Source organism: Perognathus longimembris, chromosome 2, assembly GCF_023159225.1.
Source record: "Perognathus longimembris pacificus isolate PPM17 chromosome 2, ASM2315922v1, whole genome shotgun sequence".
NCBI classification, from domain to species: domain Eukaryota; kingdom Metazoa; phylum Chordata; class Mammalia; order Rodentia; family Heteromyidae; genus Perognathus; species Perognathus longimembris.
The window spans coordinates 25,826,542-25,947,494 of record NC_063162.1 but is presented as its reverse complement, the minus strand read 5'-3'; the positions used below and the strand labels follow the sequence as shown (position 1 = coordinate 25,947,494).

Sequence of the window (120,953 nt, the reverse complement as noted above, 5' to 3'; positions counted from 1 at the left end):
AGGCTGGGTTCTGCCGACTTTTGCTTCTTTTTCCCATTATTACCATGGGTTCCAGTAGCCCTGCATCTTATACATAAGAACTGCCTATGGATGGCAGGTGCCTTTGTGATAAACCCTAGATTCATATAATGCGCATTCATCATTTTGTAGGAGTTCTTTATCATCCTGTCTTTCGGGACAAACAGTAAGACGGATAGGGGTCTCACAATTTATATATATTTTTTTAATCATTAAAGAGGTAGAGCTACACTCTCAGAAAAAGTGGGAGCTCACTGCCCTCAGTTGACCATTTGTTTTGTGGTAGTCCACCAAACCGTCTAAAATAAAATTGATTAGATTTCTGCTAATCACATTTCAGCTCCAAGATCACCTTAATTGATGTTGTAGTGTTTTCAGTTTTGTAGTTTCCTGATTTACCACTCCAGATGGCTAATTACATCCACTATGAATCTGACAAGCTAGAATACTAAAAGCAGTACTAATTCCCACTAGGCAGGGCTCTTGGGAATCTGAAAGCAAGAAAATGAGATTAATTAGGTCTGTAGAAGAGAGTGGGATTCGAGGTGAAACGAGCAGAATTTCACGAGTCTTTGGGGCTGCGGAAACAGCTAAAGCCTATTTGGAAGCCCTGGGGATCCCATAGAGCAGAACCTAGGAGAGTGTGGGGCTGTAGAAATGTTTGAATAAGGCAGATGGAGCCCATGCTTGGGAAGGGTTTTACCAGCCAAGGCCTCGGCCGGCTCCCTGGAGCCATCGGAGTTCCACAGCAGGTGAGTGGCCTGACCAGACAGTCCAAGGGATCGTCATTACACTCTCCCGTGCTCCCGCCCGCCCTCGGCCCGCCCGGAGACGGGCTTCGCGGTTGGTGGGGCCCAGGCCCCCCGCGGCCCGAGCGCCAGGCAGGAGGGGGGGGGTGGGATGCAGCCAGGGTCCCAGGCGGGGGGCCGCCGAGCCCGGAGCAGCCGCCCGGCGCCGCACCTGGACTCTGCCCGGCCGCCGATTGGACGGCCCGAGGCGACCCCGCTGTATCGCGAGACGAGATTGGCAGCGCCGGGCAGCATGTGCCCCCGCGCTGGCTTTGTACGCCGAGCCGCCTGCCGGTCCTTTAACAATGGGCGGCGCGAGCGCCCCGGCGCTGGGCCCGAGCTGAGGCCGGGGCTTCGCGGCCGACTGTCCGCGGCATGAGCGGGGCCGGCACTCCCCGCACGCCGGCGGGGCTGGGGCTGTGAGGGCCGCGGTTCCGGGTAAGGCCGCCGCCGCCGCCGTAGGACCGGGGGGGCTGGGCCGGGCCGGGCCGGGCCGGGCAGCGGAGCGCCGGGGGCGAGGCGCGGAGCCCGGACGGCTCGGCCTTTTGTTCACCTCCTGGGGCCGCGCGATCCCGCGCGTTCCTCAGATCCCGGGGAGCAGCAGCGAGCGGGGCCGCCGCCGTGGGGACCCGGAGCCGGCGCGGCAGGGTGGGCGCTTTGCACCCCGGCGGGACGGGACTAGTGTCCCGGACGCCGCTCCAGGAGCCCGGGGCTGCGGAGACCCGGTTCCGGCCTCCCTTTTCCGCTTGTCCGGAGCTCGCGTCCGGGGTCGCGCGCGCGTGGATCCCTTCTCGCCCGGCTTCTGGAAGGCCAGTTCCCCAAATGAGGGAGCTCCCGCCGGGTGGGGACTGCGGGGCCTGGGGTGGGCGCCGGGCGCTGGACGACGCCGGGGAGGATGAGCGGAGGTCACACCCCTCGGGGGCCGGGGGTCGCAGGGAGGCCTCCGGCGGTGACCGCGTCTGTCCGGGGCGTGTCTCTTGCAGACTGAAGTTGCCGCGTCTGTCTGGGCGCGCCGCCGGGTTCCATGGAGCTGGAGGGGCAGTGGTGGCGAGGACAGCTGGCTGCCGACATTCACCAAGCTCTTCGGTACAAGGTAAGATGCCCGACCTTCCCGCGGCCAACGCCGGCCGGGTTTCCTCGCCACCTTCACGGCCAGAAAAAGCGATTTTGCTTATTTACTCAAAAGTTAATTCCTTCGTTCCTTCCCTGGGCTCTTATCAGAAGAACCTGCGACCTACATTGGGGTTTGAGGAGGTGATGCGTAGGGCGTGGTACAGTGTCGGAGAGGGGCGGTGGAAAGGGTGCACCATGGGTTTGATCTTGTGTTTAAAATGTGTATGTTTATGCTAAAGTTTGATGGAAAGTTTTTATATCCTACACTTCCTACTCATATAGAGCTCTCTTATAAGTCACATTTGTACATAACTAAAATCCCCAGCCTGTTCGCTGACCTCTTTTGAGATTTTGGACCGGTTCATTTGCAAAATAAGGAATCGTACGAATAGAATGTAGTATCTTATGAAAAGTGAGTCCTGTATGTGGGCTTAGAACAGCGCTTGGTATGTGATAAGCACTAAGTGTTGCTATTACTTGCCACCTAAGATTTGTGGCTGGGCAGAAAGCCTTAAGAGGGAAGGAGCACGCCTCTCATTCATAACAAAGGCAGAATGTGAACCTGGTAGAATTAATTTTTTGTTAAATACACTTTTCTTACACAAAGTCTGTATTGCTGCTCTTAAGTGAGACAGATTAATGGGCCAGTTCTGCTTTAATATCCTACAGAAAAGAGAGATCCAAAGGATCTCTAGCTTAACTCAGTTTCACCTTGGCTAAAAAGAACTATTAAGTGTAGAAAAGTGAGAAAGAAGCAAAGCAGCTGTCTCTGTAGAGTCAGTTCTGGCCTTATAGTATTTATCCTGGCATGATAATAAACATATATCTTGAGTTTGCTGACCAAGTTAAATAGTTTGGAATATCTAATTCTGACTTGTTTGTTAGAATTGTGTCTTTGACTAAAGCTTGAGATTTCTAAGTGCTATGTCCAGATACACTTTTTATCTTCATTTGAGAAATAACCATCTTTCAGTTTAAAATGTTCTTTTCTAAGTGTCAGGCTTTTTATCATTCTCGTATGTGGTGAAATTAATTACTAGAGAGATAGAAAATGTGTGTTCATTTGTTTTGTTTTTTGGTGCTAGTGCTGGGGCTTCAACTTGGGGCTTGGACACTGTCTCTTAGCTTTTTCTGCTCGAGGATAGCACTCTGGTAGTTAATTAGAAATGAATCTCACAGACTCATTTCCTTTTTGGGCTGGCTTTAAACCACCATCCTCAGGTCTGTTCCTCTTGAGTAGCTACAAGTATAGGCACAAGCCACTAGCACCTTGCAAGAAAGGGTGGTAAAGTGCTCTACCACTTTAGCCATGCTCCTAGCCTGACTTGTGCTTTATGTGTAATTTAAATCATGAGTGTTTGAATTAACTTTGTCAGTTAAGGTTAGGGATAGACTTAAAAAAAAAGATTTGCTAAATGCTTTTATGTGCTTGATCTAAGAAATCCAAGGAAGACCACACTGCACTCAGGTTGTTTATGAACTGTCAAAGGACAAAATAGTTCAGAGTCTGAAAGAATGTCACTGAAAGCTGTCTTGGGCCACTTGTGATAGCGTGTCCTGGGTTGACTTTATACTATCTCTATTATGTAGAGTATGTTCATGATTTGACACATTGGCCACACTTTACAAAAAATCAACATTAAGTAGTAGAACTTGAAGAACTGGAGAGACCACTATTTGTAGTACAGTGAAGTCCTGGAAGTTAAAATGAACATTTCTCATAGAAATGATAGGCTAATTCACAGTTATTAATTGCTGATTTAGTTGCATAATCATTGGTTTATCCAACATGTTGAGTATGTGTGCTTGGTGATGAAGCAGATGTGGGAGTAGTAACCGAGTGACACAGACAGCAGCTCTTCATAGAACCCCTTTTTGAGAAGTAAATAAATCAGAGCACCGGAGTTTATGTCTTCCTTTGGGCAGTTGCCATGTAGATGCTCTCATTGTCTGTTTAGACCCATCAGGACTTTAAGAGAAGTAGCACAACTGGCAGCCTTGTGGTCTGTAGGAAAGAATGAAAATACAGTGAATGAAATCCTCTTCTACCACAAATGCCAGCCATACTGTTTTAGAAAAACAATTTAATACTAAAAAATGCCTACAAAGCAGCTTTTGCCTTAAAAGCTTGTGTTTGTGTGTGTCTGAGTGTCTGGTTGTGGGCTTTGAATGCAGGGCCTTACACTCAAGGTGGTGTCTTACATACTTTTCTGCCTCCAGCTATCTTCAAACTGGGATCCTTATGTTCTCAGTTTCCCGAGTAGCTGGGACGCAGGCATATGCCACCAGGTCCAGACTTCGTTTTCATTCTTTTAAACATTTAGCTACATACACCAATGTCATAGTATTGGAAAGTGTTTTTAGTAGCCCTCTTGACAAATGGGAACACTTTTAGCCTTGTGTAAAACATTAAAGAAGCCAGGTGCCAGTGGTTCATGCTTGTAGTCCTACTCATGAGGCTGAAAGCTGAAGATTGTGGTTCAAAGCCTGTCCAGGATTCTCAGGTGTCCCTGAGACTTTTCTCTCCAATTAATCACAGAAAAAAAGTAGAAGTGGAGCTGTGGCTCAAGTGGTAAAGTATTGTACAAAAGGAGCTCAGGAATAGTGCCCAGGCCCAGAGTTCAAGCTTCAGGACTGGCAGAAAGAAAAAAAGAAAGAGAGAGAGAGGAGGGAGGGAGGGAAATTAAAAAAGGTATACAGACTTTTACACTTCTCAGTATTTCTTCTAGGTCTTTATTGTACCTTGGCTGGAGAATTGGCCTGTTGGGGGATGGCACTTAGAATGTTGAGCCAGTGAGGACTTGAAACTGGAGATGATGCATTTGGCTTTTTTTTTTGGCCAGTCCTGGGGCTTGGACTCAGGGCTTGAGCACTGTTCCTGGCTTCTTTTTGCTCAAGGCTAGCTAGCACTCTGCCACTTGAGCCACAGCGCCACTTCTGCATTTGGCTTTTCTATGCTTTGGTGTTTTGAGTTCCTGAGAAGCAAGTGGGAGTAAGAGTGTTCATTTCTAGGGAATTGGGAATACACAGAAGAAGCTTGTAGGCTGAGAAAGCAGACTCATTTCTCGTGTTGCCTAATTGTATTACCCGGACAAAGAGAACAAATTCTTTTTTTTATAGCCATCATTATTTTTTTAATAATAATTACTTATTTATTGTCAAAGTGATGTACAGAGGAGTTACATTTCTTATACTATTTGTTACCTCCTCCCTCACTCCCCCCTCCTCCTTTCCTTCTCCCCCCATGAGTTGTTCAGTTGGTTTACACCAAACGGTTTTGCAAGTATTGCTTTTGGAGTCGTTTGTCTTTTTATCCGTCATCTCTTGATTTTCATATTCCCTTTCACTTCCCTGGTTCTAATACCAGTATATACAGTATCCAGGGTACTCAGATGAGATACAGTGATAGCGCGGGGACAACCAACCACAGGAAGGGGATACAAGAGGATCATCAATAAAAGAAGCTATGTTTCACATGGCATGTGAAAGTAATTACAACAGTGATATAACACTAGTTTCCATAACATGGAGTTCATTTCACTTAGCATCATCTTATGTGGAGAACAAATTCTTAACAGTCATCTGGTTATACTTTACCATTTAGAAAGACAAAGCCAGGTGCCAGTAGCTTTTGCCTATAATCCTAGCTACTCAGAAAGCTGAGACCTGACCTGAAGTATTGTTGTTCAAAGCCAGCCAGGGCATAAATGTCCAATAACCTCTTATCTTTAATTAAGCTGCGCAAAAGTTAGGATAGAGATGTGGCTCAAAGGCCCTGAGTTCAAACGCCACTACTGGCAAAAAAAGACAATATAATACAGTATAGACAATGAAAATGTATTGGACACATGGCCCTTAAGTTTCTTGATTCTGTTTTTGGTAAGGTTAACATAGTTAAAACTAAATTCCATTTATGTGTCCTAGGGTTTTCCAGAGTGCTTGTTCTTGCTTTGTTTTCCCCCCACTCCTTTCCTTCTGAGCTCTGTTAGATCATCTTCCTCAGCATTCTAGTAATACCATGATTATAATATTTTATTGCAATGATCATTGTATATTAACTCACCTGCTACCAGAAGCTTGAGACTGAATTTACAGTGCTAACAATACCCCAGAGGCAGAAACAACTCAAATGCCTGTGGGCAGTAAATGAATGGATAAACAGAATATGAGATGGACAGACTAGTCAGGCTTGTAATAGGAATTCTGGCCTGGTGCTGGTGGCTTACGACTATAATCCTGGCTACACAGGCTGAGAACTGTGGACCATGATTTGAAGCCAGCCTGGCAGGAAAGTTCCTAAAACTCTTATCCTAATTTACCACCAGAAAACCAGAGGTGGTGCTGTGGCTCAATGTGGTAGAATGCTAGCCTTGAGCAAAAGAGCTTAGGGACAGTGCCCAAGCCCTGACCAAAAAAAAAAAAAAAGAATTCTAATATATGATATGTAGATGAACCTTGACACAAAAGGACTATTACTATATGTTAATAATGGACAAGTATCTGTTCAAGTCCCTATTTACAGTTCTTTAGGCTATAATTGTTGGCTCATATGGTAGTTCTTTGTAATTTTTTGAGGAATTGGTATTCCATTGTCTGCAGTCATTGCACCATTTTACATTACCACCAGTAATGCACAAGGATTCCAGTTTTGCATGTTCTTGCCAACACTTGTTTTCTTTTTTAAAATAATAGGGGTATGAAATAGTATCTTATTGTACTGGCTTTGATTTGCATTTTCTTAATGATTAATGATGTTGAGCATCTTTTCGTGTGCTTCTAGCCATTTGTATATCTCTCTGAAGAAATGTCTATTCAAGCTTACTTCTAAAATTGGGCTATTTTGTTATTGTTCAGTTGTAGGATACCTTTTTGTGTTAGTCCTGGGTCTTGAACTCAGGACCTAGCCACTGTTCCTGGACTTCTTTGCTCAACTAGTGCTCTACCAGTTGAGCCAAAACTCTACTTCAGCTTTTTAGAGACTGATGTACTTTCTTGCCTGGTCTGGCTTTGCACCTTGATCCTCAGGCTCCTAAGTGGTTATTGGCACCCAGGAAATCTTTATATAATTTGGAAAGGGCTGGAACCCAGTTTTCCAGTGCTTGCCTATCATGTACAAGGCCCTGGATTCATTCCTAGTGCTACAAAAATAAATAATTAGCAATGATGTAAGAAATCTTAAAAATAATTTAGATATTAATCCCTTGTTAGCTTTATGATTTATAAGTTGTTCTCATTAAGTGATCTGCTTTTCTTCTCTGTTGTAGTGTCTTTCAGTATTTATCTTTAGTGCCTTTTATTTCACATGTGCTTTTGATATCTTATCTGTTACTTCAACCTACTGTGGTACTTGTTCAATTTCATTTCTGTATTATGCTTCTCTGACAAAATGAATTTAAAGCTTTCCATTTTTCTCTGTGCTTTTGAAATCTTTTAAAATTATAGAATTCTTCCAGTATTCTAAAACTGAGCTAGTATAATGTGTTTCTGAGATTTAACACTGATGGTTAATTTTTTAGATGTATAAAAGGATGATAGCCAAGGAAAAGTCATAAAACTGCCAATGGGAAACATGATTAGAAGATGCTAATGGATGCATGCAACCCTACAAATCACTGCCAATATACTGTAGTATACAACATACCCAAAAGCCTGAGCTTCCAGTAGCAGGGTGTATTTAGTAGTGTGGTTGGGTTTTTGTTAGGGACATTATTCTGAGAAAACCCAATAGAGAAGGTAGGATTCTCTTTATTATGTGGTAAAGAATAAGCAAAAGTGTTTCAGGCCAACTTTTAAATGCAGATTGTTATCCTCTCAAGGTTTTCATTTCTTTGTCTTTTCAAGAAAAGTGTGTTTTGGGTACTTATAGCATTAATAATGTTGGAAAAACAATGTTAAGTCTTTTCACTGTTGTGATAATTCTACAGGTTGTGTCCAACTAAATGTGCTTGTTCTTGATTTAGGAGCTGAAGTTGCCCTCCTACAAAGGCCAGTCCCCTCAACTAAGTCTCAGGAGGTACTTTGCTGACTTGATTGCCATCGTGAGCAATCGCTTCACACTCTGTCCTTCTGCCCGACATCTTGCTGTCTATCTACTGGACCTATTTATGGATCGCTATGACATCTCTATCCAGCAACTACATTTAGTTGCACTATCCTGTCTTCTCCTAGCAAGTAAGTATAAATTGGATCTATCTATATGACTAGAATCGCCATTGTTTATATGATAAAGTTATGTAGAACTTTGAATTATTACCAAATCTTATTCATTCCAGTTTATTACTATCAAGAAGTTTATGTTGAAAGTGCTTCTTGGCACTGTAATCATCAATAGTGCATTTAAAAATGGTTCTAGAACTGGGTGCTGGTGGCTCACACCTTAATCCTAGCTACTTAGGAGACAGATATGAGGATCATGGTTTAAAATCAGCCCAGGCAGGGAAGTCTGTGGGACTTTTATCTTCAACAAACTACGAAAAAAGCTAGAAGTGGAGCTGTGGCTCAAATGGTAGAGAGCTAACCTTGAAAAAAAGAAGCTCAGGGACAGCAACCAGGCCCAGAGCTCAAGTCCTAAGACTGGCACACACACAAAAATAAAAAGTTCTGTAGCAATTAAGAGAGCATGTGCCCAAGTCTTATATTCTGAAGATTCTGATAGTAATATAAATTCTAGGCTACTAAAGATCTACTACTGAGTTAGAAGCTACATAATAGAACATGGCTAATTATTAACCTTTTTAAATTTCTAAAGGCAATTTCGGTGTACCTTTTCAGTTGAGAACCATTCTTTTAAATCAGTGATTCACAACTAGGAACAATTTTGTCCCATAGGGGACATTTTTTCAGTAAGAGGAGACATTTTTGCTGGGGGGGCGGGGGGAGAGGGGTGTACTGCTAAAAACCTGTGATAAAAAGGACTAATCCCTGGAACAAACAATTCTCTAGCTCAAAACATCCTTGGAGATAAAGTTGAAAAACTCTTGACTTAAAGGTGCCACCATACTCTTCTTTTGTTAGCATACTTCATAGTTCCATAATAAGTTAGCTTAATTTGCTGAAAGTTCATGAGCAACTATTGCAAATGGGAAAGCCTTTGCTGTGCTGCAAAATAGAATCTGACAAAGCCAGTTGCTGGTGGCTCACACCTGTATCTTAGCTACTCAGGAGGCTGAAATCTGAGGATAGTGGTTCAAATCCAGCCTGGGCAGGAAAGTCTGAGACTTATGTCCAATTAACCAAAAAAATCTGGAAGTGGAGGTATGGCTCAAGTGGTAGAGCACTAGCCTTGAGCACAAAAGCTCAAGGACAGTCCACACACCCTGAGTTCAAGCCCTAGGACTGGCACCAAAAGAAGAAGAGGAGGAGGAGGAGGGGAGAAGGGGGAGGAATAATTTGACAAGCTGACTGGGGGGGGCGGGGGGAAGGAAAGAAATAACCAACCCTTGGGGGTTGGAGGCATGGCTCCAGTGGTAGCACACCTTCCAATGAGCATAAAGCATCAGATACCAAGTTTGAGCCCCATTCTTGGACCAATAAAAAGGAACTTGACTTGATGTCCAGTGCAGTGTGGACCGAGCTACTAGACCTTTTGGTGCCTCTTTCTCTTAACATCTTGTGTCTCATTCCATTGTTTGCTAAGGGCCAAATCCACACTGAAGTAGAAAGGGGTCAAGTAACAAATCGAAATGGAGGTTTTCTTTTGGCAATACGAAAGATTATATTCAGTACTGAAATTGAGTGGATAATGTTGCTCTTCTATATTGTCTGGGTTATCACCATAGAAAGTTAAACCCTATTTCAAAGTCGTATTTTGACATATCTCTTTGATTTTCTTTACCTACCCTTATTTTTCCTATGAATTAATTACCTCAACCACTTAATTTTGAATGTCTTTTTTGTAAGTTAAAGTTTCTTGTATGTAGGACAGACTGAATGTAAATAAAACCCAGCCACATGATGACTTCCCTTTGTTGTGGGTTTAGGTTTAGATCGAACCTTCTTATGTAGCATTTAGAACCTAGCACCTTTCCAGTCTCATGTAAACCTTGAGCCAGATTCTTAGTAGAAGACTGTCTTTTCTTGACTACGTTTCCCCTTTAATCAGTTGTCCTTTAAGACCCAGACACATCTCCTATTTCCTTCCCCATCCAGAAGGCAAAGGTAATACTTAAACATTTATAATTAACCTTATTTAACTCTTAATTAAAGTTTCATGGTCCTAGGTAATCACGTGTACAATGCTGTATGTATTTCATCACTGGCTGTGAAGCTATTTGGGGTTTAATTATTTGCTTAAGATTGGAAAAACCCATACTTGACAGGTGAGCTATATGAGAATCCGCAAATAAAACTGCTTTTATCCCACAGAATGTTAGTTTATTATAGGTTTAGCTCATAACAGAAAGACACTGGCAATCAGACATGCAAGTTAGGTTCTTTTAAAAACTTGGGCATCAGGGGCTGGGAATATGGCCTAGTGGCAAGAGTGCTTGCCTCCTACACATGAAGCTCTCGGTTCGATTCCCCAGCACCACATATATGGAAAACGGTCAGAAGGGGCGCTGTGGCTCAGGTGGCTGAGTGCTAGCCTTGAGCGGGAAGAAGCCAGGGACAGTGCTCAGGCCCTGAGAACAAGGCCCAGACTGGCCAAAAAAAAACAAAAAAACAACAACAACAACTTGGGCATCAGTAAAAAGTCATTTTTGGCCTGCTGTGGCTGTCACTGTCATTTTGCCTCTCTGAAGTCTCATTTGCTCAGCTTGCAGTTCTTTAAGTGTGGTGTGCCAAGTAGGAGGCTCTTGGTGGACTTGAAATGATGGATGATGCATATGCAGTTCATAGACTAACTTATGTTACTGAATAAAATTCATCCATAAAGAAGTGACTTAGGGCTTACTAAACTGGTTACTCATCAATTACCTGTCATTACTAAATTCACTGAGGACTCTCCTAGTTAATAAGAATTTTTGAGTTGAGCATGGTAACACATGCCTGTTGTATCCCCTACTTAGAAGAATGAAGCCAAGTAGATTGCATTAGTTTAAGAATAGCTAGGTAACATAATGAGACCTCACTCAGAAAAGCAAATGAATCTCACTCACCATGACTTGCTTGCTATAGGTGCTATCAAGTTCACACAATCTAGAGGAAAGGTAATTTGTTTTTGTACTAGCTTATGTTGGTTGAAATGGAGTTTTCACTTCTTATATCTAAATTACACGTTACAATGAAAGTCATGATCCATTTGCTTTAATTAAGGATTATTGGCTTAATCAAAATGGTAATATGCAGCAGGACTTTTTTGTGCTTTTTGTTTTTATCTTATTTTCTAAAAACCTGGCTTTAGAATCAGTATTTGCTGTGGTTCAAATGTGGATCCTTTTTCACATATTCATGAAATAGCTGGATGTCTCTTCCCCCTTTATTCTGCTGACACCCATGATGCCTTTTTCCTGCAAGAGAAAAAATGCTTTTACATTCTTCCTTGTCCACTTGAGAGTAGGAATTATGTGGCATCCCTTCAGGCTCTCAGCCCCCAAGTAGGCAAAGTCAAAAGCTAGGGCTGTCAATCCTGCTGTGGGGCCAGGAAATCAAAAGAAGCTGGTCCTTAGCTCCAACCTCTTACCTTTACAGAAAAAAAAATGCTTATAAGCTGATGGATTGTTTTAAACTTACGGAATTCTGGTGTTTCATACAATCACTTATTCTCTCTTTGGCAGTACTGGGCCTTGCATTTGTTTGGCAGGCACTCTACCATTTGAGCCCACCACCTCTAGCCCCTTTTGCTTTTTAGTTAATTTTTGGTCTAGGGTCTTGTGTTTTTTACTCAGGATGGCCTGTGTAAATGGGATGTTGAGTGTGTCCACCACATACATCGCTTCATTGAAATAGGGTCTCATTAACGTCCTCCTTGGCTACTCTCGAATTGTAATCTTCCATACAGCTAGGATTATAGTCATGAGTCACTACTCCTGGCCTTTAAAAAAGTTATTGTTAGCATAAGTTACTTGTACCAAAGGAGTTTCATTATAGTATTTGTTTACACTCCCATCTTATATTTGTATACCAGTGGCGGGTCTCCCATTAGGTATCATAAACATTGTTCAAATGCTGCTCCTGTATTTGCAGCATTGAAAGCTGTTCTGACCCTCTCCTATGTTCCTTCTGTTTTGGGGTAGTATCTTCTAGTATGAAGAAGAGCTTCTAGCTGATAGGATCAGGTGACTGTTGGTTTTCTATTATATTAAAGTTTGGCAACAGTAGATAATGTGGTCAGAAACATGAAAAAATAGCATTGTAATGAGTAATTTTCACATAGACCTTCTATAATCTTTAGAATTTCAATCTTTAGACTTATTTAACATTTATGCTGTTTTATAATGTATAATCTTTAATCTGGCCCCATATCCCAAAAGTTCTGGCATATTCTAAAATGGACCAAATTTATTCAGCCCTTTCCTTCCCTTGGCTTCTATGACTAGCATTAAACTAACTAATTTACAGCAGTCTTGAAAATGAGACTTCTGGTAATATGTTCAAGGTCTTATGTAACTAAGAAATGATCTTGGCATTAAGATGAAAACAAAATTAAAATTGCAGGATTTTAGAGACATGATTCCCTACAGATGCTTGTTTCTCCTTGTTTACTGGTGTTGAATTAGCAAAGTTTTATACTTGATTATCTGTTAAGTGAAAAATAAGACATTCCACATTTGATTTGACTTATATTTTAATTTTTAGTGAGCCTAGATTTTTTTTTCCTTTTCTTGTTCTTTACCCATTTAAAAAGAAATTAGATTGACGGTCTTAGAAACTTGTGAGGATTCTCAGTATATATTTTCTACTTTAATAATAAAAGAATAGAATGAGCTGGGTGCTGGTGGCTTATGCCTGTAATCCAAGCTACTCAGGAGGCTGAGATCTGAAGGACTGCAGTTTGAAGTCAGCACAGGCAGGAGAGACTCTTATCTCCAATAAACTACTCAGAAAGGCTAGAAGTGATGCTGTGACTCAAGTGATGGAGACCTAGGTTTGAGTACAAAGAGGCTCAGGGACAGTGCTCAAGCCCTAAGTTCAAGCCTCAGGACTAACAAAAAAAAATAAAAATAAATAAAAAACAATAGACTGTACAGCCAGGCCCTAGTAGCTCACACTTGTAATTCTAGCTACTCAGGAGGCTAATTTCTGGAAGATTGCTTTTCAAAACCAGTCAGGGCAGAAAAGCTTGCAAGACCCTATATTTCAAATAACCAATTAAAAAAACACAGGACTGGAGGTATGGCTCAAGAGATAGAGTACAGGCCTAGCAAACACAGTACTGTGAGTTCAGACTCTAGTAATGACCCACCACCACCAAAAAATAATAACTAATAATAATAGTTATTATTAAATAATGTGAATTGGTTGAGTCACAGTAACATTAGGCCCATGCCCTGCATAACTGTGCAAATCTCTACCACATACTTTGATTTACTGCTGGCTTTGAAAACATGCTGATTTCCATGGCTGATCTTAATAAATATCCTGTTCAAGGAAAGACAACCTGGTGTTTTGTTTCTGTGGTCTCTTAATTCTTTATTTTCTAGGAAGCAGATATAAATTTCCTGTGTTCTTATTTCCTGTTTGGGCCCTTTATCAATATAATCACATGGCTTTTGGTATTTCCTTTCAATTGAAGAACTGATCTTTGTGATGTACATAGTTTTGTGGATAAGTAAACTTGAAACACAATAAAAACCGTATTCAGGGCAATTAAAAACGATAGGCCCTAATGTAGGTATTCATTGGTGTTATTGCAGTTTTTGAAATCCTTTAATTATCCATGTAGTTGAATATAGTGAAATATATATATATAGTAAAAAAGTCCCCCAAAACTTAAACCTGTATTAGAATCCACAGTGTGATTATTTCTGTAATGTGCAAGACATTTTTAACTTTGTAAATCAGCATGTAAACCCATTCACGTTTATATTAGCCAAATATTTGTAGAGAAGGCTGTCATTCTGTTAGTTGTCCCAATATAATCTGGTGCAATACTTGGTTTAGAAGTTCAGATTTGAAAATTCTAACACGAATCTTCATTTGAGCTTCCATACTTTAACAGAAGTGGCCAGGCTTACCATCTTAATTTCTTGAACTGTGAAATTGATTGTAGACAGTTTTATTTTTCATGTTGAAAGTTTCAGGAAGATGTATAAAACAACCCTAATTCCTGAATTATGGTGAATTATAGTATATTTTCCCTTCAAAGGAACTTTAAGCATGATATAAATAAACTCATTAATTTTTACAATATTCCTTTGAAGTATATTGCCAGTTTTGCTGTGCTACACAAACAGCAGGGTGCTTTGAAAGCCTTAATGATTCATCCTGAGGGACTGGACCAAATTCCTAGTTCAGTCTTCCTCTACAGAATTTCACTGTATTATGTAGGAACAATGGTTTCCATTTCTGCCTCAGTGATGATGCTCTGGCTAATTGTTGTGACATGGACAACATATATGCTATTGGCTGAACATGAGAAATTTATCTTTATGTGATTTGAACTGGGAAGGGCTATCTAGACTCAGGAAAATCTGCATTATGTAAGTTTTGGATGCTGTCTTTAGTTAAAAGGTGGTTTAGAGCTGGGTGTGGCCCATGCCTGTGCAAACCCAGCTACTCCCTGGGCCTGGGGCAGAAAAATAACACAGGTTCAGGCAGCCTGGGCAACTTAGTGAGACGTCAAAATATAAAGAGCTGGGGGTCTTATAGTGGTGTATAGCATTTGTCTAGAATATACAAGGCCCTAGGCTTTATCTCCAGTGCCACAAAGCCCTCTCAAATCATGATTTAGCTCTAGAAAGGTTCACAATTTCTCTGGAGCAGTAGCCTCCATCTCTCCTGTTCTTTGGGCTTAGATATTTCTCAGGACAGAAGCTTAGGATCTTCTGGTGTCCATGACAAAACACTTCTATCCCTGTTATGGTCCTTGAGCAGAGACCAAGGCTGCAGCATGTTTTCACCAACCCCAGTTAAGGGTAAGAGAAGCAAACCCCTTGGCTGTACCCTAACCCTCTGCACTGAGCAGACTTGGTCTCTTACCATTAACTTTGCCAGGTACCTTTGACACAGGCCTGGAATCCTAGCTACTTGAGAGGCTGAGCTTGTTGGGGACATTGGCTTGAGACTAGCCCAAGGCAGAAAAAAGTTCAGGAGATTCCTTCTCAAAGAAGATCTGGATGTGGTTGGTAGTTAGTGGTTACCCTAGCTACTGGAAAGCCTGTGGTGGGAGGTGGATCATATCCAGGCACATGCCCTGGTAAGAAGTGAGACCCTATATCTGAAAAATAAGAAGTAGAGATCAGAGATGGAGGCATATCTCAGAGATAAGAGTTCCTTGCTTAGCAAGCACAGACCTGAGTTCAAACCCCCTGAAAATTAAAAAAAAATTCTTAGAAAAATTTTGGACAAGTGTAAATAGTATCTATTAATGAGAAATTATATTTATAATATGAGTATTTAAACTTTAATGTAAAATATAGCAAATAGCCAGTCGCTGGTGGCTCATGCTTGCAATTCTAGCTACTCAGGAGGCTGAGATCTGAGGATCGCAGTTCAAAGCCTACCCAGGCAGGAAAGTCCATGAGATTATCTCCAATGAACCACCAGAAAACTGGAAGTGGCGTTGTGGCTCATGTGGTAGAGTGCTATCTTTGAGTTGTAAGAGCTCAGGGACAGTGCCCAGGCCCAGAGTTCAAGCCCCACCACCACCAAGAAAAAAAAATATATATATATATGTATGTATGCATATATATATATGTATGTATGCATATATATACATATATATATCAAACATTGAGAGAAGGCATGCTTATAATAGCTTCTTTCATGGAACAAAGACCCCCTCCCCCCCCCCAAAATAAAAGGACTTGGACAGCTCGTTGGTTCTATTGCTTTTGTTCGAATATCTAAACAATGCTTGATAGTATTTCCTTCAGCGAAAAGTTGTAGAAGTACCTAATATACATAAAGTGTTTGCTTAGAAATTGATACTGATATGTTAGATAGTACACAATCTATAGAAACAGTGGTCTGGGACTGGACAGATAATCTTACTCCTTAGCTCTGCATAGATTTAAATCTATGGATGGGTATTTCCCGAAAAGAAGATGCCTTTGAACAATTTCCATCTAACTTTCATGTTCTCTTTATTCCTATCTGCTTTGTGAAAGGGGATTTAAAATAGGATAATAAAGAATTACTTTCATTTATTATAAAATAGACTTATTTGGACTTTTGGGTGGTGTGTATGTGTGCATGTGCGCACATGTGCACTGATATTGGGGCTTGACTCCTGGGCCTTGTACTCTTGCTTGGCTTTTTTACTTGAGGTTAGTGCTCTACCACTTGAGCTACAGATATTGGTTAATGGAGATAGTCTCGTGGCCTTTTCTGCCCAGGCTAGCAATCCTTAGATATTAGCCTGCTGAGTAGCTAGGACTAAAGGTGTGAGCCACTAGTGCCTGGCTTGGAATTTGCATTTTTAATTCGGAAGAGAGACAGGACTTTTTGTGGAATGATAAGGGATTATTTTAGATAACCACTCAGCTTCTTCCCTAATTTCTTTTATCTTTGTTACTGAGATTCTGCTGAACATATACCAAAATGAAATTCTTAGGGCTTACTTAGTTTATTTCAGATAACGTTATAACATTAACTTGTTTAAAGCTCTCTTCTACTGTAAAATAATCCTTTTTTTTTTTTTCACCAAATACCACCTGCCCACAAAAAGGAAACTTTCTGGCAAGAATCAACTGGTGAGATTTGAGTTATTTTTTTAATTAGTACATACGATTGATTCCTTTGTACAGTAAAACACAGATCAAATATTCAAGCACATGTTTCTCAGAAGGTGAGGAAAGTTGAGGGAAATATAGAAACAGAGAGCTCTGTGGCACAATCATCATGAAAAGTAGGGGAGAAATGTCTTTGCATCTAAATCTGGTCACTTAGCCTGCAAATCCCATTTAACTGATTAGACCTCTAATAATCCTGCCTTAACATTTTTCCTTTTCTTACAAGGTAAATTTGAAGAGAAAGAAGATAGTGTGCCTAAGTTGGAGCAGCTCAACAGCCTGGGTTGCATGACTAATATGAACCTGGTATTAACAAAGCAAAATTTGCTGCATATGGAACTATTATTGTTAGAAACCTTTCAGTGGAACCTCTGCCTTCCCACAGCTGCTCACTTCATTGAGTATTATCTCTCTGAAGCTGTACATGAAACAGATCTTCATGATGGCTGGCCAATGATCTGCTTGGAAAAAACTAAACTCTACATGGCCAAATATGCAGATTACTTCCTTGAAGTGTCCCTGCAAGGTGAGTTGTTGTGAATGCCAGTAAGTGACTTGTGCACCGTGAATCATGTATTCTGTTGCTTAAGTTCATTTTTGGTGTCTCCACAGATTATGCCTTTCTAAATTATGCACCTTCTTTAGTAGCTGCTGCATGTGTGGCTTCTTCGAGGATTATACTTCGTCTTTCTCCAACATGGCCCACAAGACTACATCGCCTTACTGCTTACTCCTGGGATTTCTTAGTGCAGTGTATTGAACGGTTATTGATGTAAGCCTTTCTTGCCCTGGTATTTGTAATTCCTTATTCACATTTTTCTTCATGTATAAGGTGCCCTAAAAACAACTCTTCAGGGCTGCAAAGCTCTTGGATATATGGCTTCTGGCAGCTCCTTACTGCCACTAGTAAACCACTGTAGGAGTAGTACTCTGTCCTGGTGGATTGTTTGGCTGTTCACCAGTAGAATGATGCTAGATACCTGAAAGGGAAAAGGCCCTCTTGTATGTTTCTAGTCCCATAATTCTGAGATAGTTGCAGCAAAATCTTTCCCCATTCCTATTCCCGCATCTTGGAATCTTAGGGGCCACTAGGATGTAACTGAAGTGACAGCCACACTTAACAAGACCACAGTGCTTTTTGTGGACTTATCTTAAAAGCTGGAAAGAACTTCCAAAGCTACCCACATAGTTCATACCATAGGAAATGGCTTTGGGAGGATTTGGGGAGGTCTCATTGTTGTGTGGAAGTGTGTGGGGACATCTTCTTGAGTAATGTTGTTTCATTTCTCTCCATGTCTCAGTGCTCATGATAATGATGTGAAAGAAGCAAACAAACAGAGAGGGCAGTCAGGCCCTCAGTCAGCACAACTAAGTGTGTTCCAGACAGCCTCCCAACCCTCACGGCCAGTTCACTTCCAGCAACCCCAGTATCTCCACCAGACTCATCAGACCTCGCTGCAGTATCGCCATCCTGTATCAGATCAACCCAGCTGTCAGCAGATTGTATCTACCACACACACCTCATCTTACACACTACAGACATGTCCTGCTGGCTTCCAAACGAGTGTTCAGAGCCTTGGGCACATGCAGACTGGTGTTGGGATGTCTCTAGCAATACCAGTAGAAGTTAAACCCTGTCTGAGTGTTTCTTACAACCGGAGTTATCAGATAAATGAACATTACCCTTGTATTACTCCATGCTTTGAAAGGTGATTGTATACAAGTGATAACTGACCCAAACTGTTAGGACTTGCAGCTCTGGGGCAGGCTCTTCAGAAGGAAAGGGATCCAAATAACACCAGAACTCTGCAGGTCCCACAGTAGGAAGACTGAATATCCCTGCACACCCCTGGTTATCACAGCGTCATGAGTGTCCTGTTACAGCAAACCCCTGTGTAACAAAAATGTTCAAGCCTTAGCTGATGGTCCCAATATTTCAAAATATTCAACACAGCAGAAGTTTTGGACAGACTCCAGATTGCCATTTTGAGATTTGACCTCTGGTAGGCTTGGGCTCTTGGTTGGCTTATATGTCAAGGACTAATGTTTATCTGTGGACTTGCCAAACTGTTTTTCATGAAGGAAAGTTAACAGTATTACTTTTTGAAGAAATCTTTTTTTAAATTCAGTTTTGAGGGTTTTTTTTTAACCTAACGTGAATTTCTAAGTTTAAATTCACCTATGCTATACCAATTTGTGCATTAAAAGTTTGTTTTAGATTATTCTGTATAACTTCTTGTCATAGATAATGTAGGTATCTGGATTTATTTACTAAAATTAGAGGTGGAGTTAGGTCTCTTATCTTGAAATCTTGCTTATGTTTCTTTGCATTTTTCCCTAAATGATCAAACTCACATCATTAGAATTAAAACACATTTAACTCAGGGAGTTTGAACTACTTGGAAACACTTAACTAATGCATCATGTTTTGGGAATGTTAAGAGTGTGAACTACCTTTATAACACGTTAAACTACTCCCCTAGGACGTGTTTTCCAATGAGAACATATTGTAGCCCAGAATGATTGAAGTATGGTTCTGTAATTCATTTATAGGTTTTGAATTTGTCAGTGCAATTGAGATTTATAATCTGATTTGATGTTATTCCCAAAAGTTTCTTTCAAGGGAAGGAATTGTTAAAATCTGTCCATACTAGAATATAGTCCTGTAGGTTATTCTGGAGCAGAGAGCAACAGGGTCTACTCAGGTAGTGCTAGCCTAGCACTTGTTATATGGAAGACAGCCTCCAGCTGGTTGGTCTGAGCAGGAAGGGGTACTGATTACAGGATTGCAGTAGCTACTATCAGTTGGGACATCTCACTCTGCTGGTGGTGAAAGCAGCAACAGTCATTATCATAAAGGCAACTTGGGCATAAAATGTTTCGCAGAGTAGACATTAAAAAGTTAAAAATGAGGTAACTGGTAAATACATCCTTATCTGTGGGAGGAAATATTTGGTAGACAGAAGTTTCTGGTTTAAAAATTAGTAAGGTGTGTCCATTTGTGTTTTTTTAAAGGTAGCACTTGACTAGAAGGGTCCGCATGGCAGGTGTGTGACTGCCACAATGTGCATTGAAGACAGACTGGTTACAGAGCTGTGGGTATGCAGCAGGTGATTCTATAATCAAGCCAATGGCCTTCGTTACAAAGGGAAGGGCTCAGCATAGGAGTGGGGTGATCCAGAAGGCTCCAGTAGATGAGTATGAGAGAGTGGCTTCTGCCAGCCTGAATTCTTAGAAGACATATCTTATACTTAAAAGGAAAACACATCTAGAGTACATAGGGTATAATGTGGACTTCTTAGTCTAGCAAATGGAATAAAAGCCACTCAGGTAAACATTCATGACCCTTTTTAAACATGACAATTGTTTTCTGAAAGTATCATCACTTTTCCTCTTTAAAAGGGCTGCTAATTGGATTTTGATCATTCTTAAGAAAACTTGAATTATACAGGGGAAAGTAGGTTCAAAAGATATATCAGTCAGGTGTGAGTGGCTCATGTCTGTAATCCTAGCTACTCAAGAGGCTAATATTTGGGAGGATCTAGGTTCAAAGTCAGCCCAGAATGAGAAGTCCATGAGACTCGTATCTTCAGCAAAAAGCTGGGCCAGAGGTACAACTCGTTAGTAGATTGCCAGCCATAAGTAAGCAAGCTGAGCAAGAGCGCAAGGCCTTCATTTCAAACCCCAGTTCCAGCACAACAAAGAAAAAATGTTCATTTTTACAAATAGAAGCCAGCAACCTTGAATCCAATTTTCAGTATTGTAACTACCTCAGAAATGCTATGAATGTAAGATAATTGGGATAAAGATCCTAACTTGAAACAACAACCAGTGCCTGTGGTAATTTAATGTCTTGTCAAATGGTTTTATTGATTGGTTTATACGTCTCTTGTTATAGAAAAATATCTTTTTGAAAAGTTTATTAACACTTTTCCAATTTATATTTTAAAAAGCTAAAGAACACTGGATTAATCTTTTTTTTTTGAAGGGGGAGCTTAGAGTAAGATAATTGGTTAATTGATTACTATTGCTGCATACCCAGGGTAGGGTGGGTTTTTAAAACATTAGGTTTCAATATAAATACAACTCAGCAACTGTTAGCTTGGGGGGCGGGGAGATATGTAGGGCTGTTTTGTTTAATTTATTGATTAGTCTTTGAAGATTTTTGTTTCTTTTTAATTACTGGACCATCAGATGTCTACTGTGAAAAGATTAATGGTATGTATAAAGGGCTTTACCAAAGTCCACTGGAAAAAACACTACTCAAGTACAGACTGTAAACCAAAATGTATCTGTGTATGACATAAATTACAAATAGCGAGTATGGTGCTAAAGTCTACACCAATGGAACTAGATGAGTGCTATGCACTTAATTTTAAAATAAACTAGTTTTCACTAAAGTGGCCTTGGTGTTTTTGTTGTGAATGAAACTTGTACTTTATAGCTCCTTGAAGTCATGCTATTGTATTAGACTTGCAGTCATGGTTATATTTACTCCGAGGTATACAGCTGTGGAATATAGCCATGGCAGTGAGACGCAGTTGGCACTTCACATATTCCATCCTAGGCATGCAAGCCCACAAGACCACATTGGACACCACGTTTGCCTTTTGAGCTTACATTGGCTGTAAGTTAGCAACTACAGCCTTTGATTTATTATACAATGATGCAGGCTTGAAAAAGCTTATATCTACAAAAGGTAGGGACAGCAAAAGTCCAAGGATTTGAGAGAAGTGGGTCAGCAGTCTGTTTGCCTAATACCATTTACTTCTTAATTCAACTTAAACCTTGACAGATGGAATTTGGTTTGAAAAGTAAGCTAATACATTTGTACAAGTATGAGGTCACTTGCTCTGGCACAATGAAAGGTTTTACAATAACCAATCTTCAAATGAATTCATACACAATGTCCTTTAGGGCTGAATTTAGAAAGCAACAGGCATTCCACCTCAGGGCAAGCAGTGAGTTGATTTTGAACCCAAGCAGCAAATTGGAAACAACTGTCTTGGTTCAAAAAAATGGCCACCTTTCAAGCCGGTTACATATGTAGCTTGATAGATCATTTCTTTCTCCTTATTCCTAAACACCCAGCTGACCTGGTATTCCATTTATAAAACATTTCCTCAGTCTATAAAGTACTGTCAGTTACTCCAAGGGATCTGATTTTAAAATAGGAATAACTGAATTGTTCACATTCTAGTTTTTCTCTCGTGGGCTATGTTTATTTTTTTTACTTTTTTAATTGTCAAACTGTTTATTTTAAAATAGCCTTTTTATCTAGATTTATAGAATTAAGGTTTTTTTTGTTTTTTTTTTTGCCAGTCCTGGGCCTTGGACTCAGGGCCTGAGCACTGTCCCTGGCTTCTTCCCGCTCAAGGCTAGCACTCTGCCACTTGAGCCACAGCGCCGCTTCTGGCCGCTTTCTGTATATGTGGTGCTGGGGAATCGAACCTAGGGCCTCGTGTATCCGAGGCAGGCACTCTTGCCCCTAGGCTATATCCCCAGCCCTAGAATTAAGGTTTGGTGGTACTAACTGGAGAAAAATTTCCATCTTATGACCTCAGAAAATGAGAGGTGAAATACTCAGCCAAGAATGAAAGGTTGAGGGACTTGATGCTGAAGTTGTGTGTGGTACTCTGTGCTGTAGTCCTAGCTGTGCAGGAGGCTGTGTGGCAGGATTGCTGAAACCCAGAAGTTGTAGATGAGCCTAGACATACATACATACAAACATAGATACATACATACATACATCCCAAGCAAAAAGTGAGACCTTGTCTCCACAAACAAGCTAGGTGTGATGATGTGTGTCTGAGATCCCAGTTACAAGGGAGGCCACACGTAGAGTTGCAGTTTGAGGCTGGCTCAGGCAAAAATTGTGACCCTATCTGAAAAGTAAGAAAACAAAAAGAACTGAAGGTGTGGCTCAAGTGGCAGAGCAGTTGCCTAACAAGCACAATGCCCTGAGTTCAAACCTCAGTACCACCAAACAGGTAGTAAAAATAGCCAGGCACAGGTGACTCACACCTGTCATCCTAGCTACCCAGAAGTCTGAGATCCAAGGGATCATGGTTCAAAGCCAGCCAGCCCAGGCAAGGAAGTCTATCACGCTTTTATCCCCAATTAACCAACAAAAAGCTGGAATGAACTGTGGCTCAAGTGGTAGAGTGCTTGAGTACAAAAAGCTCAAGGATAGTGTCCAGATCATGAGTTCAAGCTCAATGACCAGCATACACACACACACACACTCCACATACACAATAATAAAAACCAGTTACGATTTTTGTTTAAAAGTCTATATATGCCAGCATTTCAATTTTAAAATACCCGTTCAAGAAACAAAAGATACTCCATACTTAATGATAGTGTTAGAATGACATTTTGAAAGGAAAATATTGTATGTTTTATAATAATGTACTTCTGAAAGCAAAAAATGGTAGCAAGAACTGAGGGTATAGTTCAAGTGCTAGAGTACCTGCCTAGCAAGACAAGACCCTAAGTTCAAACCCTAATGCCACCAAGAAAAATGGCATCAAAATATGTGTGCATGATTGACATATACTATCACAAATTTAGTCCAACACAATTTTTGGAAAACATTCCTAATAGGAAGTGATGACTTGTTTAATTTATTCAGCAGATGTTTACTGAACACTTACTACATGTTAGGTACTTGGGATTCACATATGAAAAAGAACTGGTCCCTACTTTTCCACTATCAGGAAGCTTCTGCCTTTAATTATTTATATTATAAAAAACCATAATCCAGGGCTGGAAATGTGGCCTAGTGGTAGAGTGCTTGCTTAGCACGCATGGAGCTCTGGGTTCGATTCCTCAGCACCACATAAGCAGAAAAAGCCAGAAGTGACTCTGGCTCAAGTGGCAGAGTGCCAGCCTTGAGCAAAAAGAAGCCAGGGACAGTGTTCAGGCCCTGAGTTCAAGCCCCAGGGCTGGAAAAACAAACCCAAAAACAAAAACCCCATAATCAGCAATGAGATGTTATAAAGTGCAGATGCTACAGAATTAGGTTTGACAATAATAGGCCCATCAACTCCAAAGTGCACATTAGTTTACATTTTGACATCTCTAAAATCATTGTCATCTTACAACATGGTCAAATCAGGCAGCAATTGCCATGGAGTTGTCACTGCCGGGGATGCCTCAAAACTTGCAGAATGAGTGCGAGGAGTTTGAATAAAGTCCCACACTCAATGATGAGAGCAGCTTCTCAAGGGTTCGTGATAATTAAAATAAGAATCAAGAAAACACAAGAGCTCAGAGTCTTCGTTTAACTCTACGAGAGGCAAGTGAGAGTCAAGAGTTTAAAAATCATTTGTCTTGAACTCTTAACTCTCTCAAAGCAGGGGAGAGAGTTCAGGTCTGTGTCGTGTTTTCTTTCTCTCACGAAAGCGCTCCGTTTCTAGGAGGGAAAGGAATGCCGTACGAAGGAAGTAGATGGGCACCGGGTCTGTTGTTGGGGGCCCCTAGCAGTGAACTCAGCCCCTAGTGAGGCGCCCTGTAGCGCGCCCCACCCCTCCAGTCCCGCAGTCTGGCCGGCCCGGCGAGCCCGGGTCAGCGCCCAAACACCACACCACCTCCCCCCACCCCCGGCTCAGGGTTTCGGGAACACGAATTCCGCTCTCCGAGAATAGGGGGGGGGGGGAGCGGGGTGTGAGTGGGGGGGGGGGCGAGGCCTCTACCAAGGGGAGGGCGACTTCTCCACAACAACCATGGCAAGTTAATCGAAAGCGCGGAGGCGTGGGTTCCAGAGACTGTCTGCGGTCCCCTGCCGCCGACAGTCTCATCTTTTGCCTCTTGATGGGCTTTCTTGAAGTCCCAAATTCGGGACGTCTTCTGGGTAACATCTGATTCGATCTCCATTAAGGTCCCTTACTGACGGCGGCCATGACAGCTGCATCCGGGCATTTTGATGAGTCCTGAGAACCCCGGAAGTGACGTAACGCGGAAGGATACGCGCTCTTCTGAGGGGGACTGAGGTGAAGGGGTTTGCGGAAGTGGGCGCGGTAGGCTTGCTGGTGGGGTGGGGCAGGGCCGGGCGGGGCGGGAAAGTGGGGGTGGGGAAGAGGATGCCAGTCCACCCACCCACGTAGGTTTTAGAAGTTAGGCATCATGCCTGGAGCCTGCATTACTGTGACATTTTGCCTTAAAAACAGTAACAATGGGGCTGGGAATGTGTCTTAGATCCCTCAGCACCACATCAACAGAAAAATCTGGAAGTGGCTCTGTAACTCAAGTGGTGGAGTGCTAGCCTTGAGCAAAAAGAAGCCAGGGACAGTGCTCAGGCCCTGAGCACAAGCCCCAGGACTGGCAAAAAACAGCCACCCAATGGACAAGATATCTTCGTTTCCATGGGGAAACGAAAGACAAGTGATTTCAACAAGATCACGCACCAAGCCCTTCTGACCCAGGCACCTCCATGGTGACTCCAGTCTGGAAAACCCAAACCCATGACACTTGGCATTCTAGTATGTCGCCTCTGCCAGCATCTTCTGCACCCCAGCATCCTGTTGCTTGCAGAGTGGACCACAGCCTCTGTGTTTTATGGACCTGTTTTCTCTGGAGTGCAAATACAAATTCTGTTTTCAGGCATTGAGGATTGAATCCCAGACCTTAACTATGGAGTACAATTTTAAGCAATTCAGACTTGGCAAAATAGAGCACTGTCTTCTAACACCAAGGTACAGTTTCCACTGTGTCTTGTTAGTGGACTTTCAAAGGGTGACCCAAGAAGTGCAGTGAAGAAGAGAGAGAAATGAGACAGAATCTGGAGAAGAAGAGAAATAAAGAGAATGATTTAGGTGTGGAAGTTAAGTTGGAATTTTAAGGTAACTTGTAACAATCCTTTTATCTAAGTCCTGACACTAGCCAGATTGTCCACTAAAAGGTAAATTTACATAGACTGCAAGCGTCTGTTCAACAGATTTAACACAGTAGCCCCCCCCCCCCCCCCGCCTCCGCATACACCTTGAACTCAGGGCCTAGGCACTGACTGCCCCTTATTTTTTTTTTTTCACTCCAAATGAGTGCTCTACCTCTTGAACCACAGCTCAACTTCCTGCTTTTTGGTAGTTCAGAGTCTCATGGGGGGCTGGGAATATGGCCTAGTGGCAAGAGTGCTTGCCTTGTTCGTATACATCAAGCCCTGGGTTCAACTGCCCAGCACCACCTATATAGAAAATGGCCAGAAGTGGCACTGTGGCTCAAGTGGCAGAGTGCTGGCCTTGAGAAAAAGAAGCCAGGGACAATGCTCAAGCCCTGAGTCTAAGACCCAGGACTGGCAAAAAAAAGTCTCATAGACATTCTTGCCCAGACTAGCTTTGAACTCTGAGCCTCAGATCTCAGCCTCCTGAGTAGCTAGGATTGCAGGCATGAGCCACTGGAGCCCAATTTAACACAATAACTCATACCAAAAATTCTTCTGTATGCTCATATTTTAACAAAATTTAGTACAGAACAATTAGAAGTAGAAAGTAATAGTTTCTACTACTATTCCTACTTACCATACCATGCATTCATCCCATGATTAGTAGTTACAGGATATTGTCAGCTAGAAGTCTTGTTGGTAACCTTACAATGCAGCAATTCTAAAACACGAAGTGCTGACAAAGGAATATGAAAAAAAAATTTGTTAGTCTGGCTCTCCTGGAAAATGATGTTAAGGTGAAGTTTTATGAGGACAAATGCGTATGAGAGCCAATGGGGAGAGTTTAGGGAAGCTGCAAGTTTCATAATCTGAAACTGAGTAAAGCAGACGAGGGAGGGAAGTTGGTGGAAGTGTTCAAGACAGAAGGAAATTCACAATCCAAAAAGTCACCATCAAAGGAGTCCTTCTCCCAGGAATCAGTCTGTCCCATTCTCTGCTTCACTCAGTCATTGGATGCAACTATGACAAAAGATTTCTGAATAAAACACGAGGCCTTGATCAATTTTAGACAACCACATCCAAGAACTTGTTTTGCAAATATTAGAAACCTTCACCAGCTTCAAGTCTCAAAAGATTATTTTGAAAGAGATAAAGAGGAGGAGTTTTCTAGCAGGTCATTGTTATGCTTCAAGTGTAGTGACAGTGGCTTTGAAGGCACTACTCAGAACTTAATGTATTCTCTGGGGTTTGAAAGGTGCCATGGTTTTCTGACATGTGGAAAATTCCAAGAGGAAAAGATAAGTCAGTAAAAAGTTTTGTTAGAATACAGGAGAGTTGCTACAATGACATCAACCAGCACTTTCAGTTTATCAAAGCAATTGATGCTTGATGTTTCTCATTCTCAGATATGAGCCACATGAGACAGAGTTGGCCTAGGAGCCTTTTTGATACTTGGCAAAAGTCTTTCTGACAAATCCTGTCGGAAAAGACTTTCACAGAGGGTCTGTGTGGTATGGATTATTAGAAACCCCAGAGCTATAGATGGAGTAGTAACTGGAAGGATTGAATACCTTGCCCATGTACAGTTGTCTACTTGTTCCAGGAAAACTGGGGTCTTTCCTTGCTGTTGAAATTTGCAAGTCCTAGGAACCTCTCAGTCAGAATAGTTGGTAATTCTGCATGTCAGAGAGGCAGCCTTGAAGAGTACCTCCAACAACCCAAAAATTTATCCAGGAGAAGGGTCAAGTTTAAATTTCACATAGATCCAGAGGGGGTAGAGCCAACTTATGACCATATGACCATGCCAGTGTTAAAGTGAATTTTACCAGAGCATAATTAGAAAACAATGTGGAAGCAAATCTTTTTTTTTTTTTTTTTTTTTGCCAGTCCTGGGGCTTGAACTCAGGGTCTGAGCACTGTCTGTAGGCTTCTTTTGCTTAAGGCTAGCACTCTGCCACTTGAGCCACAGCGCCACTTCCGGCTTTTTCTGTGTATCTGGTACTGAAGAATCGAACCCAGGGCTTTATGCATGCTAGGCAAGCACTCTACCACTAAGCCACATTCCCAGCCTGGAAGCAAATCTTGACACTCATTTTAGAGTAGTGGTCCACCTGGACTACTAAACTACCATAAACTAGATGGCTTACATAACAGAACTTTACTCTCTTACATTTTTGGAGGCTAAAAGTCCAAGGTCAAAGAACCTTGACCCTGGTGAAAATCCTCATATAGTCTTTGCAAGTGACTGGCTTCTTTTTTTTTTTTTTTTTTTTTGAGTTTCAAACATTTAATACATGAGTAAGTGAAGTCTCAGATTACAAAATATTTACTGCTTGAAACTCAATGTTAGAGCACTTGCCTCCCCACCTCCTGTGCATAATGCCCCAGGAACGTCCCTCCCCCACGTAAACTGGGCATGGTGGTGCATACCCGCAGTCTCAGCTAGAGAGGCAGGAGGATTACAAAACGGAGGCCAGCTTGGGCCACATAGACACCTATAAGAAGTTATTTCAAAAAAGGAGCTGAAGGCATGACAATGGTAGAGGGCTTGCTTTCATGAATTTAAAACCCATTGCCATTAAACAATAGGGTGCCAGACACTGGAGACTCTTGCCTACAATTCCTGCTATTCAGGAGGCTGAGATCTGAGGATCACAGTTCAAGTCAGAGATGTTTCATAACAAAAGCCAGAGGTGGAAATGTGGCTCAAGTGGTAGAGCTCCAACCTTGAGAAAAACTAAGCAAGAGTGTATAGACCTTGAGTTCAAGCTCCAGTACTGGCACTGAAAAATAAAGTGAATAAAATCTATTGCTGGAGTTTTCTGGGGAGGCCTTTGCCTTGGATTACAGTGTGTGCTGGGCTGACCTATCGAACATGACTGCACTGGCAGATTCTTCATCCCAACTGGAAACTGAAGCCCTGTATAAATTGCCTCAGAGGCAGTGAGAGTGGAACGTCAACCATTTCAGTGGGCAGCAGCTGTAAGAAACAGGGCTCTCCATGAACTTGATGAACCTGACTATCAATTAAAGGGGGAAGGCAACTTCTGCACTAAGGTTTCTGTGGCTTCAATCTTCTGGCAGCTGCTCCTGGATTAGCATCCTCTCTGTCTGATGATCCTCGGGTCTTTGAGGTTGCTGCAGTAGACGTGGCCTGGTTCTGCTGCGGCTCCTGTTCTGTCGTGGTCCTGACTAATAATAGGCATCATTTTCTGCTCTTCCTGCTGCCATACATCATACTCCCTAGAAGCATGCTGCAAAAGGCAGGGACTTTCTTTATGTTGGCTTCCTGTGGCCTCAGACTCGTCCTTGTCAAAATCCTCAGATATGGTAGAGGGATATAGGGGTATAGTGCAGTTGAAGCCTAGGAGCGAAGTACTCGGAGAATGCTCATTTCCTGTGTCATCTTCACTCCCTAGGGCGTAGTTCAGGTACCTTTTGTCATTGGAATACATCTGCTGACTAAAATTCCCTTGTTTCTCCAGAGAAGACCAATCAGTGCTAGCTATCTGAGCATTCTGCGCCCTTGGGAAATTCTCCCTGGCATAGCTGGGAGCTGCCGCCTGAACACCCTGGGTGGTTGAAAGGTAGATAAAATTAGTGTTTCCACCTAGCAAATATCCTGTGTCTCACTGCAGGTGGAAGTTTGGCGCTCTTATTCTGGAACCAGTTACTAATTACATGCACTGAGCAGTGGAATTTTATCGCCAGTTCTTCTTTGCTTGTAAAATCAGGGTATGGTAGCCGATGGAATAGCTCACAAAGTTCTTGTACTTGTTCCTTAGTAAATTTGTGTCGCCATTTTGTGCATCCTTTTCTCCTTAGGCCACTTTTGCCATTGTGATTTCTTTCACCATTAGAAGCCATGGAGGACCTGTAGGTGGGATGGATGGAGGGCTGGTCCCAAGCAGAAGTCTAATCCAGGGTCTTTCTAGTGGCTGGCTTCTTGTTGTTTACATATAAACAACCTTTGCCCTCTGCCTGCTTGAGGTAGGAGAGAGAGAGGAAGAGAGGAAGGAAGGGGAAAGGGGAGGAGACAGAGGCTTTGTAGTATCTTTCTCGTCCCTGCACATTTTTATTAACATACCTTAGTTATACAAAGGGAGAGTCATTTCACTGTGACATTTCCATGAATGTATATAAAGTATTCTAATCAACCTCCCAGAACTCTTCCATATCCCCTCCCCCTTCTTACTATAATGTCAAGAGATTTCATTGTTCTGTTCTTTTACTATTTTGACAATATCCATTCCCTCCCACCCCAAAGGGCCTGTCTCTTTCCTGTCCTCCCCCACCCCCACCCCACTGACCAACAGCTTTCATTGAGGTTCATTATGCTGTTTTCATATGAAGTTTCAGTGTTTCCCCAAAATAGTCAATGGTATCTTTTCTTATAAGCACACTGGTCACGGGGCACCCATGGCTCAAGACCCGCAATCTCAACTACTCAGGGGGCTGAGATCTGAGGATCTAGGTTTGAAGGCAGCCCAGACAGACAAATCTGAGAGACTCTTATCTACATTTAACCAGCAAAAAGCCAGAAATGGTGTGACTCAAGTAAAAGTAGTGTGCTAGCCTCTTTTTTGCCAGTCCTGGGCTTGAACTCAGAGCCTGAATACTGTCCTTGGCTTCTTTTGCTCAAGGCTAGCACTCTGCCACTTGAGCTACAGTGCCACTTGCGTGCTAGCCTTGAGCAAAACAAAACAAAAAAAAAAAAAGCTGCATGAGAGCACCAGGCTTTAAGTTCAAACCCAATCAATATGGCGTCTGATCACCCAAGAACAAGTGCCCACGTGTACGCGCGCGTACCCATGTGTATGCGCGCGCGCACACACACTCAACGAACATTTGTTGATTCAATGACCCACTCTTATGATTCCATGGAACCTCAATGGTTTCTCTTTAGAGACCCTCACCTCCAAATAGCGGCACAATGGGCGTCAGAGCGCTAAGGCTGTGGGGTGGGGGGGCAGGCACATTGAGTGACAGAGTAACACTGAGGCCTATTGAGGTATCTTTGGTGGGGGCCATGACTCGCCCCGCCCCCTCCAACATGGAAGACAATGCTACTTTGACTTCTGCAGCCGGCCATACTTTGTATCTTCAATGTTTTACAAAGGCTACGGGGGTCCATGGGCCTCTTTTAAAAGATGGCGGGGCCTTTAAGAAGCACGGCCTTGTGGGAGGAAGTGAGGTCACGGAGGGCATGTCCTGCGAAGGGGATTGTGGGAGGGGAGACGCCATTTCTTTCTCTTTCGCTTTCCGGCAGCGAGCTGGAAGCTTCGCTTTCCAACAGACCCGTTTCTCTCTGTGGAGTGGCGTCTCGCCGCGGGCGCAAAGCCACCGGGCCGCTGACCTGAGACCTCCCAAACCGTGAGCCAAAATTAGCCTTCCCTCGTTTTCTTTTTTCTTTTCTTTTTTAAAAAATAAGTTTATTGGGCTGGGAATATGGCCTAGTGGTAAAGTGCTCGCCTCGTGTACAATGAGCCCTGGGTTCGATTCCTCAGTGTCACATATATAGAAAACGCCAGAAGGGGCGCTGCTGTGGCTCAAGTGGCAGAATGCTAGCCTTGAGCAAAAAGAGTCCACGCCCCGGGACTGGCAAAAAAAAAAAAAATCATAGAACATAGGCATTTCTGGGTTTTTTGTTTTGGTTTTTGTTTTGTTTTGTTTTTTTAATGGTTGTAGCGCTTGAACTCAGGATCTGGGCATTGTCCTTGAGCTTCTTTTGCTCAAGGCTAGCACTCTACTACTCGCGCCACTTCTGGCTTTTCTGTGTATGTGGTACCTTGGAATTGAATCCAGGGCGTCGTGCATGCTAGGCAAGCATTCCACCACTAGGCCAAGCTCCTAGCCCCAGGCATTTCTCTATGTGACCTAAGTGCAGAGTTATGCTAAGGAACCAGCCTTTGTAAATAAGGTGAAGGTAACACCAAAAGCAAAGCTCCTCAGAGAGGAACAGCTTGGAGGCTGGGAATATGGCCTAGTGGCAAGAGTGCTTGCCTCTTATACATGAAGCCCAGGGTTTAATTACCCAGCACCATAAATACAGAAAACGGCCAGAAGTGGCGCTGTGGCTCAAGTGGCAGAGTGCTAGCCTTGAACAAAAAGAAGCCAAGGACAGAGCTCAGGCCTTGAGTCCAAGCCCCAGGACTGGCAAAAAAAAAAAAAAGTCAGTTACAGTTCTTCACTGCATTCTGTGGAAGCCAATATGACAATAAGCAGAAGGAGTTAAAGATATTTGAATGGGATGGGATGTAGTTCAGTGGCAAAGTACTTGGTTAGCAAATGCTACATATTAGGTTCAATACCCACTACAAAAAAAGAAAAGACAGGGGCTGGGGATATGGCTAGTGGCAAGAGTGCTTGCTTCATATACATGAAGCCCTGGGTTCAATTCTCCAGCACCACATATACAGAAAACGGCCGGAAGTGGCGCTGTGGCTCAAGTGGTAGAGTGCTAGCCTTGAGCACAAAAGAAGCCAGGGACAGTGCTCAGGCCCTGAGTCCAAGCCCCAGGACTGGCAAAAAAAAAAAAAAAGAGAAAGACAAAAAATTTAAAGATATTTAGAGGGAATCACAGAGTTTAAAGGATGATCAGAGAAATCTTGGACACTGGCCACCAGACACACTCCCAAGATCACACTAGAAGACTAAATAGAATATCCTAGCTCCACTTTGAGGTTACACACTGGTTTAATGATGATATTGCCACTGTTGGCTCTAAAATGTCATTGTACCGCCTACCATCCCCCAACCTTTATTTGCACCACTAATTTCTAGTTTACATTCTGTAGAAGTGACTCAATGAAGATCATAAATGTGTATCTTTGCACATTTATACCAGTATTTTTAAATAAATGCCTACAACTACAGGGTTTAAAGAGAAGCACTTTTATTTTACATTTATGATGGAGGTGAAATCATACCCCCTAAATGTTGTAGAACTTTATACTTGTGTACTTCTCTGTGATAATGCTAGTTTCCTGGCCAACTGTAGGCTTGTATTTCAGAGTTGGTTTGTAGAAGACTTGGTTTTAGCTCTGGAATTTGGTAATTGTATATATTTAACAAATTCAGTCCATTTCTGTGAGCTTCATTTACGTAGTACAAATGATGTGCACATGATAATCATGTTGCCAGGATAGCTACAGTATTCACAGTATTCACTCTCTCCTTCTATGACTTGTAAAAATCCCAAATTCCTATCTATATCCTTGTTGTGGCCAGCATCCAAACCTACTGAATGGATGTCAGCAATTTGCAAGAAAATATCTGGGTAATAGTGAGCCATTTACTAATGCATATTCATTGTACAAAGTAGCGGATTTCAGTGTCATATTTTCATACATGCATATAGCACACTTTGATTATATACATTCCCTTTAATACTTTCTCCTTTCCCTCTCCCTAGCATAGTACTTGCTTTTTCGGGTCCTGGGGCTTGAACGCAGGGCCTGGGTGCTGTCCCTGAACCTCTTTGTGCTTAAGGGTGATGCTCTACCACTTGAGCCACAGTGCCATTTCTGGCTTTCTCTAAGTAGTTTATTGGAGGTAAAAGTCTCATGGACTTTCCTGCCCTGGCTGGCTGCAAACTGTGATCTTCAGACTTTAGCCTCCTGAGTAGTTACAGTCATAGGCATGAGCCACCAGTTCCTGGCAGTATAACACTTTTAAAGAAATGTTGCTTCACATTCTATAATACAGAGGATGATACTACATAGAAAACCTCAAATATGTATGCCACTGAGTTGACCTAGTTGAGAACATTCAGAATGTGAAGGTAAAGAGATTTTAGGACCATCTGTGTGTGTGTGTGCACGCGCGCACATGTACACACATGCACGCACACTTGTGCAAATAGTGGTGTTTGACTCAAGGCCTGGGTGCTATCTCAGCTTTTTTTGCTCAAGGCTGATGCTTTATTACTGGAGCCATAGTTCCACTTCCTGGGACATCTTAAATAATTTATCTTGTTTACATATGCATGTCTGTGTGTGTGTTCGGGAGGCTGGTACGCAGGGTTTGGATGCTGACCCTGAGCTTTTTTGCTCAAGGCTAGCACTCTAGCACTTGAGCCACAGATCCACTTCTGGCTTTTGGTGGTTAATTGGAGAGAAGGGTCTCATGGACTTTACTGCCCAGGCTGGCTTTGAGCCATGCTCTTCAGATACCACCCTCCTAAGTAGCTAAGATTACAGGCACGAGCCACCAGCACCTGGCTACATAAACGTCTTTTTATATGCACAGTAGTGATATATAAAACACCCTGACTAAAGAAATAAAAAAGTTTTACTTCAGTAGTGCACAATGAAATTTTGAAGTGGTAATGAAGTATTGTTAGAAGCATTCTTCCAGGTTCTTGGATTCAGTGGAAAAGACAAACAGTAGTTGTCTGTAATATCCATTCTTACCTTCATAATAGTAGAACTGTCAAGATTATTAGCAGGGTACAGAGCTGCCCAAAATAAGGAATTAGCTTCCTGTAACTTAGTCAGATGGGTTAGTACTGATCATTGGGATGGACAGAAAACATGTGGGTAAATCTCAAGTCATACCTCTGAGAAAGCAAAGGTATGCCCCTTTTCTTCTACCTCTCTTTTACTTAATGAAATCAAGATATAGTAGTGGGTCATTCTGACCAAACACCAAGAGTGGAAAATTAGGAATAACTTGGCAATGAAATGAAAGGGATGTGAATCCCTGACACTGTAAGCCTCTGTATCAGTCCTAGACTGCTTAAACCTAGACTTTTACAAGAGAGCTGTAAGTTTCTATCTGTGTAGTACTTAAAACCTTAGGAATATAACCTCATAGTTGACTTATAATGAGTATTAAGTTCATGTAGAGGGCTTAGAACAGGTGGATAACAATTGAGTTTTGTAGTAACTTGCTGTAAATACTGAAAATAAGGTAGGACAGATCTTAATTGTTAGTTTCTTTCCCCTTTTCTTTGTATATTCACTTATGAGCACCTCCAATCAACTACAATGCTTGAATCTTGGAAAAACTATACAATAACTTGTAGTGATGAAATATTCACCAAAAATTTAGAATTTAGTGCTACAATACAAATGCTTCATTTTCAGGCAAGGGCAGGTCTTGAGGCAGATAATTATGCCTGATAGGAAGGGGTGAAGGGCAGCTCAGTGGACCAGCAACTAAGACATCCTATTGTCAGCCACTCTCTACCCTGCCCACTTGTGTTGAAGACAGACAGGAGGCCTTTCCTTTCTTCTACTGTAAAGACCAGCAAGAAATGATAACTACAGAGATGAGTTCACAGTTTGCACTAATCTCTTAAGGACTGTAAATTCTGTGAAAGAAGAGAGACAAATAGGGAGTTCACAGTCAGTGAGACAACTAATGAGTAAAATCAATATTCTTCAAGTAGAAAACTGGTAAAGACCAGGAATACATTTTCTAAATCAATTGCAGATATTGGAAATTAAAATATAATTGCTGAAAGAAACACCTCAGTCCATGGACTGAGCAGCAGAGTTCATGCCTGTAATCCTAGCTACTCAGGAGGCTGACATCTGAGGATCATGGTTTGAAGCCAGCCTGGGGAAGAAAGTCCGTGTGACTCTTATCTCCAATAAATTACTCAGAAAAGGTTAGAAGTGGTGCTGTGGCTCAAGTGGTAGAGCACTAGCCTAAGAAAAGGGAAAAGAAACTAGCAAAAGAATCTCAGGGTCAGTGTCCCAGTCCAGAGTTCAAGCTCCAGAACCAGAAAAAAAAAAAAAAGTATATGGTTAGGGGGTAAGCACTGTTAAATACTATTAAGAATGGTATTTTCTTAAGACCTTATTATAAATATCTAAATATTTTCAACTGAATGATAATGAAATAAAAGTTGGGGAATACAGCTAAAATAGCACTTAAAGAGAAAATTGTATGTTTAAATGAAGGCGTAAGAAAGGAGAAAGGCTGTAATCAGTTTAGGGATTTGCTTAATACATTCGAAACAGAAAAAGTTAAACCAAAAGTTGTAAAAGAAGGAAATAATATAAATGGTAGAAATGAGTAAAATATCCAATAAAGAAGATTAACAAATCCAAAAGTTTGATTCCTTGGCATAATTCTTTAAAAACAAGGGAGGGAGTAAAAGAAGGAAAGAAAGGTAGATCACAGATAATTTATATCAGCAAAGTATACAGTAATATAAAAATATTTCCTACAAATAGAAAAATTATAAGATCTTAATGTTGATAAAATGGACGTTTAAAGAAGATACACAAATTCTAGATGTTTCCACATTCCTATTGTAGCCTCTTACAGGCTTTATCCAGCCAGTTAACTTTCTAAAAGACTGAAATATCCTTACAGGAAGTTATTTATTTATTTACTTAAGTTATTGGTTGTACTGGGGTTTGCACTCAGGCCTCATACTTACTGGGTAGAAATTCTACCATGCCCTTTCCCCTAATCTGTTACAGTATTTTAATGATTTTTTTCAAGATTTACAATTGTATTTCTAATGGTATACTTCTAATGTTAATTTAAAAACACTGATACTTTAAAAATATTAGCTGCTTCATAACTCATTGCTTATTCTTTCTAACATTATTCCTTCATTTACCTTCTTAATGCAGTTCCCTTCTAGAGTGAATTTGCTTTCAGCAGTGAGATTTTATTGGCTACTCTATAACATTAGAATATTTAGTAGAGCATGGAATTTAGTTTGTACCCTCAACTTGAATGACAAGCTGCTCTTTTGGTTATTCCTCTTGCTCTCACTCTAGTATTATTGCTCTCTCTTCCCCCTGAAGTTTTTTTCTTTATATTTTATTTCTTAGTATTTTTATTGTTATTATAAAAGTGATGTACAGTGATGTACACACGTACTTCCCTAGCTCTCTCCCAGTTTTTTTCCCCATCCCACTCACAAGTTGTATAGTTCATTTTGAACATAGCACCTAGTGAATACCACTGCTGCATTTGTTCACCCTTTGTCCTTCCATTTCTGTGACCCTTCTTCCCCCTTCCAAAGAAAGATAAACGAACAAACAAGACAAAAAGAAAAAACAACTCTTGTTTCCACTTCCTGGAGATCATTTCAATAAATATTATTTTGTGATAAGTGGCACAAAGCCCATGAACTAATTTTTGAAGTTGTCTTTCTCTGTCTGACCTAATTCTACAGAGTGAAACAAGATTTTGTGTTATAATTACAGGCCTTCTGTTCCAGAGTAAACTGCGACTGTATCAGCTGTGCATAGAGCCACTAACTAATCTTAGTTTTATCCTGAGGACTTCCTTTTTAGTATAATTTTGGGATTTTTTTCCTATTTTCTGGTTATTATATCTTACACTTAGTTGGTTGACTCCTTAAATTTGGGAAAGTGCCTTTCTACCTTCTGAAAATTTCTTGATTCTATTCATTTAATTGTTTGATTTCTCTTAGAACCATTCTCTTAGTAAGCAAGCAGAATCTGATTCCATTTTTATTCACCATCTTTTGCATATGACCTGTTTTTCCTCTGTAAGATTTAATCTGTTTATATACTGATTATCTAAATTTTACAATTCTATATCTTGATGTGGTTTTGGCATCGTGTAGTAAGAAAATTCTTGTCTTTTAGTTCTGGGACATATAATTTTATTTACATAGTAAATTAACATCCTCTCATTCTCTCATCTTCCAGAGTTATCTATTAACTTGACATTACGTTTAAGTGATTTAAATGAATAGGGCTGTTGTGAACATGAGTTACAGATATGTCTTCAAAATCTGCTTTTCTTTTGGATTTCTATCCAGAAGTGGAATTGCTGGACAGTGTTGTCATTCTGCTTTTACTGTTTACATGAAGTAAAATTTTCCATTACTTTCAGATGATTTAAAAAAAAAATTTAAGTGCATTCTTAAGGACAGCATATAGTTGGATTACAGTGTTTTTGTGTACTGTAGCCTGTCCCCCAGGCCAAGGACCAGCCTGAGGTGTTTTCTAAGTCTGTGTTTCTAAGTCTGTGTTTTTCTAAGTCTGTGTTTCTAAGTCTCTGGTGTTTTCTAAGTCTGTGCCTTTTCATAGGCATATGCAAAATGATTTCTGATTTTCTTTTTAATGTTTTGGTATACAATGTCTGGCTTCCCAAATTGGGGCTGGGTTGTGGCCGGGGCGGGGGAGATGAAGGGAAGGAAAAAGTCACTGCCCCTTTAAATTCTCTGGCAGTTAGTTGCTTCTTTTGCAGCTTTGGATGATAATAGCAACAATGGCTGTCCCAGACACAAAAGAAAAGAAACAAGGCGAGAAGGGGAAGGGGTAGGGAGAACCTTGAAATCTAAACAACAAATATTTTATTCTTGTTGTCTATCCTGACTCTTTCAGGATATATAAACCACTCCAGGAGCAATTGACCAACTTCATGCCTGGAGAACTGAAATTGGCCAAATTAACTGTAGATTACCAAGCAAAGACTTCCCATGGAAATTGCAATTCTCCTGTAGACTTCAAAGTAGTTCCAAAATAGTTGTATCTGGCAGATTCTTCCAGTTACAACCCTTGACTAGGCAGACAGATGCTTATTATCAGTTTTTAAATCAATATTTCTGTGCCAGTATTTGTGTAGATAGAGAAGTCTCCTTAGGTCCTTTTCCTATTCCTTTTGTTACAACTTAAGCTAAGAGCTGGATATTGGTCACTTATATCTGTTTTTCACTTAGCTGCCTGAGGACATTGGGGAAAGAGAGGAAGTAATTGCAGTCTTTTTTGGAGCCTTTTTCTTTCACTTTAATTTGCTGAGTGCTATCTTGAGAGACAACTACTGTCATCACTGGTTTCTTGTCTGAGAAATATAACTCATCTTGATAACAGGATTAAAGTGCAGACTATGGACCTTGGCTTACATTTTCACTCTCAGTTGAGGTATTGAGTACTGCAAGACTGATGCTCAAGATAATCTCTCCCTTTTGAGCTGTGTCTTAAGATTGTCCTTCTTGTTTTGGAGAGCAGTGAAACAGAGTGGTCTTCAGTACCCCTTTTGCTTTTAGGCCAGCTTTCTTTTTTTTTTTTTTTTTTTTTGCCAGTCCTGGGTCTTGGACTCAGGGCCTGAGCACTGTCCCTGGCTTCTTTTTTTTTGCTCAAGGCTAGCACTCCTCCACTTGAATCACAGCGCCACTTGTGGCTTTTTCTACATATGTGGTGCTGAGGAATGGAACCTAGGGCTTCACATATGTGAGGCAAGCACTCTTGCCACTAGGCCATATTCCCAGCCCTAGGCCAGCTTTTAAAAACATTTTACTGTAGAAAATACACAAAACTAGAATTTTTTCCTGTGCCCATCTTCTGAGTCAAGAATTATCAATGAATTGTTGTATCTCAAGTATTATTACACTAATTATTATACCTCAAATATTAATAATTTTGTGTGTGTGCTGGTCCTGTGGCCTGAAAGCTGGGCCTGGGCACTGTCCCTGAGCTTTATTTTTTCCATGTAAGCTAAGGCTCTACCACTTGAGCCACAGCTCCACTTCTGGCCTTTTGGTGGTTAATTGGAGGGAAGAATCTCACAAATTTTCTTGCCTGAGCTGACTTTGAACCACAATCCTTAGATCACAGCCTCAGGAGTAGCCAGCCTTATAGGCATAAGACACCATTCACAGCCAATAAGGCTTTTTTTTTTTTTTTGCTTGCCAGTCCTGGAGTCTGGACACTGTTCCTGAGCTTCTTTTGCTCAAGGCTAGCACTTCACCACTTGAGCCCCAGTGCCACTTCCAGCCTTTGCTATTTATGTGGTACTGAGGAATTGAACCTAGGGCTTCATGCATGCTAGGCAAGCACTCTACTAGTCAGCCACATTCTCAGCCCATAATAAGACAATTTTTAATACCAGGTATCTCCAGCTTTGCAGTTTCTTTCCAAATGTCCCATACATGGCCCAAGTATCTTTTTTTTTTTTTTTTTTGGCCAGTCCTGGGCCTTGAACTCAGGGCCTGAGCACTGTCCCTGGCTTCCTTTTGCTCAAGGCTAGCACTCTGCCACTAGAGCCACAGCGCCACTTCTGGCCGTTTTCTGTATATGTGGTGCTGGGGAATCGAACCCAGTGCCTCATGTATACCAGGCAAGCTCTCTTGCCACTAGGCCATATCTCCAGCCCCCAAGTATCTTTTTGTTTGTTCTTTTGGCTCAGTATACAGGTAACTTCACCATATAGTGATTGACCGATTGAAAAGTAGTTTACATCTCTAATCTCTCAGTTTTCCCTTTCTATTTTTTGTTTCCTTGTAATTTTTTTCTTAATCTGAGAAAATTGTCATTCATTCATGTAGCTTCCCAAACTTTATAGCTGGTTTACCCATGGTGGTGTTTTAGTGCATTTCTCTGACCTCTGTATTTTCTGGGTTTTAAATCTTAATAAGTAACTCTTTCATTCTTCCAATATGTCTGCTTTTCTTTCTTTTGGGTTGTGATATTGGCAGATGCCAAGCATCTTTCATTGCCAACTGTTATTCATCCTTCCTTCTTGCTAATTAGAATTGCTGTTTTATTTAGTTCAAATGGCAATTTGCCACCATCCCAGGATAGAAGTCATGACTGACTGGAGTTGATCACAATAGTCCTTATTTCCTTTGCTATCAATTGTCCTAGAAGTATGTGAGTTAGTTTTAATTAATGAATTATAAAGAGAAGTTTATTGGAAAAAAATGTTTCCCTTGATTATAGTTGAGTGTGAGAAAAAAGACCATTTTTTGCTTCCGCTCACTCCTGCTTGGATTAGTACTAAGAGAAAATAAAATGCCTGGTGCCATGGTAGCAACATGATTTCACACTTATTTTTGTTCTTTATATGTTGCCACCTCTTTATTTTTGGAAACTTAGAGATTTTTTTTCTATATCTTTCGAGAAAAATTCTTCAGTCTGTTTTTACATCTCCCTGAGTTCTTAAGTTGTCATCTTAGTTACTATCAGTTACATTGCTTCAACTGTGATGTCTACATATACTGTATTTCTATATATTTACAATGATTTTGTGTCCTTGCTGTATATGGTAATATAGTCCCAGATCTTGTTAAGCAAGTTTACTTTAGATTCTGTGTTCTAATAATTCTTCCACAGAGTATATATTGGTTTGATACCTTTCTGTTTTTGCTTCTCTCCTACCCTGCAAACTCGTGTTCCTTCTAAAGATGTGTTTGGTCAAATTGAAAGTGAAGTCCTAGTAGTTAGTGTTGCCCCTTAAGGTATGAGTTTAAGTAGAGTAGAATGAGAACTTAAGAGTTAAAAGATCAGGTATCACCAATCCGTTGCAAATAAGTGTTGCCAGTCTACCCATCCTGTTGTCTCACCCGGGGGCAGCGATTTCCTGTTTGTTGATTAGGCCACAATAATAATTCTTGTTTTTATTCTTAGTTTTTCCTATTAATTTGTTTTTCCATGAATGAGCAAGGCACACATTTCTGAGATTACTTGTTCATAGTTAATGAACTTTTCAGCAGTTTGTCTTTTATCCTTGTAGTGACCATACAATTGTAATTCAAACGGGGACAATTTTGACTGTATGCAGAGAGCTACAGAAAACAGATTGTCCAAGTCTTTCCTGGGTGCACCTACCAACCAAGAGGTAGTTATGTTTTACATAATTATGAGAAGCTCAGGGGTTTAAATGTCCTCAGCTGGTAAATATCAGTCAGGTGTAAAGAGAAATCAACTATTCAAAGTATAAATCTGGATACCCTATCCTCACTAATGATCCTTCTCAAGTATGTAATATTCCACAGTCCTTTAAAAATCTCTTATTCTTTCCTTTGTAGATTTTTTGTTCTCTCGTTTAATCATCTTTTTCTTCCTTCTTGTTTCACTCTTTTTCTTTGCAAACTTCAGTTTTTAAAAGGAGAGGAAAAGTGTGAGGATGTGTGACAGGGAAGGAGGAGTAGGAAGGGAAAGAGATAAGGTAGATTTGAGTAATCTACTTTCAGCTTACTTAATTCATTGCAATTCTTTTTTATAAGTGCAGATTTGCAAACTTTTGTAGGTGGATGTATAAGTAAAAATAAAGTTACAACTAAATACTGAGGAGGGAGATGTAGTTTCTTAAAATGATAGACAAAATTAGAACAGAAGTGGGCTCAACTTGGGGCCTGGGAGCTGTCCCTGAGCTTTTTTGTTCAGGGCTGGGGCTTTACCACTTGAGCCAAAGCTCCACTTTTTGGTGGGTAATTGCAGCTAAGACTATCACAGACTACTGCCAGGGCTGGCTTTGAACTGTGGTTCTCAGATCTCAGCCTCTTGAGTAGCTAGAATTGTAAGTGTGCACCACCGGTGCCCAGCTGTTGATTTTTTTATTTTTTTGGCCAGTCCTGGGCCTTGGACTCAGGGCCTGAGCACTGTCCCTGGCTTCTTCCCGCTCAAGGCTAGCACTCTGCCACTTGAGCCACAGCGCCGCTTCTGGCCGTTTTCTGTATATGTGGTGCTGGGGAATCGAACCTAGGGCCTCGTGTATCCGAGGCAGGCACTCTTGCCACTAGGCTATATCCCCAGCCCCATTTTTTTTTTTTACATTAACAAAAAAATCTGTTCTTATTCCTCTATGGTGAGTCTGCTCTTATCTGTTTTTCTTGGAAATGAAGACCAGGAGAGAGAAGGAATGATGTATATACTGTAAGAACTCATTTTTGAAAGACGTTCTTCATTCCATGTTGACCCTCTTGGTATTTATGGAAGTTTTTATTATTGTTGTTGTGTTTTATATAGTCACATATGTCTGATGTGGATTCCTGTTAGATGAGCTTTCTGGGTGGAATAGTGAGCAGTCGATTCCATGACACCTTTCTAAGACAATGTGAGCATTCGTTCCTCGGTGTGCTTTGAAGGAGAGAAAAATTTGTGAATAGTCAGTTGACCTGTGTATAATTAAACATTGGAAACAAAAGCATAAGACAACCAAAAAATATTTGTTTTAAAAATGCTCCCTCTTTTAACTACAAAGGATAGTCATGCTTCCTAAGAACATATGAAACAAAGACAAAAGGCTTTGCTTCTACTATCATGTCTGTTCTTGTGGTTTAAAGGCTTTATTTGTAAAGAGAGTCCCAACCAGTAGTTCCTGAAATACTCTAGAACAGTTTCTCCCCCATTGCTGGGGTGAGAGCCCCCCTCACTGTGGACTTCAAGAGGGGCCATGCTTGAGGCAAACTTGTCGCTCAGGGCTATGGCGGCTCCTCTGGTTGACCTGGCTGGGCTTCCGGGGCTGCTCACACCCACGTGTGAGGAGTGAGGGGGGGGGGGAACTCCTCTGCTGAGGCGGAACTGACTTCAGACCTCAGGAGGGAGACCATTGCCTACTCAGCCAGGGCTTGCCAATGGCACCCAGTCCCTGCTTCTGGTGTCTGCTCTTGAAGAACAGGGTGGAAGCCGGCCCGCCATTCTGTAGGCAGTAGGGTGTCCGAGGCTGCCGGCGGAGGGAAGGGGGGAGGGTCACCCGCAGGAGAGCGCGCCAACTGGAGGGCGGCGGCTAGGCGCACGTAGCCCCAGGGCCTACTCTCCTCAGGCTGAGGCGCGGACCCTGCCGGCCTCCGTTCGTTTCCGCTCGCCTCAGGTGCAGCGCAAATCCCTCCGCCGCAGCGTGCATTCCCCGGTAGCGCTGCGATCGGCTTTCCGGAAATACCCGGATGGACGGGTAATGGCCGCCGTCAGAGGCTCGCAGGCAATGGGGACCACGACAGGTATTCCCTGTGTGCGGGACCGCCAAGACCAGTTAGGATGATAGGACTTCTAGAGGGTCAGCCAGGGGGTGAAAGGGTGAATTCGTGGGGTGACAGGGTCCCCCCAGGTTCCACCGGCCTAGGGTTCCCCTTGTGGTAGGAAGCGTACGTTAAATAGTCCCGGCCATTCAGCGCTTCCGCCTAACTTGTCCCAAAGTTTTTCTAGAGAAGTCTTTCCCTCTCTCCCTTCCCCCAGCAGTTTCGTGGGCTGTTATCGCCGGGCCTCGCCTCTGACGTCGGTCTCGGGTTGTGTCGGGGCAGTTTGAGCTCTCACCCTCTCTCATCTTAGGGAGCTCCCACCCTCCCTCATCTTAGCGGCTGTGAGGAGCGCTGCGGTGACGGTGTTCTTCCGCGCCCGAGAGGCGGCGGTCCCGAGAGGAAGGGGCGGATCGGGCGCGGGGTTTGGGGGCCAAGTGGGACGCTCGGCTCGAGCTCCGCTCGTCAACTCCGCGGCTGGTGGCGACAGCGTGGCTTCCCCTCAGCTTGCGCCCCTCGAGCTGTAGGTTGGTCGGTTTGCCAACTCGACGGCATCCATTGGAGAGGCCCAGTCTATAGAGCATTGGGGGTTTCGAGTAGGGACGCCCACTCCCTGGCGCACACAGCCTTGGCGCTCGCCTCCAGTTGGGCAAAGACGCCCCTCCTTGCAGATGCCCAACACTCCCATTGGCAACTGAATTCCTTTCTAACTGGCCTTTTCACTCGTTGGTCCGCCTTGGATCGGCTCTTAACTTGGTGCTCTTTGTCAAGTGGTAGTCTTTGACTAGATGGCTTGACTGAGGTAACACCCCCCCCCCCAAGATCATAGACCAATGAAATAGATATACCTCAAAGTTTAGAAAACAAAGTTAAAGATCACTTTCTTTTAGGTTTAAATTGGGGGCATTTCATGTTTTTAAGACATTTTAGTGAAAGCATGGTTGATTATCAAATATCTTCTTTAAAAACTGCAGGGGGAAATGAGTGTGTTTACAGAATCACAAAAGTGTTGAACTCAGGTGATTGTCTTGGTGATGTTACCTGAAGATACCACATTACATCAGTGTTGGAACTTAATTTGAGAGGTTCTATCTTAGGAATGGTTTACTGATTATTGTTGAATTGCTCTTCATTTAGAGGTCTGCTTGAGTGTACTTTCTAAGGCTCATATCTGGTTGAATATAGATCATTTAAATTGACTCATTGAAAGTCTAACATTCGAAATTTAACTGCAGATCTACAAATGGAGCCCTTGTCATTCTGCAGTTTGTATTTTGGTGACACTCATAAGGACACCTATATTTTCAAAGTGTTACCATTTTATGAAGAAGATAAGCATAATGGACTACGTTGGGTTTTGCTAAAATTATAACAGATAAAGATATTTTATATGTGATCTTATGAAGATAAAAGACAGCAATCACATTGAATATCTACTTTGTACATAGAACTTAAAAATTTTTTTTTTCTTACTGTCAAAGTGATGTGTAGAGAGGTTACAGTTTCATATGTTTGTACTTTGAACTTTTAAGTGCCGGGAGCCAAAGAAGCTGCCATGATATAACAAAGAAATTATAAAATTTAACTGATAAGGACTCTGGTGCTGGCTATTTAAGTGCTTCAAATTTTTACCACTTGACATCTTCTTCTGTCCTATGTGGTGATAGTAGTATATTGTGATTCCGTACTGTTTTTGACATTTTGAAATAATATAAAGGGAACTATTTCAACTAATGTTTTAGCCTAATATACTGTGAAGAGTTTTTTAATTTTGAAATAATATAGAGAAATATTTTAGCTTAAATATGTAGTTTGTTCTCAGTATACCTGACAACTCCATTTTAATATTTTGAGAAGTTAAATATGTGTGTGCTGATTCTGGGACTTGAACTCAGGGCCTGGGCACTGAGCTGTTGCTCAAGACTGGTATTCTACCACTGGAGCCATAGCTCCAAGCGCCACTTCTGGCTTTTTGGTGGTTAATTGAAGATAAGAGTCCCACACATTTTCCTGTTGGGCTGGCTTTGAACCATGATCCTCAGATCTTAGCCTCCTGAGTACTTAGGATTAAAGTCGTGAGCCACAGGAATGTGGTTGAAGCTAAATACTTTTAATCTTTAAAAATACCATTTCTAGAATTTCACTGGAATGTGGTTAACACTCTTAAAATATAAAGGCACTAAAAAATGTACAAACTTCGAATTTTTTTTCTTGTTGAGAATTGTTCTATAGTTGTGTTTAAAGAATGATCTGGGGCTGGGGATATGGCCTAGTGGCAAGAGTGCCTGCCTCATATACATGAGGCCCTGGGTTCGATTCCCCAGCACCACATATACAGAAAATGGCCAGAAGTGGCGCTGTGGCTCAAGTGGCAGAGTGCTAGCCTTGAGCAAAAAGAAGCCAGAGACAGTGCTCAGGCCCTGAGTCCAAGGCCCAGGACTGGCAAAAAAAAAAAAAAAAAAAAAGAAAAAAAGAATGACCTGTTGGCTTGACAGCTTGTCATTTTGATTTACTCTGATTTGGAGGATTAGTGATATTTACAAAATTTCTAGTGAACTTGTTTATTTTAAGAAATAGACAACAATATATTTAGAACAATTATTTCTGCTTTATAGTAGTTGGCACTCTGTCCAAGGAATTCCACAAGACAGAATCAAGCAATTATAGAACAATACTGTGAAAATGTACAGAGTTTTCTTTTGTCTTTTCCTTAACAATAGATATTGTATAGTATTTGACCTGTAGTATTTTTAAGTAATACAAAAGTGATTTGAAATATATGAGAGGATATGCATAGTTTATATATAACTATTGTGCAATTGAGCCAAATTTTGTTATCCGTTTTAGTTGCTGAAACCAATGCTTACGGATACCAAGGGATGACTTAAAAATCTGAGATTTTATAGCTTTCACCTTAAAGATTATCTGTAGCTTCCATTTCCATTTATTACATAAGAGAGATGCCTTTCCAAACTGCGACTTCACATTCATTCTAGATGTTGTAACTTTAATGAGATTTAACTTATTTTTAGTTAGTGATCTGTTTGTAATTGTTTGGAATTAATGTTGTCGAAGTACTATGTGCAGTAATGCATTTAATACAACTTTTTGAGGCAGTCTTATATAGCCAAGGGCTGGCCTGGAACTCAGGTCCTGGATTCTTCTGACTTGGCCTCCCAAGTATTTGGATATTGGGATTACATGTGTACAACATGCTTGACTCCCCAGCTTTTTTTTTTTTTTTTCTTTTTAAACAATACAAGACTTGAATCTTACCCATATTCCTTCAGGTACTCCACTAAGAGATTATTGCCAAAGCACTATAAACAAGAAAAAGCATTGTTTCAGAGTCCTAAAGTTTTATTGTCTGATCCCAAGTATGTAGTTTATTAATGAGGTATTAGCTTTACATGGTGAGAGCACTTTTTATGAGTGTTAGATAACAAGTGAGATACACTTTTTTAAAAAAATTACTGTATTTTGGAATTGGCATACACCTGCAGTATGAAGATGTTTTATTGAGATATTTCCATGAAGTAAAAATTATGAGCTGGTGTATTGATTGTAGGTTAACTGGACTTGAAATCAGATCCTGATACTAATTCTAGATCTGTGATTTAGGGCAAAACAAATTGTTCTACCTTGCATTAAAGGTAATAAATTAGCTTGATTCTAAGCTTTGAGTTGTGGCTTTTATAAATTTGTGACTTTAATCACTAAATGCAGATTTTTTTCCCCCTTCAATTACTTGATACACATAAGCTGAATGTAAAGTGTAATTGAATTTAAAAATAAAACAAGCTGAGCATGATAAGCAAGACCTGTAATCCCAGATATTCTGGGGAAAGAGACAGGAAAATTAAGAGTTTGAGGCTAGCTTGGGATCCTGTTTCAAGAACAAAATACAAATAAAAGTGTTAGGAACATGACTCAAGTGGTAGAGTACTTACCTAGTATGCTCAAGGGTTTAGTCCCCAGTACCACTGATATATTTATTTTACTAACAGTTTTTACTGTCAAAAATTTTAAATACTTGTTTTTCATTTCCAGATACTGTCTCTTGATAGGGTTCCTGCTTGTGACATTGTCAAGCATTAAACTTTGTGCCTTCCGTTCCTTGAAGAAAGGTGAGGACTGAAATACTGTAGTATAGTCTGCTAAATAGTTTCTGTGCTTTAACAGTGGATTAAATACTTAACATACACATGAATTTTTGTACGTTAAAAGTTAACAGTCTTATTTTTGGCCATATTAAGACAGTTATATATGGGTTTTCATTTTAAGACAAAGTAAATTTTGGTTTTATAGCTTCACGTTTATTTAGAGTTCTAAAGATGACTTTAACTGTGTCATTCTTCTAAGTGAATAATGGAGAGGAATATGGTAGAAACATGTTTCAAAGCTGAATGGTCAGAAGAATGTGTTTTGTTCTTGCTAAATAATGCACCTAAAAGAAAAAATATGTATACGTATTTACATTATGATTAACGACATCTACTTTATAAATCAGAAAAGGTACTTCAGGAAAGTCACACTGTAGCAAATGACTAGTTTCCTGTGGACAATCATCTATCTTGATGAAAAAAGAAAAAGGACAAAAGTTGCCAAAAAATATTTGGTATAAGGGAAATTATGGGATAGCAGTAGAAAATGTGATTTATCTACCCTCGATATGTGGATGTCAGTCCTTTGCTGCTTGTGTTAGCTAGGTCCTGACATGCTCGAAATCCCGAAGTTAGTGGTCACTTGAAGAATTTTTAATATTCCCTACCTAATACATGAAGTACACATATTTGTATTACTCTAACTTAGAAATAAAGATTATGTATGCCATTGTTGAAATAGCTGAAGCCAACTATATTATTTTACTTAATCTAGGAATTATAACCATGATCTTCTGTGAACAATATAAGCAGGTGGCTTCCTTTTCAGGACCATGTTTCACAAAAGCATAAATTTTTATTTTTGTCAGAAAAATATGCCTGAGCTGGGTGTTGGTGCCTCATGCCTGTGATACTAGCTACTTGGACTCAGCTCCAGAAGACTCCCATCTCTAAATATAACTAGCAAAAAAAATCCTGGCTGGAAAGCATGGCTCAAGTGGTAAAGTACCAACCAAGCAAGTAAGACCTGAGTTCAAACTCACATCAGCTTTCCTCATAGGAAGAAAAAAGAAAGGAGGGAAGAAAAGGGAAGGGGAAGGAAAGGGAAGGGGGGAAGGAGGAAGGGGAAAAGGAAAGGGAAAGGAGAAAGAAAAAGAAGTATCTGCCGACCATATTGAGAACAATAAAACTTGAGTTGGGACACCAGGTTATATTACTTAGTAAACATTTATTAATTTACTTAGTAAATCATATAACATTTGGTTGACCATGTAAAGTTATATTCTTCCTTAGAAAAGTAATGCTGAATACCAAGTTTTCTTTTTTTGTTGTTTTAGCATTTGAACACTTAATTTATTATTCAAATTAAGAAATTATACATTTTGTTTTGATAATGGTCATTATCTTAAAAGTGTCATTCATTTTTCCCACATTTAAAAGTATATTGCTAAGTCCGGTCAACTAGCTATGTGAGCCCCGAGGCTGCAGCTATAGACCCAGGGCGGCCTGGACTGGGCCAGGCCGCAGGGCCAGTGGGGGCTCCTCGGTCCTCAGCAGCACCAGCACACAGGTCCTTGCAGGGCCCCAAGTTTTCTATACTGTGTTTGAGCCAAGTGATTTAGAGGGAAAGCTTTGGATATAGTAGTGAACTAAAAGAGAAGCTGGTGAATAATGACTTACTAAAATGATTTTGATTATTCTATCTTGAGAGAGTATGAGCAAAATGATGATGTAATTGGTACTGCTGCATGAAAAAGCATCTGAATAATAGAATGAATATGAATCCTCATTAGAGGTTAAAGTTAATTGGACTTCACAGATATCTCATTTCAAGAGGTAGCAGTAGGCTAGGTGCTGGTGGCTTACGCCTGTAATCTTAGCTACTCAGGAGGCTGAGATCTGAGGATCATGGTTCTAAGCCATCCCAGGCAGGAAAGTCTGTGATACTCTTGTCTCCAAGTAACTACTTGAAAACTATAAATAGAGCTGTGGCTCAAAGTAGTAGAGGGCTAGCTTTGAGCAAAAAAACTTAGTGATGGCGCCCATGCCCTGAGATCAAGCCCCATAACTGACAAAACAACAACAACATAAAAAGAGAGAGGTAGTACTATCTGAAAACAAATATTGGCTTTATAGAAAGTTAAGTAATTCCAAAATACGGTAAATGATCGATTCCTATTTAAATTTGGTTGTAAATGGTATGGCTGATAGAAGGCATACATATTTTTGTCAGGCCCATGAGTCAGTATTATAATCTTAACATCCAAGCCTGGTCATCCATATTGTAACAATTACTCAACAGAGCTAGTCAGAATCCTTTAGAACTGACACGTAAATGCTATGAGAAATTCTCACATGGTTAATCAGGAGGGGGTTAATGACATTCTTTCCCACATGAATGAAAAGTTCACTTACTGAGGGAGAAAGTAAAGCCATACAGAGATGAAAATGAATGGTGATAGAACACTAGCATCAGTCTTAAGGATCATGGTTTGTGCTGCTACCTATGGTTTTGATTCTGTGAGCTGCCTTATGGTCCTCATTCCTTGGGCTAATAGTCAATAAAATGGTTTGAATTAGATTGCTGCAGAAAGTGTCTTATATAAAGTGCAGAATTTCAAGTTGATCATTTACATCCTTATATACATTGCTTTTTTCTTCTACTTACTAAAGGTGCTTTTCATTGATCATTTATACATGCATCCAGTTCTCAAACAGCTGAATGTCTATTACATACAGATATGTGCAAGTACATGAATTGTCAAGGATTAAAATGTACTAGTCTGACTTTACCTAATAGGGTACACTTTTATATAGTCTACATAGAAGTACAAGTGTGTGTGGAACATAATTCTTTGTTTAGCATTTTAGAAATGCTTAAAAGTTCTTCAAACTTCTCTCACCTTAAAAGTGCTAACACTTAAGGATTTAGAGTCATGGATAGGAAACAACATGATAAGCAGAGAAATAAGTGTATAATTTCATTTTAAACAAGTTCTCCTGGGAAAGAAAGTAATGAAGTTTGGTATATTTAAGGTGTTTTTGAAGACGGTATGACTGACTTTTGCCCTATGAGTTAATTTTGATAATGTAGAATAATTAAACACTGCAGTTTGAAGTGATTATGAGTTGATAAAGATTTAACGAACAAAAATCTTTTGTTTGTTTGATGCCCTTCTCAATCCATAGTTATGTGTAATGACATAGGTCTGTCATCCCACTCTATGTGGGAGGCTGAGATTGGGAGGATGTCAGTTCTAGGAGAGCCCAAACAAAAAGCCACAAACTCCTCCATCTCCATAGAGAGAAGTTGAATCTGGTGAAGCAAGCCTGTAATTCCAGTAACAACAGGAAGTTTGAATAAGGCAGATCAATTCAGACACATGCTGGGGTGGGAAACAAAACCCTGTCCTAAAAATAGCCAGTGGCCAATCACTGATCTTGCTTGTAATCCTAGCTCCCCAGAAGGCTGAGAGATTAGAGGATCAGTTTGGAGCCAGCCTGAGCAGAAAAATCTCAACCAGCAAAATGGTAGACTTGAAGCATGGCTCAAGTAGTAGAGCATCAGCCATGAGCAAGAGAGAAAGCAAGTTAGAAGAGAGAAATGTAGGATTCATTTTTTTCCTGACAGTATAGACATAAAATTTATTAAGCAAGGACAGAGCTCTTAGGCAGAAGATGGTAGCTATGAATGTAAGAAGGTTCTTTTTTGTTCAGAAGTAATTTTCTTTTTACGTCTTTCCTGATAGCCACAGCTAGCAGCCTTTCCTGGCCTCTGGACCCAGCTCTGAATTAATTTTTTATTTCAAGGATATTGGCCTGAGCCTTCTCACCAAAAGAGCTCCACCCTGATCTTCCACTGAAGCCTCTCTTTACCTCCCAAGGTATGTTTAGAGGAGGAGGGGCCAGAATTTTGTTATTCACTTTGGGGAATAGAGAGATACTCATTAAATATTGATTGGGGGAGTGTTCCCTAGCGGCCTTCCTCTTGTGAATTGTGGCTCTACTTGTGTGATTGCCACTGTGGTCCCAGCCTAGGTAGCTGAGGCTGGAGGATTGCTTGAGCCAAGTAGTTTGATATTAGCCCAGACAACATAGCATGACTCAATGTAGGTCAACATTTGCTTTCAACTCTTCTCTTACAAGGCTGTTTCCCACCAAACATCTTGAAATAGGTTTATGGGATATTTTTCTAGTTCCTAGTCATTATGTAGGATTTGATTACAATTATTATGATTATTTTTTGTTGAGTAGTTGGGCATAGGAGAAAATCAAATGGCTTAATTTGCCATCTTGATGCAGGAAATGCTCCAGATTATTAATGCTCTTACAAAATTGCAGTGACTTAAAATATTGGCCAAGTTTTCTTTGTTAGTTTGTTATTTTGGGTTGTGGGGCTTGAACTTAGGGCCTGGGTACTGTCCGTAAGCTTTTTCCTCAAGGCTAGCATTCTACCACTTTGAGCCCCAGCTCCACTTAAGAGTTTTCTGGTGGTTAATTAGAAATAAGAGTCTCATGTTTTTTGCCTAGGCTGGCTTCAAATCGTGATCCTCAGATCTCAGATACCTGAATAGTTAGGATTAAAGGGGTAAGCTACCAGTGCCTGGCAAGTCAAGTTTTATGAAGTAATAATATCATCGTTAAATGAGTCATTTAAGATGACCCATAAACCTTGTTGGTAGGATGGAGATTGAACTGTAATGAAAAAAGCATTAGTCCAATAGATTGAGGGACTCAAATTGTGATAAAGTTTCTTTTTCCTTTTTTAATCTTACCTGAGATATTTGTAACATGCAGTGTACTTTTTATTTTCTTTTTTTGCCAGTCCTGGGGCTTAGCCTCAGGGCCTGAGCACTGTCCTGGCTTCTTTTTAGCTCAAGGCTAGTACTCTACCACTTGAGCCACAATGCCACTTCTGGCTTTTTCTGTATGTGGTGCTGAGGAATCGAACCCAGGGCTTCATGCATGCATGCAAGGCAAGCACTCTATCGCGAAGCCATATTCCCAGCCCTGCAGTGTACATTTTTGATCACAGGTGTCAACTCTAGTATAAGTTGTTATCAGATATCATTATCTGCATGATAACATTTTAGATATAATTGAAAACAGTAGGTTGTTCAAACAAACTTGCAATATGAGAGCAAATATACAAACTCTTCTTATATTGTATTTTGCATGCATAAATTAAGTATAAGGTATCAAACTTTTAAAAGTCATTACCAAAAGCCAGTGGTGGTGGCTCATACCTAGCTAGCTACTTGAGAAGCTAAGATTGGAAGGATCACAGTTGGAGGCCAGCCAGGGTAAGAAAGTTTGAGACATCCCCTTTCAGCTGATACCTGGGTACAGTGGTGAATGCCTGATATCCTAGCTACAATGGAAAGCCTAAAATAGGTGATCACAGACCAGGCCCAGAGAACGACATGAGAAACTATCTCAGAATCAGAATAATATTAAGGGCTGGGAATATGGCCTAGTGGAAGAAGGATATTAAAAAAAGAAAGAAAGAAAAGGTGGGAATATTGGAATGGTAGGTTATCTACCTAGCAAGAGAGAAGCCTTGAGTCCAGACCCCCATACTAAGGGGAAAAAAAAGATAAAAGTCCCTCTTCTGATCTGACTAGCCCATTTAAAGAGGGAAAACTCTTGATTCATAGTTATTTCTTTAAAGATGTCATCTTTGAAACAGCCTGAAAGGGGGTATTTGTTTTGAAATTTTTGTTACTACAGTACAAAGAAAAGGCAGTGCTGGGTTAAGGTCCTGTGAAGTGTATGGGCGGGGGGCAGGGGTCTGCTGTTGCATTTTCCTTGTGAAACATCGTACACATAAACATTTCTGAAGGACAGCTAGATAGACATGCTTTCATCCCCACATGTACTCCTACATTCCTAACAAAGTAGAAAACAAAAGTAGAAAAACAAAAACAAAGTAGAAAAGTTTGCACTAAAAATATGAAGATTTAATTTCTCACCCTATTATGTACCTCTTTATTTTTCATGTCTCTTTTTGACAAAGCATCTTACAATTACAAATGCTATCACAGCTAGATATGGGTTTATATTTTCCTTCTAGATTTTAAAGTTAATCTATGCAAATTACAAGAAGAACTTATGAAAAACATACAAAATTATACAAGCAAACATCACATCCACTATTTGTTGTATTATCTTGATAAAGTGTGATACAATATGATTTGGGGACAGTTTAATTATTGGTATTTGTCCCATATTCCAGAAATGCCCTCAAAGGTTATTGACATATAAGTGACATTTATTCTTTAGTTAGGTTATTTTGGCTAGCTATGTTTTTTGGGGTTTTTTTTGGCCAGTCCTGGGCCTTGGACTCAGGGCCTGAGCACCATCCCTGGCTTCTTCCCGCTCAAGGCTAGCATTCTGCCACCTGAGCCACAGCACCCCTTCTGGCCATTTTCCATATATGTGGTGCTGGGGAATCGAACCGAGAGCTTCATGTATAGGAGGCAAGCTCTCTTGCCACTAGGCCATATTCCCAGCCCCAGGCTAGCTATGTTTTTAGAATTTTTTCTTGGGGTAGAATTCACATAAAATTAGTCCCTTCCTCTCTACTTCCCTCCCATAGTATTTAGATTTTGTTTTAACCCAGGGCCTCCTGCTTGGTAGACAGGCACTTGAACTACACCTCCAGTCCTTTATTGCTTTAAGTTTTGTAGGGTCTCACATTTTATGCCCAGAGGCCATCTGAGATTTTCCTTCTACTTCCATCATAGTTTTGGTCACAGACATCTGCTACAAACCCCAATTAATTGTTTGAAATGGGAGTTTCACTTTTTCTGGGACTGGTCCTGAGATCCTGCTAATACTATCCATCAACTTAGTAACTGGGATACTAGGCATGAGCCACTATCCCTGGCCCCACATTAGCAATTTTATTGTTATCAGCATTTTTTTCTTTTTTTGGCCAGTCCTGGAGCTTGAACTCAGGGCCTGAGCACTGTCCTTGGCTTCTTTTTGCTCAAGGCTAGCACTCTGCCAACTTGAGCCACAGCACTACTTCTGGCCTTTTCTATATATGTAGTGCTGAGGAATATTGCCTAGGGCTTCATGTATATGAGGCAAGCACTCTTGCCACTAGGCCATATTCCCAGCCCTAGCAGTTTTAAAATGTGTATTTTAGAAGCAATTATTATGTTTGCCATACTGTGTACTCATCATCTCTGTCTAGTTCCAAAATATTTTAGTCACTTTTCAGCCACTAGCAATACCTAATATAAAGGGAAACCCTCTTCCTTTTGAAAGGACTCTTAATCTTCTTCATTTACTAGGGATTATAAAACAAAAGCAAATTCATTTAAGTTGTTTGGAGTTAAGTCTATCTGAAAATGTACTGGACTTGTTTGTAAACGAGGAAAGGGTATATAGGTTAGTGAACAAACTTGATGGCATTTCTTGGCTTCTATGTATCCTGCTTAATTATTTTCTGTTCCTTAAATGTTTTGGATGGGTGAGGTTACTGGATAGCCAGTGCTTAAGCAACATATTAATGTATTTTTCTACCTCCCCCTGAACTGTGAATTTCGATAGAGGAGGGACCATGTTTCTTTTAAAAAAATTTCTCTACAGCACCTATCAAAGTATTTTCTATTTTTTATTTATTAGATATTTTTTAGCTTATATTAGTTGAGTTTGTTTTAAAAGTCTACATTGGGATATGTTATTTTTTAAGAAAAAATTTAATTACAAGCTATTCTGAAATGAAATTCATGATATTTAGAAAGAGCAAAATTGAATTACTTAGCATTATAGAAATACATTTTTGGATCTATGATATTATAAAAACACAAATTTCCTTTTGTAATGAAATCTGTATAATAATCTCTTTTGTGTATGTGCCTGTCCTGGAGCTTGAACTCAGGGCATGGCCTGTGTCCAAATTTTATTGTTCAAGGCTACCTACCACTCTCCCACTGGAGCCAGAGCTCTACTTCTGGGTTTTGCTGGATAATTGGAGATAGTCTCACAGACTTTCCTGCCTGAGCTGACTTTGAACCATGGTCTTCAGATCCCAGCTTCCTAAGTAGCTAAGATTAACAGGTGTGAGCCACCAGTGCTTGGCTATAGGAAGTAATAGAAAAAGCTTGAGTATGGATTAACCAGAATGACCACACTATGAAATTCTGGCAAACGTATAGAAACCATTAATAGCTATATGTATAAAAACTTTGTATATTTGATTACTTAACGTCTGGTTAAAGTTTCACAGATGATTTTTGTTTTTACTGTTTGTGTTAGATGAATGAAGCTTTTGTTTTAAATGTATATTATCCCTGAGGAAGTTAAATAGGAAATTTGGATACAAATCTGTTGAGTTCTCATGAGATAATAGTTATAGGATAACTAAGCAAATGAAAAAGCTAATAGTACATTGATAAACCACATGTGTGTAATGGAGTTTTAAAGAATACATTATAAAAGATTTTTGTTTTATTTGTTTGTTTTTTGCCAGTTCTGGGGCTTGGACTCAGGGCTTGAGCACTGTCCCTAGCTTCTTCTTTGCTCAAGGCTAGCACTCTACCACTTGAGCCACAGCACCACTTCTAGCTTTTTCTGTTTATGTGGTGCTAAGGAATTGAACCCAGAGCTTCATGCATGCTAGGCAAGCACTCTGCTGCTAAGTCACATTCCCCAGTCCCATTAAAAGATTATTAAATCTTTGAAATGACAAGTAAATGTGGTGCACACCTATAATTTTATGTGTTCAGGAGACTGAGGCCCAGAAGTTCTGGACTACTGTGGGCTCCCATCTCAGAACAAAAAAAAGCTCCACCAGTTTTAGAACTGAAGAATCCAATCTTAGAATTTAAGTTGGGCCTGGTGGCACATGCCTTATAATCCCAGCACTCATAAGGTTGAGATAGGATTGGAGTTCCAGGTCATTCTGGGCTTACATAGCACTATTATATCTTAAAAAATAAAATAGCTAGGTGCTGGTGGCTCACACCTGTAATCCTAGCTGCTCAAGAGGCTGAGATCTGAGGATCATGGTCTAAAGCCAGTCTGCACAGCCAAAGTCCATGAGTATCTTATCTCCAATTAACTACCAGAAAACTGGAAGTGGCACTGTGGCTTGCTAGCTTTGAGCTCTTGAAGAACTCAGGGACAGCACCCAGGTCCAGAGTTCAAGCCCTATGACTGACAAAAAAAGAGAGCCTCAAGGACAGCACCCACACACATAGTTCAAGTCCCAAGACCAGGGGGAAAAAAAAAAAAAGCTGAGTGCCAGTGGCTTACTCCTGTAATCCTAACTACTCAGGAGGCTGAGATTTGAGATTTAGCTAGCCCAGCCAAGAAAGCCTGTGAAGACTCATCTTTAGTAAACTACTAACAGCCCCCCCCACCCCCCAAAAAAGAAGTAGAGCTGGTGGCTCAAGTGGTAGTGCACTAGCCTTGAGCTAAAATAGCTCAAGGATAGTGTCCAGGCCCTGAGTTCAAGCCTCAGGACTGTCGGATGGATGGATGGAGATAGATAATCCATCGATCAATCTTACCACTTGCAGATGATTGAGACTGTGGTTTTGTTTGGATGAGGAAACTGAGGTGCAGAGAAATTAAAGCTTTCTCAATATCCCATAGCATGGGTGGATTAGAGCTTGCATTTTCTGATTTCTGTGCTATTTTTACTTTCAACTGTTACTTCTTGTTAGTGGTTCTTATAGACCCAAGTCTTTAGTTTTAGTATGTATATGCGTTTGGTTAACATTTCAACTTTGTGTCAAAAGTTGAACTTAAAGATATGAAATTTTCTTTTAATTTTGTGATGAAAATTTCAGTTCTTTGTTTAATTTTAGGTGAGTTGATGTTGGAAAGTTCCTGTTTATTTTGAAGATGTTTTTGAACGTTACTGTTTCTTGTTAAATTATAAATTACCTCAAGAGTTTTCAGAACAAAAGAAATTGGAATTTTTTTATTACATCATGCCATTTGAAGAGAAACAATTATTTTGTGATGAAGAGCAAATTACTTTTAAAAAAGATGATGTGAAAAATAAGGTAGCTGATATTATCAGATCAGAACCTAAACCAAAAATTTTAGAAACTGATTTTCATTATGAACTAAAATTTTTAAAAGTTGATTTGCCGAAGGTAAATATTCCAAATGAAGTTCTAATGAAGCATGAAGTTGACAAATACAGCAAATTATTTCAGAGAAGACCACAGACTGCAAGAAAATCTATAAATGTAAGGACTGTAAACTGTGTAGAGGAGTGCATATTGATTTGTAAGTCTGAGAGAGCTGAAGAGGAGGGTGTAAAAATGTCTGCAAAAATACTTAATTTCAGCTGTTCAAAATGCCAAGATGGCACTCGGTATAGCCCAAATGATTTACAGAAACACTTTCAAATGTGGCACCGTGGTGAACTACCTTCATTTCCTTGTGAAATGTGTAATTTCTCAGCAAATGACTTCCAGGTATTTAAACAACACCGACAAACCCATAGAAGTACTTTAGTAAAATGCGACATTTGTAACACCGAGCGTGTATATAGTTTATTAGAGTTGACAAAGCATTTCACATCCAAACATTGTGTTAATGGCAATTTTCAATGTGAAGAGTGCAAATTCTTTACCCAGGATGTTGGCACATTTGTTCAGCACATTCATAGACATAACGAAATTCACTATAAATGTGGTAAATGCCATTATGTGTTTCCCACCAAAGAGGAGCTTCAGAAACACTTTCTTGTTCACTGTGGTACTCCTCCCTTCACTTGTAAATATTGTAGTTTTGGTACCACCCACAAGGACCATCTTGTAAGACATGTTATAACTTTGCACAAAGAACACTTATATGCAAAAGAAAAACTGGAACAAGACAACCAGGAAGAGATCACAAATAATTCTCCGGGTCTTAAACTAATACTGAAAAGATACAGAATTGGTACATCAAAAACATTCTGGAAACGTAAGAAAATTAACAATGGAAGTGACAGAGATGAAGAGGAAAGCACTCAGGAGCTTATGATAATGAGCAAAACACAAGAGACTGAATCTGAAGAGCAGAGCCATCTTGGTCAGAGACATGTAAATGAAGAGAAGTGTAAAAGGCAACACTGTGAAGACAGTGATAAGCCCACAGAGTCAGAGTCAGAAAAACTAATTCTTCTTTCTTCCGGGCAGTATAATAGAGCTGATGAAGGATCAACTGCTACTTCAGGTTCCTCAGGTTTCTTGAAAACTAGTGGACAGGGTTCTACAGTGTTACTGATGAAAAATAGTAAAGTAACAATTCCTGCAAACTACAGTTATAAGTTTATGGGCTTCAAGATGGTGGATGGAAAACAGCATATTGTAATAAAATTGTTGCCCCCCAGTAAACCACATTTATACACTTCAGCCTCACAGCTAGATGCTGCAAAAGACAGTGCTTCTAACTTGCAGCCCCAGACTTTGGACACCACTGCATTTTTAACTGGAGTAACAAGTGAGTTAAATGAAACGATTTCTATGAAAGTAACTCCATTTTTATGTCCCCCACCTATAGTTTCAGGGAAAATAATTTCTGAAAAAGAAATGGCTTTGTTATCTGAAAGGAGTAATAATCCTCAAACAATGGATAACAGTAAAAGTCTATCTTCTTTGCCAACAACATCAGAATTGGTTACCACATCACTGGGTCTTACGACAAAAGTTGAAGCAAGAGATAATGACTTAGGGGGAAATGATATTGCTCAGTGTCATTCAGAAATATTAGGTAACACCATTAAAAGTCCAGATAAAGTCAACCATACTAACAAGCCAAATACATACACTAGTGGAGATATGCACAACTACTGTATTAGTTATGTCAACTCTGAGTTACCTGTTGAATCCTCAAACCAAGGATCATTACCTTTTCATAATTACTCAAAAGTGAATAATAAGCGTCGTAGGTTTTCAGGACCAGCAGTATGTGAAAACTTTCAGAAAGAATCTTCATCACGCAAAACAATTCTTCAACAACCAACTAATGATGCTGTTTTTACACCAACTAGGAAGGAGAGCTCCAACACAGATAGCCTGTTACCATCTGTTAGCCTTTTAAATAATAATAATGGAACTTCAAAAATGAAAGCTGAAATTGAAGAGCAGTATGTTAAAGAAAAAGGACAAAACATTGATGAACAAAGCCTGTTCACTAATGAAAACCAGAATTTAGAGAATATGGCTGAAAAATCTAACAGGAATGACACTTCTAGTATTGATTCACATATGATGCCTAGAATCACATCTGTTTTCTCTCTCCAGAGCCAACAGGCATCAGAATATTTGCCACCTGAAGTAAACCAATTACTTCAAGATGTATTAATGCCAAAATCTAATGTAAAGCAGGACTCTGACATTCCAGATAAAAGTCCGCCACTTCATTGTGGGCAGTCACTTCAAAATCAGGGAGAAGACATGATAGTTGAATCTTCAAAAGACTTGAAAGAACATAGTATCTGCCCATTGTCATCCGGAAGTTTGGGTGTTAGTATGCCTACAGATGATCAGGGTTTAAAAGGTAATGAAAAAGAAAAGCAAGTGCTGTCAGTGTTACAAGATTTAAGAGATTCAGAGAAAATTCCAGGTGTTAGCACATTACCAAAAACTCAGTCAGATGCAATAATAACACAACAGCTTGTAAAAGACAAACTTCGAATCAACACACAGAATTTATGTTCTTTAGGTACCCAGAATCCACTCATAAGCTTAGAGCAGAAAAAAACTGTATTTGTTAAAACTCCAAAAGGAATTCTTATACCATTGAAAGTTGCTAACAAGTCTGGAGTCCACATTCTTTCTAAAAGAACACTTCCATTGATTAATACACCGGGTGTACCTGCTTCTCTTCTTTTAAACAACAAACCTGGTATGATTTTGACATTTAATAATGGGAAACCTGAAGACATTTCCACTGTCAACACTGAGAGTACTCAAGCTTATGGAACGGTGACTAAGGAGCCTACCAAAACTCCCTTTTTGAAAGTAGAACACAACAGTAATTGTCTTACACCTGCACTTTGTTCCAGCATTGGCAGTTGTTTGGGTGTGAAAAGTCACTCAGAAAATGCATTGCCATTACAAGGCTCTTACATTCTTAAAACATCAGGAAGTTCTTCAAGGAAAGCTGTTGATACTTCTAATGTACCATCAGAGCAGCAGGGAGCAAAGTTGAGTATCTTGGACTCAGTTAAACAGCAGAATGAAAGTCTTCCCAAGACATCTCTTTATACTCTTTTGCCTGATGGCAGACAAGCTGTTTTTCTAAAGTATGTGATGCCAAATAACACTGAGCTGCTTAAGCCTAAGTTAGTCCAAAATTCTTATAAAAATATACAGCCAAAGACAGCAGAAGGAACATCACCGAAACTATTCCTGAAATTTTTAAACCCTGTTTCAAATGTGACTGCTGCTAATAATCCATCAGTTAGCAATTCTGCAATTTCATTGCAGAAAGAGAATGTACCATCTCATCAGACTATAATTGGAGAGCAGAAAGAACCAGAGTCTTGTAGAGATGCCTTATCCTTCTTAACAGATGATTTGATGCCAGCAAATGAAATTACTGTAACTTCTACTGCAACATACCCAGAATCTTCTGAGCAACCGCTGTGTATCAGTGACAATTCAGAAGCCAGAGTGTTACGGTGTAAAACAAATGGTGCAATTGAGAGAAGTTTCAATAGAAGAAAGACTTCCAAAAGCAAATTTTCAAAAATAAAATCTCGTGTAAGTGAAGAGTCTGAAACTGCCATTGTATCTAGAAACAGAAATTGTAAACGAAAGTGCAGAGATAGTTACCAAGAGCCTCCAAGAAAAAAATCAACATTGTACAGAAAGTGTAAAGAAAAGACAAAAACTGAAAATGTCCATGAAGCATTTGGACTCAACAGACCTCGGCTTGCAAAAGATGCAGTCAGAATGTTAAAGCTTTTCCCCTTTAGTTCCAGACAACTTGTGAAATGTCCTAGGAGAAACCAACCAGTTGTGGTTCTGAATCATCCTGATGTAGATGCCCCAGAAGTCATGAGTGTAATGAAAACTATCTCAAAATTTAATGGACATGTACTTAAAGTTTCATTGTCAAAGAGAACTATCAGTGCTTTACAGAAGCCAGTTTGTTTTAGTCCTTCTAAAACAACATTTGATGATTTTCCCAAGAGGCACAAAACATTTAAAATGGTTAATTCTGTAAAAGAAAGATTTGTGCTAAAATTAACACTCAAAAAGACAAGCAAAAACAATTACCAGATTGTGAAAACTACCTCTGAAAATGTTTTGAAAGCTAAGTTTAACTGTTGGTTTTGTGGTAGAGTATTTGACAATCAGGATATGTGGGCTGGTCATGGGCAGAGACATTTAATGGAAGCTACTCGAGACTGGAATATCTTAGAATAATTTACCAAATTACCAAGGAAAAGAAAAGTAAAACTTTGAGAAGACAGTGAGTTAAATGAACAAAATAGATGTTTTCTACTTCAATATAGTTCCTGAAATTAAACATTTTAAACAGTTATATTTCCATGGAAGACCAAAAACTTTATGTGTGGTACTTGAAAATGCCATCACTGTACAAATAAGTTTTGAAAGAAATTAACCTACATAGCTGTATCTTGACTTAATTTTTTAATGGTGTGCTTTTGAGAAGTTAGTGATAAAGTTTGATTAAAAGTTTTCCCAATAGAGTTCTTTTTTTAGAGACTCTTTATATAGAGGGTAATAGTAGGACTCGTCCCATTCCCTTTCTTCCACCAGCCTTATAAATCTGATTAGCCAGCTCCTCTGAAGATGGGGTGCTCTTTCTTTCACAGTAGAATTGGGTTTCTAATCACCTGTGAAAACATACTGAGAGCTGTGTAAAGAATTTACCCTGTATCTACTAAATACAGTTGATTTGAAAGATATTAGGATCCTTTAAAACTACTACACTTTTGCAATTATACTTTGAAGAATTTGAGGCAAGTTATTCTTGTTTCCTGTTAAGCTCTGTCCCATGTCAGAAATTGGAATGCCTTCCCAAGGTGATTCTTTCTCTAAATAGCTGTTTAGTGTTACAGTAAATGAGCAGCCATGAGAAGAATTAAGCCTTTCTACTTTAAAAGTCCAGTTAAACTTCATTCTTTTTTTTTTGAATTTGATCATATTCTCTAGCAATTCCCTTGCACAGAACTATGCTTATCTGATTTAAATTGGCCAGCATTAATCAAATGGTCTTTTTTTTTTCCTTCTTGATTGTCATCCCTATAAAAGGAGTGGAAAGGGAATGGCTTTTCTTGAAAGTTAAAACATTTTAGATAATATTTTGAAGCAAGTTTAGCAAACCATATTTTTGTCTGTAATTACTGTTATTATCTGAACATGTCTAAATTAAGTTAGAGCATTTTTGTTAGTAATTCTTTAGTAAAACTCACAGACAAAAGCAGATACCCACTGATTGTGTTTGAAAATGGGGAAGCATTAATGTGGACACTGATAGTTCCATAAAGCTTCATGACAGATTCCTAAGGGACATGATCTAAATTGTCAGAAATGGACATTTTTATAAAAGAATCATTAAACTTTTCACCTTGTAAGTTTGAACCAGATTTTGTTGAATCACTGGATAATGGAGTCCCTGTATTGCAAAATTAGATACTATGATTTTTGTTTTAAGTCTTAATAACATTTTCTTTGATTGAAAACTTCAGGGCTTTTCTGTACATGAGAAATTTGTATATACTTTTTGTATTTTGTTATGTAAATTTTGCACAGGAAGTTTTTGACAAAATTTCAATTTAGTTCTGTGCATGCACTAATAAGACTGCTTAATTTAAAAGGTGTGTATGAGACTTGAGTTTTTTTAAATTTTTGTTTCAGATGTAGATTTCTTTTTTGTAAATTCATTTTTCAGGGATTAAACACTATGTTAGCAAGTGCCTAAAAAAATGTGAAACAGTTTACATATGTCAACTGTAACAGTAGGTCCCAAATGGGTCCATTCTCCTAATAGTTTATTTTGAAGAAAGCCATACAGATGCTTCAAGCTATCTTACTATGCACATTATACTTGTACTGTTTCTTGTGCAGTTTATCTACTTTGTTAGTGGAGTATTTTTTGTATACAACCTGTTACAATTGTGTTTCTTAAATTGAGCCTAAAAATGGAATCGATCAGAATTATACAGTATATATTAATAATGTAAATGGTGTTTAAAGAATGGTAAGCATTAATTTCATTGTTCATTGTTAATGAAGGTTTTCTTCAATAAATTTATATTAAATTTGTGTTTATACAGAATATTTTTACTGTTAAAATTTAAAGGGAATTCTGTTTAAATCTTTTCATTTTCCTCGTGTGTGTGTGTGTGTTCCAGGATTTGAACTCAGGGTTTAGGTGCTGTCTCACTTTTCATGTAAGGCTGGCATTGTACCACCTGAGCTACAGCTCAACTTGGAGATAAAGTGTCTCACACACTTCTTGCCTGGTATGGCTTTTGAGCCACAATCCTCAGATCTCAGCCTCCTGAGTAGCCAAGATCACAGAAGTGAGCCACTGGCCTGGCTTTTAAGGAGATGGTTATTTTAAAGAAGATTGTCAGCCATGTATATACCTAAACTCATTAACAAAGGCATTATGTAAGAATTATTATCTAATAAAATGCTTCAACCAAAAGTGAGAGTGATGTTCAAGTTAGAAATCTTGAAATGTTGCTTTCAAGAAAAACTGATGTCTGCTGTCATCAAGTTATTGCCGATTAAAAGATTTAAGAAATCAAAATTTAAGGGGCTGGGAATATGGCCTAGTGGCAAGAGTGCTTGCCTCTTATACATGAAGCCCAGTGTTCGATTCCCCAGCACCACATATATAGAAAACGGCCAGAAGTGGTGCTGTGGCTTGCTAGCCTTGAGCAAAAAGAAGCCAGGGACAGTGCTCAGGCCCTGAGTCGAAGGCCCAGGACTGGCAAAAATAAATAAATAAATAAATAAATTTGGAGAAATGCAGAATACTACTTGCAAGATGACTTGCTTTCAATACCTTGAAAATCCAAAAGAATACACTAGAAATTAGGTTCTATAAGCGATTAACAGTGACCAATTAGGAAAGGGTAAATGACTCATTTGTAGTAAAAGGCACAAAATAACCGCTGCCAAACTATATTTGGAGATAGAGTTTCTGGGTAGAAGATTAAATAGATTTATTGGCAAGTTACATTTTCCACAGCCAGAAGGTAAGGTTGGAGTGGACTTAAAATACTGATGGTATACTGGCAATACTATGTATTGCCTGTTTTAGGTTCTTTATAGTAACAGAACCAATAGATAACAAGTGCTCACGTGCGCACACACACAGGGAAGAATTTATTAAGGGAATTGGTTTTAGTAATTACAGAGGCTGAGAAGTTGTGTGAATAAGCTGTCTGTAAGCTGGAGGCAAGGATACTTGATTCAGTCCAAGTCCTCAAACCTCAGAACCAGAGAAGCCAATGGTGTAATTCTTCAGTCCAAGGCAAGAGACATGAGAACTAAGGGCTGTTGGCATGCAAGAGCTAGAGAGCCAAGAGTTGTGCTGTTGAAGGGAAGGCTGCTTACCTCTCAGTCCAACACATACCAAATGTCCTCTTGAAATACCTTTTACAGATAGGTTCAAAAACAATGTTCTTTAATCCAGAATGACTGGAGTTGACTGGAACAATGAATACAACACTGCTGAAAAACAGAACAATCAGAATGTAGTGGAGGCCAACAGTTGTTGATCATACCAACAGAGTAGGCAGCATCAAGAGGCTTAAAGACATAAAAGAGAACAAGCCTGCATAAAACTACAGATAAAGCTGTGTGCGTGTGGCTTATGCTTGTAGAGCTAACTACTCAGGAGCTGAGATACGAGGATCATGGTTTGAAGCCAGGAAAGTCTGTGAGATTCTTATCTGCAATAAATGACTCAGAGAAAGCCAGAAGTACCGCTGTGGCTCAAGTAGTAGAACACTAGCTTTGAGCCAAAGAAGGTAGGGGACAGCACCCAGGCCCAAAGCTCAAAACCCCAGCACGGGCCAATAAAAACTACAGAAAGAGTGCATGCTATAGCCTGTGTCCTCAGAGGAGCAACCTGAGCTATTTGTTCATGGCTGAATGCTTTTAGGCTTCCTAAACAGAATAGTTTCTGAGCCACACACAGATAATAGTGAAAGGGAGAAACTTTACTGACTCGGTATTCCAGGTCAGCCTTTGACCAATCATTGACTGACACTAAATGTGCTGATTCAAGAATAGCTCAAAGGGGGCTGGGGATATGGCCTAGTGGCAAGAGTGCTTGCCTCGTGTACATGAAGCCCTGGGTTCTATTCCCCAGCACCACGTTATACAGAAAACAGCTAGAAGTGGTGCTGTGGTTCAAGTGGCAGAGTGCTAGCCGTGAGCAAAAAGAAGCCAGGGACAGTGTTCAGACCCTTGATGGTCCAAGGCCCAGGACTGGCCAAAAACAAACAAACAAAAAAACAGCTCAAAGGAAAGTCAGACATAAAGATTTAAAAATGAAAGGAGAGAAAGCTGAGCTGTGAGGAAGAAATAGATGTGAATTAATCTAGCTAAATTACTAGATTACGTAAAAATAAAAGAGGGAGGAGCTGGGAATATGGCCTAGTGGCAAGAGTGCTTGCCTCATGTACATGAAGCCCTGGGTTCGAATCCTCAGCACTACATATATTGAAAAGGCCAAAAGTGGCGCTGTGGTTCAATAGTAGAGTGCTAGCCTTGAGCAAAAAGAAGCCAGGAACAGTGCTCAGGTCCTGAGTCCAATCTCCAGGATTGGCCAGAAAAATAAATAAAAATAAAAGGGGAAGGAGGAGGAGAATCTGTGCAGAGATCTATAAATGTTACCCAAAATGTCCAGTGTCAATACAAAATTACATAAAGAATCACAAAAAGGTAATCAGTGGAGGAATAAACATGCCATAGCTCCTTTGAGGGGTACTGGATATAGAATAAATCCTGATTACTAGTATGTCTGAAGTAACAAAAGAAAACATTAAAAATATTAATGAATGAGCTGGTGCCATTAGCTCACATCTGTAGTCCTAAGACTCAGAAGACAGACCTGGAGGATCAAGGTTTAAAACCAACTTGGAGAAGTCCAAGAGACTAATTAAAAAGTTGGAACTAGAGGTGTTAGAGGCTCTGAGTTCAAGCCCTTCTACAGACAGCAAAACAAAAGAGTTAAGAAACATGATACTATTGTATCAAATAGGGATCAAGAGACAAATGCTTTTTAAAATTCTAATAAAATTTCTGATTCAAAAAAAATACCACAAAGTGCAGAATTCACTAGAAGCAGGAGTAGCCTCAAGAAGGCATATAATTTGCTGTTTAATTTTTTGAGATTTTTGTATATTCTACATATTAATCCTATATCCATTAGTAGTTGATAAAGATTTTCTCTCAGCCTGTAAGTTGTCTCTTGGTTCTGAGTTTTTTTGTTTTGTTTTTGCCAGTCCTGGGGCTTGAACTCAGGGTCTGAGCACTGTCTCTGGCTTCTTTTTGCTCAAGGGTGGCACTTGAGCCACAGCGCCACGTCTGGCTTTTTCTATATATGTGATGCTGAGGAATCAAACCCAGGGCTTCATGTATATGAGGCCACTAGGTCATATTCCCAGTACTGGTTCTGAGATTTTTTTTGTTCAGAAACTTTTTACTTAGAGGTAGTCTCATTTGTCAGTTCCTGTTCTTTTCTAGAAAGGCATTTGGAATCTTATTCAGAAAATAATTAGCTATACCAATAACTTCCAGAGTTTTCTTTATGTTTTTCCGTAGTAGATTTAGAGTTTTAGGCCCTACGTTGAATTCTTTGATTCATTTGGAGTTGATTTTTGTACAGGGTAAGAGAGAAGGCTCAAGTTTCAGTTTAATGCATATTGATAATCATTTTACCAACAACATTTGTGGAAGAGGATAGCTTTTTTTTTTTTTTTTTTAGTATTTTTTTGTTCCTTTGTTGAATATTATATGGCTGTAGCTAGGTGGTTTGATTTTGTTTTCTATTTGTCTTCAGGTTGCTTTTTTTTTTTTGTCAGTAGTGAGTTTTGAACTCAGGACTTGGGCACTGTTCCTAAGCGTTTTCACTCAAGGCTAGAGCTCTACCACTTTGAACCACAGCATCACTTCCCATTTTCTGGTGGCTAACTGGAGATAAAAGTCTCATAGACCTTCCTGCCTGGAACTACCTGGAACTGTGGTCTTCAGATCTCAGCCTCCTGAGAAGCTAGGACTATAGACGTAAGCCACAGGCACCTGGTGCTTAGGTTTGTTTTTGTGTGAATACTATGCTTTTTTTATTCTTTGGCTGTGTAGTATAATTTGAAGTCCAGTATTGTGATATCTTCTGCTTTGCTAGTTATGTGAATTTTTGGATTGATGTTTCTATTTTATGAAGAATGACATTGAAGCATTGATGGAGATTGCATTGAATATGTAGATTGCTTTTGGCAGTATGGCTATTCTCATATTCTGCCAATCCATGAATGTGGTAGGTGAGTCCATCTTATGGTATCTTCAGTTTCTTTTAAGTTTTCCTAGCTTTTTTTTCTTCTTTTTAGTCAGTGTGGGGCTTGAACTCCGGGCCTAAGCACTCAAGGCTTTTCTGTTCAAGGCTAGGCTCTACCACTTTGAGCCACAGCTCCACTTTTGGCTTTCTGGTGGTTAATTGGAGATAAGAGTCTCAGACTCCAGGCTTGGTTTGAAATGAGATACTCAGATCTCAGTCTCCTCAGTAGTTAGTGGCATGAACCACCAGTGTTCTCTGTAGTATCTTTTGATGTTAACTTTTAGGCTAGTTCCATTATGGCATGAAAGAATATTTCCTAGCTTGTTTTATGTCCTAAAGTATGATCTATTTTGGAGAAAGTTCCATGGGCTGCTGAGAATATGTATTGTGAGGCTGTTTACTCTATAGATATTTTTTAGTTCACTTGGCCTATAGTGTCATCTAGTTCTGAGATTTCTTTTTAAAAATTTTTGAATGATTTCCTGGTGAGCTTGGGATATTGAAGTCTCCTGCTATTGTTCTACTTAGATATATCAGTGCTTATAAGTCCAGAATTGTTTATTTAATGAACTTGAGTGTGTCACTTTGTCAGGAAGATATGTTTTTGTATGAATCCATGTGCTTTTCAGATGTTTTTGCATCCTTTTGCTTTAAACATATATTTATCTTGTCAATGAGATGTGTTTCCTGTAGAAAACAAATGAGTGGGTCCTGCTTTTCAGTCCAAGTTGCTGTTCTGTGTCTTTGGATTGGAGAACTGAGATCATTAACATTCAGTGTTACTATGAAAAGGGATGATGTATTTCCTGTCATTTGTTTTTATGATACTTGCTTCTCTCCTATTTCTTCTTTGCTAACCTACGCCATCTAGTAGGTCTTATTCTTTCCTGTCTTTGATGTTCTGTGAATTAGATTTCTGTAGTATCCATTTCAGTGCTGGCTTAGTAGATATGAATTCCTTCAGTTTTTGTTTATTGCACAAGGTTTTTATTTTACTCTTAATTATGAAGTATAATTTTATTGGATATACTAATATAGGTTGGCAAGTATTATTCTTTAGGGCTTATATTATGTTCTACTATGCCCTCTTTGCATTTAGAATTTGTGTTGAAATATGTGTTGTTCATCCTCTGGGATTACTATTGCTTATGACATGCAGCTTTCAGTATTCTGTGTATTTGTTGTCTTAACTATAATATGTTTAGGGATATTTCATCTTAAATCTTGCCTCCTTGTTCTGTATGACTCCTCTATGGAGATGTCCTTCTCTTTCTCGTGGTTAGGGAAGTTTTCTGCTATTATTTAATTGAATAGATTATGCCTTTAGTTTGTATTTATTCATCTACATCTATCATTCATAGGATTGGTCTTTATAAAGATTTTCAGAGGTTTTGCATATAAATTCATATTTTCTTAGTTTTCAAAAATAAATAATCAGGTTTCAGGAATGGCTCAAGTGATGAATTCTAGCTGAGCAAGAAAGCTTCACAAATGTCCAGCCCTGAATTCAAATCCTGGTACCAGCCAAAATGGGCAGGATAAACAATTCATACCCAATTCCTAAAACCTATCTATCTGATATTGTTGTGAGATAAGTCTATGAATTGTATTTGCTTCTTAGGGCTATCATGATAGCCATCACAGTCAGGGTGATTTAAAAAAATCTGTTGTCTCTCACTTAGGGATGCTGGAATTCTGCAATCAATATGTCAGCAGGCTCCTATTCCCTCTGGAACATGCTAGGACATCCTGGCCTCCTCTTGTCTTTTGTTGGTTGCCAACAATCTTTGGCATTCCTAGGCTTGCAGGTGGATCACCCACGTGTCTCATCTTCATATGCTATTCTTCCTGGATACCTCTTCACATAGTCTTCCTGCATTTCTTTTTTTTTCTTATTTATTGTCAAAGTGATGCACTGAGAAGTTACAGTTTCATATGTTAGGTATTGGATACATTTCTTGTACTGTTTGTTACCTCCTCCTTCATTCCCCCCTCCCCCCTCCCCCTTTCCCTCTGCATTTCTATTTGTAGCCAGACCTCCTTTTTCCATAAGGACACCAGTTACTGCATTATCCACCTACTTTACTGATCTCAACTTCACTATATCTGTAAAGACCCTGAACACAACTGAACTCATCATAACATGACATTTAATATTCTCCCTGCCTTTCAAGTGAGTCTGAGTCTATCAATACTTTCTAGTCTTGTGATCCAGGGTGTTTCTCATTTGAAAATCAGACTTCAATTAGCTTTCTTAACATTTCAGCATTGTCTAGAGTATACAGTAGAAAAAAGAGCTTTGATATGACCAAATATCACATTGCTGGACTGATTTAAGACCTTGCACATGGCAGACTGGCTATTCTTTACTGTCTATCAATATCTACTTTTCTACACTCTGGCATGCTTTCCTATGAACTGGCTTTCCCATCCAGATTTCCTGTCATTTTGCTTTCAAATTTAGGTTCCATTTAACAGACATACAGATCCAAGAGAGAATAATTATCTTTAATAAGTAAAGCTAACCACAAAATCCAGTGAAACTTCTAAAAAGTTGATATCCACATACATTACTCATGATTGGGGGCAGATACCAAAAGGAAACATGACACACATACCCAATATCTGTACTTACAAATACTATATATTACCTATAATAGTTCATTTTTCACACATTCAAATTTTAACCAAGTCATGATGGTAAGTATTTGACAGAAGAGAGCCTAGCTACATTCCTGCACAACTGACCATTGTACAGGACTAAATTCCAGCAGCTTTGTTTTATCCAAGAGTAAAATTTCTTATTTTGAAAATAGAACGTTCTTTTCTTAAATGACTAAAAATGCAGCACACCTGTTTTTTTCTTTTAAATATGTTTTATTTGGAGAATGTTAGTAGCACAACTCTACCTTCCAAGGTATGAGCTCATCAGCTGAAATCAGTTCACGTGAGTAGTGAACGCATGCAACTCAATAGCTGTTTTCCTCTTCTGTGTTACTACTGATGATTCATAATCCACAAATGTGATGTTTTGGAACCTTTTCTCAAAAGGAAGAAGCTGCAGAAAATGAAGCAATGGCTTTAACTTCCTTTTTCTCTCTTCAGGAAACTTTAACTGCATATTTCAGTCTGGTGGAATCTTTTGTGTTGTTCTGACTGTCAATAAGAACCAGGGGATTGTGTTGATGATTCTTAATAATTTCAGCAACACTTCCAAAGTACTACGAGATGAAAATAAGGGTGAATTAGACATGGTTATTCACGTTAACTTCATGCTTTACCCCTCCCACTTTCTCCCACTTTCTCAAGATCCCAGCTAAATAGCCCGCCCCAACAGTCCTATTGTTTTTAGAATTGTGGGCTGTGGAGTTTCTAATATTTAGTAAGACTAAATAAAATACACAGATAGCCTCAATTAGCATAACTGTAGAGAAATTGCTTTGAGTCATAATATATTTTTAAATACTTTGCTAACAAAAATATTTCGCTTTTTATTTAGTGTCAAGTGTAAAACTATCATACAGTAACTGTTTCTACCTTCTTTATAGAGAACAAAGTATCAGATATATCACACAAGTCTTAGATATAAGACACAAGGAGCTATAGTTTACATCTTGAATATCTCCCCAAAACTGATAAGTTAAAGTTTTTGTTCCAAGGATGGCACTATTGAAAGCTAGTGAAACCTTTATGAAATGGGGCCTGGTGGAAGGTCTTTAATTCATGGGAGAAAGGGGTGTCCTTAAGAAAGTTGTGGGGTCTGTTCATTTTCCTGCTTCCTAGTTATGAGGTAAGTAATTTTGCCTTGTGCTCCCGCCATAATATGCTGCCTCACTGTAGGCCCAAGAAAAAAAAGCATCTATCATGGATGGAAACCTTAAAAACTCTGAATCAAATTAAGCCTTTTCTCTTTGTAATTTCATTACCACAGGTATTTTGTTATGGTGATAAAAACTGAAACACAGGAAAGAATGGAATAAATAGAATTTAGTACCATGAAGAAATTATTTCCTACATAAATTTATGTTTTGTTACTGTTTTCTTTTTTGAATAAGAAAACCTTAGAACCCGTATGCTTCCATCTGTGCCTAGCTACCAGTAATAAGCTTACAGCTAACCTAGTGCCTAGTTAATAATGAAATTTCATGTTGCACTCTCATTGTACATCTAAAGTTTTATATATTTTAATCCCTCATATCTATAGGATTTAAGGTTGTCATTTATTTTTCTGAAAATGATTAAATTTTAAATGAAAGATTGATTAAATGTAACACCATTAAATTCCTTAAGTATCCAACTGCACTAAAAATTTAGTTATCAAATAAGTGCATTTAGAATCATTTAAAAAAGTAATTCCTAATAGTGCTATGAATTAATTAGTATCAATTGATTTTATTGTCCTTTAATCTTTCAGATATAAACATCTGGAATAAAAAAAAGTAGGAATAAAAATGTATAAAGCCTTTGTAAACCATTTGGACAGCTTCCAAAATCTACACATTAAATAAATTTTAGGATATTGGTCAACTTTTTCCAGTAATATACCAGTTATTTTTAGATAATTGGCTATGGGTATTAGGCCATGCACCTAACATATAAGAGACAAGGGCCTTTTTTTTGTCAGTCATGGGCTTGAACTCGGGGCCTGGGTACTTTCCTTGAGCTCTTTTTTGCTCAAGGCCTGTGCTCTACCACTTTGAGCCACAGTGCCACTTTTGGGTTTTGAGTGGTTAAGAGGCTTAAGAGTCTCACCGGGACTTTTTTCTGCCTGGGCTAGCTTCAAACCGTGATTTTCAGATCTCACCCTCCTCAGTAGCTAGGATTACAGACATGAGCCACAGGCACTCAGCAGTACTTTTATTTTTATTCCTTACTTTCTTTTCAGTTACCAATGCCAGTTTTTATCTTTTCTTTCTTTGCCAATATTAGGGCTTGAACCAGCTCATGTTAAAGCTCCGAACGAAGATAAGCACTGGTGGCCCACACCTGTAACCCTTAGCTCCTCAAGAGGCTGAAATTGAGCCAGCTTGGGCAGAAAAGTCTCAGAGACATCCATCTCTAATTAACTAGCAATAAGCTGGGCTAAAGGTGTGGCTCAGTAGCAGAGTGCCAACGGGGAGTGAACAAGCCAAGTAATAGCTCCAAGCTCCAAGCTGAAGCCCTGGTGCTAAGGAAAAAAAAAAGATTGAACTACAAAAATTCTAGAAGAAAACATAGAGGAAAAACTCATGACATTGGATTTCTTTTTTGAGTAGGACACTAATGACACCCCAAACAAAAAGTAGGCAAATACGACTATCTTGCGGGTGCGGCTGTCCCCTCAGGCCGGCCAGCCATGGAGCCGCCACCGCTCGCGGAGCTGGCTGGGGCCGCCGCCGAGCCCGCGGACCTCGGGGAGGCGAGCGGGAAGAGCGTGTCGTGTGCCCAGGAAGCCGGCGGCGAGAACCGCATTTCCCTGCTGCTCAGGCTGAGAGCACAGACGAAGCAACAGCTCTTAGAGTGTAAGTCCATGCTCAATGCAAATGAAGGAAAAACTCCAGAACAAGTCATACAAGAAAAGGAAATAGAACGTAAAATCGAAGAGCTGGAAAATGAAATTCAAGAAGCAAAACTTGCTTTTGAAATAAAATGTCTTACTTTGGGCAGATGCAACTTTCAAATGCACTTTAAAAAAACCTGGAGAAGGAGGACACCAAGGATAGTGTGTTCACAGATGACATGAAACATATATTAAAGCTAAGCAAATTAATAATGAAATCACAGCAGGAATCTTGGGAATTAGGAGCAAAACTGATTGCAATTAGAAAGAAGAGATTACAACTGAAACAAGCTTCAGAAAAGAAGCTTTTAGAAATACAGACTGACCATGGCAAACAGCAAAAGGAATTGGACAGTATGAAGAAGTTGGACAAGATAATGACTATGCAACAAATCTTAACCAAAGAGATAGAGATTACCACTGTTATTCAACATGTATTCCAGAGCCTCATTGTCGGGAGCAAAGCCAACTGGGCTAAGGATTCTAATCTCAGGAAACTCATTCTGTAGTTTGAGAAGAATCTCACCATGATGTAATAAGAATTCTATTTTGATAATTTCTTGTTTTTGATATATCATTTAACAAATTTCAAGTAAAATGTATGTTGGGTTTAGCATATTACAATACTTTTTTAGTAACATCATAAAGAGTATAATCTGTTGTTTTAGTATGGTAATAGAAGTGACTGGCATTAAAAAAAAAAGATTATAACAGACTTTAAAACTTATGTTCCTGGGCTGGGAATACGGCCTAGTGGTAAAGTGCTTGCCTCATATACATGAAGCCCTGGGTTCGTTTCCTCAGCACCACATATATAGAAAAAGCCAGAAGTGGCACTGTGGCTCAAGAGGTAGAGTGCTAGCCTTGAGCAAAAAGAAGCCAGGGACAGTGCTCAGGCTAAATAAATAAAACACACATGTTTGTCAGAGAACATAATCTAGGCAATCTAAGAAAACAGGGAAATCTAAGAAATAGGGGGAAATAGGTGTGAATTTTCTATTCAGAACTCATAAGTCCTAAAACTCAAGTAAAAAAAAATAATCAAACAACCAAACTAAATAATGGGCCAAGTGGAATAGATATCATCCATAGATAATACAGAAGCAAGGGATCAGCAAGTACATGAAAGGATGCTCAACATTACAAACTGAGAAATGCAAATCAAAATCACAATGAGGCATCGTGTTCATTAGTATGGTAACAAGTATTAGTGCAAATGGGAGGAAATTGTACCCCAGGCATATAGGACCTATGTGATATTTTTGTCATGCTGCAGCCCCATATGCTCATTCTGGCCTAATATTTCAGATGAATTTTCTGTATCTAAGATATTAGGAAATTTGAAATATTGGGAAAATTTCCTGGTACCTGAGTTGAGATTCTAGTTCTGATTTTGGAGCTCTAGGCCATGACCTTGATTCTTATGACCTTAACTTTATTTACCATTTCAATTTTCATTTGCATGTCTTCATAGATGACTATCTTAGGTCAGGCTGACCTCATTAATTAACTAGATGAAAAGATGAGGGTATATATCACAAGCTATACTTCTCAAATAAGATATTTGAGATTATTCTCTATGAAATGAATGCAGGCCAAGGAGCAATTATTCTTTTTTTTTTTGGCCAGTCCTGGGCTTGGACTTAGGGCCTGAGCACTGTTGCTGGCTTCTTTTTGCTCAAGGCTAGCACTCTGCCACTTGAGCCACAGCGCCACTTCTGGCCATTTTCTATATATGTGGTGCTGGGGAATTGAACTCAGGGCTTCATGTATATAAGCACTCTTGCCACTAGGCCATATTCCCAGCCCCAGCAATTATTCTTGTATCCTTTCCTTCATCTCTTGAATCTGTAGCCTGAGGCCATTGTGCAGAACACATAGTTACAGAGCTAAATTAAAGGAAATTTCTAGCTGGATGTGATGATGCATACTAGGATTCCCAGCATTCAGAAAGACGAGGCAGGAGGATCACAAGTTCAGGGTCAACCTAGGCTACATAGAAAGACTCTTGTTGCAACCCAAAATAAAATTAAATAGAAATTACTGACCTCTTCACCATTTTTCTTTCTGCCCAAAGCATATTGTTTTGTTGCTTCAATAAATCGCACAGGAATATTATAGACTCGCTTATTAAAGAATACAACTAGTGTATATGGTTGTTTGGAATCATGCCCAGAGCTTTTCCTAATAAGAAATGATCCATCCTGTTTAATAAAAATAAAGCATAATTATGGTTGGTATTACTTACCATTCTACAAACTACAATTCAATTTATGAAATATATGATCCAGTTGATGAGAAATACTTATGTCCTAAAGATAATTAGTCTTATGTTTTCAATATTTATTAGACTTTGTCTTATTATTTCTAAGAAAACAACACAATACATATACTCACTGAAAATTGTAAGTGAACCACAACACAAAATCTCAGCTACTTGGGAAACTAAGATCAGGATGACTATGGTTCAAGACCACCAGCTCAGGCTGGTATCAATAGAAAAAAACATGGTGTGGATATGTGTGCCTGTCATTCCAGATACAGAAGGAAGCATAGTTCAGCCCAGGGAAGAAGACTCTATCTCAAAAACAGCCAAAGCAGAAAGGGCTGGACGCATGGCTCAAGTGGTAGAGCTTTTCCTAGCCAGCCTGGGGCCTGAGTTCAAACCTCAGCACCAGAAAAGAAAGCACACAAGAAAATTGTGACCGAGGTCAATGTTTTCATAATACTCTGTTTGTGGAGTTTAGAAATGTGTGAAGAGACACAATAAGAGAAAAGCTAGAGGACGTGTGTGTGTGTGTGTGTGTGTGTGTGTGTGTGTGTGTGTGTGTGAGTATGTATACCAGCCAGTCCCGGGGCTTGAACTCAGGTCCTGGGAACTGTCTCTGAGCTTTTGTGCTTAATGCTAGTGCTCATCCACTTTGAACCAAATCTCTATTTCTGGGTTTTTGGAAGTTAATTGAGATAAGAGTCTCACAGACTTTCCTGCCAACGCTGGCTTTGAACCATGGTCCTCATACCTCAGTCTCCTGTGTAGTATGAGCTGCCAATATCCAGTTTAGAGGATACTTTTCAACCTAGAACGATGCCCACAATTGCCTGTGAATGAAAACTATAAAAAAAATCCATTTGTTTGGACTACTAAACAAATAGCTATTGGAATTAAAACTTTTTTTTTTTTTTTGGCCAGTCCTGGGCTTTGGACTCAGGGCCTGAGCACTGTCCCTGGCTTCCTTTTGCTCAAGGCTAGCACTCTGCCACTTGAGCCACAGCGCCACTTCTGGCCGTTTTCTGTATATGTGGTGCTGGGGAATCGAAGCCAGGGCTTCATGTATACGAGGCAAGCTCTCTTGCCACTAGGCCATATCCCTAGCCCTGGGATTAAAACTTTTAGCTGAAGAAAATTCTCAACTAACTCAAAAAAAGAGAAAAGAATCAGCATAATACCAGAATTTTTATAAAATATTATATACAAATATTCTAGAATTATAATTTCAAGAGACAAGCAAAGATGGACAAGAACTGGAGGAAATGCAACAAGAATGGGTCTGACTTAAAGAGAAAGCAATCTATTTCAGGAACAAGGAGATCATTTGGAGATGTTTAAGGACTAAATAGACTTGAATAAAGATTTAGTATGTGACATTGAAGGAAGACAAGACAACTGAAACATCTGAAAATGAGAATAAAATAACTAGGATCTGGGTTGCAATCAAAAAGCTAGGCTGGGAATGTGGCTTAGAGGTAGAGTGCTTGCCTAGTATGCACAAAGCCCTGGGTTCGATTCCTCAGCACCACATAAACAGAAAAGGCCAGAAGTGGCACTGTGGCTCAAGTGGTAGAGTGCCAGCCTTGGGCAAAAGAAGCTCAGGGACATTTCCCAAGCCTTGAGTTCAAGCCCCAGGACTGGCAAAAAAAAATCTAAAATGCATGTGATTTAGGTCTTTGACAAGAAAAACAGAACAATGGAATGGTATTATCCTTTGAGACTATAAGAAAAGTTACTGTCTATAAAGGAAATTTTACAATGACATATTGAAAGAGCTTCTGTGTACTTGGGAAAACTGATCTAAAATAAATTAATTCAGACATATTCTAATACAATTTGACTTTAAAAACAGTCTGTAGAAGTCAGATGCCAGTGGCTCACACTTGTAATCCTAGCTACTCCGAAGGCTGAGGTCTGAGAATCACAATTCAAAGCCAGCCCAGGCAGGAAACTCCATGAGATTCATCTCCAATGAACCACCAAAATGCCAGAAGAAGAACTGTGGCTCAAGTGGTAGAGCACTAGTCATAAGCATAAAAACTCAGGGACAGCACCCAGGCCCTGAGTTCAAGCCTCAAGACTGGCACAAAAAAGGAAGCAAAAAGCCCCCCCCCCCCACCAATAAAAACCTCAAGACTGTAGAGCCTTCAGACTAAAGGACCAAAATTACATTCAAGTGTAAGAAAATAACACTCAAATCAGACTTCTCAAATGCACCATGTCAAAAGCTGCAAGTCAATCCTGCAGAACAACCATCTTAAAAACTCAAGCTCAGTCAGGTGCCAGTGATTCATACCTGTAATCCTAGCTACTCAGGAGGCTGAGATTTGAGAAATGAGGTTCAGAGCCAACTCAGGCAGGAAAGTCTATGAGACCTTTATCTCCAAGTAACTAACAGAGAGATAAAGGGAGGAGTAGGAAGCAGGTAGAAGAAAAGAAGGAGGCTGGGCACCGGTGACACTTGTAACCATAGCTACTCAGGAGGCTGAGATCTAAAGATCTTGGTTCAAAGCTGGCTTGGGCAGGAAAGCCTGGTGAGACTCTTACCTCCAATTAACCACTAGAAAACCAGAAGTGGCACCGTGGCTCAACTGGTAGAGTACATTGAGCTGAAAAGCCCAGGGACAGCATCCAGGCCCAGAGTTCAAGCCCCATGATCAACAACAACAAAAGGATGCTCTCCAAAGAAGGAATGAATGGCTTAGGGCACAATTATGGGATTCAAAGGTGAGCAAACCTTGTTGGATCTATGTAATGCCTCTTCAGCAGACTTCCGGTCACAGGAACCTGCATACCAGGGCTTAGAGTGAACATCAGCTTCCTGTGAAAATGGAGGTTTTGTTAAGCACGCCTGTTCCTTTAAAGCACTGGTGAAAGTCTGGGAATCTGTTTGTTAAGGCCTCTGCAACTTCTGTGCCAAGACTCCCAAGACTGCCTATGTAAGAGCAAGCTGGGGACCAGGAATTCACATCTGCACCAATAGTCTGTGGGTCTGAGCCTCCCTTGTTCCCACAGGCACTATGTCTGCAGATCACTTGGCCTCAGCTGCTAAACTTAATTCTGGAACATAACTAAACCCGTCTAGGTTCCGGAACCACTTCTTCCTTCCTCTCTCCAAAGTAAATTACAATTTCTCTTCTACTGTGCTCCTTTTACTTGCTGCCTGTAGAGTGCTTTATAATTTCCAGCATTTTTGTGAATCTTATCTTACTTCATTCTTGCAAGTGACAATACATACCTTCTTTGAAGGCAGTGATAAACATCATATTTCCTTTACATTTCTTTTTTTTTTTGGCCAGTCCTGGGGCTTGGACTCAGGGCCTGAGCACTGTCCCTAGCCTCTTTTTGCTCAAGGCTAGCACTCTGCCACTTGAGTCACAGTGCCACTTCTGGCCATTTTCTATATATGTGGTGCTGGGGAATTGAACCCAGGGCCTCATGTATATGGGGCAAGCACTCTTGCCACTAGGCCATATCCTCAGCCCCTCCTTTACATTTTTTTCTACATAAGCTCAGAAGTACTTGTTCAGAGCAAAGACTCCTTTCTTCTGTCTCTTTGTCAACTGTTTTAATATCATAAACCTACATAGTTCTAGTCTGAGGAAACCACAAAGTTTAAATCTATGTTAGAAAAAAAAGAAAACTTTCCTTGCAGATTTGAAATACTAATTGTTACTCAGAGCATCTGGAATACAAATCAGAATAAATGGAGCAAACCAAAACCAAGGCTCTGTTCTCAAGCCTCACTTCAAATTCTTTTCAGAAGACATTTTCCCTTCTGCAACAATCCACTGATATGAAGAATTCATGTCATACCTGTACTGAAAAAGTGGGAATTGGTGAAAAGTTAGGGCATGGTCCATCCACAGACGGGCTTCCTACTTCTGGAAATCCTGAGTGGGATTTGAAAAACATCAATTAAGTTTTCTTGTTTCTTGAGCGGGTACTACATCTATACTGCATGGCTATGATGGTTGCTTTGGGGACACATTCCAGAAAAATGGCTCTCAAAGTATGGTCTTGGGATCCCAGGAAGCACCCCCAGATTTGGGGGGAGGATTCAATAGGTCTTTATTTTTTCAGTTATCTATCTTTCTGAACTCTGCTTTCCTTCATGTATTTCAAACAAACTTAACATACTAGATTTCTGTAGCAACTGATAGGAAAATGCAGCAATCTTTCTTATTCCAGGCAGTTAAGAGATGTGAAAACATGAGACAATGCCTCTCTCCCTATTATTATTATTACTATTATTATTATTAAGAATTACTTATTTTCCATGAAAATATGCTATGATACCATGCAATGAGTTATATATTATTTTAGGTAAATGAGTAGGTTTTCAGTGTTTCAACAGTTTTAATTCAATGAATTTATTTAATGTTAATAGGAAGGAACATGTAAAGCAACGTTCTTTGGGTCTGCAATTATTATTTTTTTTCTGTTTTTTTCTTTTTTTGCCAGTCCTGGGCCTTCAACTCAGGGCCTGTGCACTGTCCCTGGCTTCTTTTTGCTCAAGGCTAGCACTCTGCCACTTGAGCCACAGCGCCACTTCTGGCCGTTTTCTATATATGTGGTACTGGGGAATCGAACCCAGAGTATCATGTATATGAGGCAAGCACTCTTGCCACTAGGCCATATTCCCAGCCCCATCTGCAATGATTTTTAAGTGTTAAATGGTCCTGACAAGTCAGGAATGAGGCCTAGCAAGCATTAGGCCTTGGATTAAAATTCCACTACCAAGATACTAGATAGCTAGATAAATAAATAAAGTGATCCTGAGACCACTTTATTGTTGCTTTAAAAACATAAACTCCCTTAAGTTTACAGTCTAACTGTGCAGACACTGAAACACAGAAAATACAGAGGTATATTCACTGTTTTATTCATTTACACATTCATTCATTTGGGGTTTATTTAGTGGCTTTAAAATCTTTTTACTATTTTCTTTTTTGTTTATGTGATACTGAGGAATCAAACCCAGGGTCTCATGCATACTAGGCAATATTCTACCACTAAGCCACATTCTCAGCCACATTCATTTGTTTGTCTGTTCATTCTTGTATCTCTACTCTGGATTGAGGCAGTGGGGTAAATGGCAGCCAATAAAACAACAACATTCCCTACCCTCCTTACAAGAGAGTCATATTTGCCTTGGGGGAAATTGCCCACATATTTGCCCTGTCCTCTTTGTAGACATTCTTGACAATCATTAAAATGTAGTTTAAATTTAATAATCATTTATTGAGGACTTACTATGTACAAAGCATTATCCCAGATACTGCTCAGATATTACTTACCTTTTTTTTTGTAGTGCTAGTACTGGGACTTGAACTCAGGGCCCTGTACTCTCACTTGGCTTTTGTGCTCAAGGATAGTGCTCTACCATTTCAGCCACACCTCCACTTCCTTACTTGATCTTCTTACTTTGAAAACAACTAAATTGGTTTTCTTTTACTAAAAAAAAAGATGTCCAACCAGTAAAATACTAAGTCAATGTGAAAAAAAGAAAAAAAAAGGGACTCAAAACAATTTACCTTTCAAAACAATCATATGCAATACCTATGCACTAGGTACTATTGGAATCCCTTTAGAGATGGAGAAACAAGCGGAGACACTAAGTCACAGCTAAAAGTGACCAAATACCAGTACAGCTAAATCTATACCTTGTGGCACACTTCGTGACTTCATTGTACTTACGTGGCAGAGGTATGGGTTTCTGATGGAGAGGTCTGAAAGAAAGAAGTTAAGATAAATGAACAATATGATTTTGTTGGTGGTGTTTATAGGGACAGAACTATGAACCAACACATTACAAAGGTTAAGAAAGCATATCTCAGGTCAGGAGAGGTACCAGAATCTTAAAGATCAGCAAGATTATTCCCTTTAGTTTTGCGAAAGGAGGAATCTTGACTGAAGTGTCATACTGAAGTTAAATACAGTAATTAACTTGGATAATGGGTCTCTGCTGTATAGCCCAGTTTTGACTTGCTTAAGACCTTCTAAGAGTTAATCACAAAGCAAAAACAGATTGGATCTTTATGTAGCACTGAAAACTAGAGTCATGGTGCATGTCACTAAGCATGTGTTCATTCCTACAGGGACAGGAGGGTAGTAGTTAGTTGTTTGTTTATTGATTTTTAATGCAGAGTTTTTCTGTATAGGGGAGGGACTGGCTGTGTAGCCCAAGTTGACCACAAACTCACATTCATCCTGAGATTACAGGTGAAGACTACTATCTTGGGCTGGAAACTCATTTTTTTTTTTTAAAAAGTGAATGCCCTAGTTCAGTCTGTTGAAAAGGGCTCAATAACAATCAGTCCCATCTTTGTAGATTCAGTTTCCTTTTTTGTTTAGCGATAGTGAGGTTTCAACTCAGAGCCGTGAGCTTGCTAGGCAGGAGCTCTACCACTTGAGCCACATCTCCAGCCTGGAAACTCATTTTTAAAGAGAAAGATTCTTACTTCAGGGCAGGTGGAAACACTGGTGACTGGACAGCTTCTTGTCTGTTGCTAGATCCTCGGTGGCGTTCAGCAGGGATAGGCTTTTCTGGATTAGGAGAATTCTCCTTTTAGGATTAGAGTGAAATGCTTCTGTCCAACCTCAAACCCAGCTGCATCGTCTTTTTTTTTTTTTTTTTTTTTTTTTGCCATTCCTGGGCCTTGGACTCAGGGCCTGAGCACTGTCCCTGGCTTCTCTTTGCTCAAGGCTAGCCCTCTGCCACTTGAGCCACAGCACCACTTCTGGCTCTTTTCTATATATGTGGTGCTCGGGAATTGAACCCAGGGCTTCACGTATACGAGTCAAGCACTCTTGCCACTAGGCCATGTTCCCAGCCCCAGCTGCATCATCTTAGAAGCACCATATTTGGTAAGATGTCTTCCCAGGAGTGTCTTTGGCATGTTGTGATTGATTTGTGCACTTGCCAGTCTGCTGTGCACAGCAAGTGCTGTTGGGATCAGGACTCCCACCCAGCAATGTACATGGAGTCTGTCTGCTAAGCCCAGGTCTCAACAGGCTTTGCTACACACTACATGTTGCCAAGTGAAAAGCTGTTTTGTTTAGAAAATTCAATTTTCTATTTCAATTAAATTCAGGATTCCACTCATATGCAGACATTTAATTAAAAATTACTTCCACAGAACATGCTCATCCTTAGGATAAATAAGTTTACCTTCACAAGCACTGGACGTAGCCTGTTGAGAGGCAACTGGAGTCTATGCAAAAGAAAAAGAAAGGCAGTGAGGTTCAAAGTAGCAGAACTTGGAAATAAAAGCCAAAGGAGTACTATTTTTTTTAAATTGTTGATCAAGTTTTCTTTGATTGACAGTTGTCCCTTCAGTCACACACACAGTTGTAAGCTCAACCTTTGTGTTGAGTGACAACTGTCTGGAAGTATCCCATGGAGGTGGCAGTGCCAGCTTGGGGACCAACTTACTCTGCCACCAGCAGTGCTTGTGCAGTGAGCACCTTGCACCTAGCCTCACCTTGTGTGTTTGCTAAGTGATTGTCACCTGCAGGCATCTAGTAGGCTCCAGGCCCAGGTGGACCCCCTTCCATGAGGGAGTGGCCTAGGTTCACTGAGTTCTGACAAGCGTCTGAGTTTCCATTGAGTCTGTGTGCCTGGAACACACGGGCCTGCCATTTACTCCAGGGTCAACAGGCCAGAAGCAGACACAGGGACTTTCCTTGGGGAAGGCAGAGGTGTTGGGAGGCCCAGAGATGGCTGTTTTCTCTGATCTGCCTGCACACACTTAGCGAAGGAGCTGTCAGGGTCCAGCAAGGAAAAGCTCCTTCCAGGTATCACCTACAGAGCTACCGGAGGGTCTGCAGTCCTCTGGACTATGAGGACAGTAGCTTCAGTAGCTAAGAAGGCCATGTTCATGATTGAAAGAGGCTATACGAGCCCCCTTGAGTAGGAAGTTACCCAAGCCCCTCTCCCTCCGGGACACGAGGACAAACATCCTGTCATCTATTGTCATCTGGACTTTGCAGTTATCTGGACTTTGTAGCCTGCAAGCAGTCACCCACCTTGAGGGGAACAAACAAAAGGCGCCAGCCCCGTTCGGGAAATTGTGTCCAAAAGGTCACTTCCCCATTCCAAGAATCCGCGCACACATGCAGCTTGGCACGTATCCCTTACCAGCCTAAATTAGGATTCCTTAAAATGATTGGTAAACGTATGTGACTCAGTGTAAAATGATTGGCTGCCTGCGTGCAGACCACGATGTGTTACTTTAAATCTATTGGTTACAAATGCGCGGGCTTTACCCTAACGGATAGTAGAGTCCTATATAAGGTCACCCTCAGAAAAGCTCCGGGCTCTCAGTTATTGACTGGTTTACGGTCATGCTGTGAGCCCGAGCCTGCTCGAATAAACCCTTTGCTTTTGCATGAGAACGTCTCTTGGTGTCCTCCATTCCGTGGATGCGCTTCTCGACCCTTTCAGGTAATGAGAAGCATTTTCAACTTTGAATCAATGGATATGAAAGCATACAGCAGGAAACACTTTGAAATGGAAAATTAACTTACTATCTTCAATGGGGTAGCTGTTTTCTTCCTGGAGAATAAGAAGAGATTCACTTTGTTAAAACTCAGTGAAGATGAAGTGAAGCTGACTTCAGCTTATTGACAGATTTTAAAAGGCTAATAAAAAAGAAGCTGGGCTTTGGTGGCTCAGGAGTTTGAGATTAGAGAATTGTGGTTCTGAGTCAAGTTGGGACAGAAGGTATGCTTTAAAAATAATACACCGAGCCAACATTACAATGTTCATAGTTTACAAAAAGCTTTTTTTTTTTCTTTTTTTTTTTGTCTATCATAGGGCTTGACTCGGGCTTGGGCTTGGTCCCTGAGCTTTTCTACTCAAGGCTAGCACTGTACCACTTTGAACCACAGCTCTACTTCTGGTTTTCTGGTAGTTAATTGGAGATACGAGTCTCATGGACTTTCTAGCCTGGGCTGATTTTGAATTGTGATCCTCACATCTCAGCCTCCTGAGTAGCTAGGATTGTAGGCAGGAGCCACCAGTTCCCAGCTTACAAAGAGCTTTTAAATCCAGTAAGCAAGAAAAATTTGTGTATCAATCACTTTGGAAAAGCACCCTACCACTGGTGTCTGCCCACTCTAGTGTACGCGCAAACATCTTATATGTTTATTGTGTATCATTTTCTGTTTGCAAGAGCAATGGGAGAGGAATTAAAGAGGTAACCTTCTAAGAGGGCCGAAAATCATTCCTCTGATAGTGGGGTTATCCTGTAGAAAACTTGGTCAATAAACTCAAGATTTAATTGAATCGTTAGACTCCTAGCCTCCTTTCTCATCAGGACCTACCGTGGTCCAATGTATAGCCTGAATGGCCACTGGGGGTCCCCCAGGGAAACAGGTTCCCAGCATTCCATTTGTCCACTCTCACAAGGCTTCTGCCTACAATGATGACTCACCCGACCCTGGGCAGTGGGGATGGCACAGAAGGTGAAGGTGACTTGGAATCCCAGGCCCCGCTGTTCCGACCTGCACAGAGACAAATGAGGGTCAGTCTTCGTGTCCTGTCCTTGGGTCTGATGGTGTCAGAGAGGCTGGTCTTTCTAGTGAAGTGTGTATATCTGACCTGAGGCTATGGGGCAAACCCAGAGGCTATAGTTAAAAACAATACATACTCTTGACCCTTGTTAATTACAATTAGTTACATCTTCCTGTTGCATTTTAATTAAGATATCTCATTAAAATCTCCTTACATTTTAGTTAAATCTTGTTAATTAAGCCACATTCTTTTGCAGGTTGTGAATCCGAGCTCAGCCAATGGGAGCAGAGGGGTGGGGCCTACTGGGTTAGGGATAAAAAAGGAGCAGCCTGCCTACTCTGTGCTTGCTTGCCTGATTTTCACCTGATGGCATACTCTTCTGCAGAAGTAAGCCTCGCCAAGTTCCTTTTGAGTTGGTGTCCTTATTCCTACACCTGAACATCCCAAGCTCTTTCTAACAGGTAGATGGGAAACTCCATCGGAATAGCTCTAAAGGACTTTTTATGTCCACAGGTAAGCCCAGAGCCTCCTGATTTAATGGAGCACCAGAAGAGATCCTTTGAAGGCAACCAAGAGATCACACCTTATCTATATATGCTACACAGAAGATGTCTACAGCAGGCATGCAAAGACAAACAGGCTCCCACCCACCTCCTCCAGAACAGGTACACCCCTGTTCATCCGGGACCCCCACTTCAATCCAGTACCTCTCTCAACTCAATACCTCACCTTACCTGTGGTGAATGTTCACTAGTTCTTTGCCCAGGGCCTTTGCCCAGCGCCCATGTAGGCAAATTAGGACAAGTGGTAGATTATTCCCCAAAGTTCACCTTCTAAAGTCATCCCAGGGACACAGAGGACCTTGTCCCGTGCCCCAGGCTTCCCTCCCCCACCTGTAGTCAGAGTCGATCTTTACAATGCAGGGAGGGAGAGAAGCAGGTAAACCCTCACCTGGGGATTGAGAAGAGGCATGCAGGGAGAGACCAGAGCTCAGGCAGGTGCTCTGCTATTTGGACACTGTTAATCAGTGAGACAAATCACTCGTGTACTTTACCTGATGGTATCCCCGGAAGAGGGGCAGGCTTTGAGGAGCTATTTGGCTTGGTCGATCTGTTCACCATGGGAGCTTAAATAAACACATACAGAATAATTTCAGATACAGGTAATTATAGAATTCCAGTTTGATGCTGGTGCTCTCCTGCTGGTGTTCTCCTGCTGATGCTGGTGTTCTCCTGGTCAGTGGAGAAGGGACATACTGAGGTGACAGAGCAGACACCTTGTGCACTGTCCCTTCTGAGACCCTCCATGCTTTCCAGAACAGCCTCGAGTGTCCAAACCAATTGCCAGGAATTGCCAGGTGCTTCCCACTGAAAACTCTTACCTTTCTCAGAGGGAAGTGGACTGCTTTCTGTGGGGTGAATATAGTTTTCATTATCTTCCACAGGGACCACATAATCAGCCTAAGAGAAATGTAGAGATGAATGAAGAGTACATTCACAGTAGACTGTTGGGAGGACTGATTTTTTTTTTTTTTAAAGAGAAGCCTTATTGGCCTATACTACAGATAGGACTGCACTGTGTAAACTATAGTGCAGTGCATTTGGGCATGGAGCCATGCTTTGGAATCCCTGGGCATTCAGGACTCTCTATCCATGGGTATGCAAGTCCCTTTGAAAAATGCAGAGTATTTGCATACAACTAGTGAACACCCTCTTGTGTACTTTAAATGATCCCTAGATTACTTAAAATACCTAGCATAACGTAAATGTAAATAGTTGTAGGGTTCAGGAAATAATGGCAAGAAAAAAGTGATTATAATCAAAACCAACGGCTTTACAGAAAGTGTTTTCTGTCTGCAGCTTGTTGAATCTGTGGATTGGGAGCCTACAGAACCGGAACTGACTGACTGTGTTTTCAGAGTTGCTGAATCATCACCGCAACCTAATTTTAGAACATCACCACCAAAAAAATAATGCCGAAAAACAACCTTGAACTCATTAGTAACTCCTTGGCTCCTCCCTCCCCCGACCTAGTCAACCACGAATCAACCCATCTTCTGTCTCTACAGATTTGCTCATGCAAAACATTGCATATACATGGAAGCATAGAAAATAGTCTTTTAAATTTTATTTACTTATTTAGCCAGCCCTGGGGCTTGAACCCAGGGCCTGGGCATTGTCCCTGAGGTATTTTGCTCAAAGCTAGCGCTCTACCACTTAAACTGTAGCTCCACTTCTGGCCTTTTACTTGTTAATTGGAGGTAAGAGTTTCACAGACTTTCCTACTTGGGGGTAGATAGGGACTTTGAATCTTAATTCTCAAAGTTCACCCTCCTGAGTTGCTAGGCTTAGCTGGCGTGAGCCATCAGCACCCAGAGATCTTAACTTTTTTTTTTTTGGCCAGTCCTGGGGCTTGGACTCAGGGCCTGAGCACTGTCCCTGGCTTCTTTTTTGCTCAAGACTAGCACTCTGCCACTTGAGCCACAGTGCCACTTCTGGCCATTTTCTGTATATGTGGTGCTGGGGAATCAAACCCAGGGCCTCATGTATACGAGGCAAGCACTCTTGCCACTAGGCCATATTCCCAGCCCCAGATCTTAACATTTTTATTGCTGCTTGTCCTTAACTTTCTTTACACTATCTACAGGTTCGGCTGGAGTTTTGTTGTTTTTTTTAAATTCTTTCTTACCTTGGCTCCCCGTCTGCCATCCAGACTGCCTCCTCCACACTTCCCCACTCTCGACCCGAGTCTGGGCCACAACAGGGCTGCTGGTTGCAAAACCTACCTCACCTCTCAGGGCTCCACTCCCAGCTATTCAGAGAAATGGAGAGCCTCCTACAATCCACTGTCCTGAATTCATATCTTTCATATCATTTGCCAAATGAAGACAGAAATCACTGTAATCCTAACAGTTGGTCTCCTGTCTCCCACCACTCCATTCATACTCTGAAAGGACAAGCAACTGTAGGCAGTCCCAGCCATCGCCCTCCACATCCTGCTTTACCTTACTTACCTCATCAAGGAGGTCTCTGGGCTTGGGTGGGACCTGAGGTTTCTGCAGGGCGGTGGAGGCCGGCAGCGTAGAGGCGAGCCTGGTTTTGGCTGAAGGCCAGCTTGGCTTACTGGGAAGGGTCTTGCTGAGAGGCGGGGATTGCCTCTGGCTTGATCGATTGTCTAGAGCAAACAAAAGAAAACACTGAAAAGGCTCTGAGTTGTGCCTGGAGTGGAAACCACTGGGATTTAGAAATTCCAAACCCACGGCACCCACATAGCTACAAGTGGTCAGTGGGACATTCCTTACAGAAGCAAACCGAAAGTATTAGGTAGGAAAATTTCAACTCTTTCATTGATAACAACCCAGGATGCGATCAAAAGCATTTTCCCAAGGGAGGGATAAAAGCTGGTGGCCCAACACTGCCTGAAGGTTCAATGAGGTGGGACTGAACACTGTTTACACATTAAATCCTCGCCCTACCCCCAGCTTGAAAAATGCCCAGGCCTGGGTTCCACCATGTTTGAACATCTGAGATAAGGTCTGATGCCACACGCTTTAAAAGTTCCCCAGGTTTAGCCAGGGGCTGGTGGCTTACACCTGTAATCCTAGCCACTCAGGAGGTTGAGAGCTGAGGATCAAGTTCAAATCCAGCCCAGACAGGAAAGACTATGAGATTCTTATCTCCAATTAACTAGCAAAAAAAATTGTAGAGGTATGGTTCAAATGGTAGAGCACCAAGCTTGAATGAAAGTTCAAGCCCCAGTACGAGCTGGAACAGGGGTTATGGAAGGGGTGGCAATCACTTGTCTGGGTTAACCTGTAAATTCCTTCCTTCCCTTAGTGATGTCCCTCAATTCATGGAGAAACTATGTGATCCTGGTAATCCGGGCCCATCCTCCCCAGCAGATGTCAGGGAAGGAACTCCATGCCTGAAGCCAGTTGAGTCTGGGTTGTCCCCTGCCCTTCCACTTAGCCCGAGTCTGTGCAGTTGTTCAGCCTCTCTAGAATGTTTCCCCTTGTTTTCAAGCTGAAGACACAGGGATCCACTTTGGAGAGTTGTTGCAGCGATTAGAAAGACAATAGTGAGTGCAGTAGGCATGGTGTATCTGCTTAAGCAGTGGAACTGATGTTATGTCAGGTGATGAGAGCTGCAGAACTCCACTGTGGAAAGCGCTGAACACAGGAATAACCTGTGTGCTCATCTGGGGGCTGCACACTTGCTCCCCCAAGCCACCTGTCGGTCATGCCCCCACCTTAGGCTCTCCTGATTCCTACTTGGCCCTCCGCCTTGGCTTCTTCCTTATCCAATCCAAGGTCTGTGGTTAACAAAGCACTTGCTGTGCTTACGCCCTAGGCCATCTGATTGACTAGGCCTATAACTGTTGTATTTGTAGCTCTTGGAGTTTAGACTTCTTTTTCTTTCCTTTTTTTTTTTTTCATGCTGGGTATTGAACCCAGGGCTTCAAACTGACATTTGAGCTACTCCTAGCTCTTTTTTATTTTACTTTTTTTGACAAACGTTGCTTGACTGGACTGGACTCAAACTTATAATTTTCCTGCCTTTGTCTCTCAATGGGTGGCCTTACAGGTATGTACTATCATGGGAGGGTTAGACTTCTTAATACAGTACTTCAGTACATCAGAATTAGCAAAACATAGAAGACAGAGTTTGAGGAGTGTGTCCTGGATTGAGATCCTCAATCACCCAAATTGGTTTTATTTTTTCAGGTGGGAAGAGAGTATATATGACTATCATAGTCCCTCACAACATCTCCCCCCCCCAAGAACCTTGGCCCAGTTAATTCACCCCTCTGAGGCTCTCCTCCTTCTTCTGTAAAATGGAGAGAACTCCCTCCTTCATATGTAGGCCACAGCAGTAAATCAATGCATTGTAACCTAAAAAGTCTGTCTGCTGCCGTGCTTAGTATAAATCTGGCTTAAGGTAGTAGTAGGTGTTCTGTAGACCAACTGTGCATACACAAGCAGGTCTTACGGCTACCCTGGAGGGAGGCAGCTATAGCAGTGAGGAGTGACCTGGAGGACCACTCCATCCAAGCAAGCATTGCCCTGACTGCTGGGATACACTTTCACATCCCTTTCACGCTCCTGTGGAAACTGGAAGATAAATTTCTTCTTGCTGGACAATCAAAAGGGACACTCGGGGACTGGGAATATGGCCTAGTGGTAAAGTGCTCGCCTCATATACATGAAGCCCTGGGTTCGTTTCTTCAGCACCACATATATAGATAAGGCTGGAAGTGGCACTGTGGCTCAAGTGGTAGAGTGCTAGCCTTGAGTAAAAGAAGCCAGGAACAGTGTTCAGACCCTGAGTTCAAGCTCCAGGACTGGCAGAAAAAAAAAAAAAAAGAAAGGGACACTTCATGCTCAAAGCCAGACCTCAGCTGTGCATATTTGACCTCTGAGGCAAATTCTAGGCCTAGAGTTCTTAGCCAGCACCCCACCCCCAGGGAGACCCCACAATCTAGACTCATGGGGATGGGCTATTTCAGCAGAGAAAGACAGTGTCAAGCTTAGCATTCAGATCCTGAAAAGTTGCCCTTGTTCTGTGAGAACTTCCTAGGAGAAATTTCCAAACCTGGCATACAAAAAGTCATAAGAAACCTGGGGACCAGTCTTAGAGTTGGTTTTCTGTGAGTCTATGGGGATGGATTGGGGGCAGGGCAACCATCAGGATGTATTTTCCTTATTCATTGATCTATATAGGAATCCATCTATTTATTTTCACCAGTTTTCAATGTTCCTGGTTTACGAGAATACCTTCCCCCTAGGGTGGTAATGTTTTACTGCTTGGGCTCCATTACCTGTTGGCAACTGGCTTTACTCATTTGGACATGTAAGCCTCAAGGTGGGCAGAGGGCCCTCAGGCCCTTCCCTCTGTGGTCCAGACACGGTGTGTGTGTGTGTGTGTGTGTGTGTGTGTGTGTGTGTGTGTGTCGGGGGTGGGGGGTGGGGGAGTGGCCTCACCTACATACTCGCCCCTGGTGAAGGGCAGAGCTGGGTGGACGGTCCTCATCTCATGCTCAGCTGGGGGCGGTTCATAGCTATCATCCCCGTTCTCCTCCGCGGGCATCACGTACATTTCCGAGTCCGAGTGCTCATCTGGGTTTTCATAGTCACTGTCCTGCAAATGTGGACACCACCCTTAGTCCCTGTGCTTAATCCACTTGAGAGATCAGAGCTGTTTTCTTCGTGTCAGGACCAGGAAGCCATTAGCCTGGGTAGATTTGAATTTGCAGGATTGGGCAACTAGTGATGGGTAAAGCCAGAGCTTCCTGCCTCCAGGGAACAATTATTTGACTCAAGACAAAGGGGCTTCTGTGTCTATCTACCACCCTCATGCCCACTGTCCCCATTCCCACAATACAACATCCAGATGCAATTTTCCAATGGATGGGGAACCTGCTTTGGGGGCCTTCCCCCTTTCACTAGTAACTTACAAGAGGAGTTCTAAATCAAGCCTGGAAGCTTCAGCAACAGCCTGCACTTCTCCTATGTGTGCTCGAGATCCACTAAAGTAAAAATAATGTGGAGATGCTTACTCACCACTTGTTGTAGGTGGTATCTTAATTTTGGATGTCTGACTTGTTAACATGTTATTCCCTCCTTTTCATAACAATGTTACTTTATGTTTTCTAAGTTCCTACCCTTGCCATTTTGTCCAGCAAGTCAGCTCCATTTTCTTTTCTCCGGATCTGGAACCAACCCAACTTCCTTTCTTGGTCACAGGTGTGATACCAAGCTGCTACCAGCAGGAGGTGCTGCTGCAGCACTTTGAGAAGATAACCACTTCTGGGCTCTGGGAGGAACTCCAAGGCCAAATGACTCACAGAAAGGTCACCTGGCCCACTCTTTTTCCTATTCTTTTCCTGTAGCTGAAGAATGATCTGTCCCTCAAACTACATAAACTCCTGGTGGTATGCACAGCCCAGAGCTGGGCTCAGGCATGATTCTGGGCACCGGACTGGGGATCTTATTCCACTGAGCGGCAGTGGGAGAGTCTCATTTGCATTCTCTTATTTCCTTACCTGTGAAGTGGATCTGAAGCTGTGTGGAGACTTTTGGGGATCCCTTCCTGAATTCAAACTCAGATTCTGGATGGAGTCAGTATGTTCAAGGAGCAAGCCAAAGCTTCTAAGCTGTGACGACTGGGGAGCCACCGCGAGGAGGTTGACAGCTCCTCCTGGCACTGTACCTACCAAGGTCGCCATGGTCAGGTCCTTCTCTCTCACACCAAGACCTCCAAAACTCTGCTAATATTATCTGGGTTTAAATTTAGAAGCTCCCAGACACTGGATGTGGAGGCACCTTGCTGGGCTTGGCATTAAACTCTTCAGCAATTAGTTGGTTTGAAGCTCCTGGACAGGGATCAGAGGATGATGTACTAGGAGAGTGCAGGGCAGAGTGTTTGCCAGCCAATAGGGGAATCCTGACACATCATGGCATCTGTTGTGGTTGAGCCAGTGAGAATTGTGAGCAGCAGCCCTGCACCGCCTCAGATAGCTCTGGCCACCATGATGCCACAGTGATGACTGTGATGCTCTTGACCTGGTGTGAAGTGAGTGGCCAGTCAGGTCAGTCATTACAGGATTATTGGCTTGTTGTCTAGAGGTGGCCTTTCTAGGGTGCCCTCTGCCTCTCCCCCGTTGATCCTCAGCTAACTGCCAGCATGGAGTTCAGAAACAAGCCATCTACAAGGCCTCGCACAGGGCCCTGAGATGCTTTCAATCCCAGGAGTGAATACTTACAAAGTCATCTGACCACTGTTCTCCCTCGTCGGCCGGTGTCTCTGAAACAGCAAGAGAGACATGGAATGTATGAGCAGGCCTGTCAGCTGGCCAGGTCCAGCCTAACTACAAACAGCCTGAACTGCTTTCCATTCTTCTTGGCTTCCTGGTGCCACTTACTTGGCTTTTAATAGTTACTAAGCCATTTGTTTATCCCTACTCTAAAACACGAGAGACCTCCTGATGGTGCGTGCCTATGACCCATGTCTGTCTTTGTCCATACTCTGTGGCTTTCTTTGAATTGGTATCTGGGTCAATCCATTGTAGGATGAGCACTGGACAGGACTCAGACCTAAATTCTCATGCAGCTTCCTGGGGAGTGCGGTAACAAAGCTGGCATCTGGAGGCCTCTTTCCATGTGTATACTATGGGGGAGAACTTCTTTGATTCTCTTGGGCTCTTAAGTTTGACCTTCTGCATGTTGTTGTTTAATAATAATTATCCACCGCTTTACTATATTCTAAGTAGCCCTCTCAAAACTCTTGTGTGGAACCCGGGAGCAGGTAGCTGTTATCTTAGCCAGATCTTAGGAGCTGAGATCTGAGGATCATGGTTCAACACCAGCCTGGGCAGGAAAGTTCATGAGACTCATCTCCAATTAACCAGTAAAAAGCCAGAAGTGAAGCTGGAGTTCAAGTGGTAGAGTGCTAGCCTTGTGCAAAAAAAAACTCAGGGATAGTACCTGGCACTCTAGGCACTGGCCTGGAGTGGCATACACACACACACACACACACACACACACACACACACACACACACACATTAAAAAAAAACACAAAACAACCAAAAAAACCACTTGAGACATAAAATGGCTGAGTTACATGACCATGGTCAGGTAGTGAAAGGCAGAGCCAGTAGCAGAGCCTTGGAGGCTGACTTCAAAGCTCATGTGGATTCTCAAAGCTGAGCCTCAGTTTGTTCCAGGCAGCAGGTGACATCCAGGCTCTGTTGGAGGGTTGTGGATGCAAATGGAGATGACAAGCTTTGGGTCTTAAGTAGCTTAAGGCTTGAGGAAGAAAATAGGTCTGAGTTATGACAGTCAAGGAGAATGAATATATCTCCTTCAAAACACATTACAAGTATGAGAAGCCTAGCTCGCATCTACCTCATCCTATAATGTGACCCCAGAGGTCACCTAGAGCTCACTGTGCTGTGTAGGAAATCAGCCAGGAACAGGCTATAGGACAGAAAGGCCCAGCCCCCCAGAAGGTCCCCAGCTCCTTTCCATCCCATGGTGCACCACAGGGTCTAGTGGATGACTCCCAGTTCCCAGCACAGAAGCAGGACTATTTACTTGTATATATATTTTTCTCTTTGGTCTGAGACTCCAACCAGAGCTCACGTTCTGCTGACAGGTGCCCTACCATCTGAGCTATGCCTCCAACCCTCTATTGATTTAACTTATTTATGCCATTTCTACCCCTTGCCACAGCAGACCCCTGACTCCAGCTGCAGGAGGAGATGCCTGTAAAGGGACTTTCTAGGTGAAATGTGGCTTTGGAACCAGGGTGGCCACCATTTAAGCAACGGTCGCAGTAATGCCCTCTCTTGGGAAAGACATGGCAAATGCTCCGGGGAGCTTCTCTTCTACCCAGGTGTGGGCCATAAATGATTTTCTGACATACACAGAAATTAATTCTCAATAAATCACCCTTTGAGTCGACCTAGCAAATGATCATTTAATTGTGACCATTGGTAATTTCCAAGAAGTTAGAAGAAAAGGCGAGCAGTCCTTTGCCTAATACAATCACCTATCTCTGCAGGGGAAGAAGGTTCTAGTCCCTGGGATAAAGGAGGATCAACACCAGATAATAAACTGTTTCTGTTTTGGCCATTTCCACAGAAAACTTTAGACAATGCCTTTATGAAACCTATTGTCTGCCTTGGCAAACTGGACTTGCTGAGCCTTGTCCTCAGTGGTGACACTGTCAGTCTGTCTCCATTTTTCATCTGTGCCTTTTTGTTGTTGTTGTTGTTGTTGTTGTTAGTCATGAGGACTTGAACTCCAGACCTGGGCGCTGTCCCTGAGCTCTTTTGCTCAAGGCCAGTGCTCTACCACTCTGAGCCACAGCTCTGCTTCTGGTTTTCTGGTGGTTAACTGGAGATAAGAGTCTTATAGACTTTCCTGTCTGGGCTGGCTTTGAACCCAATCCTCAGATCTCAGCCTCCTGAGAAGGATTACAGGTGTGAGCCACCAGCGCCTGACACATCTGTGTCATTTGCTTTGAGCCACCTTCTCCTGCAGTCACCTTGCAGCCATCTTAGAAGCCGGGAGGGATAGCACTGATCTAAGAACATCTTTACAAGGGAAACAACCTCCGTGGAAAGGAACAGCAGAGCCTCCACAGAACAACAGGACAGATCACTGGCCAAGGAGCCACTGGACCATCAAGGCTACGACCGCCACCTCTCACCCCTGGAGCACATCTGTGACTCAGGCTGCTGCATGATTATGCATACTTCTCCCTCCTGTCTCTGATTCTTCCTGCTGTAATTGAAACTTATGGCACATATCCGTATGAGGAAGATGGTGATACATATGTACAACCTTATCTCTTCTCGGGTTAATTAAATATCCTTTCTCTGCCCTCAGCCATTATTTGTCTCTCTTTGGCCTACTGGGGCAAGTGGCCAGACTTGACATCTGAACTTCAGGACTTGGGGCCTGGAACCTACAAATTCCTGTTCCACAATGTCCTCCTACACCTGGAAACTCAAGGTCCTTCCTCGCTTCTGTTTCACTCTGAGTTCAAAGAAGTGGGAGCCTATTCAGGTGTGAATGCGTGCAACTGGGAAACGGGTTCTGTGCTTAATACCAGGGGTTATGGTGTGTCAGAGTGGCAAGCAATGTCCCACCAAGCCATGTCTCCATCTCAGCATGGGGGCAAATGGGAGAGCCTGAGTTTTCCCCACAAAGGCTGCAGTCACATTGGACACACCACATCTCTGAGGTGCATTTTCCTCATCTGCAAAACCAAGACAGTAATTTGTTTCTTGAACACACGGCTTCATGCTCTTGCTTGGCTTTTTTGCTCATGGTTGGGGCTCTACAACTTGAGCCATATCCCTGGATAATTTCTTCTTTTCTTTTTTTTTTTCTCCTGAAGACAGGGTCATACTACATAGCATAGGTTAGCATTGACGTTCTCAGTCTTCCTGCCTCAACCTCCTGATTGCTGGGATTACAAGTGTACAGCACTATGCCCAGCCTGAGATAGTTATTCCTGTATCATGATGCTAATGGGAAGACTGAATGGATTATATTGGCAAGGAATTTAGCAAACCATCCAAAACACAGTGAACACCCCACAGGTCTTAGCTCTTGTCCCTTCCTTCAGCTGCATCAGCTGCCTGGGTCTCACTAACTCTGCTCAGTGGACCCTGAAGCTCCTGTGGTCACCAGCTCAAAGACAAAGACAGAGCTGGTTGGTCCCTGATGAATGCCACAAGCCTTTCACTGGTTGGATCTTCACCATTATTAGTGTGTGTACCAGGACACCATTATTAGTGCGTCCCAATCTTTGTCCTGAGTCAAGCCAGAGGAGGAGCTGTGTGACTCTTCTGTCAGCCTCTAGGGGGTGCTAGTCCTGTCCATCCTCTGCTCTGAGAAGGCTCATGTCACCATAGTCAAACACTCACTCCTGGCTTAGAAGGCTTGTCCACAGCACAGGAAAGAGGACATGACTCCAATGTCTGGGGAAACAAGTGCGACTGTTTTATGATGCTTGGGTGGCCCAGGCCTTTGCAGTTCCTAGAGGGCAGTAACCTGGCCAGGGGTTCCCGGCAGGCTCAGATCTCCATGCACAGGGACCTCTGAGGTCCTTGGAGGCTTCCTGGGGTTCTGGAGGAGTTTTAGGGCCAAGGCCCTAATTCTGCAGCTTGTACTGGGACTCTAGGGATCAGGGGAAGCAGCTGGAAACACTCCTGGGTCATGAATAGGGGTGAGGATGGGGAGAGGGAGAGATGGGAGAGAAGCAGAAGGGTGAGAGGGGCAAGGTAAGGGTTGATGATGATTTTGCCAGAAGGATTGTTTCCAGGGAGCAAGTGTTAACAGCAGGGAGCCTGGTCCAGGCCATGTTGGTAGCGCAGACAGGATGGATTTCTGATACTCTGCAAACATCTGTGGATATGAAGGTCTACTTGTCTTTCAGGTCAGAGACAGTGATTTTAGGACAGAGATGGTGAATTACACAGCAGAGCTTCTCAACTCTAATTTGCATTCAAGTCCCTGGGAACTCCTGTGAGATGTCGATTTTCATCGGGTATTTGTGTTGCAGGGCTGAGATTCTGCATTTCTAACAAGCTTCCAGACCACACCAGCTGCTCTGAAGCCCGGGAGCACCCTTTGTGTAGCTAGGGCTGAGAAGGGTTACACTACCTTCTGAACCTGGACTGTGTTTCTGTGTTCCAAGAGATATCAAGAACAAATAAGTTGATTATTAAGACTATAGACAGTTGCTGCAGGCCAATGGCTCACACCTGTAATCTTAGCTACCCAGGAAGCTGAGATCTGAGGGTCTCGGTTCTAAGCCAGCCTTAGAAAAAGGTGCTTTGAACTAAGCAGATTTCTTGACTTATAGATAAGATGGGCTGGGGCTTAAACTCAGGGCCTGGGCATTGTCCTTGACCTTTTACCCCTACCTCTTACTGGTACTCTGCCACTTGAGCCACAGCTCCACTTTCAGCTTTTTGGTGATTAATGGAAGCCAAGGGTATCATGGACTTTCCTGCCTTTGCCATCTTTGAACTGCAATCCTTAGATCTCAGCTTCCGGAGTAGCTAGGATTATAGGCGTGAGCCACCAACCAGCACCTGGCTTAGGCGATGTAGATTTTAAAGGCCAGGCCAGGACTCCCCTTCCTTCCTGTGGGTATGGATACCCTGCATACAGTCTAAACTGGCTAAGAGGTCAGTGGAACAGGTCAAGAATCAGACTCAGATATGCTGGTCAATATTTCTTGATGGGATAGGATTTCATTAGTGTCCATGGCAACTATCTGATTTATTGCTGTCTTGACCAGTAGCAAGAAAAAATAATCAACATCATTAAAGATGATGATTTGGTTTTAGCTGTTGTCCAGCAGAGGAGGAATCATTGTGATGTCTATAGCCCCCTTGTTTTCATGAATGGCTGCCAAGATCTGTCCAAGTTCAGGAAATCTTTCCATTTAGTACTGTAGGAAAAGATTGTAGGCCTATCCTCCTATATATTCCAGAGAAGGAAATCGTGTTGGAGACTTTATTTTGCTCACTACTGCCAAGACTAACTTCTGTCAAAAATTGGTTCTATCTGGGTAGCGGGATCTCACATTTGTAAACCTAGCTACTCAGGAGGGTGAGAGGTTTGAAGCCAGCCCAAGCAGGAAAGGCTGTGAGACTCTCATCTCCAGTTCTGCACCAAAAAAGTCAGAAGTGGAGCTGTGGCTCAAGTGGTAGAGTACTAGCCTTGAGCAAAAAAACTCAGACAGTGCATAGGACCTGAGTTCAAGCCCCAGTACTAGTAAACACACACACACACACACACACACACACACACACACACACACACACACACACACAAAATTCTAGTTTGGAATGGGATTGTAGGCTGATCTCATGGAAGACTGAGTACCAAATTGCCATGGATTATTTATTCCCAAACCCTTTTAACACCATGTCACCACCTTTTTGTAGAGGAAGCCTTCTCTTCCCGCATCCTACGCCCCAGGTTAGACCTGGCCCAGATGCTGTGAACTCCTACAGGACATAGTGTTCCCATCTTCTTCCCCTCTGTACCCTCATAGACTAGGAAGTGGGAGTGTGGAGACTGCATTTGACTTATTTGGCACTGCAGTTCTACTTAAGACCTTGTACATGCCTGGCACTTGCAGCATGCTTGACAAATAGCTGCATAGACATAGATGGACAGAGAGATGGATGAAGTTATGCATACCCTCTGTGTAGCTCAATGCCAGTGGTCATTCTTCAAATTGGGATAGGCACCTTTTTTTTTTGGTCGTGGGGCTTGAACTCTGTCCCTGAGCTCTTCAGCTCAAGGCTAGCACTCTACTACTTGAGCCACGGCACCTTCTATTTGCCACTTAGTAGAGCATAACTCACTTTCCAACAAACAAATATGAACACCATAAGAGCCAAATGGCAAAAACATAATTTTAGAAATCCTCTTACCTAAGGCATAGTCCCTTCGAGGAACACTAGGAGGAGCTTTGACTTTTAGCCTAGAGATAAAAACAGGAGACCAAAAGTCAGTGGGTAGGCAAGACAACTGTTGTCATAGAGATAGATAGTATATAGACAGTGAATAGGAAGATTCCAAACCCTTAAATGATTAACTGTGTTGTAAACATAGTGAGGTACTCAGTCAGAAGATCTCCACCCCCACCATCCACCCCAGCTCCCCAGGGCATCACGTGACTATGACTTGGTGAAGATCTAGAGGTTGGTGACTGGGCTCTGTAAGTTCTGAATACTATGAAACCTGGCATTCAGAGGTCCTGGGAAAATCAGTGCTGATTGGTAATAGCAAGGTAGGAAAAGATGAACTACACTTTAATGTCTTATAAATAAATGCTTTAAAAACACAGGACAAGAATTAGCTATAATAAACGCTTTGCTTGTAGGTTGAACTGAAATTACTTTGCATGATTTGAAAGCATGACAAGTAAGACCAGTGTCAATATTTAAGATCTACAGTAAATCATTACTTTTAGTAATGATTTCTCATTCTGTCTTGTTGGGGACAGCTGTGCCTTTAAGAGGGACAGCTGGCTTTAGCCAGTCTCCTTCCGCCTTCCACAGGAAGAGAAGCCCCAGCCCCTGGGGGCGAGCATGTGTCTGATGGCCTGGACCCCAGAACCCAGGCCTTGGGGGCCTGTGATCTCTGCCCATAAAGGAAGTCCTGTGACATCACCAGAGGGACAGTCCTCCTAGCCAACCTGTAGCCCCTCTCCTGTGCCCGCCTTTGGGGGTATATCTGTTGGCTCCTCATTTGAATAAATCAGAATGCCCAGAAGCTTTCTCTGGGACTCTCACACGCCCGTGTCTTTCCTTGGGCTGGCAGGCATGGGGTCTCGCAACCACACGCAAACCGAGGCTGCCTTGGGACCCCATTTCTGCGATTAATCCTGACTGGCCAGGGGACGTGAGAGAGTGAGAATAGATCCCACAAGGAGGAGGCAGACAAGCCCAGGGGTAGAGCAAAGCCCGGCACTGTCTAAGAATGATTTACTTGCTGGGGGTTAGTGGCTCATGCCTATAACAATCCTAGCTACTCAGGAGGCTGAGATCTGATGACTGTAGTTCCAAACCAGCCCAGGCAGGAAAGTCTGTGAGACTCTTATCTTCAATTAGCCAGCAAAAAGTCAGAAATTGGGGTTGGTCAAGTGGTAGAGTGCTAGCCTTTAGTGAAGAAGGTAAGGCACAGCACCTAAGCCCCAGGACTGCATATGCACACAAAAAAAGTTATTTACTTGATGAAATTTAAAATATTTGCATGTAAGCACATAGAGTAGCCTTTAATGACTAAACTACCATTCTATTTTTAGAAGCAGTGTATAAGAAAACCATTATATATAAAACATTTCAGTTCTTTGAAAAATGCAGTGCAGAAGCTTATATTTGATGTGCGTGTGGGCAGGTGTACTGGGCCTGGGGCTTAAATTCAGGGCCTGGGTGCTGTCCTTGAACTTTCTGGCTGAAGGCTAACACTCTGCCACTTGAGCCACAGCTCCACTTCTGGCTTTTTTTTTTTTTTTTTTTTTGGCCAGTCCTGGGCCTTGGACTCAGGGCCTGAGCACTGTCCCTGGCTTCTTCCCGCTCAAGGCTAGCACTCTGCCACTTGAGCCACAGCGCCGCTTCTGGCCGTTTTCTGTATATGTGGTGCTGGGGAATCGAACCTAGGGCCTCGTGTATCCGAGGCAGGCACTCTTGCCACTAGGCTATATCCCCAGCCCCACTTCTGGCTTTTTGGTGGTTAATTGGAGATAAGAGTCTCAGGGACTTTCCTGCCCAGACTGTCTTTAAACTGTGATTGGCAGGTCTCTGCCTCTTGAGTAGCTAGGATTATGGGCATGAGCCACTAACTAGTACCTGGCTTTGATTTGGAAATCCACAGAAGCCCTCTACCAAAACAGAATTGCAGTTCTTTAGACATAATAATACTTACTTTTGTATTGAAGTTACTTTTTTTCATTATAGGCTCCTATATCTATTATTTCATCCAGTTACCCAACAGTTCTCATCAAACTAAACCTGTAATGAAGTCTGGAAAGAGATTGTCCACAGAATCGTAGGGATAAAAAACAAAACTAAAGCTGGGCTTGATGCCCTAAAACATGCAAACCTATTATTCATTATTGCCATTCTCTTAAAGAAAAGACAGTATGTTTTAATACCCTCCAATCATCCTAGATAAAGCACAAACTCAAGAATGGACTGTTGAACCCTGCCGACAGGTCACGAATAAAGGATATGGTTTGAACCTTACTTGGTAGCAGCTACACAGCCTCCCAACACTTGTGGTCCTCCTCTGTTCAGATGGCCACAGACCCATGAAAACTTGGTCACAGCCTTATGTAAAGGAATCAGTGTGTTCAACTGTGCTTCCTGCTTTCAAGGCAGCCCCGGATGGCTGGCTTCAAGGGTGAGCTTAACTGCAGCTCCCTTTGAACCATGGAGCCATTGAGATTGCTCAAGGTAATGACCACGGAGGCCATTATTCCAGGATGAGAAACATGATTCACCAAGTAAAAAGAGCTCTGGGGGACAATGTGCAAAAGGCTTGAAATAGAAACTCAGAAACAGTCAGAGTTTCATGGCTGCTGTGAGCATGACTGATTATGGAATAGAAAAGTGTTTCATGCAGAGATTTCATATTATTGAGAACTAGATTTTGTGAGTTCTTATTTGGAATTCTTTAGGAGCATCCTGGGACGGGGGGAGGGGGAGAGGGAGGGTTGGTTAACTTGATGATTATCAGGCTGATTTTCCTGCTTTGGCCTTTGTCTGGTACCTCTTCTGCAGCCAGAAGGAAAGTGCTGAATCCACCTGCTCACTTTGTCTCTAGAACAGGCCCTGACCCCACTGCTCCCACCCCCCCTCCCCCCCGCCAATTCTACCCACTAAGAAAGGGCCACAAACTAATCAGGTTTCTTCTCCTCCCTTAAGTAAGGGAACTCAGCTTCCTTCCCTTCAAGCACAAGCCAATTTATTCTGTATAAGTAAATCCGTAAACAGAACCTAACTTACTTCTTGATTTTGTCCATGATGCCACCTTCATTGTTCTTAATGTCATGGACTATCTTTTGAAGCTGCCTGTTAAAAACAAAATTGAACATAAGAAAATTAATAACCAGGCTGACTTTTGGAAAAAAAAAAGACTTCTAATACCTTTCATGAACACAAAAGGAGAGAGACAATCCCTACAGCAAAACCTCTGAATACTAAGAAGGACATTGAATTTAATTAAATTGAGTCTTTGCAAGTCACCAACAAACAGCCTGGGGACCTTCCGAGAAAGCTCAGAATCTGGTAGATCAGTTGGGTTCTTACATGTAGTTGTGACAGAAATTCCTGGTTGGATAAGGCACCACTGATCCCTCATCTGGTCCCGCCCCCTGAGTTTCTGATTGGATAGGTCTAAGGTGGCGCAGAAAAATTTGCATTCCTAACCAATTTCTAGGTGAAGCTGATGCTTCTGGTCCAGGAGCACCTTTTGAGCAGCACTGGATGGTGACAGGCAATGCCTTTTCCATGATGGGTCTGAGTTGTGCCTGAATAAAGTCATGCAGTAGGGAAAACGAAGGGTCTTATTCACAAGTGTTAGAGAAACGAGCAGAGTTAGACAAATGAACTATGTGGTTCATCTGAAAACCTAAGCAAGCAAGAGCTTGCTTCTTGATAGGACTTGACTTTTTCATTTTGAGTTTAGACCTCACTATGCCTGAATATTTTCACTTATTTTGTAGTCATGGGCTTGCAAGGTTACAGCCTGCAAAGGCTGAAGATGGACAAGAAGGGACTGTGGCAAACATGGGCTTCATACTCTGACCACACAAGAGGCCTTGGACCTGCTTGGAGCACAGCGTCTTGGATAGGCTGCTCTGTCATTCCTGACAGGTGCTGGAAAATGAACCAAAGGTAGGGAGAGGTACTGGCACTGTAATCTGAATGGCAGAAAACAACCTGAGTGGAGAAAGGAATCTGCTGAATCAAAACAGCTCTGGCTACATAGTGAGACCCTTTCTCAAATAAACAAACAAAAAGTGATCTATGCTAAGTGGAAGAACAGAAGTTGAAAAGCCACAACACTGTATGAGTTTTGTGAATGTGACTCTGGAAAAGGCAACTCTATGGACACAGTAGGTTTAAGTGGTTTCTTGTTTGAGGGTAGGAGAGGAAGATAGTGAGTTCAAGGCCAGCCTTGGTTACACGAGAGGCAATCCCCCCTTCCCCATCCCAAATAAAAAGACCAGGTCAAAATTTTCTTGTTCTAGGAGAGGTTTAATTGTGAGGAGAACAAGAAGATTTTCTAGACTCCCAAGTCTTCCACTTGTCCACATTGTCCAAAATACCTTTAAGCTTCCATCCTCTTATCTATGGTCTCTTGCAAAGCTAGGATTACAGGTATGTACCATTATACCTGGTACATTTGTTGAGATGAGTCTTACTAGCTTTTTGCTGAGATCCTCTCTGCCTACCAAGTAACTGAGATTTAGATAGGCATGAGTGCAGTGTCTGGTCCAAATAACACATCTTTTTTGGGGGACATTTGCATATTTTGATTCCATACATGAATAAGACAATGTGGCACTTGTCTTTCTGAGCCAGGCTTACTTCACTTGACATCATAAAGTTGAGTTGTACCTCTGTTGTAAATGGCAAGATTTTATCCTTTTTTTTTTTTTTTGGCTGAACACGATTGCATTTGTTATATAGACCATGTACTCTTCATCCATTCACCATGGATGGACACTTAGGTAGTTTTCATTGCTTGTTCTTACCAATAGGATTGAAATAAACCTGAGAGTGCAGATCTCTCTCTCTCTCTCTCTCTCTTTCATGATAAAAGGATGGATTTCTTGGGGAAGTAAAAAGCAAACTGACCAGCCAGGGTCACAGCCCAGACTCAGGAGCTGAAACTGAGACCACAAACGGCCTTCCAGGCCGGGTTATAAAGGCAAATATCACATAGTCAAACCTGCCACACGTAGGTGGCCAGTGAGGTTACAACACTTACAGAGCATGCTAGGTCACACGCAGGTGGCCAATGGAGTTACAGTCTGTCTCATAATAGCAGGTGTCTCTTTGATATCATGATTTCATTTGCTTTGGCCATATGTCCACTAGGATATATGGATAGGATAGCTGGATCGCATGGCAGTTCTTGTGTGTATGAGAGTGCATGAGTGTGTGTGTACCAGAGATTGAATTCACTCTTGTTCAACTTTCCTGCTCATGGCTCGAGCTCAACCACATAATGAGCCATGTCTCCAGGCCAGCATTTTGTGGATTCATCGAAGATGTGAGCTTTTCTGCCTGGGGTGGCTTCAAACCCTAATCTTCCAAATCAGCCTCAGGAACAAATAGGATTGCAGGTGTGAGCTACTGGCCACTTGGTAGGCAGTTCAACTTTTGGAGGAACCTCCACACTGTATTCCATAATGCTCACACTAAATTATGTTCCCAGCAATTCAGAGCTTACTATCTTCTGTCTTTTTGATAGTACCATTCTAACTGGAGTGAAGTGATAGCTTGTTGTTGTTTGGTTGGTTGCTTTTTTGAGACAGTCTCACTGTATTAACCCAGGTTGTCCCTGAACTCATTATGTAGGCAAAGTTGGCTTCAAATGCCTGTTACTCCTGCATCTGAGCTGGGACGATAGGCATATATCACCTTGCCCAGCACTCATTGCAGAATTGATTTTCATTTCTTTGGTGATTACTGATGCTGAGCAGTTTTTCAGATTCCTATTGATCACTTGAGTATCTTCTCTGAGAAAAGTCCACTTAGCTCTTTTGCCCATTTTAGATTGCATTTTTAGCCTTTTTTCTTTTTAATTAGATGCGTTCTTTTTATATTATATATGATCACTCTGTGCCAGCTGTATAGCTCTCAAGTATTTCCTTCCTTTCTGTAGGTCATCTTCTTACTGTACTGACCGAGTCTCCTTTGTTATGCAGAATCTTTCTAGATTGATGTCATCTCACCGGTCTATTTTTTTCTAGACAATTAAGCAAATTTTTTATTGAAGCTTACATTGTGGTACAGAAATACATTTCAACTGATTAAAGTCCAACACCAATGAAGAGAGAAATTAGGACACCGAAAATTTCCCTCCTCTACCATGCGAGGATAGATTTCTATTCAATCTATAGTTCTCATCTTTCTAAGCTTTGCTCCACATAAAAGTGTGCAAGTTTTCAACATTAGAACTCTTAAGAAAAACCATACCTCAAGCCAAAAATGTCATCAAAATCTACAGGGATACTGTTCAAGAACAAAATCCTCCCAACAGAGCAAGTCTGAACATTAGGTGCTGTGCTCAGTACGAATCAAATGGATAAAGCTAATTGAAAGCTTCAATTACATGTTCAATCATTTCTTAGATTTAATCAGAGCTGTGTATGGATGGCTCCCACCTGTGATCCTAGCTACTTAGGAGGCAGAGATTGGGAGGGGGGGTCATAGTTCAAAAACAGACTAAGCAAAAAAGCTTGTACAATTCCATCTCAACCAATCACTGGGCATGAGGCTACAGTCCTGTCATCCCAGTGACATAGAGAAACACAATAGGAAGATTGGGCAGTCCGGACCAGCCGGAGCATAAGATGAGACCCTATCCTGAAAATGACCAGCACAAAAAGGGTTGGCTGGTGGCCTAGCTCACATGATAGAGCGCCTGACCAGCAAGTGCAGGCCTAAGAGACCAAATCACTTTGAAATATTCTATTTTCAGTAAAATCCCAAGCCACTTCTCTAGCTTAACTTGTCTTCCAGGAAGAAGAGGTAGAGAGGCTGGCATTGATGTTAAGGTCAGAACTTCAGCAGTTCAAGCTCCAGTACTGGAGCTTGGGCCTTGAGGGGCTGGAGGCACTGCTGTGGTACCTGTGGTTGAGAAGCATTTCTGCAGATGAGCGCCGCCCTGAGCACCTGTGAACAGAGAGGCTGGGCTGCCAGTAGTCCAGCTGTTTCTCCTGCTCTTCTCCCCTATGCAATGCACGGACAATGCCATAAACTCAAACTCGTGTTTGCTGTGCCTTCCCCTTCCTGGGAGGGTATTCCAGCTTGTCCTGGCCTCTCTTTGTGGAGTTAAGAGTGGGATTGGTCACTAAAGGTACTCCAGGCAATATGGCACGTGGAAGATATTTGGGAGGTTGAGACACGGACTTCTGTGCTCTTCAACATTAAGCCTGGCTTCGAAGGAGAGAAACTTGATCTCCCTATGTAGCTGAGGCTGTTCTTAAGTTCCCCATCCTCCTGCCTCAGCCTCCCTAATACTGGAATTACAAGGATGTACCACCATGCCCAGCCCTCTCCCAATTCTTTTAACCTAAGAGTCCTGGGAAGATGATTAAAAGGCAGATTTCCAGGTTCCCCTGAGTACTTCCCCACCCCACTCTTGGCATGGTTTAAAGGCAAGCACTCTGAATTTTTAATAAACAAATATAGGTCACCTTTTAGACCATACCCTGGTGGACTGTTTCAGAGAATGGCCTGGGAGAGAAACTGGGTTGCAAGGAACAGGGAAGGAACCTGAGACAATGGTCCTCTCTGTCCCTCAGGCCCAAGGCTCCCAGAACTGGTAGGCATCGCTAACGTCACCCCACCCTTGTCAGGACTCTTTGGTCTGCTCTGGTCTGCTTTCTCTCCTCTCTCAATAGGGTACCTATACTCCACCACTACCTAGCGCGGATATTCAAAAGCCCTCAATATAAAGAGGTGGGCTAGGAATATGGCCTAGTGGTAGAGTGCTTGCCTCACATACATGAAGCCCTGGGTTCGATTCCTCAGCACCATATATATAGAAAAAACCAGAAGTAGCATTGTGGCTCAAGTGGTAGAGCGCTAACCTTGGGCAAAAGAAGCCAGGGACAGTGCTCAGGCCCTAAGTCCAAGGCCCAGGACTGGCAAAAAAATAAAAAAATAAAAAAGGTAGTAGCTTCCAACCTGCCTTAGCCCAATATTCTCTGACTTTAAAATATTAGCATTTTCCAGAACTACATTTTATAGAAGATGAGTAGGGGAAAGAGCATCGGAAAGCACCTCACTTTCCTTTTAGCTCATCAGTGAAGAGCCAGAGTGAAGGACCAGAGTAACTCCATATTGTACTAAGACCCCATTCTGTACCTGACTGACCTTACTGTAAGCCCTAAAGACCATAAAACACCCTGGGACAGAGAGTTCTCAGAAAAACCATAAACACCCTAAGAATGACCGGCAGAGAAGAAAAACAAGTTTTGGAGTTATTCCAGAACTCCCCCACCCAGGTGTGGTTTCCAGTATCTAATTAAAACCCTGCAGCTGTGCAAGTACCCCCCTTGCTACACCTTATGGTTTAACCAATCAATTTTAAATGTGTCAGTCCTTTGATCTGACCAATGACTCTTTCCAGATTCCTTCCTGCCACCAAAAGCACCAAACATGCTTTAGAATTATTTTATAATTTTCCTGCGGTGTGTGTTGATTTGTTAAAAGATTCTATGATGTATACTAAGTCCCTGCCTTCTCCAAAGAATGTATAAAACAACTGGAAGCCCTAGGCTCAGGGCCTCTTAGCGTCACCAGTTTACTGAGTGCGCAGAGGACTGAGCTAGCCCGAAATAAACGCCTTTTTTGCTGCCTGCATTGGTTTTGGTCTCTGGTGGTCTCTTGGGGGATCTGAACTCAAGCATTTCAATCAGCGCCTCCACAGAGGACAAGGCAGGATCCTTCCCTCGGATAATTTGGTTTAAAGCAGAAACCTTTGGCTCTCAGTCCGCCATGTTGAGACAGAGCACCATTTTTTGCCTGTTCTGTTGCACACATGCAAGAGAACTCCTCTCTCTTCCAGGTTGCCCCCAGTCTTTTCTCGTTCTGCCCTTGGCTTCCTCATGCCCACTTCCTGGAGCTTGACCTTCCTGGGACATCATTGGTGTTATATTTAGATGTGCAAATTCAGCATCCAAGCCTGCTTCCTTCTAACGAGTGAGCTCATGGTGGAGTTGGCAGTCTATTCCTGAGTAGAATGACCCGAATGAGCCTTCCAGGGCTGAGCTACTGTCCCCCAACGCCATTTCACAGGTACTGAGGGAGGCCCAGGGAGACCACCATGCTGTTTTACACCTTTGAAATCCAGACTCCTAATTTTTCTTGTAATTAACACAGCCATAGAAATTTGTGACTGTGGAGATTTCAAGAATTGTTTTATGCTAACTGTGGAAACCAAGTGAACGGTGTAGGGGAGCCCCCTTTTTTGAGTCCTTAGAAATGGCAGGCTTCAACAAGGTAGTGGGCCTGGGGAAGGGCAAACTTAAGCTGAATAACAGGAGCCAAAAGCAGCTTGGCCTACAGCTGCTTGACCTTTGCAAAAGAAAGGAATGAGGAAGATCACTCAGTTTGCATGTTATAGCTTAGGGGAAGTTCCAGAAAGAGAAAGATTTAAGGTTAATTAAGAAGTTAAATAGGTAAATACCAGTCCACACCCAGAACCAAGACTTAAACAGAGTATTTTGCTTGCCTAAGGGACTTATTGCATTGATTGCTTTGTTTACTAAAGTTTAAGGAATTGTAATTGCTGTTTGTAATCATTGACCTCCATTTCTGCTTCTGTATGTCTACCTGCTTGCTTTGCCTAACTTGCCTGACCACTTGTGTGCGGTACGTGGCCACCTGTGTGTGGTGCCTATGATTTTTTTGCCTTGAAGCCCTGGGTTCAATTCCTCAGCACCACATATATAGAAAAAGCTGGAAGTGGTGCTGTGGCTCAAGTGGCAGAGTGCTAGCCTTGAGCAAAAAGAAGCCAGGGACAGTGCTCAGGCCCTGAGTCCAAGCGTCAGGACTGGCAACAAAACAAAACAAAACGAAATAAAATCCAGCCTTATTGAGGCCCAGGGCTGTTCTTCACCATCCTGGTGGTAGCAAACAGACTCTGTGCACAGTTAAATAAAAGACTCCTAGCCCAACAACATCAACCTCTTTTAGTCCCAAGGGAAGAAATCAAATTCCAAGGAGACTGGGTGATTGCTCCAAGGTTAATTTAGTTGGAGATTCCTTTCAGCACTTGATTCCTTTCCTTTCCCTTGTTCTGGCTGGGGTCTCCAAAGGGTATCTGCCTTATCCCCCTAGCCGAGCAGATCCTCCACCCTCCTGTGATTATAGTACAAAACCAACAGGCCATCGCTAGAAGACTATCTCACACTGACCCAGGGGAAGACTTGGAGAAGCAACCAGAAAACAGAGACTGCAACACTCACTGAGTTGTGTTATACACCAGGTACCACTGAACCTTTCTAATGACCCTGTGGAGCAGGCCCTATGATGATCTTATTTTTTTGTTGTTGTGAAAAGAAAACTCTCAAACATTTTTACACCTGTACTTCAGAAGGATTGTGTATTCACATCGTTATAGTTATTCCCTCATTTTAATAAATGCTAACATTTGACTCAGAGTGGTCATTTGCCTGCCTGAAAGCTGCCAAGTGACAGGGGGAGTATTCAAATCAGGTGACTCCTGAGCCATGCCCTCAGCTCCCTCTGGTACTATTTCACCTTAGCCTCTCACCCTGCAGGCTGGCTTCACCTTAGGCCACCTTTCCTCTTGGATCACTTTCTCCTCTGTCCCTGGCATCCAACCTAGACCCTAACAGGGGTACTTGATTCCCCATCTCTGCCTTTCTGTTGGTTCCCAGGACTTCTTGCTAGAGGGGAGCCTGGGATGTTAGGGCCCATTTCGGTCTTTGGGGACAGGCAGAGAAGAAAGAGGAAGGGGCTGATTAGAGTGGGAGAGGAAAGAGAGTGCAGCGCACCTGGGGCTGGAGGGCAGGTGGGAGGGGCTCTCTAGGGGATGGAACATGCTGGAAACTAGGATGACCTAACAGAGAAGCTGGAAGGAGACAAGCATCATGTCTCCATGCATCTTTCTCAACAAACTACACAGCAGGGTCACCTAAGACTCTTCAAGTGAAGGGACTATATTCACCAGCACTTGGGCAACTGGCTTCCTTGCTTCTTACCAGGGGTCTTCCAACCATTCCGTTGCTTACTGCTTTCTCCAGTGGTTCACACCCTATCCTTTCATTTCTGCAGAGAGCAGAAAATATTTGGTGGTCATTGTTGGCACTTCTGAACTGCTGAGCTGGGTTCTAAGCACCCAGAAATCATGTACACTTGGTGCAACCATGAGAAGAGATGATCCCGCTAATAGCCTGTGTCCTTAAAGAGAAAGCCTCCTCTCATTTACCACCAGAGGCAGGTAGGCAAAGAACTCATCATCCTCCAAGTGATGGTCTAGCTGGGCACTGGTGGCTCACACCTGTAATCCTAGTTTACTCAGGAGGCTGAGATCTGAAGATCAAAGTTTGAAAGCCAGCTCAGGCAGGGTGAAGTCTATGACTCATTTTCAATTTACCACCAAAAAGCCAGAACTAGAGTTGTGCCTTAAGTGGTAGAGTGCTAGTCTTTTTTTTTTCCAGCCCTGGGGCTTTGCCTCAGAGCCTGAGCACTGTCCCTGGCTTCTTTTTGCTCAAGGCTAGCACTCTACCACTTGAGCCACAGCACCACTTTCGGCTTTTTCTATATATGTGGTGTTGGGGAATTGAACCCAGGGCTTCATGCATGGTAGGCAAGCACTCTACTGCTAAGCCACATTCTCAGCCCCTAGAGTGCTACTCTTGAGTGACAAAGCTAAGGGAGGGCACCAGAGCCATGAGTTCCAGTCCCAGTACTGATCTCCCCCCAACCCCCCACCCGCAAAATAGAAAAGATAAGATTGACAGCTTGGCCAGGTAACTATGCTGCCTTCAAAAAAGTTCTTAGTGGATTTGTCATCTGATGTGACAGCAGAACTTGTCCTTGTTTTTCCTCTCCCTGACTTGAGGGGCCCTTGGGTCCTCTGGGGAGAGGGGGTGGAGCACTCTAGCCCCCTGGAGCCTTGCTGGTGCTTATTCTCACCACCCCACACTGTGACGCAGGTGGGAAGCTTAAGGCACCGCAAAGGCAGGTTGTGCAGACAGGAGACTTGAGAAGAGGCTCCTGCGCCCACGGATGGCACCGGAGGAGCCCAGCAGGCCTGTTACTCAATCCTTCCCCGGATTGGATTCTTGTGTGTTTGTTCACATTGTGCTGTGCTTCCAGTCTCTCCCTGACCAGCCCCGCTCCCCAAAAATGGAATCTGCAGTTGTCAGTTCAAAAATGAATGATAATACTCCCATGCCAGCCCAGGAGACATTTTAAGCGGAGAAAAATAAGAGACACAGGACAGCATTCCATTCTGTTGGAATTCAAATTCTCTATCTTCTACCACAAACACATCTGGGCACAGCTTCCTGACTGAACTCTATTGACTAAGTTTGGTCTCACCTAGCTCCGACCCTTTTATCAGTACTTTCCCTGAACAACAGCTTACAGGGGAACAAATCCTCTGTGTGAGAGGTGGGCATGATGGAAGTTCTCTGTCTCCCCACCCCTCTCCCCAGCCCCCCATGCTAGCTGACAGGTAGAAGATCCCTGCTGGGTGCTAGTGTCTGGTGGAAGCTTCGTTCCTTCCCTGTTACCCTAGCTGTCCTTCATTCGAGCCAGAACTCTGAGCCACCGCCTGTGTGGGTGACTCCTGACAGCCTCGGTGCATAAGAGGCCTGGGGTGGGTGTCATTTTAGAAAAGGACATTCACTGAGTGCTGTCTCTGTCACATACTATTTCATGCTCTATGATGCACTGTATGTTATTAGTATGTATCATCACTCCCATTTTACTGATGAAAAACATAGCTAAAATTAAATGTGCCTCTCTAGCACTGAGCTGGTTAATGCCGAATGAGCATGTAAGCCCTTGGGGCTTTAGGCTGAAGTGCTTGCTCTTCACAGCACAACAAAAACAGCTCTCTGGGTGTCGCACCCCACCACATTGGGCTTGTGTGGTCAGTCTGCAGGGAAGGGAAACTCTGCTCTGTGTAATTTTCACTCACTCTCAGGTGATGGAGCCACAGTGAGAGCATTCTCTGGAAGGCCTAGGCTGTGTGGCCCCAAACATGCCTGAGTCAGCGTACGATTCAAGTCCAGGCCTAGAAACTTGCAGTAACATGACTTCTGACAGTGTGAATTCTACAGGGCTCCCCTCAGCTTTCTGACTTACTAAGCTGGCTGCCTTTCTGTTTAGAAAAAAAAGACTAGGGAAAGCAGAACTTTGGTCAAGCTGGAATGTTTTACTGCCACTAAATTACAGAGGCAGAGGGCTGGAAACATGGCTCCAGTGGTAGAGTGCTCGTCTAGCAAGAGTAAGGCCCTGAGTTTAATCCCTAGTATTATTCCTCTCCCACTAAAAAAATAATTACACAGGGAGAGAGCAGAACAGGAGTGCGAGGCCTGCTCTGCCTCCTGCCCGCAGGTGGCATGGAAGTCCAGTGCTGGAGCTAGCTCTACTGGTACAGCTTGCATAGGGAACTTCACCTCTTTGGTATCAGCTGTTCTGTCTATCTGGGACTCAAGATGGCTCTTTGGCTCCTCTTTTGAGGAGCCTATGTGCTTGTCTCTTGTCACTACACATTGCAGGAAGAGTGGACCTCGCTGTTTAGGTCCAGTGTCAGATTGAAAACTCAGGGTACTCACGTAAAGGTACTGAGACTTCTCAGGCCTGATTCCACAGAGTGTTAATCAAAGCATGGGGCTCTTGTGTGTGGCCACAGGCCCTGGCCCAGTGGGCTAGGATGTGCATTCTGCTGTTGGGTGTGAGGGGGTGAAAATCTGGAGACCCTCCAGATTCTGGGACCCCAGTTAAGCTGCTAGAAGGCAGCAAGAGAGCTCCTGGGGCTATGGATCCTTCTTCAGGAAGTGGTCAACAGAGAAGTGCAGCCCACTGAGTAGATGTCACATGTCCCTTAAGTTGGCTTCTTTACTTTGCTTAGAATTATGCATGTGACCCTGCCAGGCCTTCAGTGACTGTTTTGAAGGCCTAGAAATAGTGTTGGGAAAATATCAGAGTGAAAACTGAGTTTGCAGGTGGACTCCCTTTCAGAGGGAAGTGAAGGCAGATGGGCAGCAGAAGTTGGGTTTATGATGGGGAGCAGTGGTCTATGGCAGAAGCTCTTTGGGGAGCAAATAACCCTGTGGAACAGATATGGGGAGTAGGAGTGTGGAAGACAAGTTTGCTCACAGATGATGGAGACCTGGGCGTGGGAATCATGCCAGTAATAAGACTCAACACATAGTTGTAAGCGCTTTCTTTCTGTCTCTCTCTCTCTCTCTCTCTCTCTCTCTCTCTCTCTCTCTCTGTCTCTCTGTCTCTCCTTTCTCTCCTCTCTCTCACCCTTCTCTTTTTCTCCATCCAATCTTTTTTTACTCATATTCTTTAGCAGGCTCAAATTCCTTGCTATCATTACAAGAAGGCAATAATAAAGTCCTCTTTGAAAATGAACGGGACTATTCAATTCTTCATTTATTGGATGGGATTAATCATTTGTGGAGGGAAACCCAAGAGATTGTCTATAAATACCTGCCTGTAGCATTCATTCGGTGCCAGCCAGCCTCCTGTAATCTATGAGGCAGAACTGGAATGCAATGGTAGTTGAGTGCCTGGCAATTTAACTAGTTGTATCCCAGCCCTTCTGGAGATAGGTTCCCAAAAGAGAAAGGAGTTGTTCTACCATGGCACACAAACAATGGTTGGATCTGGGAGGCAGGACACCTCAAACACATGGACTCTAGTTTGGGGTCTTCCTGGTAGCTGTGCACAGAGTAGGTAAGATAGCTGTCTTGAGTCTTCTAGCAGATGACTGAAGTCTACTCCCACTAAGCAAGTTTCTGCTTGTGTGACTTCTATGTCATTTGCCCACAAGGAGGAAGGGCCTTTCTACCTGCTCTGAACATCTCATCCATCCAGTTCCGCGAATGCTCAGCTGACACAACACAGGAAGGCAGTGTGGAATAAATGAGAAGTTACGCTGCCTGAAGGACTATCTTATCTCCAGAGTCTGATTCTGAGCCTTGTTTGCAGTTCCTAGCTCTGCTAGCCACTCCAGCCCTATGGGAAGTGGGTCCATTAAATGACCACTGATAATGGATGGGTTACAGTTCTGGTTGTGGGGTTTCCTTTTTTTTTTTGGCCAGTCCTGGGCCTTGGACTCAGGGCCTGAGCACTGTCCCTGGCTTCTTCTTGCTCAAGGCTAGCACTCTGCCACGTGAGCCACAGCGCCGCTTCTGGCCGTTTTTTCTGTATATGTGGTGCTGGGGAATCGAACCTAGGGCCTCATGTATCCGAGGCAGGCACTCTTGCCACTAGGCTATATCCCCAGCCCGTGGGGTTTCCTTTTTACTTACTTGTTACACTGATCACGAAATGGGTACTATTCTGGGTACACTGGTCTGTGCCATCTCAGCTTTTTTTTTGGCCAGTCCTGGGTCTTGGACTCAGGGCCTGAGCACTGTCCCTGGCTTCTTTTTGCTCAAGGCTAGCACTGTGCCACTTGAGCCACAGCGCCACTTCTGGCCATTTTCTGTATATGTAGTGCTGGGGAATTGAACTGAGGGCTTCATGTATATGAGTTGAGCATTCTTGCCACTAGGCCATATCCCCAGCCCCATCCTCTTCTTTTTTTTTTTTGCCAGTCCTGGGGCTTAGATTTGGGCCTGAGCACTGTCCCTGGCTTCTTTTTGCTCAAGGCTAGCTCTCTGCCACTTGAGCCACAGCGCCACTTCTGGCCATTTTCTGTATATGTGGTACTGGGGAATTGAACCTAGGGCTTCATGTATACGAGGCAAGCACTCTTTGCCACTAGGCCATATCCCCAGCCCCCCATCTCAGCTTTCATGATAAGTCTGTGCGTAAGGAACACCTCGTTTCACTTGACAGTGGAGGAAACTGAGGCTTAGAAATGGACTAACTTCTTTAGGACCCATGGCCAATAACTGGCGACTGGAATCAGTCCTTTTGGACCTCCCTTATATCATACTTTCAAACACATAAAAAAATAGTCATTCTGGAGGGTCATGAGACATTGTAATAGTCTCAGAGAATATAATATTAATGTGGAACAAGGTCTTGCACAGTGTGATAATGGACGGGGACACTGGGAGTTGTTTGGCTCGTTTTCTTCATTTTGTAGAGAATTTAAGCTAGATACACATTGAGGGCCTTGTCCTCAATGACAATGAAGACCTAACCTGGGTGGAGTGGACATAAAGGAAACAGAAGGGCATAGACAGAGATGCCTTAGGGTACAGACTAGAAGGTGTGGTAGGGGAGTGGGCATGATCGGACGAGTCAGTGTTAGTGCTGTTCATGAAACCTCTGACTGAAACGACATAGGGAGGGCCAAAGAGGAAGCAAGATGTGGAAAGGTGAAGAAAAGCTGTTTGTTTCTGCAGAATTTCACTTGAAAGGATGAGTAGGATATTCCTACTGAAAAATTCCAAGATCTGGGAAGAGAAGGCATGTCCCAGCATTTGTTCAGTAAGATACTAGATTCAATATCCAAGTACTGATTCACAGATGCCCACCGCAGGGCCCCGTTATGCTCCCACTATTTTATCAACTACTCAAATGAGGGCTCAGAGATGTTTGCATGTCTGTAATCCATGCAAAGTGAAATGGGTATCAGAATCAGTAGTCAAATAGCCAACATTTAAAAAAGAAATGAAATTAGCATGAACATTGCCAAGGATCAATATAACGTTCTCTGTTTATATTTATATAGTTGTACAACTATAGAATGAATAAGAATAACAATGATAATGATATACAAAGCTCTATCTTTAAATCCAATAATTGCTATGTGCCAGGATCCTTATGTGTCACTTGCTTCAAAAGATAATTTATTTGCTCCTTATATAATCGGCCTATGGCATTGGTACTGCTATTAACAGGGAGAGTAAAACTAAGTAAACCTGCCCAAAGTCATAGAATCTTTGATTTGTCTGGCTAAAAAATGCTCAACTCTTTAGCCAGTAAGTTGAAGATTTGTCCACACTAGTGTCCAAGTCCTTTGCTACTGGTAAAAACAAGTGCGTGTGTGTGTGTGTGTGTGTGTGTGTGTGTGTTTTATAAAGAGAAATGCACAAGTACAGATCTTCTAAGAGGTTATTAAAAATGTAATTTTTACCTTTCAAATTAGTTTCAATAGCCTGAAAGCAATGAATTTTAATGTGGTTTAGTGGAAATTTTGAAATATTCACCTGGAAGGGTGACAGTTTTATGATGAAAGGGATGTTTACTGGTGGAAGAACTGGAAACCCAGGTCTTAGCTGGGTTTCTTATGTTGTTACTTCCTTATATATTAAAAAAAGAAAAAAGAAAAAATAGTGGTTCATAAACAACTAAAAAATCCTGAAAGTCTGTGATGTGCTCCTAATAGAGAAATCTGAGAGGGCTGGGAATATGGCCTAGTGGCAAGAGTGCTTGCCTCCTATACATGAGGCCCTGGGTTCGATTCCTCAGCACCACATATACAGAAAATGGCCAGAAGTGGTGCTGTGGCTCAAGTGGCAGAGTGCTAGCCTTGAGCAAAAAAGAAGCCAGGGACAGTGCTCAGGCCTTGAGTTCACGGCCTAGGACTGGCCAAAAAAAAAAAAAAAAAAAAAGAGAAATCTGGGGAGGTGGAAATGGAGAGTTCACACTTCTGTTTACACATAATGCAGTAACATCACTGGCCTCACTCCTTCCCACACAACCTCTCCAGATATTCCCCACCTCCGGCCATGTCCATCTGGGACACCTGTCTCCTTCATGTGGAGAATCCCTTATTTCCTGCCAATCCTGACCTCCCTCATCTCCTTGCTTCACTCTGTCTTTCTTTTCTTCCTGGCTATTCCTGCTGCCTCCAGTTTCTTTTCAATCCTGAAAATGTACCCTGGGTTGGGACTCTCTCTCTCTCTCTCTTTCTCTCTCTGCTAAAAAAGTGAGCAAATTCTTTGATAAATTTGAATAACTTTATAAGATTATAAACACAGTTTTCCATGTTGTCATAGATTGCCAAGCAGTTAGGACACCTTCTGAATTGATGTTAGTCAGGGGATGGGGAAAAGAAGGGAGTGAGGGAGAATGTGATCAAAGTACATTGTATGCATGTATGATAATATCATAATAAAACTAATCTCAAAAATTGCCCGATGCCAGTGGCTCATGCCTATAAGCCTAGCTACTCAGGAGACTGAGATCTAAGGAACATGGTTTGAAGCTAGCCAGGGAAGGAAAGTCTGTGAGATGCTTATCTCTAATTGTACAGCAAGAATTGAGAAGTGGAGCTGTGGTTCAAGTGCTACAGGGCTAGCCTTGAGGACAGTATCCAGTGCTCAGGCCCTGCGTACAAACCCCAGGACCAACACACACACACACACACACACACACACACACACACACACACACACACAGAGCAAAAAAGCACAATGAAACCCCTACTTTATACAATTAATACCCAATAATAGAAACGAAATATCATTGTACATCAGATATACTGTCTTAACTGGGCTTCTTAGTACCCCCACTTGGATATATTACTAGCATGCCTCTTATATTGTTACACTTGTATTATATGTTCAGTTAAATTTAACAATTTGAATTATTTAAAACTTTCCTCCTGAGCACTGTCCCTGGCCTCTTTTTGCTCAAGGCTAGCACTCTGCCACTTGAGCCGCAGTGTTACTTCTGGCTTTTTCTATACATGTGGTGCTGAGGAATCAAACCCAGGGCTTCATGTATACGAGGTGAGCACTTTACCACTAGACCATATTCCCAGATCACATTGCAGGTTAATCTGTGCCAATAAAACAATGTGGGAAATAGTATTTCAAATCCTTATTCCTTACCACATCCTGTATTTACAGAAAATATTTAAGGCGGTGCTTCAGGTTCACTGTGTTTACAATTTACTTCTCTGTAAACTTCCACGTCAACAGGGTACATTTTTACCAAAACAAGCCCAAGTGGGGGAAGAGCTGCTTTTCTCTAAGCAGATGTGTGCAGTGTATGATTTATCCACATAGTCATTTTGGTTTTCTATCCTATAATTTATGCTTGCAAATTGCCCATCCACCATTCCATGGTCAAACTGGACTTTGGCTCACAGTAAGGGATCATAAAAATGGTTTAAGTTCGATTGCCTAGTTAGATTCCCATCTGAACTTCCTGAAAGAGATTCAAAGCTTCATAAAGCTCAAGGTTAGGGAATATGCCTTGAAGAGGACCTTTGGAGCCATCTAGCTTGATTGGGAGAGGCCCTGATACCTGGGCCTTTGTAGGTTTTTTTTTTCTTTTTGCCATGTCTGGCCTTTACCTCCCTGTGCCTCAAGTCCAGATCTACAACTTCTTTGTTTTTGTTGGTCAAGGGGCTTGAACTTAGGGCCTGGGTACTGTCCCTGAGCTCTTTTGCTCAAGGCTAGCATTCTACTACTTTGAGCCACAGCTCCACTACTGGTTTTTGAGTGGTTAATTGTAGATAAGAGTCTCATGGGGATTTTTCTGCCCAGACTGCCTTTGAACCTCCATCCTCAGATCTCAGCTCCTGAGTAATGGGGATTGTAGGCGTGAGCCACTGTCACGCAGCAAGATCTACAACTTCTGATGCTTGTGTTACTCAAGTGCCTTTCCAGTCAGTATCCCTACCTCCAGCTTCCCCAGCCCATTCACCCTGACCACTATAAGCTTGCTGGCTTGGTTTCTCTAGCAACACAGCCTGGGGGGTGGGGAAGAGCCCTCTCTGTCCTTTTTGGACTGTTCCTACCATACACATGCAGCCCTATCAGGACCATTTCATTCCATGCACGCTGCTCGTAGTGCTGTTGGGCCGAAAACTCTGCTCACTGTCCACAAATGTGCTCCACTCAACGCAGCCTCCATTTCCTCCCTCTCAGCAGGCAACGCTCTTCCTCCAATTCTCCAATTTTCATCTGCCACGACTCTCAAAGCCCAGTTCTTGGAGCATCTTCTCCATGACTTCTCTATTCCTCGAGTCCCTTACGAATCCCATCATTTTACCTCCTCTTCCGGCAGAGTGTAACCCCCATCACAGCAACAGCGCATGCTCCAAATGGCTGTTCGCTGCTGTCCTTGGGCCCTGGCTCAGTAGTGTAGCTCAACCTACTCTTACTAGGCCTGTCCAGGTATGAAGACTCACACACTAACCATGAAAGGCTAGACTTCCACTAATTCCAGGCTACTTTTTCTGAAATCTTAAAAACTCCAATTCTAGCAGGGTACCTTAGCTATTCAGGAGTCTGAAGATCTTGGTTTAAAACCTAAGAAGACAAATCCAAGATTCTTATCTTTAATCAGCCAGCAAAAAAGCCAGAACTGGATGCATGGCTCAAATGGTAGAGCACTAGTCTTGAGATGTAAAAAAAAAAACACTAAGAAAGAATGCAAAGTTCTGAGTTCAGACCCCAGTACTGGCACAAACAAACAAACAAACAAACAAGCAATCAAAACCAACTCCAGCTCCTAATTATTTCCTATGACATATCTATTCTGTTCCAATAGCAGCTGGAATATAACACGCTCACAACCATTTAAAGTTCCTGTCTCCAAAGGCGGTAGCACTATCACACGGAGACAAAAAGACCTTTGAAATAAACACTTGGGAAGTTTTTTTTTTCATAACTCCTTGATTTATACCCTTAGTCTACTGCTATTTATTTTCAGTGCTTTTTTAAATAAGCAATTATTATACTCTAATGAGGGTAAATGTGCTATGATAAACACCCACAAACTAAACAAAAGAATAAAATGGTAGTGAACACAATTGATTGCAGCTCTCTTAAAATGTCATAGCAATCCACAGGGGACTGGCACAGACTCAGCAGAGACAAACCTTTCCTTAGCAAAGTTTCTCCTATTTAGAATGAAAGCTCACTTCAATAGGATCCCAGCACTTGGCTCTTTTATGTTATTGTACTGTATTCTATTGTTAGCAAAAAACTGGTGACAGATGGCCCACTTGTTCAGACACATTTCTTTAAGAAAACAAAACGGAACAAAAACAACTAGTCTATTTCCCCAGAGCAATTGCCATCCACTGTCTTCACACCAGCAAAACATTCCAGGGTTTCAGTGCTTGAAGATGCCAAGAACCTCAGAGGAGATAGAGGAGAAGAGGAAGGATAAGGATCGGATGGGAAAAACCTTACCTCAACTTCTGGCTGGCAGGGACAGTTATCTTGTTGAGCTTGTCCATTCTTTCTGGTGAGACTCGTGTGCGTCACTGTCCAGTGGTCAGAGCAGGTCAACAGCTCCTGACCCTCCTGGAGAGCAGCATGGTAAGCCTGTGCGCTCAAGGGCTGCAGTCCCTGGATGTGACTTCAGAGAGCTCAGGCTGCTGGCGAACACCCCAGCACTAGGGAAGTAAAACTTGCTGGAGCACATCGTCAAGTTTCATGTTTCTATGTAATCATGTGACCTGGAGAGCCAGCCAGTTCTGCCAATTACTCCTCATTGTGTAAACTTTAGGAGTGAAACCTTTGGGCATGCAAATTTCTTCCCAGTGGCTTTCTTTTATAATCTGGTTTGTTCAAGGGTTGGGACCAGCTTCTGACTGGTCACTTCCTGTTTGTCCCAAACATATACAGTTTTCAGCAGGTGGCACGAATGCCCTCCCGCGCAACTCTTCTGCTTAAGGAAAAGGCAAATCATCAATTCCATCTGAATGTTTCATGGGGACTTTCTGCTCATTTACATAAAGTCATGGATAAGCTTTTTCCATTTACAGACCCACTATATGAAATGG

The 120,953-nt window shown here is 41.8% G+C and overlaps 3 protein-coding genes and 1 pseudogene across 6 annotated transcripts; 3 read left to right on the top strand and 1 right to left on the bottom strand.

Annotated features, from left to right (window-relative positions):
- Positions 1–1,102: 1,102 nt before the first annotated feature.
- Ccnj (cyclin J) lies at positions 1,103–21,147 on the top strand. 3 transcript variants are annotated; one of them, XM_048338587.1, is made up of 6 exons: positions 1,103–1,244; positions 1,790–1,899; positions 7,880–8,090; positions 16,980–17,279; positions 17,402–17,525; positions 18,055–21,147. In XM_048338587.1, the coding sequence occupies exons 2-6, from the start codon at positions 1,831–1,833 to the stop codon at positions 18,464–18,466; spliced, it is 1,116 nt and encodes a 371-aa protein (XP_048194544.1). In that variant the 5' UTR covers positions 1,103–1,244; positions 1,790–1,830; the 3' UTR covers positions 18,467–21,147. The 3 variants fall into 3 exon arrangements, with proteins under 3 accessions (XP_048194544.1, XP_048194543.1, XP_048194542.1); XM_048338586.1 differs by having other exon boundaries at positions 17,399–17,525; XM_048338585.1 differs by having other exon boundaries at positions 17,366–17,525.
- Positions 21,148–43,215: 22,068 nt separating this feature from the next.
- Znf518a (zinc finger protein 518A) lies at positions 43,216–62,663 on the top strand. 2 transcript variants are annotated; one of them, XM_048338583.1, is made up of 5 exons: positions 43,216–43,296; positions 47,362–47,438; positions 48,284–48,434; positions 51,164–51,298; positions 57,239–62,663. In XM_048338583.1, exon 5 carries the CDS (start codon positions 57,365–57,367, stop codon positions 61,805–61,807), a length of 4,443 nt encoding a protein of 1,480 aa, XP_048194540.1. In that variant the 5' UTR covers positions 43,216–43,296; positions 47,362–47,438; positions 48,284–48,434; positions 51,164–51,298; positions 57,239–57,364; the 3' UTR covers positions 61,808–62,663. The 2 variants fall into 2 exon arrangements, with proteins under 2 accessions (XP_048194540.1, XP_048194541.1); XM_048338584.1 differs by lacking the exons at positions 43,216–43,296; positions 47,362–47,438; positions 48,284–48,434 and having other exon boundaries at positions 51,122–51,298.
- Positions 62,664–70,793: 8,130 nt separating this feature from the next.
- Blnk (B cell linker) lies at positions 70,794–120,646 on the bottom strand. The gene is made up of 17 exons (XM_048338582.1): positions 120,358–120,646; positions 102,299–102,364; positions 99,221–99,270; positions 93,015–93,055; positions 91,234–91,390; positions 88,267–88,427; positions 86,635–86,713; positions 86,308–86,379; positions 85,174–85,243; positions 84,266–84,293; positions 82,908–82,950; positions 82,198–82,282; positions 81,434–81,465; positions 79,550–79,626; positions 78,471–78,554; positions 75,513–75,668; positions 70,794–71,146 (listed from the first exon to the last, which is right to left on the bottom strand). The coding sequence occupies exons 1-17, from the start codon at positions 120,402–120,404 to the stop codon at positions 71,027–71,029; spliced, it is 1,368 nt and encodes a 455-aa protein (XP_048194539.1). The 5' UTR covers positions 120,405–120,646; the 3' UTR covers positions 70,794–71,026.
- On the top strand, positions 73,235–74,066 carry LOC125346217 (annotated as a pseudogene).
- Positions 120,647–120,953: the final 307 nt, after the last annotated feature.

What these genes read in the sequence shown, in the direction of transcription:
- Ccnj (XM_048338585.1), top strand. Translation starts at nt 1,831, where the DNA reads ATGGAGCTGGAGGGGCAGTGGTGGCGAGGACAGCTGGCTGCCGACATT. An exon ending in ATCCTGTCTTCTCCTAGCAA is followed by an intron (nt 8,091 to 16,979) that starts GTAAGTATAAAT and finishes TTTTCTTACAAG; the next exon opens with GTAAATTTGAAGAGAAAGAA. An exon ending in TGTATTGAACGGTTATTGAT is followed by an intron (nt 17,526 to 18,054) that starts GTAAGCCTTTCT and finishes TCCATGTCTCAG; the next exon opens with TGCTCATGATAATGATGTGA.
- Znf518a (XM_048338583.1), top strand. Translation starts at nt 57,365, where the DNA reads ATGCCATTTGAAGAGAAACAATTATTTTGTGATGAAGAGCAAATTACT.
- Blnk (XM_048338582.1), bottom strand. Translation starts at nt 120,404, where the DNA reads ATGGACAAGCTCAACAAGATAACTGTCCCTGCCAGCCAGAAGTTGAG. An exon ending in CCTGCCAGCCAGAAGTTGAG is followed by an intron (nt 102,365 to 120,357) that starts GTAAGGTTTTTC and finishes TGTTTTTAACAG; the next exon opens with GCAGCTTCAAAAGATAGTCC. An exon ending in CCAGAGACCTCCTTGATGAG is followed by an intron (nt 86,714 to 88,266) that starts GTAAGTAAGGTA and finishes CATTTCTCTTAG; the next exon opens with GCTGATTATGTGGTCCCTGT.